General features: G+C 36.2%; 1 protein-coding gene and 1 non-coding gene across 2 annotated transcripts; one reads left to right on the forward strand and one right to left on the reverse strand.

Annotated features, from left to right (window-relative positions):
* Positions 1-19,728: 19,728 nt before the first annotated feature.
* Trnap-ugg lies at positions 19,729-19,800 on the reverse strand. Its single transcript has one exon. It is a non-coding gene; the product is annotated as a tRNA-Pro (tRNA).
* An 18,049-nt stretch (positions 19,801-37,849) lies between these two features.
* On the forward strand, positions 37,850-121,570 carry LOC121730387. The gene is made up of 6 exons (XM_042119411.1): positions 37,850-38,006; positions 80,029-80,206; positions 109,993-110,178; positions 110,675-110,901; positions 118,535-119,350; positions 119,623-121,570. Exons 1-6 carry the CDS (start codon positions 37,920-37,922, stop codon positions 120,280-120,282), a joined length of 2,154 nt encoding a protein of 717 aa, XP_041975345.1. The 5' UTR covers positions 37,850-37,919; the 3' UTR covers positions 120,283-121,570.
* The last annotated feature ends 12,752 nt before the right edge of the window (positions 121,571-134,322 follow it).

Here is a 134,322-nt window from a genome sequence, read left to right on the forward strand (position 1 = left end):
CTTCTACCAGCAGCTAAGGTCTAAACGGTTGCTTTTGGGAATGTGAAAAAATTCACGGGAGTAGGAAGTATGCTAAATTTTAAAAGGAAAACTACTACGACAGAAGACTTCATAAGTTATTGAGTAATAGTCGATCAACTAAAAAAAATGTATTCGTAGAAGTACAAAGGAACTTTCCGTTCAAAATCCTTTGAACGTAACTGAGATGATGTTGTTAGAAGTGTAAAACACGTTATAATTAATGTGCATTGCTTAACCATACAAAAATAATATCTATAAAAAACTAACGGTACTACGGAACCCTATATTGCGCGTGGCCCGACACGCACTTACACGCACTTGGCCGGTTTTTCCGTAAAGGTCCCACGCCGATTTTGATGTTGATAACTTTGATTGAAGTACCACTGAAAAAATGAATAGGAAGACGGCAGACCTACGTGTCGGGGGGGGGGGGGGGGGGGGGGGGGGGGGCTGGATCATCTTGACTTCCCTACTAAGTATATTATCTAGTACTTTCATTTATAAAAATAACGAATTTTTGCCATTTGTTTGCAATACAACTAAAAATTGTTAATTTTTTATAAACACCTAGCTTATAAAAATCTGATTTGCCCCCCCTGGCCCAGAATGTGCGTAATTTGCCCGCCCCTGGCCCAGAACCTGGGTAATTTGCCTCTGAATAAAATATCTCTGAATTCTGATAGTGAAGCGACTGATCAACCAAGAACTCTAACAAATATCGTCAATGTGACAGCCTATGTTTACTCCAGGTATGTCACAAACATCTCGAATCTCAATAATAAACATGATGATTTCCAGCTGACGGCAGATGTAAGCTGGTTGTATCATAAACGCATTGAAAATATTTACTGTCGTCGTGGGCCGTGGCCACTTGGCTTATCGAAGGTTACATCAGTTTCGTAATCGGGGGCGTGTTGCTACGTCACTGAGTGAGTAAATATAGCTCGCAGTTGGATAGTAGTACTTAAGGCCCCGTAGTCCCTAAAATAAGCAGGTCGATGTCTGTCAGTACGAATATCGACGTAAACTACATTAAAATAACATTCATATCAGCGCGCCTTGCACAGTGGCGGTGACGCACTCGCCGCGTGCCTTGATAATAGAAAATAGGAGTAAAAACCTTTTGTTTTTAGTATAACACAAATCAAATATATCAAATCGTTTAGGTTAGGTTACGAAAAATGTACTAAACACATTTTTTGTTTTTACTAGAAAGTGTGTAATTTAGCCCTAAAATGATTTACTTAATTATGAAAAACAGCGTTATAACAGTCATCTTTGAGGTTTTTTTTAATTGAGCAGAATTTTTCAAATTGTGTACCTTTGTCGTATAGGAAATTTTCTCAATTTTAAAACGGTACTTTTTTATACTTACTTAAATAATGACATTTTCTTTACAAAAAACATTATTAAAAAAAATCATTTTACGTAGTTGCAACAACCACAGCGCCTTAAATGCTTTTTTCAGTAGGGTTCGAGGGTGTTACAGAGGACATGACCTTTCCGTAATATAACTATCGAGTATCGATCTTACTAATACTACTAAAGATATTAGCTAAAAGCCGAGATTTGTGAGGGCTCGTGTCGTCACACTTGAGGACATCTACATATACCTACTTTAATAAATATTACTATGTTAAAGCACAAATCAATCAATAAAAATTACTATGTTAGAGCACAAATCAGCTGCCCCCCTGGAAGATAAAATAAACCGCAATTTTTCTGGAAAATGGGAATTAGAAACATGTTACCTACTCTGCGCAAAACGATGTGCTGGAAACAAAATATTCAGATTAATAAAAGTCAATTTTCGTGATTTTTTGTTTCAATATACCAGACCAACCATCTTCTAGAACAGTGTTTCCCAATTAGTGGTACGCGTACCCCCAGGGGTACGTGAAATTGCATCAAGGGGTACGTGCGGCTATCAGTAAAAACAAGAACAATTTCCGGATGTTAATCCAGGGTGTCAACTTACTACCTGTATTGGTAATTTCATCAAAATTGGTCCAGGCGTTTGAGAATGAAAAAGTAACGAACATACACACACTCACAAACTTTCGCATTTATAATATTATTAGTGTGATTGCTACAATAAGGGGTACGCAGGTTTGAGGTCTTTTTTGAAGTGGTACGCAGCAAAAACTAATTGGGAACCACTGTTCTAGAAGGTATGACCCCTCCCAAACAAATAGGGTTGTCAAAGATTATCTTTCAATCGCATACTTTTTTTTATAAAGTAAGGAATTCTCTACAATTATAATGAGTGTCTGCTGTCTACACTCTACGAGACTACGATGCGGCGTAGCGGGCTACGGGCTACGGGCTACGCTGACTTCCGTTAGCGGTTCTACTATCGATCATGGGAATCGCAGACACAATAGATTTTCAATTGTTAAGAGGATTCCACACCGCCGTTTTTTTATACAAACGCTGTCCCCTGTTTCCTCCCTGGATAATGCCGGTAGAGTTATGATTTTTTTCCTGAATATCTATGGTCACTTAATAGTGACCATGGTCACTTAATTATGAAAAAAAAGAAAACATAGGGACATGCTAATGCATGTCCCTATGTTTTCTTTTTTTTCATAATTTAATTATTAAAAAAGATAAGAACGTCCAAAAACCCAAAAAAATGGCCAGATTTTCCTCTGTGTTCAAACACCCAAAAAACAAAACTGGCTAGAATATACAAAAAAAATAAAACATAGGAACACAGCTCAAGCCTTGCTTTAATTGTTAATGAAAAAATTACTTAAATCGGTTAAGTTTTGGAGAAGGAATCAGCGGACAACGAATCGAAGATTTTCTGTTCTTTTATTAGCACTTTTGTCGTGTTGTCTCTATCGCGCTCTGCGGTGGGAGACTTGAGATTGGTGTGACAGTAATACATTTTCAAATACCTATTTCCAATTTCTCTCGCCCCTGGTGTATCCTCTTAATTGTTATGCGGCAGCCGGGTGCCGCTCGGGGTTTGATGGGTTAAAAATTAAAAGTAATAATAATAGCTAAATGATAAAGTAATAAATGATAAACTCTGTATGTACTAACTACTAACTGTTACTAATGGTCAGATTCTTTTATTATATAATATAGAGGTGTAATGAACTTAATAATAAAAAATAAAAAACTATTATACTAGACCAATACTAAATGGATTTGTCCTTTCCGCCGAAAGCGCGTCTAATTCCTGGGTGAAATTAATTACTGTAAAATTAGGACTACCAAGATACTCTTCGCCTAGTTTGGGGTCCACAGGACAATCATTTAAATTGTAAAAAGAACTTAATTATATTATATCTTAACAAAGTGCTAAGGCTATTAAGTTGAGACTTGATGTGTTTAAATTAAGTTTATTTTCACATTAATTTTGCATGAATTTCTAATTGTAACCCTGTTTTAATGTACTGTATTATAATTGTGGTGGGTACTAAATTATTATTATTATTATTATTATTAAACTTCCTAATATTATTGTATGATTTATGACATTTTTCCATTATGGTTCATTCCAGTGTAGACCGGTGGAAAAGTTGTATTATTTATAATATTTATTTTTATAAAACACCATACTAGCGACATCTATATTTTGAAATATCTTTACGTTATTCACTTCAGCATGCTTCTTTACACGCTCCGTGCACTTAAAATATTCCTTTGCTTTAAAACGTTGGCTGAGGAGATGTTATTTTAGTACGAGCAGGTTTACTTAGATGGCGCTTGACAATTTAATACAAAAGTAATGTTAAAGTTAAAGATGGTTATAGTTAAGGATGGTTAAGGCTAAATTAGCTTTAACTCTGACCACAGAATTTGTCAGATGTCTGTTGCGTTTATTTTTTTATTAAAGCTACAGGTAACGGGATTGAGAGTATAAAAAATTGATATGATATTGAATGTACTGTCACTTCATGGTGGAAATTTATCTTCAATTAAATAATTATACACTTTCCTTGCACTTATTCCTCTTTATTGTGTGTAAATAAAGTGGAATAAGTGCAACGAAAGTGTATAATTATTTAATTATAAAAAATTGAATTACTTATCCGTAAAAATCGTCAGGAAAAATATTATTATCTTATAAGTTATAACAATACAGTAAATTTTCACGAAAAACTTTATGAGCGGTTAAGTTTATCGTTAAATAAGATATATTTTGACATTTTGCACTGTAGTTATAGTTAAAGTTACAGTTATAGTTAAAGAAAGTTGGTGCGACTCACCGTTTTTGTATCATACAAATAATATTGTGTATTATAATATTTTAATTGAAATTAAAACTGAAAAAATTAATACTTAATGGTAAAATTATTATGAATTCTTATGGCTAGCTATTATGAATATGAACTGAATAACGAGATTCGGTCAGTATTCATACTGGCTTTTGCGGTCTGCGGTAAGCTGCCCTCATGTCTTTATAAATGGTTTATCACTCAGTAGTATTTTTTTATTTTTATTTTATCAGGAAACCATACAGTGATTTGATTTACAATCTTAGATACAATATAGAAGTTATATCATAAGATATTTATTGATGAATACTAATCATTAACAAGAGTTTTAATCATAATCTTGCCCAAAACACCTACCATACTGTATTAAATATCATTTTCAATGTTTGTCAAATTTTAAGTATCTCTCAAAACTGTCCTCAGTTTAAGCAATCAAAATAATTGAGATTAAACAAGTATTAATTCTGGCGTGGAAGTTTACCGTCCGGCGGCGTGCGGTGGCCGGTGGCCGGTGGTCCATCGAAAGAGCACTCTATGGCTTGCCCTCGCTAATCAAATTAAGCTTTGGGATACAGGGGTAGGATGATATGGAGAGGAACACTGCATATTATTCTTTTTTTCAATGAAATAAGGGGGCAAACGAGCAAACGGGCCACCTGATGGAAAGCAACTTCCGTCGCCCATGACACTCGCAGTATCAGAAGAGCTGCAGGTGCGTTGCCGGCCTTTTAAGAGGGAATAGGGTAATAGGGGAGGGTAGGGATGGGAAGGGAAGGGAATAGGGGAGGGTAGGGAAGGAAATAGGGTTGGGGATTGGGCCTCCGGTAAACTCACTCACTCGGCGAAACACAGCGCAAGCGCTGTTTCACGCCGGTTTTCTGTGAGAACGTGGTATTTCTCCGGTCGAGCCGGCCCATTCGTGCCGAATATTCTACTAGAGATGTGCCGACTAGTCGGTAAAGCCGACTATTCGGCCACTTTCGTAGTCAGCGAATAGTCGGCAAAGAGCACCGACTATCGGGCTTTTTTCTATTTTACTATTATTGGAATTACATCTATGAAAAGCCTTGACTATTTATAATATTTTTACTTCACAATCAATCAGTCTTACATATTTTGTAATGAAGTGTTTCTGAAATAACTTTCTTGTAAAGAAAACATTTTTTTTACTTATGTATACTTATACAAAGTGAAACAAAACTAAGTGATAATATTTTAGAGTGTGTCTCTAATATTGAGTTCAATGTGAAAGTAGCAGCACTGAAATAGACATTTTTTGCGACTTGTATGGGCATGCATTTTCCCATACAAAAGTTAAAAAAAAAGTTACTCTTTCAACACTAATACTTTCGAAGCGAACTCTTTATTGGGGACAAATACACCCTAAAGTAGTTATAGGTATCACATAGTTTTGTTACACCTTGTACTTATTATAAAAACAAAAATAAGTAACGTAAACAAAAAATAACACAAAGAATCAGCAATAAACAAAGTGTTACGGAAACACCCGGAAACATGATCGGCTTGTTATTTTGTGATATTGTATTAGTCCGCTTCTTTGCAACCGACTACTCGTAATCGGCTAGTCGGCTAGTCGGCTAGTCGGCCAAAGTCATGGTCGGCACATCTCTTTATTCTACCCATAGGGGTAGGATAATATTTGTGTAGAGAAATATTAGCTGCACTGTGCACAGCGTTCTCGAACTTCATTGTAACAAAATATATGTTTTTAGAGCTAACAATCCTAGATCTTTTAAACTTAAATCTTAGAAAACTAATTCATAATTTTAAAAACTTAAATTTTCTAAGAAAAGTCCGAAATTTCAAACCTAGAATATTTTGTATTCGGATCTTTTGATACCGATTCTTTTGACTCCAGGTTTTTTATCCCCATACCTTTTACCCTGGATCCTCTGACCTAGGATCGCTTGACCCTATTTCTGTATACCTACCAGGAATAACTCCTGCTTCACGCATGTGAAGCCGTAGAAAAAAGTAGTCTTCATTTACTTACATCATACATGATACAACCTCTACTACACCGCGCGTGGTCTCCCCCCGCCCCTCTCCCTTCCGTCTTAGTTATCAGGTCACGTGTTTTGTCGCGAGCCTAAGGACTATTTTATCCATCGCAAAAACACCGCTAAAGAAGCTTTTTCTCTTCAAAAAATTTTCACTTCCAAAAAAGTCTCTTTCCACGTTGCTCCATTCGTGGGATATTCGTGCGATTCTGTGGCGGCGGGATATGAACGAGTGAGCAAACAGCCTCTCTCCGCGCGAGTGTCAATCGCAAAAATGTTTCACTTTAATTAGCTTAGCCAAATACACGCGTATTTGTTTAGCGGCGAGTGGGACAGATATAGTATAGGAATACCAGTATATATTAATATATTAAGTCTATGAGGAATACTTAGATTTCTCATGAAATACTCTACTTTGAGGAAAGTTCTTTTAGATATCATGCATCTAATAAATAGAGTTGTAATTGCAAATGACTTATAAAACTACTGGGTAAAGAACCAACCGTCTGCGGAAGAATTAAAATAAAGAAGAGTCATACTTCGGCACAAACGTGCTGGCTCTACCGGAACACTACGGCATCGCAGACAAGCGTAATGGAAAAACGCTTGTATTAGGGTCTATACAGACGAACTGCAATCCAACCGCAAATTGCAGTTCAAGTGCAGTTGATAATGGTTTGCAGTTCTATTGCGGCTGCAATACTGCATTAAAACTGCACTTGAACTGAATTTGCGGTTGGATTGCAGTTGAAATGCGGTCCATCAGTATAGACCCTTAAACTATGCCTTAGAAGTTAGATCGCATACGGTACTTATATTATTTTATACCTAGTACTTACAAAGTATTTCTTTAGTTACTAATAATAGTTAGGGCCTGTTTCACCACTTCCTGATAAGGTGCCGGATAGGCTATCCACAACTTTTTTGACAGATGCTCCATACTCTATCTGTCAAGTTAAGTTGTGGAAAGCCTATCCGGCACTTATCGGGAAGTGGTGAATATAAAAAAGTAATAATATGTAGTTAAGTGGTGGCCCGTAGCACCATAAAGCTGAAATCATTGAGTTTAATTGTCAAAACACTAATACAGCGATCGTAAAGCCTTTATCTGCACAAACGGAACAATAACAAAGTGAATTAATTATTCGGACCGCCATCCGAAGACAATATCGCCAGTAATACGGGTCTTAAATTTTCTAAACCCAGCTAAAATGAAATCGCCTCCAAGAAAAAGGGGTTTGGTTTTAATGCCCATCAGAAAATAAATGGCGGGAGACAATAATGTGGGATTCGTTGGCAGATATAAATTCCGAATAAAAATGCTGCCGTCGACTTGGACGATAGTGACGAGGAAGATGTCGATTGTCGATAATTTTCTTACGTGAAAGTATAAAGTAATAGGCTGTACGATATTTATTGTTTTATGTGAAACTCTACAAAATTTATTTACATGATTCCTTGAAACTATTTTTTTTGCGAGTAGCCTGAAATAAACTGTGTATTCTTATATTTTATGAACCACCAGTTAATAGTTTAAACTCTACAGTTGTTATCAGCGTTGCCATTTGGCAACTTCGGTTGCCATTTTGGCAACTTGACCCTTCGTAGCAACCACATGGCAACCGGGCTCAAATGGCAACTTTTTGGCAACTTTTCGACTTGTCGAATTGTCACGCGAATTGCGATCATCGGTAAAAAATATCGAATATATTTCGCAGATGAACAGCTGAACTCATCGAATTGAACAAAATCAAAATCTTGAACGCATTTTTATTCCCAAATGAAAACAATACTTATATAATAGACAAACAAATTGTACCCATATTTCTACCAGCAAAAGGTCTATTTTGGTGAAGCTAGAGATACAAGTAATTTTATGTGAACAAAAATGGAAGAAACTGTGACCACAGAGCAGATAATTAATACGTAGCGTTTTAAATAAATTCTTTGTGAATTGTGTGTGAAAAAATTTGTGGAATCAATTATTTATCAACCAAAAGGAAGGCCACCGATTTTGACTAATGTGTAGAGTTTTTAGATTCTTCTCGTGCGGCTGACACATTATAATATTATTATCAAATATTTTGCCGCGCTTTAGTGTAAAATTAAGGTTTTTAGATTTAGGGCTGAGTATGTAAGGTTAGAAACTTGGCTCTACATGAGATCTCACAACTTTTTGATACGACGAACTATAAAATTATGTTCTCATCTTGGCAACATTTTTACATGAAAATGTTTTTGGTGGGATAATTATGTTACTTACACTCAATAATAATATTACTTACTTAATAATTTATAAGTAATAATTTTATCGATAACACAAACCCAGCACAACACTAAACGTAAACGAATGAAACCGTAGCAAGTAGTATTAAACATTTAAGATCAAAAAGTTTTTGAGCCAAAAGTAATATTTTTTGCTTTGTTTTATATTTTACAGTTTAACCTATTTAAGAACAAAAAGGCTTTTATTACTGTTGGTGAAGTGTCTGATTTTCCTTGAATTTTCCTAAAAAATCTTTCTGTCGCTTACTACCCAATTAGACAAATATATATATATATATATATATATATATATATATATATATATATATATATATATATATATATATATATATATATAAATATATATATATATATATATATATATATATATATATATATATCTTCCATTTTTGTTAACATATAATTGGAATCTCGGAATTGGCTCCAACGATTTTCATTAAATTTAGTATATAGGGGGTTTCGAGGGCGATAAATCTATCTAGCTAGGAATCATTTTCAGAAAATGTCATTGTATTCATGTTTTATCGAATACCGAGCAAAGCTCGGTCAAATAGCTAGTTTTGATTTATGAGCTGAAGTTTAGTTCTGTGCTGTGTGAAGATAATATTATGAGCCTTTGGCAGATAAATAAAGTAATTCTACAACTCTACATTTTCTATGCTCATGTGATAAAGAGGTAATGATTGTTTGCGTCGAATAGGTTCCAAGGAAATTCGTCGATTTTAATAAATTTTGGTATTGGCCTAGGGTTGGACCACAAGGAAAGGCATAGTCAACTTTTTATCGTAGAAAAAGGACCTCTCTTCGGGCTTTGAACGCTTACGACGAAGCGGGAACCATCTAGATTCTATAATAATAAAATTAATTTTAATGTCATTGCCTCAATACGCTCAATTTTTTATAGGAGGTACCATCGAGGAAATTGATTCCTAGGCAGTTGACGGACTTACGTCATGTAGTCGACTTATATCGAGTCAATGTTATCTGTGATCGGTCGGATGGGTTTGACTTGAGGCGACGCCTTGATAATTTGGCTGTAGCGGTATCGATTTTTCTCAGAAATGACTAAAGCTAAGAAATTAAAGTTCATTGTCATAGCATAACACGATTGGTCAACTTTTATAACACAGAGTAATTATTCAAAAAGACCGCTGTAAAAAATTAGAATCCCTAATTTGGCCAACAGAGGAGAGTGATTTAAGCTTCTAAAATTTTTACATAGTTCAAGCATAGACTTTAATTTGCCCACAGCTTAAATAATAATATTATGAAACATATTTATGGTTTTTTGACAAACACCATTTTGTCGCTTACGCCCTTTCCATTTCTTGCTGTTCCATTTCTTGTTTTAGAAAACAAGCAATGTAAAACATATCCAACACATTTTTTTACTTCAACGCGGCGTCACCTTAACGCGACCAAATTACATAGGTCCGCCATCTGCCTAGGAATCAACTTCTGTGATAGAATTTACTACGACAAGAGTACAAGAGTATTGTCGCCGAGAATTATAGCGACACAGAGCGATGAGTGGTTATCGATTTCTGGCACTCTGTTGACACAGCTAAGTAACGCTCATTTAAATTTCTTAATCTACGCTATGAATAAAGAAAAATGTCTACCGTAATGAAAACGGCACAGGGATTATGCTCCCTTTTCTACACTTTTAATTTTGAAGGAATCTTATTATTTTCTTTTGTTGATATAAGCCCGGCTAGATCGCTCAAGACGTGACCTGCAGTGGAAAAATACGATTGCCATCTAAAGCCAACCGTTTAAATGAACGAGATTGGAGCTTAAAAAGTATAATGGACGGGGGGGTAGGGGGGAATCCCGCGGGTGGGGCACAAGATGGCCGATCTGCGATTGAGATGAAGCTGCCCCCCCGAGGAGATCAGGCAATATAATTAAGTGCTTGGACTATTTTTATTTCCGCCATTTTTATAATTTTAACTCGAATGTGACGGTTGTAACTTGTAGTGTTTCCGAACATTTTTGGGCTGGACTAGGTTTTCATATTCAAATTCTTAATAAAGGTGGTATTCGTAACCCAGTAATTAGAAGCCAATATTAGCATCACTACATGACTCTATCTTTTTCCGGTGGGACTAAGATTAGTAAATGAAACTAAGGTATGTAAAGCTACGGTAAAGCTACCGTAAACAATATTCAGTTAGAATAAAATAGTTTGTTATACTAATGTTTCCCCTTTCTCTTGCCATCCCCAACCACGGCTAGTAGGTACTAAACCTAAGAAGAGAGCGTATTCCCTCTTAAAAGACCGGCAACGCACCTGCTACTTTTCTGATGTTGCGAGTGTCCATGAGCGAAGGGAGTCGCTTTCCATCAGGTGTACGTTTGCTCCTTTTCCCCTAATTTTATAAAAAAAGCTAGCAGTCTTACCGTGCACTCTAGAAAAAGAGGCAGCTTTACAATTATTAAGATCCATTAGTTACACGACTATCGGGCCTCAGAGCTAATTTTTAGAGACTTTTAGATAATTGGTAGACGTATAGTATAATTTCTCTGGTACGCCTCATGTAGACGCGACGTTCTAAAAGTGTTAACTTTGTTAACCTACTAATTAGAAATAAATATATTCATTTCATTTCTCATGTTATAATATCACGTGAGTTATGCCGTTGTATTTTTTCCTATCAGATTTTTTTAAGCGGTAAAGTACAAAATATACAATTCCCGAAATGTAATTTGCAAAAATCTAATTTTAAACCTCCATTCCTTAAGACGGTTAATAAGTAACATAATATCGATAGCGGGGGAATTAAACTCCCTTTGAACAGTCGAGAGGAAAAGTTGGGAACCGCAACCCCCGCCCAAAAAATATCTCAAATGAACCAAAGAGACCCGAGAAAATTCAGGCATACTTTCAAACCTATAATCCCTCATAATCATCTTTACAAAGCAAAGATTAAAAACGATTCGCGCCCCCACCGCCCTGCTCGGTATGCGCGCCGCGCGAGGCAGGATTAAATCATTATTTTTCTTAAGCCCCGTTTTTTTCTCCACTCTAGTGGAAGGTTTTTTGCTCTTTGATGCTCCGATCAAAGACTCTCGTACTAATTTGCATAACATTCTTAAATAAATTGCGGGGGACCGACCAATTTAACACCGTATAAACTTATTAATGCAAGATGCCTAATGCACTAATTGCTATTCATTATTCGTTTATTAATCCCCGATGACGGAGACCGATTTTGTAATCGAAAGCTGTGATTTTGTGTCTAAATATTGATTTTACTGTCGCTTAATTAGAAGTATTTATAGCGTTTACTAGGTTTCCTTACAATCCTATAGCAGCATGCATCCCACTTCTGATGTTAACAATAATGGTGGTCCTTCGGGCAGGATAGCTTTTTAAATGTCAAGGAGAGTAAAAACGTATTTGTGATTTAGTGACCTGAAAATATGAATAAAGGCAAATTAATTGAAGTTACTTTTAAGATTCAGAACGTTTGTGTTAATTATTTGCTCACAGTAAAGCGATTTCTTTGTAAAGCTAATTTGGGTAGACGTTAACTGAATATTTTAATTAATGAAATTTTTACACATCTCAACGAGCTTAAATACTTAATTACAAATAGCAAACTTCTAATTAAGTCTCCGTTATAAGTATATTTTAAACTTGCTAAATGAGACTAATTTGCTGATAAGTCTTAAGTACCTACAGTACCTACAATGATACATTTTGTCAATCACAAGCAAAAACACTTACGTGCTATTTGCATCTTAATCCTATTAAACTCTTACCTCCTTATTAATAATAATATTTACATCACGTTCACGCTTAACCCTATAGCTATCTTTGTCCTTTAGGTTGAAAAAGCTAAGAGACAGAGGCAGTAACATCCAGGATTAAAATAGCTAATACACTTTAGCAGTTAAATTTTTTACTTCAAGGCTACATTTCATTCTTCACAGTTCAAAAAAAATCGGCCAAGTGTGAGTCGGACTCGCGCACGAAGGGTTTCGTACCATTATAGAGCAAAATTAGGCCAAAATTTGTGTTTTTTTGTATGGGAGCCCCTCTTAATTTTTCTATAATTAATATTAGTATTATTATGAATTACTATTAAAGTACATATAAAACTAAGGATTGTGTGAAAAATTTAAGTACCTACCTGTTGCTATTATTGATATAGAGCAAAAAGGGCCAAAAAAATCACGTTTGTTGTATGAGAGCCCCCCTTAAATATTAATTTTATTTTGTTTTTAGTATTTATTGTTATAGTGGCAATAGATATACACAATCTGCGAAAATTTCAACTCTATAGCTACCGTTCTTGAGTTACAGCCTGGAGACATACAGACGGACAGACGGAAAGACAACGAAGTCTTAGTAATAGGGTGCCGTTTTTACCCTTTGGGTACGGAACCCTAAAACGAGGATGATCATAGTAACAAACTCTTAATGTAAGTAACAAGGCCTTAAGCAGCTAACATGCAAAACACGCGAAAACTACCGCTAACTCCTAAGCCGTTGTATGTTCAGTAAACCTAATAAGTAGTTAGTTTAGTGAGCGAGTTGTGTCGGTTATGTGTGTTTGATCACAGGTAGAGCCCATGATATATGACGGTAGTAAGCCATCTTCGAAGTTCACACATACGAAGTTTGGATTTAAGCAGCATACTAATATTGTAAAGACGAAAATGTGTTACTACTTAAACCGATGATAAGACAATATTCGGAGTGATGAAAAGAGAAGCTGTCAGTCCAGCCTGCCTAGCATACGCCAACGAGATATCTCACTCTACATGTTTTCTCGATGTTTGATGGTTTGTCTCTTCATTTCTATTGACCCTAGCATGACAAACATTTTGTCTAGCGTAGATCTATCATCGAAATAACACTTTTTTATCCAGTTTTGTCGAGATAATGTCGAGATTTTGACATTATGAGACGAGTAGTTTTTAATTATCTCGAGAGTGATATATCTCGTTGGCGTATGCTAGGCAGGCTGGAAAGGTTAGGTAGTTTTTATCTCTTTCTTATGAAGACTTTCTTCTTTCACCTCGTATCTCCTGTCCTTCTCTTCCCTATCTCTACGCGACGAAGATTTTGCGCAAAGGAAGTTGCAGGCAACATGACATAGTAAAACGTTTGTTTCGACCGGTTAACAGGAAGTTTCATCCTAACTTCAATAATATGAGGATTTCATCGTCACCTGGGCTTCATTTTAACTGGCATAAGGAGATCTATAATCTAAAGTCCTTTACTTCAAGTGTCAAGAATCTATTAAAAAAAATGTCTACTTTAACATCATATTTGTTTACGGAAAACACACAACCACGCAACATCAAAACCGCTTTCAACTCCCTAAAAGAGGAGACAAAATCAATATTTTGCCGCAAAATAAAACAAGTTGGTCTAGCCCCTATGGGCTTATGAAGTTAGGAGCCCGGTAAGTAAATACAGGTGAAGTCGACATTTAACTTAATTTTTACTCCAGTCGTGCTTAATTGGGAGAGGCGTAGCTGCAGGGGCGGATTATGGCGATGCAGTTTGGGCACACATAGCACTGAAAGAAAAAACGAAAAGAAAGTCGTAATCAAAAAAAAATCGATAAGAGATTTTTTGTTTTTCTCATCAAATCAAGTTTTCGATCTGTGTGCATCAGTGCATCATGCATCGTGTGTTTGTCTATGACCTCTTCACGTACCCCAGAAGCAGCGTCTTCGTTTCTTAACCAGCTGGAACCATCGTCTGTATGAATTTATAACCTACATATCCTATTCAAAAGAAGGCAGGGTAGATATTGTTGCATATCTATCTATATTCTATTTCAAAAACCATCTATAAAAACATAATTTTTGTATCTGCAAACGTAACATAATTTTAGCGTAAATCCTAAAAAAATCATTACATCCGTTACCAACTTATGATCCCAAAATTGAGCAAAATCCGCCCCTGCGCCCAAATGACGTCACAAAAGAAGCACTTAATAAAAGGAACAATACCACTCGGGCTAAACAAACTTAGCCGGGCAAGGGTTAGGCAGCAGGTGGGGGCTGATTCAATCGCCATCATAATTGCGTTACTTATTGAGTTTTATCGGATGCATCTCATCAGCTATTTTTAGATGTGAAATTATGTGACACCGTATCAAATAATAAACTTGTTGCTTGCAACTTCGTTCGTGATATTCGTTCACGGGAAGTGTACATTTTAAGAATGCACCTGACCCTAAATTGACTACATACTTAAACCTAGATCTCAAAATCTGTAAGGTCTAGAAAACTGTTTTTTTTTTACACAAGTAACTTCAGTTCATGAAGATTACTCAAAACGAAAACACGATTACTGAAAAAATGCTCGATACATTTATTTTTACAAAAAACCTTGTTTTAGACACATTTTTGCTTGGATCTTCGAAAGTTGCTTTCTTTTCTTTAATATTTTTTAATATCTAAAAAGGCATTGATAAAACCTAAATTTGCTCAAAATACTTTTTTAATAATCATTACAGTTCGTCTTTTATTCATAGAAAACTAACTTGGCGATGATTCCGCGTCGTCCTTTTTCACCTGGCATATATGAAAGACGGGCGTGAGTGTGAAGAGAGGACGATGTTTGATTTTTTGGGTTAGTAGGCCTCTTAACCTAAAAAAACTATTCCACAATTCCACATCCTTTCCAGGGTCGTACATCGTATATTTTATCTTAAAAATTTTATTGATAGCGTGAAAAGAAAAGAGACGTACATTATTTTCTTTTGTGGTAGCAAGACACGTCCGCGTAGCTTGCTCATCTTAGGTTACGTTTCATTAAGTACTCCCGGAATCCCATTTTTTGAGATGCAGATCTCGACGTTTTCTTTCCGACTCAAGAGCCGTACTTAAAAAATCATTGAAGAAAATCTATTGTGCGAAATTCATTAGGGCTGTCAAAAATGGCTCGGAATTAACATAATAAACCCCCAAGTCCATCAATCAGAGAGTTCCAAAGGCTTCCTAAGCCCTCACTTTCATCTGACTGTATCCGAGATTGTAATGAAAATCTGAAAAAATTTTGGCTATTAATGATATAATTAATGGAAAGTTCCTGTGAGCTTAGCATTAAAAAGAGAATGGTATAAATTATAATATTTTATGTGGTGTTGACTGTTGGGTTCCCAACTTCGGAAAATGCGGGATGCATGGCACTCATTGTGGCAGTCGCAACTTCTAACTTTGATGATATTTGGTAGACCTATGCACTATGCATAATTGCATATTATACTTGGAATACTGGGAAAAGATTAAAGGACAGATGAAAATTGCTTTTTTCACATTTTTTCAACGAAAGTTGAAAAAATGTGTTTATACGTGGGAGAGCCATGCTTCGGCACGAATGGGCCGGCTCGACCGGAGAAATACCACGTTCTCACAGAAAACCAGCGTGAAACAGCGCTTACGCTGTGTTTCGCCGAGTGAGTGAGTTTACCGGAGGCCCAATTCCCTACCCTATTCCCTTCCCTACCTTCCCCTATTCCCTTCCCTACCCTCCCCTATTCCCTTCCCTTCCCTTCCCATCTCTACCCTCCCCTATTACCCTATTCCCTCTTAAAAGGCCGGCAACGCACCTGCAGCTCTTCTGATGCTGCGAGTGTCCATGGGCGACGGAAGTTGCTTTCCATCAGGTGACCCGTTTGCTCGCTTGCCCCCTTATTTCATAAAAAAAAAATTTGGAGATTTTCGAGCGCTAGGAATAATTACCATATAATAACATATCATGCCGTGTACGATGTATCTACATATTTAGTTTCGTATGGTTCCTTATTTCGCGCGCAATACTTAATCTAATAAGAGACCACATACATACATACAGTGTATATTATCTCTATGGTATGGTAATACCCAACCCATTATGGTTTTACGGTCGAAATGAAAATAATCACAGAAGCTTTACCATTAGCGAGTCCGAATTGCAAATCAAAGCTTACATTAAGTTTAAATCAGTGGAAGAATTTATTTCCTTCCGCGGACATTTGAATGTTTTATACTTTAAATTGTCTGCCGGAGGCGGGAATCATCTTAATGTTAATTATACAGATTTACAGAATTACTCGTCCATAACAAAACAACGTCTTTACAATCGTAAATTTCGGGACTCTAAACCCGCTTTTAGGGCTGGTAATATAATATACGAGCCGGAATCTAGATTCTAGAGGACCAGAGAAAATTAAGAACAATTAAGATTTAATTTTAGGTTAAAGATTCTTCTGTTTCAACTTATTTGTTTAAAAGACTTGAGTTAAACAAATAAGTTTATTTTTAACTAGATGACGCCCGCCAGTCCGTTGCGCCAAAATTAGTTTATCACGCGGGAACCGTACGGGACAAAAAGTATCCTATGTCCTTTCCCGAGTCTCAAAGTATCTCCATGCCAAATTTCAGCAAAATCGGTTCAGCGGTTTGGGCGTGAAGAGTAACAGACAGACAGACAGACAGACAGCACAGACAGACACACTTTCGCATTTATAATATTAATGTGGCTTTCATTATTTTTGCAACAACACCATTACCTTATAAATATAAATTTATATTTATAACTTATAAATATAAATTAAATAACGGATACTGTTATTAAATATCATAATTGGTAATCCTATTTATTGGAATTAATTAAGCTGAAGAAAAAATATTAATTAAATAAGAGAAAGAATCGAATTCGTCTCTTTGAAGAATTATTGTAAGAGAAATAATTTGCAGATGTAGAGAATTTTCTTCATTAACGCTATCAAGTTAGGGATCCGCAGCTTATAAAATAAACCGTTTAACCTCGTACGTAATACAATATGATAATTATGTATTATGAACTAGGTGCTAAATGCTAGGTGCTAGGTGCATAAGTTTTTAGATGTCAAGTTGAGATATGCTTTAGAACTATTTAATTTTGCCTTCATGTAACATATAGATTTAACCGTAGTTGTGGTTTGTTAACCGACTTCCAAAAAGGAGGAGGTTTTGTCGTAGGTATTTCTCGCAGGACTCCACCGAAACGACAAGATTTGTTTTGATTAAATTTTGTTTTTCAATCATGTCTCCGCAGCTGAATGCTATCGTGTTCTGTGTTCACACTGCGATGTCCGCTGATTTTTTAGGGGTACCCTTTGGGTACGGAAGTACTCAAAGGGTAAAACGGGACCCTAAAAAATCAGCGGACATCGCAGTCTGAAATTAAATCAAATAAATATTTAAGGTGGGCTCCCATACAAAAACACAATCTTTTGTCTACTTTCCCTCTACACCGGTACGGAACACTACGTGCGCGAGTGCGATTCGCACTTGGCCGATTATTCTTCACTTACAACAACTTTTTTTCTGAAGCTACTTAGAAGTAATTCCACGAACTAACTAACTAACAAAAAAAAATAGCGAGCGAACCAAATCAATACCTACACAAAGAGTAAAGACGCAATCCCTCAATATTTTTCATCAACTTTCCTCAAAAGATCTTTGAAATATCACAAAGTCTGTTCGTTAGCCTAGCTAATAGTAAGTACGCCTAATGAAATAAGATCCCAGTCGGAGCTAAGGAATGGTAGAATTAAAACTACATAAATGGTCTCTCGCAAACGGAAGACGGGCTTAGGGGGTATTTCCGTCCCCACCGTTCATAACTTCGACTTCTAGATGAATTGCTTTATTTTGTATTTTGTGAGCATTAAAATGTAGTCATTAATGTGTAAATTATGGATTTAAGTTAGTTTAAAAAAAACCAACGTGAATATGTAAAAAGTACAAAATTAATAAAATTTAGACTGTCACCCACGGCATCATTAATTATCTTGAGTTTGGACGCTACGAAAGCACAAATAGTTACATAACGTTAAAATACTTACCCCCTTACTAATAAACGTTGTTTAAGCTTTGAATAGTTATACAGTGTTTTGTTCCTGTCACACAAGTGACATTTTTAATTGGATTGAAGAAGACAAAACACTGTATAACTATTCAAAGCTTATAGAGCGTTTATTAGTAAGGGGGTAAATATGATAGCAAAAGTAGAACGGTCTTACTACAACAGATTTAAACACCTATTGAACATTTGATTAGAAAAAAAAAAACAGTACATCAAAAATCAAAACTCAAAAGTCAAAACAACTGTTCAATAGATATTTAAATCTTTTGTGGTAAGACCGTATGTGTCTAATTTTCTAACATTGACAATAAAACCTGAAAGTGGTGCCCCGGATCTTTCTCCACAATAGACATTCCGTCTACCATGTTTTCACCGACAATATTTTGTACTTGACTGGCGTAAATGAATTTTTAACACAATAATACCTAATAATACTACTGTAACTATTCAGTAATCTGAAATCTGTTATTGCTTAAAAATTAAAATAGATAAAGTTTACAGAAGCTTCTAAAATAACGTCCTGCAAGACGGACGCGTGTAGCAGCCGTTTAATCGTTTTCGCTCGATTGATAGCAAACGGAGCGATTTTCCGAGAAAAAAACAGCTAATGATTTGCTAACGACGATATTTATATTTTAATGCATCGCGAGAGAAGATTATTTTCTTTGAGGGCATTTTATTATCGATATTATTCGTTTACGTCGTTCAAATATTGAAACATCGTTAGGTTTACTCCTCAAACACGAAGATTTCAGTCCTCAACGAACTCAAACGGGTTTAGATGTTTTCATTGCTTTGTTTTTTTTAATTCTTTGATTCGAAGAAACTCTTTTTAAAGGCCATAATATTATAATTATAGTCTGATAGTACTAAACATAAGTACAATACTTTGTGATGCAGGAAATGTCGAATAATCATGTAGAGCAGATTGTAGAGCCTTATAGCTTTCTAGATGACGCCCGCAACTCCGTTGCGCCAAAACTCGTTTATCGCGCGGGAACCGTACATTTTTCCGGGACAAAAAAGTATCCTATGTCCTTTCCCGTTGATTTTTTAACACTTAGAAACAGATATCTGTGTAATAAAATTTATAAAATGAGTGTGTTTTACCTCCGTGGTTATGTACAATTGCACATTGCTCGATGTTAAGTTTACAAGTTCGTATTTTACACTAGTGGCGATATTATTATTTTGCCAAAATAATGTTTGCGACCCTACATTTAACTATTATTTTATTGTCGGATGCGATGTCAAGGCCGGATAATCGGGGTCCACTGCATAAGATAAGAATGTACGTAAAAAGATTGGGCTCGTCCGGGATTTGAACCCGGGACCTCTCGCACCCAAAGCGAGAATCATACCCCTAGACCAACGAGCCGATGAGGTGGAAACCGAAATTAATAAACATACATTTTAACGTACATCAAATATTATTTTGTAGGTCTAGTAGGGTCTCTGTTAGGCCTGGAGGGTGTCTGAACACCCTCGATCAGACGTGTCTGCCGACGACCAGGCAGACGCCCGCTGATAGAACTGCGGTGGCCCCACATTTCCCGTGGTTCTGCGAGTAGCGGCGCAGAAAGGAACACGGTCGGGTTTTAGTGGGTAGAGCTGCGGTCACTTACCATCTCATCGGCCGCAGCGAGTCCCACATACCCCGGTTGTCTTCCCCAGCACTGCCGGGGATGCATAATGGCATTTCCCGACTAAAAAAAAAAAAAAAAAAAAAAAAAAAAAAAAAAAAAAAAAAAAAAAAAAATAAGGTAGTCTTCTGAACTGCTAGTCAATAAAATTATTATAACTTACAATATTTTTTAACTTTTGTTTAATTACTATACTTTAATTATATTTACTTGTGTCATTATATCCTATCAGATAAAATCCAAACAAGAAATAAAATTGATTTCACCTCCGTCCACAAAAGAAAAACCAATAACAAATTTTCTTTAATAAATTTCCTTTGAAAATCTTAAAATTTCTGAGCGATCGGGTATAAGGAAAAATCTTATTGCCTCATCGGTTGCGAAATTATTCAAGTTAAACATCTGGGACCGAAATAAAGTTCCGTTTAAACGCAATTCGTATGTACGAACCGAGCGTAATAAAATACGAACACGTATAATAGAAAAATAAGAATCTCAATATTCATTATTGAGTTATGTTACGCGAGCGTATTTCACACAGCTGTGATTACACGTAATATGTATATTTAAACCCCTGCAATAAAATATTAGCAATATTTTTCCAAATATTTATTGCTATTGCTTTCGTGCAGGAGTTTTATTATTAACTCCGTGCGGCGCGTGAGCTCCGAGGAACTACCATAATTCCAATATCGCGCAGGAACCGTACTTTTTCCAGAATTACAATTATAAGAAACAAACAGTTTGTTATTACATAAACAATAACAAACAAAAGTTGAAGGGTGACCACTACTCTATGTGGCCTTCTGGATGTTGGGATTCTAAACTTCAAATAAAACTATTAATTCTCTTGTAACAATATATATTCTCATCTCATAAACTTTCCCAACATTAATTTTACTAATTTTATATCTTGCCAATATGAGCCATACCTTTTTACTTACTTCTTACAAATTGTCACTTGTATGTTTTTTAATAACAAAGGAGGTTTACAGAGGAGGTCTTATTCGATTCAACATGCCGCCCACCAAGGACATCTAGTAATGTCCTTAACTACTAGACAGGTATAAAAAATTAAAACTAACAAACAATAGGAACTAAACATAACCGCCCACCGTAAGCTTAGTGCATTAACTAAATAAATTTCAGAAAACAAACTCTAACATACCTTTAACAATAACAATAAAATAGTACTGTAAAACAATTAACAAATTATTCACTTTACAGGTAGTAAGCACAACTTAGAAGTGGGTCGTTTAATTAAGGAGCCGTTGCATTTGAGAGTTACAACCCGCATGATCTGATCACTACCACGATGTTTAGTAACTACCCGTCCCATAAGCCACCTAGCCGAAGGCAAACCGTCCTCCTTAACTAACACTACATCACCCACGTTGGGCTCAGACATTTGTTTTGCCCATTTGTATCTCTGCAACATGTACATGAGATATTCGTCGGACCAGCGTTTCCAGAAATTTTGCACCATTTGCTGGGTAACCTGCCATCGTCTCAAACTACTAATACCATTATTACCTATCCATTCTCTAATATCTTCAGCAACAGAAGATTGCTCAATTGCCACGAAATGACGAAGCTCTTTAGCAGCCGTAAAGTAAGAGCCGTTGTCGCTCCACATATTATCACTCACCAATCCTCTACGTGACACAAACCTCTTGAACCCTACAATGAACCCGTCAGCAGATAAATCTCTAATGGCTTCTAAATGTATGGCATTAGTAGCCATACATTCCAATTCCAAATTGGCATATTCTATATGACCACTAAAACGTAAAATTCCTTCTTCATCTATTATAGGACATAATGACTTTAATTTACTTCTTGATTTACGATGTCCTACCTTCTTAATATCTTTAATTTCCTCTTGAAATTCCTCTTTCTGTACATGTCGTATGCAAACCTTAAATGCTTCTTCTATCTCTTCACTCTGTAGACACTCTTTAAATCTTTTCTTATTCTTATATTGTCTCATAAATTTCAAAACTCTTCTATAGTAAGCTTTAACCCGCACTAGCTTCTGTAAGGTCGAATACTTTGTCCACAAAGGAAGTTTTTCTACATTATCTGTAATAACGTGTATTTTGATAGCTCTTTGCTCCATGTTTGTTGCTATAGACTTAGGTCTTGTGTACTCTATTGACTGGTTTCTTAGCCAAGATGGACCCTGAGTTGTTTTAAATTCATCACATTCGCGATCCCGTGTTATTCCTAGTATCTTCATAACCTCATCACATTTAATATCCTTATCCCTTCTATTCCTGTCCTGTACACAACTTCCGAAATCCTCTCCTCTTTCAGAAATTTCCTTATCAAGTTCTTTACAGCTACTCACCCACTTCTGCAACTGGTATCCACACCTGGTAAGTATTTCCTTTATTTCTTTATAATATATCTGTATTCCTTCTTGTACTGATTGACAACCTGTCATTAAATTATCTACATAAAAGTCCCTTTTTATTATTTCAGATATTTTAGGATTATGTGCTGCTTCGTCGGTTGCTGTCTGCTGCAAAGTCTTCATCGCGAGATAAGGTCGAGATGAAGCTGTGCCGAACGTTATCGTTAATAATCGATATTCTTCTATTTCAGATCCTAGATCATCACGCCATATCACTCTCTGGAAATCAGTATCTTCAGAAGAAACTTTCACCTGCCTGTACATCTTTACAATATCAGAACAGATACTGATGGGGTGCATTCGCCATTTCATAATGATATGCCGCAATGGCGACTGCAACAAAGGACCTACCGAGATATCATCGTTTAGAGATACTCCATTTAGTCCTTTCATCGAGGTGTCGTAAACGATACGCACTTTGGTTGTCAACCTGTCTTCTCGCACGACTGCGTAATGTGGTATATAAACAGCTGATGTATCCCTTTTAGAATTATCACGTGGAACTCGTTTGATATGACCAATATCTTTGTACTCCTTGAACACCTTTGAGTAACGCCGTGCTAATTCGGGATTTTTCTTGAATTTAGCTTCTAAGTGCATAATCTGATCCAAATCGTTAACTACTAAATGATGACAATTGACTGCATCACTCGGCGTCGATATCTTGCCTGACAAAATCCAGCCTAATGCTGTGTTCTGTGCCACTGGAAAGCCCGGTGGGCCTTGTATTAAACCATCTCTCAAAATCTGGCCGTAAACTTCTGCGCCAAGTAGAATATTTATTCTACTAGGCGTATGATAAGCTGGGTCTGCCAAGCTTATTGTTTCTAACTGAGGCCAGTGACTTAGTACAAACTTAGTGGATGGCAATAGAGATGTAATGTTCCTTAGAACATACGCCTTGACTTTACAACTAAAACTTGGATTTAGGTGTGAGTGAATTGTCACTGAAACAATGTTCTCAGACGCTAACTCGCCGTTCTCACCACCTATTCCTGAAATCATTGACTTCACTGGCGTCTTTTCGAGTCCAAGAAGTTGAACTGCATCTTCAGTTATGAAAGACGCCTGCGATCCCTGATCTAGCAAAACTCTAAGGAGTTGTGTTGACCCATTTCTCGACTGTGCTTCGACAAGAGCTGTAGCCAACAAAACCTGTGATGAAACTGACTCCTTAGAAAAATGCGATATTACATTTGTGGCGTGTTCACCATCCGATTGCGATTCCTGAATATTCGAAACCGCTGAATTGACACTTACCTTTGCAACGTTGTTGCAGGCGGTCGAATTTGAGACAACTTTAGGATGTAGCAACGAATGATGCTTCCGCTTGCAAATGCAACACGAAGCATTATATCTACAGAACTTGGCTGCGTGGTTGGGACCTAAACAATTAAAACATAAGCCACTATTTTGGATGAACTGTTGACGTGACTCGTAACTCTCTTTTGCAAACTGTTTACAATTACTTATTTTATGTTGTTGCTTACAAAATTCACAAGAATAATGAATCACATTGACATTATTATTAGGGTTTACAACATGATGTACTTTAGACTTGCTATAACTTGCAATCATATTCGGTTTTGGCTTGACTGACTTTTCATCAAGAAATTCTAGCGCCCGAAATCTAGCCTCCAAAAAATCTTTGAACTGCAATAACTTGGGAAGTTCGTCAAGTGTGCTAATTTGAGTTTCCCATAGCTTGCGGGACTCACTGTCTAACTTCGCGCTCATTATATAAATTATTAGAATGTCCCAAGACGTTACGTCAATTCCAAGATTTTTCAGACCATTTAAACACTCCATCGTAGTGTCTAACAGACACTTAACAGACCTAGAATTATTCTCCGTCACATTACCTTGAGTCATTAAGCGCTTCAACAAACTGTTCGACAGAAATCTTTTATTATTGTATCGGCCTTTTAACAGAGTCCAGCATTCTTCATAATTAGATGAAGTGACCGGTATGTGTCGAACAAGTTGTTCAGCTTCACCTATCAACAAACCCTTTAAATAATGCAATCGTTGAACATCATCTAAACTCTCATTCTTGTGAATGAGTGATTCGAACAAATCTTTAAACGTTGGCCATTCTGAATAATGACCAGAAAATTTAGGTATTGAAATTTTTGGCAGTTTAACACTACCATTAGAAACAGACTTGGCTTGGACTGCCTTAACTGAACTACTACCTAATCTTTCCAGATATTCCTTTAATTCACTTTTATAATCTATGTACATTTCTTCAACATACTCATATATTTCATCAGTAAAATATTCATCTTTAGTTTGACTATCTAAAGAACCTGTTTGAATTATTTTATTATGCGTATTTAAAAATCCGTCCCAAGTTTGCTCAAGTAAATCTAATCGAGTACTGATATACCCATGTGTGATCCTATCCTTAGGCGATTTTTTTAAATTTATTCTAGCCTTTTCAATAACAGACTTCTTATTTAATTGCAATTTATATAGCGCCTCCATTATCTTATGAAAATTTTACGAGTGTCAAGAAATATCTGAATTCCAAGTCCTAACCTTGTAAGTAACTTCAATAAGTAAAAATTCTAAAAAATTTACAAGTATGAAAACTTCCGAAAATTTTTACAAGTATTTGAAACTTAATACAAAATCAAAAATCGGGCATAGGTTCCCCGTATGAACACAATTTCTTAACTGTAACTATTCTAAGTACTAAATCTATTTAAAATTTCTAAGTTTCAACTCACTAATACTTAAGGTTCAAAATTGTCTATACTTATTCCGCTTCGATTACTCTCTTTATAAATGGACTGTAAAATGTACTCACAACTTTTCACCACACTTATCCGTTTCACTGTTGAAGACCTCTTTCTTCAATTCTCTGGAATAGTGCAGTCTTGCAACACCTTCCGACGATCCGTCCAACTCGCAGCGCCCCTTGACGCCGTCCACCGGAACTGCCTCTTGTCACCAACTTGTCTGCTTGGCTTGGTGACAACTGCCACACTTACAGTGACAGTGGTACCAACTGCAGCTTCTCCTTGCTGCACGTTGATACTTCAGTACCGACGTGATGCGCTTCAATGCCGATCTAGCATTGGTTTCCACGCATTGGCCAAAAAAACCACCGGAATCCGGATCTTCAAACACCAAAATGATCCGCCTTGTCACGGACCAAAATGATCCGGCTCGTCACGGACCAAAATGACCACTACTCTATGTGGCCTTCTGGATGTTGGGATTCTAAACTTCAAATAAAACTATTAATTCTCTTGTAACAATATATATTCTCATCTCATAAACTTTCCCAACATTAATTTTACTAATTTTATATCTTGCCAATATGAGCCATACCTTTTTACTTACTTCTTACAAATTGTCACTTGTATGTTTTTTAATAACAAAGGAGGTTTACAGAGGAGGTCTTATTCGATTCAACAAAGGGTGAAATGGCTAACTCTGTGTTAAAACGCCAATTTAAGGCCTGTATGTGAATCATTAGGTCCTGATTAAACCTATTTAGTAGAGTGGGCAGACAGTGCAAACATACAATTTGATTGGCCGAGAGTACTGTCTCGGTAGGTGTAATCAAGCCCTTAGTAGGATTTTACTTATATAAGTATTGTTATCATTTTATCCAAAGTATAAAATTGCTGTCTTAAGGAACCGAACCCGCAGCCTCAGTTCTAGGAAGTGATAATCCAAGAATATGAGATTCGCGCGGTCACTCGCGTAAGGGCTAAGGGCTGTCGGGGAGGCACAGGGCAAACAGCAAGTCATGACGCTGTAGATGTAGGAACGGTTAGAGGGGGCAGTTACTTCTAAATCGACTTAAAAAAGGAGGAGATTCGGCTGTCGTTATTTTTGTAATGCCATGAATAATGATTTTGTTGATGTGAAGAAAACTGCCTTAGATGTAACATAATATAGATTTACTTACATAATAATCTACTTATATTCGAAAAGTGGAGTTTACTTGTTTCCCTGTCGGCTAACTTCTAAAATGGTTGAATCAAGTAGGTATAGCTCATCTCGCTTGATGTCCTTGTCATTTCGCCAAGTAGGGACAGTGATAACTGATAAGTGATAGCCTGTTAATAGGAGAACTTTACTTTTGAGAGAGTTTTGAGCACTTTGTTTCTAAAAGTGTCTCATATTTATAAGCGACTTACTTAAGGACGGGAATTATTTTTGTGTTTGAGCGGGACGCCTACAAACTGCTTGTTCAATTTGGCGTATTAGTGTATTCTGTAAAACAATTGTAATAAAGTGAATAAAGTATTTGAAAAAAAAAAATAATACCGTGAACGCTGTACAATGTACATGTCATTGAAAATCTTAGACAAACAAACTTCTATAGACAGCTATATTTAAAGTCGGTAAACTATATATTATATATTATTACAGTATATATTATCTTTTTTTTAAAGTCGATTAAAATGTATAACAACACGTTACGGTATTTTTTAAATCACTATTATGTAATAAACTTTGTATGTGACACAACATTCTATGGATATATAAAGCCTTGTCTATAAATATTAAGAAAAGCCTAAGTAATGGAGGCCATATCGCAGACGCCATGTCTTCACATCACATACTCTGCACCAGCTTACCTGTAAGGCAGGTATTCACGCGGGGCGAATTTCCAGGAATCCAGCGATGATCCTTCGAGCTTACTCCACCTTCCCCCACTTAAAACTCAACTATACCCCAACTTCCTAAAGTTTAAAGTCCTTTGTATCTGTCACAATCGGCTCCGTCTATTAATTTTGTCTTATCCAATAGTTTTGATAAGATTGATCGAGTGGGGCGCACAGATTATCTGAAGTAAAAAAGGCAGTGACTCGACAGATTCATCGAATTCTATTGACCGTGCTGTAATTGGTTTTGGTTTGGCTAAGATTACAAGTTTGAGGCGATACACGATTTTAATAAGTTAAAGCAAGCCGGGGGCTAAGGATCTTGTCACACCTACCGAGTATAAGTGTGGTGAGACAGTGCTCTCGGCCAATCAAATTGTCTGTTTGCACTGTGTCGTCAGTCGTCAGTCTACTCAGTAGGTGTAATCCAGGCCTAAGGGAAGGGCGGCTACAATCTAGTAGATTACGAATAACATATTGTTAACCTTTGGCGCTGCTGTACAAGCGATAAAAACTAGGCCTTTACATCCGTTGTGGATGATTTATACAGTATTTTTCAGAGCGAAGTAACCACTCCTCAAATACTGTAGTGCCTGGGACAATATTTTTAAATGTCCGTATGGTTGCCCAAGCGCATACGCCATTCTCGCATCATAGTCGGCCTAGTCCAGAGGAAAGAACTAGTCAATACGTCTGGGACCAACTATGTGCGGGTTTCCTCACGATGTTTTCCTTCACCGTACGAGCGTCCGCATTATATACTTGAGATCAGAAAATGTCTCATAGGTACACGCCTCCACCCGGGTTCGAACTTGCACCCTCTAGGAGTGCGAACCGAAGGTCTACCCATTAGGCCACGGACGCTCCGTACAAGCGAAAGTGACTAAAGTAATGGCACTAAAGGTCATCTATTTGTCACTGCAAAACACTTTAAGCTGTCTACTATAACCTTTTTTTATTTGCTAGGAAACTTTACCCCATCTCCGAAATATTAATCAAAGGCCCTACAGGCTACAGCGATCTTAAGTATTATCAATCACAAACAAACAGACAGAAAAGACTGAAAGACAAATAAATTTGCTCGTTTTGAGCTGATATTAGCACAATGAATCAACTTCTCTAATACTATACAAGCTATTACTAGGTGTTTCTTGATTTAATCTAGGGTTGCCAATCGTCCTGTTTTCCCAGGAATGTCCTAGTTTTCTTAGTGTCCTGGGACGTCCTGGATAGTTTTTAGATTGCGCCCTGGGTTCACTACTAATTATACAAGTTTAAAATTTTGTTGTAAACAAAATTGTTTGTTTTATATTATGATTACTAACAGCTTTATCTATATTGTTTTATTGATTAAAATACATTATTATTTTAATTTTCTAAACCTTAGTGTCTTTTTTCAATAGATAATTATAGTATTCTACCATTGCGACTGTGGGTCTTGTGTCCTGCTTTTGGGTGAAATTGCCCTGGTTTTTGTAACTTCGAACCTGGTTTTTAAGGTTCCGCAGTTTAAATATTTGGTTGGCAACCCTAATTTAATCCCAAATCAATCAAATCAAAAATCCTACTAAATAGTACCTATATTAAATCAATCCTATTTCATCTCACCACGAGTCATTCTCGAAGTATTGTCACCTACATGTATCAGGTAAACTCTACAATGGCATCTATTAATTATATCCCATGTCTTTGACGCAGCGGGTTATGGGAATTTAATTGACAGAAGACTTTGTATCATAAGAATATATCCGTAAAATTGATTTTGCAATGGAAATGTCGTGTTTGTGACTAAATAGATTTTTTGCTAGTCGGATTATGGATGATCATGCGAGTTTAGAGTCAAAGAACACAAAGTTAAGCAAAATTTACCCATACCCAGAGTAAAAGTCGAATAATCTAGTTTACTCTTACAGCTATTTATTTATTCATAATTTCGTAAGCACCGAACGAGGACAACCCGAAAAAATGTAAGGCTGCATAGCTACCTAACGTAGAATGGGATAAAACGACGCGACGAGGTATATTTAAGAATTGAAATCGCTAATAATGATGAATGATGAATAAATTAATAATATAATAATAAATTGCGAGGTTAATTTCACCTCGTATAGTTAATTTCGAGATCTATTCGGAGCGTCTAGCATGTCGCGGGAATTAATCTCGCCTCGTATTACTTTGCCGAGATAACAAATTCGTGGGGGCAGGGGGGTAGAGTAGAACCCTTCCCCCATCCCCCATCCCGCCACCATTGTCTCACGGGCACACGAGCTAGATCGAGAATATATTGTTAATTCTAAAGCAATTTATCGGGAGGATTCGAATGTTAAAGTGTTTTATAATGTATTGGGGAAAGATGAAATATTATGATTTGTGATTATTGTAGCTTATGATATAATTGATATATTATTATGTAAGTATATCTATATATATAAAACTCAAAGGTGACTGACTGATTGACATAGTGATCTATCAACGCACAGCCCAAACCATTGGACGGATCGGGCTGAAATTTGGCATGCAGGTAGATGTTATGACGTAGGCATCCGCTAAGAAAGGATTTTGATAAATTCCAACCCCAAGGGGTTCAAATAGGGGATGAAAGTTTGTATATAATAATACTTCTTAACGCGAGCGAAGCCGCGGGCAAAAGCTCGTATAATATAATATGAGTAATAATTAAACAAAGTTCGTATAAAATTCGTAATGTAAACTGACGTCTATAAATAGCCACAGCTGGGATAACATGGCAAACTAAAATATTATCTTTCAATTACTTTTTTATCTCAAGGTAAATTCGAATTATGAAATGGTTCTATTACATATTTCATGCATTTAAACTAAGATAAAGGGTAGATTTCAAAAGCTGCAATAAAATAGTATCGGAGTTTTTCACTTGTTTATAAGACTTTACTGTCGCACTCAGAGTGGAACATTAATTACTTAATAAATGTAATTAATTAAAAATTTTGACATAAGCCCCATAAATTATCTGTCAAACTCTCCATTAAATTGAAGGGTAATCGTAATTAAATGTCTCTATATTAACTTAATGCACTTTTTATATATTTTGTCTACGCTTCAAGGCTGCAGATAGCAAAGAAGAATAAGAATTATTATAAGTAGGTATAGGTACATATTGAGAATATATTAGATCATGCAAGAACAAGAGGAGCGGATTACATAACGGATTCAAGTGGGCGTGGTAAGCCAAATCCCATCCTACATACCGTTCGCGGTTATTCTGCCCCGGAGTTACATGAGAATGACCCTTATGAATTTGGTATTGAGGTGTATCAGAGTGAAGGAGATTTTTAACAAGAAGTTATTTTGCTTTAATAAAAAAATGTTTTTGGTAAGTAAGCTACTTAAAGCAAGATTATACTTTTATTTGGTTATGTTTCCACGACGCAATGCGATTGCTAACATAAGTCATTACAACTTAAAATCAAATTAAATTCAGTTATGATTTATGAAACTCTATTCATATTCTTTTATCATCTATCTGTCGCAGCCGACTGGTTTAAATAGCCGTTCAATCAAACAGCTAGCCCTTTGACTGAACAACGCCATTCAATCACACGGCTAGCTTTTATATTGAATATTTTAGTCGCTCAAAACGTTCAACACTACAGCTGATTCAAAAGCCGCCGTCTAATTGAAGTAGTTCAGCGCGCACCGCTGCGGCGCTAGGTGCGTTTTATTTACAATATGGCGTCAACTAGCAGGTGTTTGTTGGTGTTTGTGGTTGTTTCTCGGAAAGAGAGTAGTTAATAAAAGTTACAAGTTTTATTAAAGAGACAAAAATTGTGGAGGCACATACGAGTGAATCAAAATTTCAACAAATATTAGAGGAGAAATTACGGGATTATGAAATGGATGGACGCAGCCCTCCCGAAAGGGGGGTTCGGGGGCATAGCCCCCCGTCAAAACAAAAACAAACACAATCCAGAAAGTCCAAAAGTTGGTTAGGTTAGGTTAGAACTTAGACCACAACACAGAGGGAGCCGATCGAGCGCAGCGAGCGTGCTGCGGCAGCAGCCGGCGACCGTCGCCAAATAAAAGAGGGGCTCGGGGGGGCGCAGCCCCCCGCCAAAACAAAAACAAACACAATCCAGAAAGTCCAAAAGTAGGTTAGGTTAGAACTGTGACTGTGCTGCGGCAGCAGCCGGCGGCCGTCACAAAACACGCCTCAGAATTTTTTATTTTTACTTATTGCATTAAACTTTTGGTCACCCCTTAAACTTAATCCGAGAATAATCTTTCAATAAAATACAAAAAGTTTTCCTATTCTCCCAAAATACATATTATTAAGCTAATGGTCACCCTAGTTAATTTTCCATTAAACCAGTTGGCTAAGCGTCGTCTAGCTGTAGCGTTGAACGTTGTAGTCAACAAGTCGGCTAAACGACGTATAGCCGTGTGATTGAATGGCGTTGTTCAGTCAAAGGGCTAACTGTTTGATTGAACGGCTATTTAAACCAATCGGCTGCGACATATCCATACCATAGTAAAAGAAGGGGAAGATACAAAGGCATTTTTCGCAGATAAAAATGTTGTTCATCTTATCAAAATGAAGGTACTCACAAAAAATTGTTCTAAAGCGCCCCTTCTATACATTTTTCCGGGTACAAAAAGTAGCCTATGTCCTTTCTCGGGACTTAAAGTAAGTATCTCCATACCAAATTTCAGCCAAACGGGTACAACGATTTGGGCGTGAAGAGGTAAGCATAATACAATATTATAATATTAGTACTTATCTATGGATTTAAACGTAACTATTGTTATCTTACTTATTTAATTGTCAATATAATTTGCTAACAAGTCAATTCATATTATGAATAAAAATCATAAAGGGAAAAGTTCCTTTTATCGGCACAAAGTCCTATGTTAGGTTTTGTAATAATAATTAATATATAGCATATTTACTTTATTTTTAAACGTGAGGATCATTTAATCTTACGTATTTAGGTACTAAACTAAGACTTTTACTAAGGTATTAAACTAAGACTTAATCATCCTTTCTATATTTTAGTAATCAATTTGCTAATTAGGTATAGGTTTGAATCAAACCGTTCGATCGTCTCGGGGCTCCTTAACAATCAAAATTCAAGTCAAAATATACGCATTGGAATAAAAATGATAAAGGGAAAAGTTCCTTTTATCAGCACAAAGTCCTGTCAGGCTCAGGTATCACGTCGATGACGTCACGACTTATCTGCGTCGCGCCGGATGAGCCGATAGCAGTGCGCGCCGATCGACCGGGGGGCGTGGCCTAACCCCGCCCCGCTAGACAGAGACCGTCTAATCTGCGATCATCCCGGCTCACGGCTCACGGCGACGCCTAGCCGGCTATTGGATTAGGATATCGGGGTGGTACCGAGTTATGTATGACTTGGGATTTTCCTTTTTCAGAGGAAATTTTCTTACATACATTTATTTATATTTAGCTACATAATAACACATATTGAGTCTTGAGCCTAGACTAGTCTAATTTGCGATCATCCTGGCTCATCGGCGACGCCTAGCCGGCTATTGGATTGGGATATCGATGTGGTACCTCCTTATATAAGTTGGGATTATTTGAGGAAAAATTCTTTTATGTATGTATTTAGTAGTTAGTTAGAGTTTAGTTAGTCTTATGATGATCTCGAGAAAAGAGGACATTTTAGTCGGCTATTGGATTAGGAAATATCGGGGTGGTTACTGGTTACTTCCATTAGTAAGTTGGGAATCACCTTTTGAGGGGAAGTTGTATTACATACATTTGGTACTATTTAGGTAGGTAATAATAATATCTTCTTAATCTCTCCAATCATAAATCTAACTGGAGCTAGATCTGGAGAGATGGATAGATAGAAGAAGCGCTCGTATGTAAGTTGTATTTAGGTACGAGTACCTATAAGAGGAAAATTCTACATACTTAGTAAGATTGACCATGTTTACCTAATCTGCGATGGTTCCTGGCTTCAGATTAGGACTTAGGATCTAGGATTCAAATATAAGGAGTATGGTGGGAGTTAACAAATATAAGGAGTATTTTCATCCTAACATTATTATATAATACAATTTATTTAAGTAGGTAGAGGTGAGTAGAGGTAAGCCTTTAATGAATATTATAAATATTGCAGAGTTAATCGCAGAGTTGATGACAAAAAAACGCCTCGCCAAGTTGACCTGTGATGGATATAAGTTTACCTCGTTTGTAATAGGTCGTATTGCCATTAACGTGTAGAGGCGGTATACGGTATACCGTATAAAAGACCCTTAACTATGACGATAGTATGTCAGAGCAGTGTCACTAACTCTTGTCTTAGCTAAATCAAATTAACAACTACCTGTGGAAAACCCAAAAAGCGTGACTTTACTGATTAAGTATTTCCAAATACGTTACCACCACGCCACGGGATCTTGTACACTAATGTTCAGAGTATAAAGTCGAGTATTGTTTGAAAGTTTAACCTCAAAACGTTGGTTTTAAGTGGTTCAGTCAGTAAATATTAGACGAAAATAGAAACTAGAGGCCGCTAAAAAGATAAAAGAGTTTGGTGATAATTGAAACGGTTACTGTCCTGTTGGCGCATAATACTCTATAGTTGCACGTCTTTTCTTGTAAAACAATAATCTGTTTTTAGTGATGAACGTAGGTACTTTACAAACTTTTCCATGCTTATTTTAAGTTCGAAGTAAGTCACTTGCATCGACACCTACGAGGATCTATCGGTACTTTGATGACATTTCAAGGGGGCGTAAGGGCGATGAGTAGCTCTGTATTTTAAAATATGCAAAATTAAAAAAAAATATTATATTTCAAGTCATTATATTATGTAAAATTATAGAAAATTTAGCGCTCAGATGCGTTTTAAGAGTGCTTGTCTACTTGAGTGTGAAACAGCAATTTATCCAATAACATTTTACAGAAGGGCGCAATCCGCAGACGATTTCTGATTTGAGACTCTAACATCCTTGTAACATATTGTTTGTAACACTGCGTATCTATAACTCTTTAGACTCTATGATTTCTCTTTTATCTAGTCAGAGGCTTATAGACTCATGCTACAACGACTCTCTTTCTGGAGTTTAGACCTGCCAATGAATATGAAAATACTTTTATTATAATATTTTCTCCTCATTTTCTCTTAAGTAGTTCTTTATTAACAAAAAAATATTTTATTTTGTTGATCAGTTCAAACGGCGGATCGAGGACCGAGGTATGTAATATACAGTATATATCGTAACTCATATTTTACTCACAAAACATAAAAAAATATATTTTTATACAATTCTAAAGTAATTTTGCAACAAAACTTTTGAGTTTTTATCGGATTTAGAATGTTTATATAACTTAAATACAGCGTATCCAATTTCACAACTTTTGTTTTGTTTTTTTGTTTGTTGTGACTTTATTTTATTGTTTTGTTTTGAAAGGGACATCTAACTGTTTACCTGGTTGCAACATAAACAGCTTAACAGCTCTGTTATAAACGCTTTGTCGGATAACTCGACAATAGATCTTTAGTTTTAGCTTTTTCTTGACTCTAGAAAAGGTGACAGTTTCTCAGGATTAAGTCAATGACAGAAATACATATTTTACTTACATTTATTAGTTGATGACTCGAGAGGATGTGAAAATGTGATGACAGGCAAAATTATATTTCCATTAATTTTACGAAAATTGTGCCTTTTTAGGGCAATCTCTTGAAAGATACCAACATAATTTCAATATTTTTATACAAACTTTGTAAGTTATAACTTTGTAAACGTATGTGTTTGATAATCCTTCAGGCAAAAACTATACAACGGATATTCGGCGTGGTAGTTAGGTTTTTAGGTTTCTAGCTGTAGATATTTTTATGTAATTGAGGATACTTTTTGTTCCGGCAAATTACATTACGTACCATATAGGAGAAACATACGCAACATATTTATACGTGGGAGAGCCATGCTTCGGCACAAATGGGCCGGCTCGACCGGAGAAATACCACGTTCTCACAGAAAACCGGCGTGAAACAGCGCTTGCGCTGTGTTTCGCCGAGTGAGTGAGTTTACCGGAGGCCCAATCCCCTACCCTATTCCTTTCCCTACCCTCCCCTATTCCCTTCCCTTCACATCCCTACCCTCCCCTATTAGCCTATTCCCTCTTAAAAGGCCGGCAACGCACCTGCAGCTCTTCTGATGCTGCGAGTGTCCATGGGCGACGGAAGTTGCTTTCCATCAGGTGACCCGTTTGCTAGTTTGCCCCCTTTTTCATAAAAAAAAATACGCACACAAACTGTTACATATTATGTGATTTTTGTGAAAAAATGTCATGACACAGTTATAGCGTCGGTCACTGTTTGAGCAGCTTACATTCAATACTTCTTATTGCAAATTACTAATGCTCACAAAAAACTGCAGTAGCAATAATTTAATTATAATTTCCGAGGAAAAATAAAACAATAAACAGAGTTAGCGTAAAGCTCTTTGACTGACTGCCGCAGGTGGACGAGACTCGCCAGCATTGTCTCTCAGAACAAAGACACGGCCAGCACTCCCAATGCCCTAGTTTCATTGTGATCGGCGATTTGCTAGCCATCGGCTCCGTACTGTCACGAACAAGCTATTCTACTAGAATCTAGATGTTGAGGGTTGTAACTTTGTTAGTCCGAGACAGACGAATATACAGTCTTTCGCGTTTTTTATAGTTTTGTAAAGGGTAAAAACGGGACCTTATTAGTTATTACTAATACTGGCTGTCTGTCCGACTGTCTCCAGAATGTTTCTCAAGAAATATTTACAAATTGTAGTTGAAATATTCACAAATTTCTAAATTAATATGGATATACATATATTATGTATCTATCTAAATCTTTAATTGTCGCACAAAATTTAAACATAAGAATATCTATGGAATTCGGAAATCGGAACTAGGAACAACCATTCCGTAAAGTTCTACCTAAAATTATATAGAGTCTAGAATCTAAGTCTATTGATTACAATAAAACAATTTTCTACACTACTTTAATTATTGATACCAACATTAAGGTAATAAGTATTAATTTTCCTGGCAAATATCCTAATATTTAAAACGCCTGTAAACACGATTTTCCTTCACAAACGGCGCGTCGTTACAATTTGTCACACCGTTAATATTAGCTAAAGAAATTAAGATAAAATGCTCGGAGGTTTAGGCCACGTACAATATTATAGAAAGCCGTGACAATTTTTTCTGAGCCCCGACAGACTGGGGGCCTCTCCTGCCTCTGATTTATTTAATGAATAAAAATGCCCTCCCTGGATATTGCAATTAACTTTGTAATAGCTAATTTGAGTCGTTTAAGGTGTTTTTTTGTCATGTAATAACATCACTTCTAATTATGGTAGTACGACTGTTAATTATGGTTCCGTTACCATAGATTGTCTAAACGAGAAAGATGTGCAATTCTAACTTTATTAAATCTAATTTAACTTCCTTGACCGATATTATTTACTAGATGATGCCTGATAGATACTGAAAATTAGTTTATTGCGCGGGAACCGTACATTTTCCGGGATAAAAAGTATCCTATGTCCTTCCTCGGGCTCAAAGTATGTCCATACAAAATTTCACCAAAATCGGTTCAGCGGTTTGGACGTTAATAAGTAACAGATAGAGAGACTGACAGACATACTTTCGCATCTATATTATTAGTATGGACAAACAAAATACATAATATTATGTATTATTTAAACACTCCCGTATGCATACTCTTATTAGAGTATTGCAAAAGTTTACAAAATTTCTTACGATCATTTGCTACGCAATGGAAAACGTATATAATTAAATCTGAACCTGCTTAAAATTTTTGGGGATTGTTAAAAAACATTTTTTTACAATTTTTACTTTTATTTCCTAAAGGTTTATCGGTCATTTGTTTTGGCCATAAAATATAATCATTTTACAATAGGGTTCAGGTTGTTGCCGTATAAAAATATTAATAAAGCAATTGGTAAAAAAAACATCTCACTTTTCATGCGTTTTTTATCTTCTCAAACCTTCGTTTGTTACACCTTTTGTGTTAGTATTGTCCAGCCTCCAGGTAGGTTGAAAAGATTCAATGGCTAAAAAACCGATGTTCCATCGAGGAAATTGATTCCTAGGCAGTTGACAGACCAACGTCATTTGGTCGGATCATGTCAATTTATGTTATTTTGTGATCTGTCGGCTGGGTTTGACGTAACGCGACCAAACTATAAACAAATAGGTCTCCCATCTACCTAGGAATCAACTTCCTCGATAGTACCTACCTACTTAAGACCTAAGTATCTACTAAGGTCCATTATATATCTATTATGTACTTACTCATTGATAAAATCATAGTTATAGCAGAAGGTGGACTTTATAACTAGGTTTTTCTCAGAAGACAATATCACCGTATGAGGTAAACGATGAGATCTTAACACCTACTTCAATGGCATCTTACGCCTAATGAGATTTTTAAGCTCTGCATCCAATCAACGCCTCTCGCGCTGATTAAATTGATTACGCGTTGTTTCGCGCGCGCTCAGCGAGTTACCTCGTGTACCCCCGACTTAAATATCTCGATCTCTGCATTACAAGTGTAAATAATCTGGAGGCCGCCCAACCGCTGGGCCGGGCTTTGAAAAAAAAAACTCGTTAAAATATCGGCTTAAAAAGAAAAGCGCTGAAACGGGAGGTCGGGTGGCGTCGGTTTTTCTCGGCGCGGGCGGGCCGCTGGGCGGGGCCGCTCAGTCGCGCGCTGCCGGCCGAGCGGGGCAGACGTGTAGTGCTCGCCGCCCCGTGTGCTATGTTGATGTCGTGAATCGGAACAAAATGGACTTTCAGAGTGCTATGGAGACGTTCGCTGAAGCCTGGGCCGCCGCCAACACGGTCAAGTCCGAGTCCGCTGACATGTCGCAGGTGAGTTTCGTGACTACCCGCATTTGTGATTGTAAACATTTTAACTTTATTTATTTTGATTTTATAGATATTTTTATCAAATTAATAACTTGTTTATTATTAACAATTATTACTCAAACCTAATGCTAACCTAGTTATAAATGAAACTTCGATTCGCGTTTTTAATTGCTGAATTTAATTATCAGACAATGATGTCTTCAAGTTCATCTTGATAAGGAATATTTGCATCGGAATAATGTTACAAATGCACACCCCATTTAAATATTAATTGAAACAATTGTCGTTGATTTTGGGCAAGGTCAACCAAAGGATAGGCTAGGGCTGGTTGCGTAGATTAGGAAAATATTATGGAGCAAAGTTTGACAGCTTTAATACCTATGATAACATCCAAACAATTGACAAATATGACGTAAATAAATAACTTATCTAAATAGTAGCAACATTCATAGAAATTAGTCTCAAAAAACGCAGCTTTATTCGTTAACCCTTAAAAACTAATAGGTGTTTTTGAGGCGTGAAGCACGTTGCTGGTATAATTAATGTCCACATTTTAGTACAGAATACAGTTATAAGTAATTTTGCTGCGCGTTGGTTATATAAAAACAAGATTTCTGAGCATAACACAAATATAAATCCATTATATAGCCATTGATTTCTTCAGATTAGTCATTATTTATGACGGCGAAGGCGCAATAAACCTAATCCTATTGATTAAAATAATCGTAAATTGCCAGTAGATAACCAGATATGGTGACAAGATTTTATCGATAATTTTAATAAAATGATGCCCAGTAATCCTAAAATTATAATTTAATAGTAGACTTAAATACAATGTTAACAATTTTCTTAGCAAATTATGACTGTTTAATTATCATAAATTGTCATAAGTTGACATCTTTTGACGTGTATCATTAACGGGTTAGATTTAAGCGAATTAAGTCTAGGAAATATTAGAATTTTGATGAATATACTTCTACATTTCAAGATTTTTTTAAACCACATAATTACTCGAACATCTAGTGATTTGCCTATATTTAGCATTTGACATTATAGCTAATAGGAGCTAGATAATGGTCAAATACAATTTTTTTCAGTTACCCTTGGCTATTATTCTAGCTACTTAAGATTTAGGATCTTGATCTGAGATCAACAATTTTAATTTAAGATCAATCTTTTAAGAACATAAATACAACAATTTTAAAAAATATTGTATTTTTGTTAGGTATTCTTATGAACCATAAAATATAAGTGGATTCTATTTAGGTCTTTGTCAATTTTGAAAAGTCATTTAATTGAATGTTAATTAGGTATTTAAATATGAGTTTAAATGTGGATAAAAGCTAGTTTAACTTGTATGGACACATTCCTCGGTGTAATTGTGTTCTAGGAAAGTTTTGTTAATAACTAAAGGTTGCTCAATTTAAAGATAATTAGTTAATCGAAATTTAAATTCTTTGGTTAATATTAAACCTATTTCGTGCACTTCATTGTTAAGTTCATATACCATGACGGGGCATTTACTATCACAGGAGAATCTTATGCTATAAAAAGCAGTCCCTTAATTTTAAAGTTCCTATTAAAAAATCTATTTTGCATTGGAAACCCTAGTGCTATTTTTTTTAAATAATCTCTTTAATGGTAACACGTTGCAATAACGTTAAGAAGATTATACAACTTTTATTTATTTATTCAAACTGTAGACGACTTCTTTAAAGTTTTTACAACTACTCACTAGACTACTGACTACATTTATGTCATTTCACCTGTCACTTAATGAGACGTCCATTACGCGATATGCGGGAGAGGGTTAAGGATATTTATTATTATAAGCTAGATAATAAGTGTAATTACTATAACTAGCTTTTTTATTAGCTATTGAATAAATTAATCTAATTAAGCTTATTTATTTGCTACTCAATATAATTTCGGCAATCATGAACGTTGGAAATAAATTTAATGAATCCGAGGCTTGGATTCATTAAATTTACAATAACACTTGTATTATATATCTATACTTCCGGTTTATATTATAGGTAATAATAAAAATTCCTGTTTCTAAGCAGAATAATATATAATTCATAGAAATGATTGCATATTGGAAGTGGTTATCAGTATGGCGATTTGATTTGATTTTCGCCGATAGCGGTGTTTATAATAAGTCCTTGCTAATCCATTATCGCGGATTATTGTACGCCGATAAATATTAAATACATTGCAGCGTTATCGCCGGTCGCAACGTTACGGAATTATTTCTATTTTATTCCAGTTTGTGGAAAGGTTTTATATTGTTCTTGATATTTGAACTAACAGAGAACAAGTAGTGTAGACAGCGGGATGTAGGTTGGCTATAGAGGGTTGAAATTGTCATTTTAAAAAGATAATATGGGATTTCAGGAAGATAAGATCCAGCGGCATTGCCTTATCTCTCAGGTTTGTATAAACTTATTCAAAAGGCTTGGACTAAAACGCCGAAACCGATTATGAGGAAAATGTACCAAAGAATGTAATAAATAGATCAGCCTTATTGTTATGCACATGACGCAAAAAATGGAATTTATCTATTACCGTTACAACAAAATACTCGATGATGACCGAGGCATTCTCGGTGTAAAAAACGAAATCACATCTAAGCCACGGGCGCGTGCCGAACACAAAAACTCACATCGATGTGCGTCTCTAGATGCACATATTGGCACCACGCACGTAATTTCATTTACAAGGTAATGGAAGTCGCGATATCGTTACAAAAGACCTTAATTGATTTTTTTAATGGTAAATGTACATGACGATTTTAAATTTCTAAATGTTTCAACCATTTAAAAGTTAAAAAAAGTGAACATTGATATCGGGACATTCTGTCAGGACACTATCTGATATTATAATATTTTTTTGGTTCTATTTAGTAGTTAAAAAAACTTTTTGTCAATACTTATATTTACAACAAAATGTTTAAAAAGTTTACAAAACATTTTTATTTTTTCTCTAAAACAGCACGTGTAGCGCAAACTGAAATTTTACTCCGATTTTCTTCCACAATTAATAAATTCCATCAATGACTATAAGTGCTTTGGCATTTTAAAATATTTGAGCAGAATCTATCCTTTGATTAAAATCGGGGGGATGATAATATTTTGGTTGTATTGAACATTTGTTTTGTATTAGCTGGCACTGAAAACTAGTATTATTATATTTCACGCAAATCTCAGGTTGATTTCGATGTATGAAATCAGTTTATATTAAGTTTATTCACAATTTTCACATTATAAATTGGATAAAATATGTTTAACCATACATACATCCATTTTATTTATGACTGAAAGGTATGTGTGTATGAAATTTGCTATGGAGATATTTATGTGCAGAAAGGACATACGATGATTTTCATCTCAAAAAATTTATAGTCCGCGCGGGTTTATAAATCCGAATCCGAACTCCGTTGCGCCTAAATATCGTTTATCGCGCTCCAACCGTACATTTTTCCGGGATAGAAAATATCCTATGTCCTTTCCCGGGATTCAAAGTATCTCCAATTTACATAACAAATTTTAGCTAATTCTGTTCAGCATTGCAGGCGGGAAAAGGTAACAGACAGACAGACACACTAGATATAGCATATTTTGTAATATTAAGTATGGATTATTGAAAATATTATCAAAGTAGATGTCTACATTTCCAATATCGCGTATCTGCAATCTCAAAGAACGTGTTAATATTGAATTATGTCCAAACTAGATAAGTTGCGGCCACATCAGATGCCGGTAATGGCGTGGATAAGACCGTTACACCTCGGCGCACGTACACTATTGTACGCCGAAATGAGATTGCGGCTAACAAGTTATTTACATTGACGTTTTAATATAAAAAACTATTAAAAAGGTAATTATTACTACTGTACGCGCTGGCACGCCCGAGATTAATTAAAGTTGCAACGTATCTATCTATTTAGATCTATGTTGGTATGTTGCATTCCATTTCGACAGCGGAATTAGATATCTTGTATGGGGTTTGACATAACGTAGCGCTAAAGTGACAAGGCGCTTGCGATGCGATAGGTCATATCCTATGCATTTACGTTATTTTCGTTGTCACAACTATCGTCTCCAATTTGACCAAGTACCCTAGGCTGGAGTAGGTATTACATTATTAGGATAGATACTTGCACAAAAAATGGATATGGGGTATTTCCGGCAATGCAATGGTTTTGCAGGGTTACCTTATTTTTCTTATGGCCCGGCCGCACTTGCGTATATCGTCCGAAGCTTCGTGCTATGAGACGATACTATTGGACGATACACGCAGATCGTCCAACAGTATCGTTTTTAGCGCGAAGCACTACGCATATGCGGCCGCGGCATTAGGTACCTACCTAAAATTCTTGTACAAAATTAATAATAAATAATCATTTATTTTGGCGTTTAATTTGAATTCCACTTTATTATTATTGTGCATTATCACAAAGTAAATTATCTATTCAACCCGCGGCGTTCACACCTTTGCAGCTTCGCATAAATCACATATAAATCGACTCGTGTCGCTATCTGATTTTGTGTTGGCCTTTTTTGGAAATATTCTCGGATAAGTCGAGATTGACGGGTTTTGGTGAAGAGAGAAGGGGGGACAGGAGGGAAAGGGGGGCGACAAACCAGGCGGGCGGCATTGCCTTGCCCAAAAACTAACCATAATTTACAGAATACTTGCCCGGCCACTGTTGACACGCGCGAAGCTTTTTGCACAAGTATGAACTGACAAAATTATTTTAAGAAATTTTCAATGCCATATTATTTATCAATATGCATGCCATTAGTGTGGGAACTAAAGATACGAATGGTAAATATTGTGGACGGCAGCCTCTTTGCTGATTTTTTAACTCTTGTGCGACATAAATAGAATTGATAGGTCCTTCCTACATAGAGAGGGAAAATCCAATAGACAACTTTTTAACTTAATCCCTCGATCGTGGATTCTTGGAAATCTATTTATATTTATTCTATTGTTATCGCGGTCGAATTCGACCGCTTGGGAGTTCATTGGACGTATGTGTCGATGTACTTAAGAGGATTCCACACCGCCATTTTTTCCATACAAACGTTGTCCCCTGTTTCCTCCCTGGATAATGCTAGTAGAGTTATAATTTTTTTCCTGAATATCTACGGCCACTAATACAATGTCCGTATGTTTTCCTTTTTTTCATAATTTAATTATTAAATAAGATATGAACGTTCAAAAACCCAAAAAAATGGCCAGATTTTCCACTGTGTTCAAACGTCCAGAAAACAGATTTGGATAGATTATACAAAAAAAGCAAAACATAGGAACACAGCTCAAGCCTTTTTTTAATCTTTAATGAAAAAAGTACTTAAATCGGTTAAGTTTTGGAGAAGGAATCAGGGGACAACGAATCGTTGATTTTCTGGATTTTCTGCAGTTGTCTCTATCGCGTTCTGCGGTATAGGCTTGAGGTAAGGGAGACAGCTATAGAAATTACACGTACTTTTTTTTCATTTCTCTAGCCGCTGTGGTATCCTCTTAATACAATTATTATTATTAATAGTACAATTTAAATCTGTACCTTCATATTAGTCTAGTTCTATAGATGTTATATTAAAAGCAAAGTTTTTGCTTTAACGTATATTCGTACCACCAAAGATAAAATATGTCCTTAAAAATATGTCCGCTTTACTGTTACATTTTTGCGTAATAAAAACGACCCACTTACCATACTTTTCGTGGATTATACGAGATAATGAGTTAAAAAACAGCCTCGAGGAAAATGGGGTAAAAAGTTAAGTGCGATACACTTTCGTACGTAGCGCCGGCAGCAAAGTTTTTGTCCGGTTATGAGTATTGCATAAAATTGGATATGTGCAATTTTATCGCACATAATGACGGAAGATAAGGAGCTGCGGCCAGTTCGGATACGGAATTTCGGTAGCCCACGGCAGCGAGGCCCGGACTCCAAATTACATTTTGACCATCCCGATGTTGTCGCTCGGCAATATTTCTTTTATACTTTGCAAGCATAGCATGACCATAGTAGAAATATAAAATATATAAAAATGGATTTTCAAATGTGTTAGTAACGCTAAAACTCGAAAATGGCTGAACGGATTGGGCTAATTCTAAAATTAGCTAATCTTAAAATATTCGTAGAAGTCCAGGGAAGGTTTTAAAGTGACGCGAAGTTCACCGGGACAGCTAGTATAGAATACTTGCAGATTTTTGAGAAAATAAAGAAACCCATTCTTAAGGTTTCTAATGTTAAGAGTTAAGCCTCTGCAATCTGCATATAATTAATTGGATGTCAAGAACAGAATGGCCTAAGCGCGACAGCGACAAGTAAGTACATAATATTTATGTAAATCTAAAACGTCCAAAAATTGTTAAAAAGTGAAACAACTGCATGTAGATAAAACTACATCCACACTAATTAACTCTTCTTTGACGACGTCATCCTAAAAACCCTCGTGTTTGCATCATGGTTGAAAAATGCCTAATATTCTTGTGTGATTTCAAAATAAGTACACCAAAACAAACTTTTCTTACACAAATACCTACGGAAATGTAAAACAAGCGACCTGTAAAACCTGGTTTATGGTTAGCAAACTCGTAGCCTCTTCCCCGTACCCACAACAATGCATGTCGCGGCTTCCGAGAAGTGTTACCATACGAAATATTCATTTAATTAGATAATATTGGGTTTTGCACACGACTTTGACTGTTTTATTGCAATGACTTGGCTACTTGACAACTACTTACTGTTTGATATCAGCAAATAATAATTAGCTAAGCATAATATTATCGTTACAATTGAGTTAAAAACACACAATTCACATTTTCACAAAAAAAGTTTTATAAATCAAACTCAATAGCAAATCAGTTTCAACAAAATCAATATTTACTTTAATAATATTAAAACGGGTTTGGAACAAACAGCAATATATTTTGGACAAAATTAATGTTTTGGGAAAAATGCGCTTGAAATCCGTGCCTGTAGGAACGAAAGTTAGGGTGCGTGCACACGGTATGCGATTGTTAATTTTCGTTGACGTGCGAGGATCTCCGCTGTAGGCGGTCATGATTCTGTAATTACCCTTACCTTGCTGCTAATGATTTTACTGCACGATAAAAACCCGTGTTAAAAACACGAATTACCCAATAAAGTAATTATTGCGCTATTAAGTAAGCACCTATTTATTAATCGAGTCATTATTCGAATATTTTTGTAATTGAAAGGATTTTAATTTAGTTAACAAAGTAAGTATTTTTAATTTTTTTAAGAAAAATAGCTTTTAACATAAATTGCCTCGAATGTGTGGCGGCAAAGAAAACCTTTGCATATTTTGGCGTAAAAAAGTTTATTCTTACTGGGTGTATTATAATTGATGTTCTTATAATAATTTTAAAAGTGTGCTCCAAAAAAGCCCTTTAAATTGTAATATTATTACTTACTAAGCATACTTAAAATTTAATCATCCTATAATGAATCTGTCATGTTGTAAATAAACTGGAATTCCGCTGGAAAGTTCTTTAATTTGTGTGAAAGTTGTTCGTGGAACAATCTATTATTTCACCCCCCTCATTATGCAGATTTGGGCGAAAAAGGTTTAATAACACATACGCGTTATCGGACGCACTTGCGATGATCTGCGCGCAATTACTTACAGAAAAAAAAAACTTGTACGGTCCACAAAAAATCAAATTAAAAAAAAATCCAACAAGGCAAAAGTGCATGGTGATTCATGAATAGATTTTTTTAGAATTACTAGCTGTCTTGGTGAACTTCGTGTCACAGGTCACTTTAAAACCTTCCCTGGACTTCTACGAATATTTTAAGACTAAAATTAGCCCAATCCGTTCAGGAGAAGGAGTTTTAGCGTTATTAACACAATTGAAAATCAATTTTTATATAATTATATAGATTGTAATTATTACATCGAAAATCTTAGGGTCTATTTCACCACTTCCTGATAGGCTATCCACTACTTAAATTGACAGATAGAGTATGGAGAATCTGTCAAATAAGTTGTCAAAATCAGGAAGTTGTGAAACAACCCCTTAATGTTTTAAACATGACGTATTTAATATTTATATGATACGTAAACAAGCAGGATTTTTTGTATCGGTGTCTTATCAAGGCAGTATATAGCTATTTTAGCTTTGTAAGAATAACCAACCGGAACTTTTGCCGACTGTACAATTGTCAATTGGATTTTTAAATTAGCTTTTGCAACTTCAGTTTGGAAACCGTACCACTTATTACTTAATCCGAACTTAACTATTAAGTTACTCTGTTATAGTCTAGTTGTTGTATTGGAAATTTAAATGACTAGTAATTTGATAGTTCACAATAAGGTTTGATTAAGTTTCTTAAGTATTGCAAATAGTCATTGTTAGTTGTTAATAGATATGGCTTTTTATTTGTACTTTTATTTTTAGAGTGGTTAAAATGCGCTAAGCATGTATCGTAAAGGTTTTATTTTAAGTGACGTTGATGATCGAGTTTTAGATGTTTTTTGCCATACAATTATAAGTGAAATCTTAGGGTGGGTTGCACCAGAGGCTTAGTTAAGGTTATCGTCAAATATGGCGTCCATTATGGACTTTTACTAGGGATTTGACAGTTCATTTGACATTTTGTTTTAGTTAAAGTTAATGTTATAGTTAAAGTAAGTTGGTGCAACCCACCCTTAACTTAATATCTTACAACGTGTAAGTCTTTGGCAATTTTTACCGCCTTTTTCCGATATAACTGAAAGAAAGTGGTTTAAAAATAGTACTGTTTACAAAAAGTAGAGGCGTTATTGGTAATACGTTTGTTCATAACTATTTAACTAAGCATTTATTTTAATTTTATATGTTGATTTGAACTTTAAAACGTCATAAACTTTTAACATATTTATTCTTATTGGGCCTTAAATTTTCCTATATCGAGGGAAGAATCTTGCTTACTTACGTTATAATATGTTATAAGTACACAATATATTGTGTACATAGTAATGTAATCCACGACAGTTGCGGCATCCTAATAGGATAATCTCACACCTGCGGAGTGCAATTAATAATAGAACAACTAAAGATGTACAAACACCAGATTATCAGGGGGAACTTGGGCACTTACGCATGATGTATGCTTAAGATTTGAGCATTACGCTAAGTATGCCTCTGTGGTCTAGAGATTAAGACTCTAGACGCGGTCGTAGGTTCCCTCGTTTAAGCAATTCAAATGTTTTTGGTAAGGCTGAAGGATCACCCGGTTGTCTGACAGGGATCTATGCGTACTATAGGCGTGTAAAGTTGATCCCTATTCCTTAGTAAAAAGTCCCACTCAGTCATAAAAGTAAGGGAACGAAGAGTTTCTTTATGGTGCGCACACACTCGGGCAATATAAAAGTTATTCATACATTTTAGTGCATTATACAGTCTGTTAAAACATTGCAAGAATTTATTTGCCAAAAAAGTGCGAGTTCTAGAATAATCTTGCAAGAATGACGTCACACCACTCACCCAGTCTGTGGTATACCGGTGCCAGTTTTTCCCTTGGGCCTGTCATTTTAATTGAATGGAAAGCTATGCCAGTTGATCCGTGCATCGGATCAGGTTGGCCAAAAACTGGCCTTAGCCTTGAATGGCTTAGCCCTCTGGCCACGAGCGAATAGCTGACGTGGCCGGCAAGCGCGCCCTGCATACGTAATGCGCAAGTGTGGACAGGGGTGGTGTGGAGTAGGTACTGAAATTTTTTAACCTATTGCATAGCTTTCAACCTATTGCAAGCATATTTTATCGCGGCTTTGAGCGCATCGACCAAATTAAGAAATTCCGTAACGAAAAACACCTACGACACCCCACTCCGACGGTGGATGCGGCGTTGCCTTCGGTACGGTGTTTGCTTACCTCGGCAGACCCCGAGTGCCTCACGTATTTTTTTTACAAGTGGTTCTGTCCCCTTGGTAAGTAAAGGCCTCTCCAGGGTATTCATATCAATCCTACGGCACCGTTGGCTGGTATACCTCCAGCTCGTCGCGCCATCTTTTCCTTGGCTACGTCCGAATTACTTATAGAGAAAATATTTACTCGCCGATAAACTTTGGTTTGGCGAGGTTTAAAATGTACTTATTAGTTTTTAAGTTTTTGAAATGAATAAATATATTTAAAAAAAAATGTGTGAAACTGCAAAGTTTACTTAAAGATTACAGTAACACTAGTTCGTATAGGGTATTATGAGTAATGAGTAAGCCTAGTTTTATTAACAACTTAAGGTGGAGGGTGTTTTTAAATGTGTTTGTATTACATAATATTATGTATACTTTTTCGAATACGAATACAGCATATATATTTTAATAACGTAATTATATAAATTTCTCATGTAAGATGGTAAAGGAAAACTTGTTGAAGACACGCGAGCTTTTATAATATTGGATAAAAAGCTTAGTGTGCAAATGGCGAAGATTTTTCGAAAAACGATTAGTTTTAAAATTTTGCTCATCCTAACGGGATATCCCTTAGGATAATCTATGAAAATGGAAACGAATTTTAAATTTTGTTAGTCTAGAAGGTTTGTACTCGTATTAGGAGGAAGTGATACGAAATTCACCGGGTTTCATTCATTCATCTAGTTTTAAATAAATTAAACAAGTAAAAAGTGTCACAACTCCATAGTCGTCCCTGTTCGGATAATGGAGTATTTCGTATTTGTTTCATTTTTCGTTTTTTGCGGGTTCGATTACTCGGAGGCGATCCGCGGGCGAATTCGGGAGCGTCTCGGCCGGTATTACAGATACAGGTCCTGTCACAGGATCTTTATTGCCAACACATAAGGATCAATCTCGGAGGAGGAGAGGTAATATAATTGCGATCGGTGGGTACCGGCGTATCAGTACTGACCGCTTTTTCCGTCGTTTTGTCGAGCAATTTGAGGTTAATTACACCATCACCCTGTATAGTTACGAGAAAAAAATCCAAAAGCAGGTAACTTCAGTGGATCATAAAATAAATGAACACAAGTTAAGCTTCTATTTGTTTTCATAAATTATAGATAAATATAAATATTTAGGAGTTTCATTTAAATTGACAGTTTAATGGCCGGAATTTTAATTTTTTCTGATAGATTTTCTTTTGTTCTACATGAGCAATTCTATTTATTTGCTTGAACTTATATTTAAATCTATATATATATTAAACTGACATGGTGATCTATCAACGCACAGCCCAAACCACTGGACAGTGGACCGATCGGGCTGAAATTTGGCATGCAGGTAGATGTTATGACGTAGCATCCGCTAAGAAAGGATTTTGATCAACTCTACCCCCAAGGGGTTAAAATAGGGGATGTAAGTTTACATATAATAATACTTCTTAACGCGAGTGAAGCCGCGGGCAAAAGCTCGTACATAATATGATTTAAATTCAACGAACTTTTTTATTGTCTGCAACAGCCTTACAAACTAACAGTTGCAATATTAAGTACTAAATAGTAATTAGTCAGAAGGTAGTGGTGATGGGGTCACAGTCAGCTGTCGCCTGGAGAGCCCCATGGCCCCACACCCCACCATAATCCGCACTCAGTCTGGGTACAACCACATAAGCTTTGAACTTGTGCTACATTTTTATACGCGCTCCATTGCGTTGTAGTCGTATATCGCGCGGAATTTACGTCACGGATTTGAAAATTAAAAAAAAATCCAATATTATTACTTTACTCGAAGTATTTCCGTTCTCCATAACAAATTTTGTGTTAATCGCTTCAAAAGTTTAAGCGCGAACGCAGGCTTTCTATCGATTTTATAAGGTGACAAAACGTAAAATATTGTAAAATTTGTGCCTTTAGCCTTTAACATTCGTTTGTATGCACTGTAGTGTGTAATGTGTATTACAATTAAAATACCTAGTTTTTGTGCCTTATAATTATAACCCTTGTATTAGTTATAATGTTTGCCTCGAATCATTACAGTTAACATTAAAATAACTGAACGGAAATACGAGTAGTTAACGTTTGACACAGTGATAATCTGGAAATACAACGCTTTATCTCTAAATTCCCACGAAATCGGAAGCTGTGGTGAACTCGCGAAATATGTTCATGTACAGCATAATTTATGCGTAACATAAAATGCGTGGGCATTAGTGAAATACTTACCTATATTATATTATAATTATGTTGTATAGGATATAGCTCAATAGATATTATGTTATATGTTGTATAGGCTATAGAAGTAGAAATAGTGAAAAATATGTCGTTAAACTATTAATGGAAGCAGAAATAGTGTTCAGACATCTCGTGACAGCACATTGCAATATTAGGGGTTATTAAAAATTCGCACGTTTGAACAATACCATAGTTTCAGTGGTCGCACCGTAAGTGCGTATTGTGTAAAACAATGCTTACCGAGCACCACTCGAGCTTAATTTTTGAGTGTGAGTTAGCTCTGAATTGGTTTTAATCGACGGATAAACAATAGTTAAACAACTGTTAAACAATGGTTAACCACCGGTGCGTGTAGACACGCCTATGTAATTTCTCAATACATTTCTATATTCATTACCGAACAATAAAATATGGGTGTTTTAGCTTGGCAGCTCGATTCGATGATTGTTAATTCATTAAGCTGTAAGCTGTAAAATGTCAATGAATTTTTAATTTTAAGGGTCGAACTTGCAAAGTCGCAAGGCAATGTGGTGAATTTTTAATGGTCCACCATTCAAAATCAGAATAGGCAGCTTAACCGCATAGGCTGCGAGTTTGGTATGAACCATAAAGTTAATATACCTAGCGGAATAGAGCAACAATCTCGAGCTGTCAAACGAAACCGAAATTGGTTTTCATCTGTGTGAAAAATATGTGTACGTATACACTGACACAAGCATGATTGAACATGAATTCTATGAGATTAAATTGTCAACGTGCGGCACGTGCCGACTGGACGTCAAAAAAAGAGAGCTGCTGTCATGTATCACGCGTCTCTTTTTACCACGCAGTGTTACTGATAGTGACATCTCTATTGCTCAGGGCTTTGTTTCTCTATTCCGCTAGGTATATTAACATTATGGTATGAACAGACTTTGAAGTTTGAGTCCCTAAAAAGTCACAATATGTTGCTGTATCTCTTCATCATCAATCTCATATCAGGCTGATATAGCCTATAGTCGTCCACAGCTGGACGGCCTCTCTCAATGAACGCCAAGATGACCGATCTCCTGCTACTCGCATCCAACATGGGCCCGCAACTAAACGGAGATCGTCATCCCACCTAGTTAGAGGTCGAACTACACCCCGATTTCCTAGCCTTGGTCTCCATTCCAGAGTAAGTTTACTCCAGCGATCGTCTGTTCTTCGAGCTACGTGACCAGCCCAGTTCCACTTCAGCGTACTGATTCTCTGCACTATGTCGATGACCTTAGATCTTTGACGAATTGTTTCGTTTCGAAGCTTATCCGCCAAAGAAATTTATCTAGTAAAACATAAAAAGCTGCCTATAATTTAATGTCTATAAGCAGAATTGTTTATCAGAATAGGTGCATAAATATTCAGGAAATTAGAGTGGTGATGCGTCACTTGCCACGCTTATCCTGACAGTAAAACAGCATTAGACGATTAATATAAAAAAAACCGCTTATTGTACGTAGTCTGTTCCTTTATCTCGTGCATGAGACTGATCCTTATGTCTTTAACATAAGGGTCTGTCAGGGGTAAAACATTTCCGAACGCTCTGTAGTTCATTGTCCACTGTCAGGCCTATCTAACAATATTAATAAACGTTTATCAACATTAGAACTCACAACGGCCGTATGCTAATTATTGATATAGTGCTTCCTGTAAATAAATAAAAAACTAGAGTTCTAAACCTAGATTAAAAAATCGGCTAAGTGCGAGTTGGACTCGCGCTCACAGGGTTCCGTATCATTGTAGAGCAAAAAATATTTTTTGCTCTACAATGATACGGAACCCTGTGCAAAAAATATATATTGGCTATATAGCCAAAATGTGTTTTTCGTAATGAATATTTCCTTTAGTATTATATAGGTGTACCAGAATCTGATGGCAAAAAGTGAGAAAATAAATTGACTAGCAATACCGGGTTAATTGGAATAAAACATTTGGATCCTTTTTTTACTTATAGCGGCTCATTCTGTGTGTGGAACTTACATATGTTATGAAAATCTGCTGTCATTGCCATCAGATTCTGGTAGACCTATAATAGTAATTTTATTTTGTTCTAAGTATTTATTGCTATAGCGGCAACAGAAATACACAATCTGTGCAAATTTCAGAAGTCTTCGTATCGCGGTTTTTGAGATACATCATACACCCTTTGAGTCTGACAGACGGATGGACGGACAGCAGTCTTAGTAATAGGGTCCCGTTTTTACCCTATGTCCTACGAACTACGGAACCCTAAAAAGTATAGATTAGCGTTGACGTGGTAAAAAGTGACGAGGTGCATAAATCCGCCGGCGCGGCGCAGGCAGGGGTGAGGGGCGCAACGCGTGAGCAGTCACCGCGATCGACGACTCCTGCGCAGGGAAATGACGGAAACACACACACATAGCGTGGCAGGGCTGTCACACTAATAGTTATGTTGACCATATTATAAATATTAAAAGTACCTACCTAAATAAGCTTAGAAGCTTTTATTAGACCACTATAATCTACTTTTCTGATACTAGATTACAAGACATTCGCTCAGCGTGCTATGGAACGCGCTATGCTCGGAGTTTCTTTGGCGGATAAGCTTCGAAATGAAACAATTCGTCAAAGAACTAAAGTCACCGATATAGTGCAGAGAATCAGTACGCTGAAGTGGAACTGGGCTGGTCACTGGAATGGAGACCAAGGCTGGGAAATCGGGGTGTAGGTCGACCTCCAACTAGGTGGGACGACGATCTCCGCTTAGTTGCAGGCCCATGTTGGATGCGAGTAGCAGGAGATCGGTCATCTTGGCGTTCATTGAGAGAGGCCTATGTCCAGCAGTGGACGACTATAGGCTGATATGATGATGATGAGATTACAAGATAGAAAGGATAGCAGCATGCAAAGAGTCTGGATACCTATGTTTCTTCTGTTTGATAATATAATGTAATAACTATTAAGAATAATCTGCTTCAATAACTTCTGAGTGTAGTTACGATAGTTTAATTATATGCATTTAGAGCCAAGACTAAAAGGTTTCTATGATAAAATGTATGAAAAATATGTACGAACCCTCGTATGAAAACGCCACATTAAGAACATTATGGTAAGTAAACAATTTTTAAGAATCACCATAACATTACCGCAATGTATGTAAGAGGAGCGAGATCATAAAATGCTAACTAAGGTATTCGGGGAGAATTTTCAGAATGATAATATGGTTTTATTATGAAAACCTTTTCTTTTAACGTACTAACTTTAAATTTTTCAATAAAAAAATGTGATTTGACAGCCCTGTACTAATGTTGAAGACATTTTGGATCAATATGCAAATAAAAGCTCATCATTGGTTCGGACTATGATGGTTATGCATGATGGGCACCATGATTTGACGTCTGCCTGACGTCTGACATGCATGCCATGCACAGTCTCGCGAGCTTTCCATAAAGTGCACAATCGACGTCGATAATGGACTATCAAAGACGAACATGCGCAATTTCTTGTATTCGTTCATCGTGAGACAACATAAAGAGGCTGTCAAACAAGAAAGTCCCAACTCCCAGTGAAAACTGATAATTTCTGTAGTATTGGTACAATTAATATTGTTGTGAGTTTCGTTTCTATTCGTTTCGTTAAATTGTATGTTTTGTCAACCCTACTCGTTGAAGTAGCAGTAAGCGCTAATGTGGATAAAGTAATCCATTGTTATACATATGCAAATACATGTACATCACTAACTACACTTTATATGCCTAAGGGGGTTTTTGCGCGTAAAACATAGAACGTTAGTATTTGCATATGTTGTCAATGAACTAATGGGAACGCTTAACGTATGATGGACTGACAACTACGGTATTTTTCTAAGCACATAAAACAGTATACTAATTTGCTGTCAAAATCTCTAATTGACTCACTATTGATAAATAATTGATAATGCGAATAAACCATAAAATAAATATAATAATAACACTGTACACAGTACACACCACTACGAATAATAAAAACACACCATGAGAATATTTTTAAATGCTATTTTCGAACCTCAAAAGCGTAAATGTAAATTAGTGATGTGCGTGTCGTGTCGATGTTTCGTATTTATTGCGTTAAATTAAAAAAAAATTACACTTGTTTTCCATATATTAAGTCGGCAATCTATTTACGCATTATCTTCACAATATATTCTGATATAGATCTATAAGAAAGCGGCATGTGCAAAAAACTGCTCGGTACCTCTGTCACGCACTCTTTGTCCAGAATATAACTTTCGTATTAAATAATTTTTGCGAAGGAAGTTCGAATTTGGCCTCGCTTTATATGCACGCATTAATACATTATTAATAAGTGCATTCGCCATCATCATCGGGCCCCAGCTGTTTGTCACCCTAAAATATCAATTTAATAATTATGTAAGGCTTTTGTAAAAATAAGGATTAAAGAAAGGATTGCCTTTCAAAATCTTTAAGTTATTGTTAATTAAAGCACATTATTAGAATATATTGTAATACTGTGCTTTAAGTAACAATATGATTAAATAATAAGCTCGTCAATAAAATGTATTTCGACAAATGAGCTAATTTAATGAGCTTTTCTTCCTGTTAATGTTGGAACACATATCATCATTGTTTACATCTCATATACGATCATTATACCGTGTTCTTGCTCATGTTTACTGATACCACAAATACTATGATTATTGCAAATTACAGGCATTATGACGTGGGATTTTTATCGATAGAGAACAACACTAGCCTGAGCGTGTACGATATAATTTAGCGAGTGCGATAAACAAAAATATCTTGCATTAAAAACGCTAATTGCGTTAAAAAAACAATATTGCGTTCAAAACATTGCGTTAGAAATCTTTTTCGCACGCATCCAAGGCTTCGGCAACGAATACATTAGTCCAACTTGCAGGAAAATTTTCACTCGAATGAATTGGCCTTTAAAAAGCTTGTTATAACTAAACTAGAGCGTCCGTGGCCTAATGGGTAGACCTTTGGTTTGCACTCTTAGAGGGTGCAGGTTCGAACCCAGGTGGAGGCGTGTACCTATGAGACATTTTCTGATCTTAAGTACATAATACGGACGCTCGTACGGTGAAAGAAAACATCGTGAGGAAACCCGCACATAGTTGGTCCCAGACGTATTGACTAGTTCTTTCCTCTGGACTAGGCCGACTATGATGAGAGAATGCCGTATGCGCTTGGGCAACCATACGGACATTTAAACATCTTTTCCCAGGCACTACAGTATTTGAGGAGTAGTCACTTCGCTCTGAAAAATACTGTATAAATCATCCATAACAGATGTAAAGGCCTAGTTTTTTATAACTAAACTAATATCACAGCTTAGTTATGGAAAGCTTTTTGAAGCTTTGCATACATACATTTTAGCCCGTCTAGATCTTGATAGAAGCCACAAGAATAGTACCTACTGTAGCCACATAATATCACACTTTTATGAAAATAGTCGGCCGGCATAAAAATAAATATCCGGCTATGTTAGCCGGATTTGTATTAGCCAATTTTTCCTGCAGGACGTATAGTGTGAACAGCGCTGGTAATTAATACAGGTATCAGCCGACGATCTATGCACTTCGAAAAACCTGTGAAAACAGTAGCGATTTAGTGTTGTAACTCATACGTTATCGATCTATAGCGGACGTGGATCACTATCGACCACCGCCCGTTACACCGCGTAAGTTTCCCGTAAAAAACGCACAATTATTATAATGATCCTCCCATTATGGGATACTAGCTTGTTTATGCAAATTCCTCTACTAATTAAGAGGGAAATATATTTGCATGGCGGAAAAATTGAGTTCATTGTCATTGGACGTTTTTTTAATTACAAACTAGATGTCCGTAACTCCGTTACGCCAAAATTCGTTATCGCACGGGAAGATACATTTTTCTGGGATGAAAATATGTATCCCCTTTTCTGGGACTCAATGTATCTTCATACCAAATTCCAGCAAAATCGTTTAGGGGTTTGGACGTGAACAGGTAACGACGTGAAAAGGCAGACAAACATATTACATATTTTGGCAATTTAATATTAGTATGGATAATTAGTGCATAGTTAAAGCTTCCCACGTATGATTATGTTGCGTAGTTGAATGGGGATTAGCGGACGTCCATTATATAGAATTATCGAAATTCGGTTCACATCACTAAAATCAATTTTACTGAATAGGGCTGTCGCACTATTAATTTAGCGATTATAATCGATTCTTAAGAATTGTCGATCGATATCGTCGTTAGAATTCGATTGTTCTTAGTCCGTTAAAGTCCCTTGTTTGTGGAGCTTTTTAAAGCGGCTTAGGGCCCCAAAGTAAAGGGTTCTTGAACCATATCGCGAGTTTAATCTTACCCGGCAAATTAGGATTACTCCAACTTTTTCCTTTTAATTCTTCCAGTCTTTGTGCTTAATTCGTTAAACATGTCACTTCGGGACATCTGTAGGGCTGCTACGACATAAAAACCGCTTAGTCTCGAATTAATTAGCTTTTTATACTTAGGGCTTTATTGTAATCGCTTTGTTTGTCTATTTACTTGTTTTTTTTTCAAGTTTGTAGATTATTATATAGTAGTTAATATACTAGCAAATCTAAGTTTATTTTGTACAATGATTAAATAATCAAATTAAACATTATTGATGAATATAAATAGCTGGAATTACCGATTTTATAAGAATGATTTGGGTTTTTATATTGTTTAAACTTTAACCAATTACGATTAATAGGTATTAACTCAACATTCAGATTAATTTACAATTTTATCGTTTTATCGCAGTCTCATAAAATATCATCATTACTGCTTTTAAAATTTGATATTAATTTCTAAAATAATAAATGAAACTATTTATAATATTTTAAAATGTTTTGTCGGAAAGCTCATTTATAGATCTTTTACAAAAAAAAAGTAAAGGTTACCAGATCCATGATATTTTTAATCTTGTATCAGGAGTCAGGACTTTCACGAACCATCAACCATAAGAGGAATGAATATATTATTTAACTTAAACCCAGACGTAAATAGGCTAAGAAGTGTCGTATCAGCTCTATGTACATCCATGAGGGTGAGGGGTAGCTGGCGGTTACGCGCGCTCAGGTGTGTCGAACGGAAACCCACTATCATTACATACGCACCCTAACATACCGAGACCACAGGACCTTTATGTCACCCACATAAGGTTTAATTTCCTAGAAATTCAAAGGTAAAATAAGTGTGAACGGTCGCGAATTACCAGTGTGTGCGCGGGACGGATTACGCGCTATAAATTAGAATAAGTAGCTGCTATAGCGCGTCTTAGAATTATTATTAGAAGTCTCAAATAAACTTTCCGTGTACTTAAAAGTTCGGAAGGGTTAATAAAGTTTTAAGGAGATTGGAAAATGCTTTATGGCTTTTATACAGGGTGTAACAAAACTAAGTGATAATACTTTAGGGTATGTACGTATTCCTTGTAGAGAGTTCAATGTGAAAGTAGCAGCGCTGAAAAACCATTTTTTCACTTTTGTATGGGAAAACATGACGCTGGGGGAGCTTGCCCATACAAAAGTGAAAAAAATAGTCTTTCAGTACTGCTACTTTCACAGTGAACTCTTTACAAGGAACACATACACACCTTAAAGTATTATATCTCTTAGTTTTGTTACACCCTGTATAGTGTACTGTGTATACTGTTGTTACTTGTTGATGACATTAATAAAATTTGCCAATTTGATTTTTGTTTATGTTGGAGTATCCTCATCAACAATTCATAATTATTTTGTTTCAGTCACTCCCAGTTTTTTTTGTAACACAGGTACCTATTCATTTTTGTCTTCATAGAAGTTAAAAATTCAACGCTAAAGCAGCTATTCAACCTCTTTTCCCGGGACATAAATTATCTCCATGTCTTTCACCAAAATCAGTTCTGCGATTTAAGTGTAAGGAAGTTATAGACAGACAGACAAACTAGATGATCTCTCTGACAAGATAGTCAGAGGGATATTTTCATTTGAACTTAATATTAGTATATTAAGTTTAAATGAAATGAGGTATTCAGATTAACGTAAGCTACAATTCATTTATTCAATATGAACGTGAAGTCCCTCCCTGTGCGGTGTTGGGACGGCGACACGGACAGATAGACAAACTAAAAGACTTTTTAATTTATATTAGTATGGATATTCAGATTAACGTTAGCGACAATTAATTTATTCCATTCTAGTTGCTTCATAGATGACGCCCGCAGTCGCGGGCGTCATCTATGAAGTTCATCAACGGAGTTCCGTCGCTCCAAAATTCGTTTATAGTGCGGGAACTGTATATTTTTCCGGGATAAAAAGTATACCATGTCCTTTCCCACGACTCAAGGTATCTCCATACCAAATTTCAGCAAAATCGGTTCAGTGGTTTGGGCGTGAAGAGGTAACAGACAGACAGACTTTCGCATGTATAATATTAGTATGGATTAGTATAATATACTATAATCATAATATACTATAAGTACGAATATTCAGATTAACGTAAGCGACAATTTATTCAATGTGAACGTGAAGTCCCTGTGTGGTGTTGAGGCGGCGACACAGACGGATACACACGTCGCGCTGCGGCCGATACCGCTGCCTAAATAAAACACATCCTAGACTAGCCAGACCAGCTATACTCAACCTGCGGCCCATCGGGACTACAAGGTGTAACAAAAGTAAGTGATAATACTTTAGAGTTTAGGGTGTGTATGACTGTGTTTATAAAGAGTTCACTGTAAAAGTAGCAGTGCTGAAAGAGCAGATTTTTTTTGGGATTTGTATGGGGCAAGCAGGCGCTTGCCCCATACAAATCCCAAAAAAAATCTGCTTGGAAAAATTCATAACGCGGAGGCCCGCGTTATGAATTTTTCCAAACAAAGGTGAAAAAAACAGTTAATCTTTCAGTGCTGCCACTTTTACAGCGAACGAACTCTATAAAGGAAACCCATACACATCCAAAAGTATAGGGAACCGATACACACTGTAAAGTATTATGACAAAGTTTTGTTACACCCTGTAGTCGCCCTCGTAAAGGTCAACCATTTGGCAATTCACGCCTCCCGGCAAAATAATGCATTCGTGATTCCATTTTTAAATCGCTAATTTTGAAGAATGTTTTTTTAACCCTAAAAATTTGGCACGCGTGCGGCCAGGAGCATGTTGTTACCCGCATGCGGGTAACACCTGTCACCTGACCTGTGAATTCAAACGTGGCATCAAATTTGTGATAGCCTGTGGCTATCACTCGGTTTGAAGCCATGTTGAAAATTGCATCATAACGCGAAAATTTGCTAGTACTTTCTCCCAGACACTACAAATCTTGTTTACTGTTTACATATTATTATGTCATTTCGACGTTAGATGATTCACGATCTATCGGCCCTGGATGCGGCGATTAGAGTTCGTTCACACAGGATTTTATTCAGTATCGATGCATGCACTTACTCATTCGTTGTTGTGATTGTAAGAGGGATGGCGGATGAGATAAATGGGTCGCTGACATGTGCCCTCAGTGATTACCACGATTATGTACTCCGTTGAACTTGCAGCTTCTGTAGCTTACTTATCTATTTGTTTGTCTGTTTGGGGTTATTTAAAGCTTCGGATAAGGCCCAATGTTCTTATGAAATCAGGTCCAGCTATAACCTATTCGAAGCTTATAAATAGTGCATGTCGAAGCAAAAGCTTAGTTAAGTTAATGACCCCACTTTGTTTGGTAGTGCTTTCGTACTTTACCTTTTTGGTATAGTTAGGGGCTTAGGCCCTCTCCATGTTAGCACAATATAATGATCCAGGGCAATATTGCCGATTGCCAATTATGAACGAGCAGAGAGCATACTTGGGCAATCCTGGACAAATATGTCCAAGATCGCCTTTGATCGCTGTCGATTGAGCATGGCATAGACAGCTTGGAATGATGTGGCAGTCATATTTGTCTATTATCATCATTTCTGGAGCCCGGTCCAACTTGAAGAGGCCGTAAAGACTTTTTGCTAAATATACATCATGCCCGAGTCTTCAGCTAGGCTAGGCAATTTAAATATTTAATTCAATGTCAGTTTATCGTAACCGCGTCCAGCGGTTCCCAGCGATAACCGAATCTGTGACCACTGTTACCGCCGCCGCTATCGCTTCCGCTGCACTGCGATACGCCCTTTGGTACTTTTACTTGTGTAGGGTTCAATATATTATTGTTCGATGATTACTGCGATTCTATACTATAGAATATTGATGCAACGTTACGGGAGATGGCCGCGCCATGCAGACTGTATGTGCGCCGCAGACTCGATCACACAAAAAGTGTGCCGTCTGCGATCTCCCTAATGCTGCTTTGTTCCTTAAAAGAACCAGTTTGTTTTGTAACATCTAAATATTCTTAAATAGGTACGCTAAACAAAAGTTAGGTAAAGGTCCGAACTCCGAGGTATAACTTTTGTTTGACATTTCATTAGAATACCAATTTGTAGTTGGATAAGAAATGGGCTACATCGAAAGGGGAATGAAGCAGCATTAAAATTGCAAAGTTAGAGAACAGGTAGAAAAAAAAGAAACAAAAAAATGTAATGGTCGAGTTTTTGTTTGGCGAATAGTCAGTTATACTCGAGACGAAATTTTTTACCAAGCGACATGTTACTTTTTCTGATATCATAAAAGCTAAGGCCTTGAGACTAAGAACTACCGTATCAATTAAATCTAATCCTACTCCTAGTTGATTAATCAGCCGAGATTCTAAATATAGCGGCCACTACTGCTGATGTCACACAATTAATGTCAAGGGGTCCAGCGTAACTCTAGAATAACATAGACCTATACATAGGTCACTGTCTCAAAGTCAGCCGTCAGGATTATACCTGTAATACAGACTGTGCTAATTTTTTTAGTTAGCTTATACAGGCTGTCACAAAATTAAGTGATAATACTTTAGGGTGTCCCGTTTTTTCACTTTTGTATGGGAAAACTCGTGATGCTGGAGCGCTTGCCCATACAAATCACAAAAAATATTATGGTCTTTCAGCGCTGCTACTTTCACAGTGAACTCGACTCTACAGTGAACACATATACACTCTGAAGTGTTATCACTTAGTTTTGTTACAACTTACAACCTGTATGTATAGAATTGAATAAAGTCGTATTTGCAACTTTGTAAAATTGGGCTTCAAACTGTCGTTAAATTCGTTACCTATCTTTCTCCTTTCCGAACGAAATCTTTGGGGACCTTGCATGGTCATTTTGGCCATCCGTTATAATTATAACCGAAGTTAAAAACAAAATTGCGTGGGATTTGCCCGATTTGGCTTAAGCTTTGCGACACAGTGATGTTGATTTCAAATCTATTGTTTTCTTACTTCATTTTGGATCAGCTTGGCTTGAGGCTAGTCTGTATGACTCAACAGTCATACACTTTTAATGGCATTAGATTATCAACGAGTTATGTCAGCCAAACCCAGGTGACAACCGCCATGGCAACGCACGAGTGACTCCCCGAGGGTTGCAGGTGACACTAATTACCAACCAGTAACCCGCATGGCCCTCGCTTCCCATCCATAAATGACACAAATGCGACTACATTACAAAAGTGACACAAAATACTGTCACCAATCCGGATAGACAAAAGTTGTGACTAAAGTCGGAATACATGAAATAAAGCGACAACAGTATTAACGTTCGAAAATTCCATAATACAATTACGGAGAACAAAATCGTTTCATTTCTTTCCGGGAATTTCGGACTTCTGTATTGACATATCCCTGACCCATAAATCTAGCAGGTACGTTAATCCTGTTTGTATGGACTTTGACGTAAGGGATAAACAATACTTTTTGTCCGTCATAAAACGCAGGTAAACGCTTCACATAAACTGTTAATTGCAGTAATTTGAGGATACATTTAGAGTATGTTCCAAACGAGATTCTTAATTTTTGTGTTAGTTATTATTTTTTGTCAACGTAAAAGTTGTTTGTTTTTGTACTTCTGCCGATATTCCTCAAATGTTAACTGCCGCACCCAGACACGAACATTAATTACTAATTAGTTAACTGTAATTAAATGAAGATTTTGACAATAAACCCCGTTACCTGTCAAACTCTACATGAAATTGAAGGTTAATCATAATTAAATGTCTCTGAGTATGGCGGTTAGACTGTCAAGCCACACTATTTTATCTATATTCGTAGATGAACTTAGCAAAATATTAAGTCGAAAAAATAGTTCCACGCTACTTCTGTGAAAATTCTGTCATTCGAAGGGCAGACGAACACGTCATAACACTTTACTTAGAACCAGAACTGTCGAATAATAAGTGCATTGTGCGACCGAATACGTACGGACTACGGATTAGTGACGCGAATATTAATGTCGATTATTTGCAATCGACAATCACTTTATAGCGTGCACATCCCTAATGATCGCCATAAAATATACTTTGTACTGAAAGCAGACCGTTCTAAATGTATTCTTTATTTAAATTGCGATTTGACGCACTACTTAGCTAGGCCAAATTCATGTCTGTATCCAAGACTAGACGGTTCTAACGCTAGAAGAAAAAAAAATGACAGCTCATTCGAAAATGGAACAAACTAGCGTTCTGTTTACTAATTGAATGAACTAGGTGACGGGGTTGAGCGGTGCCTTAATCTGCCCAATAACGTTTATCGGGGTCCGATCGGGTCGTCGAACCCCGGCTGATACCGGCGGGGGCACTTCCGACGCGACGGATTTGCCGGAATCGGCGCCGGCGCATCAAAGCATCGCAAAATTCGGACACGGGCGCGCGTGAATCCATTTGAATATCACTCTGTGCCGCCATGGGAAACGTCCCCGCCATTACAATGCCCATCCAGAGGAAAAGAATTTTTATCTTCGTGCCTCGTTGCAAATTAACTTGACATTTTCTATAGCAGTTATTTTTAATTGTGACCGTTTCGGCTACATAATGATTACGTAAGAATGTCGCCTTATTAAATATAATTTGTATAATCGGATTCGGGATTTTCGGTAAGCCCACACCGAGCACTTTGATTCCGCCGGGTACTTATATTAAAATTGCGCGCATTCCCCGCTCGCATGGGAATCGTAAAAGTCATTTTTGATATCGATATACGCGTCTCTCTCTGGCACGATGCGGCGGAGGGGGACAGGGAGAGGCGTCGGTGGAAAGTATGTCTACTTTTACTGGCCGACATGGTCGCATCCCGCCTAAAATTTTGCATGGACGCGTCGCGCATGCTAAAAGACGCGGCGCAGGCGCACGTAGACGACATTACGACTCGATGCATATTAATCGAGAAGGAAGTTTTGTTAACAATATCTAATGTCCTTTGCGGCCTTTCGCGGTCCCATTGATAGTTTTTTTGTTTGCTCGGTTCCTCTAATAGACACGCTATTAAAGTCTAATTTATTATAATAAGCGAGTTCGATTGAACGCCATATTTGGACGATAAAAGTGGGTGGCAACACTGGCAACTGGCAGCGATTTTGACCGCGTCAAGAAAATGTATTTAGTTCGTATGCATAATGCAGGGGCTTCCAATATTTTCGGCTATAATAATATTATTATTCATTATTCCATGAATATTTAAAATAATATTGCTCATAATTATTATCTATTCCTACGTTTGAAATGGGTTATTCCACTAATCGTCCACTCGAGTGCTAGTTAGAGATAATCAGGCGAAATCTTCCCGATTACGAACGAGTCTATTCGAGTGGACCTATCTGAAGTAGCGAATATAAATGATAGTAAGTGTTATCTTTTACAAGTAGGCAGCAGTCAAGGATACCTGATTAGCCTATAATTTAATCTAGATTATTATTTATTTTTAGTATTAATTGTTATTGTAGTAGGAACACGATAGCGAACAACGTGCAGTTTATTTGCGCTTCAACAGCATTATATTTCCCCTTTGAACATTTTCTTAAAAAACGAATTCAGAATATTCGTAACTGGCATCACAATGATTAATTTTATTTTATTCTTATTTATTTAAGAGAATTTACAGAATTTTATCTACGTATTTGATAATTAATAGAATCAGGCGTTACTTTGCGGAAATCCATAGATTAAAATTTAGTATGTTATTATTTTTACCAATATTCCGCGAAATAATGCTAAAATAATTTACAATAAAAATAATGAAAATAATATAAACAAATAAGTACGTAATTTTTTTTTAGGTATTTGTTAGTAAAATTAAATATTTTAATTATAATAAGTACTTAATTGTAAGTTGTAACAGTAGCACACTTTGAAACAATTAAACATCCCAAAAACATAAAAAAAACAACTAAAGAAATAAGTATTCACTTTATAAAAAAATCTAACAGCCTCTCAAAAGTCTCCTCTTTTGTTTTTTTTTATTTTACCATTTATTTCAGGCATCTAGGCCCAAATTAGAAATACCTTACAGACTAACATACATACCTATTCATGTAATAAATACCTTAAGGGCTAACATACAAATATTATTACTGTATAGTGTATACTTATAATTGTTACGGTATACTTACTTATAAAACTCTTTTTTTTTTCTTTCGCTGCATCTGTCATACACCGTTGCTGTCGTATCTAGTGAGTCGCAATCGCAGTATCGACGTCGATAAGTCACGTCAGATTATCCGGCCGTCGATAATGTCATAATTAGCCACGTTTTTATCGACTCGGCTGGATTACGATTGCACAGATTTTGTGTTATCGCGTCGGTGTCCGTCTGTTGTTCGATATACGGATTAACGATTATCGCAGATTAATTTGGAATTGGACAATCTTTTTACGTAAATAAAGTAACAATTAAACATTGACTTGTAGTACATATTGAGCGTTTTCTGGAAAATGTGGAAAAACGGTCTTTCCCATAAATGTTTTGAGTTTTGGAACGAAGTTCCTTATCGCGCGTTCGGCGTAAAGGGGGCTAGACGGAACGATATATTTTGACCTCGACACTCTTTTATTAGTACCTGCATGGTGGGGGCAGAGGGCGTTGATAGTATTCCTGTGCGTCAACTAAATGGCGCTTTTGAGAAGAAACAGTGACGTGGTGTTAGTATTCCTGGGCGTCAAAAGATGGCGTTTTTTTTTTAATCATTTTTGAGTGTATATGTATACAGGCAATTTAGCCGAAACTTTTTCGTTTAAGCTTCGTTATAGAATCGCGGATCAAAATGTATGGAATTGACATAAGATGAGTTTAACGTCAACGTCATATTAACGAACGCTTATGTCAATTCCATACATTTTCATCGGCGATTCTATAAAGAAGCGAAAACGAAAAAATTTTGGCTCACCCCCCAGGTTTTTTGAACATAAGAAATAACTTCGTTCCATTCAAGTGTCCCTTGACACCTCTCAGAGGAAAAACGTAATTTGGTTATAAATATAAACGATATTAAGTTTAATCGATAGTAATTATTATCACATAATATTATAATGTAAGCTGTAACGTAGAACCTTAAACTCTCTGAACCATAATATTATTACGACATTTGCACCGCGATTAGTTTTTTTGCACACAAACTGTATTATGTATATTTTCCGTAATTTAACGTATGTTCATTACCGGGTGCAAAAATATCACTAATCAAAATTTCATCAAAATTGATACAACAGTTTTATCGTTAATACGCAATGAACACACAGACATATTTTCGCATTTTCAATGCTATGGATTTTACGTCAACGGCTTTCAGTTAATAACCAAAAATCCCGCATCATTAGGATGTAGCATCCAAATGCGTAAGCCCACGTTAGCGAAAGCCGAACAAATGAAGTTAGCACGTTTAGCCCAATTTGGCTGTTTATCCAGCTAGCAGCGATAGTGATCCCATAGTGATCCTAATGGCCGCTCGCGGGCGCGTGCTAATTGACACAAAACCAATTGTTTCTTCTGTATGCTAATAGTTGTGCTCCAGCCTTGGGAATATTATTTTTGCTTAATTGGGAATCTATACCAATTATTCCAATTAGCTTATATTGTGTCATGTCATGTCATGTCATGTCAATACGTAAGTGGGTGAAGTGGATTACTATTAGTACATAAGAGTAATTACTTATTGTTTTATTTATATATATTACACTTATCTAGTAATATGATATTTTATTATTTCTGTGTGGCCGGTGGCGTCTGCATAATGCATATTTATAGTACCTCTGGGCTCTGACAGTACACATATACCCTAATTTAACAAAGATGGTTCATTGACATGTTCATATGAATGAAACAGATAATAAATTAAGTAAATATTTATTAGTTGTCTGTGAGAATTAGATTAATAGGCGAATTTACTTTAATATTGGGTAAGTATTCATTTTGATAGCTTATCGAACAACTAAAACTACAATCAATATTGTGTTAAGAGTTCATTAAACTCAAATAATTCATGTCCATACTAATATTATAAATGTTGTCTATTGTCTGTCTGCTAAGATAACAGTGTGACATACCCCTTATTAGAGCGCCGGTATTCCGAAGAAGGAAAGGTTCCTCCCACCAAGGGTCGCACCAAAAACATACCTGTTAAAATGGGGCCAAGTTCCTATCGGCTAATTTTTGGCCTAAAAAGAGTTGAAATCTAATTCAATGCCAAGTTCCGAATTCAGATGCACTTCATCGATCGTAATCATCTTCATCAAAGCCTGATCCATAATACTTCTAATTTGAACTTGGCAGGCAGGTTAATTTAATTAGATAAATATTACTTACTTATTAGTAAAATAAACACCCCTTTAATATTTTAATTCTAGTAAGTAATACTGTCAGCTATAAGCAAAAAAATAGAAGTCTTTGGCTATAAGAACTTGCTATAATTGAATATAATATGCGCTTTTTTAGCTAAAATTGAATGAATGAGTGATTTTTAATTTATTCAATCAGCTTGTTATAGGGATCTCAAAGGGTTCGTATGCAAATCGTCCCAATAAGGCCGGCCAATTTGCCTAATATGGCGTACCGCAATGCACGTATACCTGGAAACATAAAAACACATGCTGGATCCTCTGTGAGAAAACCAGTGGTTGAAATAGTTTCTTGCGGTTGTGTTTATTATCCGTAACATCATGGCTATTTACTATACAATGTAGTTTCCAAGTTAAGACAAAGCAGGCTGATCTGATCCATGCGTCGGATAGGCATGTAAAAAGTCGGCCCCGAACGTTGCGCCTGATCTCTCGCCAGGTTGTTGGTCATCCATCGTACGAGACAGTGTCTACGAGAGCAAAGAAACAGTTACTATGGGTATTGCGCACACACTTCGGCACTATAAAAATAACTTGAAAGAAAGAAATAACTTTATTTGGTAAAAATAATAATTGTACATCGTGTGCGTTATCTTATGAAACTGGATTAATCATGTGATTCAGGTTGTTTGAAGTCCTTAATCCTTACAAACAATAATAAGTTATTTTATATACCTACTTAATCATATTAAAACTTAATTACTACCTTCGTCATCAAAGCCCTATAATCAAAGCGAAAAAAATCCATTACAGACAATCAGTGTTAATTTATTACAGGTGTACATAAAGTTATTATGAACTTTATTGCGATGGAATAAAGTCTGCAATCGTATACCAGTGGGTAGGTGGGCGGTTTTGTCCCAGTGCCACCTATAGTATTCAGCTCAGTACTTCGGCGGACGCTCGAGTATGCCCTTGGAATAAATAAGGAAAGCCTAGGCGCCTAGTACAGACGCGAACAGAAGTGCTCCACGTGAGAAAAACTTTAAGGCCTACTTACAAAATATTTAACGTTAGTGGTCTAAATTTTTGTACCTAAACATAGTAAATCGAGGATTGGATAATTCACATAATTTTAACACTTTGGTGCAAGCTTTATAATCAGATTTCAAAATATTCTCCCGTGCAAAATATTATATAGGTCATTTTTACATTCGCTAAAGTGGCTGCACTAAACTTTTTGGTTACAGAATACCGAAGTCTGAAAAGTAGCTTTAACTTCACATCTTAATTATTCTTAATGCCTATTTAAATTTAATCTATGTTAACCGTAAAGTTTTTGCGTAAAAATTAACATGGTCTCTAAAATATTTGTAAACATCTTTTGTTGCGTAGTTTAAAGATCAAAAGCATTTCATCATCTACCTATAACAAAATCTTTTTTTTTAATTCAGATAATTTCCCTGTCCTAAAGCCTAATAATTAATTGCCTGCCTACTAGACAGTAGTGGGCAGACGCCCACCATACACACATACATATTTTTAGTCATATCTAAGTATATATTTTGTTAAGAATAAGGATTTTTTTTGTTTTATTTGTTTTCTTTATGAAAATTGTTTATTTTGTTTCTGTCGTTGTTAGCCGCAATTCTTACACCTTGTACCCTTTTAAATTCCCCCATAGGACAGGCCTCGCCTAGTTTGGGGAACCGTTACTTGTAAAAATGCTTGTAAACTTATTTATTGTCAATAAACTATTTGTATTTGTAAGTTGTAACAGTGTTGTACGCGACGTTACTCCACGTTGAAAGGGTCCCGTGTGTTTTCTCGTGAAGTAACAGTAGTTTTGAGATGTTTGCATGTATGTGACTGACTACCGACGCTGTTCTCGAAACTTACTCTTGCATCCTATCAATATTCAATGGCTTATTACTATTTTGAGGTTGATATCTCAATATCATTTCATTTTTGGAACGAAGTTCCTTGTCGCGCGTTCGGCGTAAAGGGGGCTGGTCAGAATGATATTTGACCTCGACACTTTTTTATTAGTACCTGCATGGTAGGGGCAGAGGGCGTTGATAGTATTTCTGTGTGTCAACTAGATGGCGTTTTTTTAATTTTTCTTAAGTGTTTATGTATACAGGTTTTTTTGAACATAAGAAATAACTTCGTTCCATTCGGGTGTCCCTTGACTGCCTTGACATCACTCAAGTTTTATTAAATCTACTGAAATATATTATATTCAAAACATATTACGAGATTTTATCTTTTTGTCAGCATTCAGCAAAACGGCAAAAAGATAAAATCCACACAAAAAACTTTTTTTTTAAATCCGTTGAAGTTTATGTTCATATACCCTCTTCTAATTCCAGTGTACGTTACCTATTTGCTTTACGATTTTTATTTAACTGGATTCATATGTGATGAATCCCTCAAATCCCTAAACCGACAGTCTCCGCATTCCTGGATTAACCCTTACACGTTTATAATAAGTCCAAGAGAGTAAATATGATTTTGTTTGTTTATATTTATATGTTTTGGTCTAATTGAACATAAATGTAATATATTACATAACAATTATATGTATATTTATATTTTTTTGAATGGGACACGGGTGTCCCTGTATGCGCGAAGGTAGTACATTTTTCAATATATCGCAAAAAATACTACAGCACTTTTATTCCGAAATGAAACTCAGATTGCGAAAAAAACTAAGATTTATTTAATTTTTTTTCTTACTATAATGTGAAATATAAAATTTAATGAAAGGTAAGAAAACAGTTCCCGGCCATTTTGCTGTGCGTAAAGCGTGGATTCAGGAATAATAATATTATCATCAATCATTTTATCAAAATCTGAAACTGTATTGAAAAGTTTCACCTGTGTAATTTCTATGTTACTATTCAGATCAAATATTATATATTTTGGACTTCTCCGAAGCTATAATCAGCTGTCATCTCCGAAAAACAGCGTGGCGAATATGAGTTTTTGCGCCATTTGAAAGAAGGAGCTACTTTCGGCGTACTGGATTATTGACTAGAAATAATATTATCTTCTAGAGGCGTTGTGCTCGGCTCTATTTCAGCAGTCGATATTCCTGCCTCCATATCTTGGGCTAAAAAACTTTGGTCTTCTTCGTCGAGAAGCAAACCAGAGTAGACAGAACTAATGAGTAGGCCGACTCAGAACTCAGAAGAGATCTCGAAATTTATACCGTATACGTCGCCCTCAGTACTAATGCGTTACTAAGCATTATGAAACATGTTGAAAGTGACAGTCACGCCCAACTCGCGTTTATTCGCCAGTTTGTTTGAAGTCAAGGTACCTTAGTTCTGTCTACTCTGAGCAAACTATCCTCGTCGTCGCTGTTGTCAGCCGTTAGGATTTGAAAAACAACATCTTCTTGAAGCTCAAATACTTTGAATCCTTTATAATACATCATCTGTAATAATAAACAATAAAATGAGAATGATAAAATACTAAATATAGCCATGCAAACACTTTTATAAATTGAATCAAAAAGTTACCTATGACGCATATAGGGACACCCGCGTCCCTTTGTGTATTTGTACATAATATGCATTATTTTACCCAAAAAAAACACATATATTCAATAAGACGATAACTTTACTTACCAATAAATACGATATTATGAATAGAATTATCGTAAAAAGTCACTTATCATAAATAAAATTGTAATCAATAATTATTTCTTGGGGAAAAATGTTTCACTTTTCGCGCCTGTGATATTTTTGACAGATAGTCTTTTTTTTCATTATTGCCAGCGCGTAAACTAAAATATATATAATTAATTATAAAAAAATATGTCTACATAAGGTTTTAATTGGCCAGTACTGCAGAAAATCGTAAAAATTTTGTGGGGACAAATGTGTCCCATATGCGTGAAAGGGTTAACTCTGATCCCGGCTACCGCGGGACCCAGTGTAAACACCTTCGAGACCTTGACAAACATCCATATCTTGGGCTTATTTTTTGGTCTTAGCGGTCCTAGTATTATTATTTAATTTTTGGCTTGAGTGGACTTTAAAATATTTTATTTTTAGTGGTTCCAGTCTTATTATTTACTTTTTGGTTTGAGTGGACTTAAATTATATTTTTTTAAGGCATTTGTTTCTATGAAGCTTAATATAAGGCTCAAACTTTAAACTTTTATAGATGGAGTTTTCTGTAGAAATGCTTACAATGGCGCTAAGGAAAAATATTTGACTCTATAAAAAACTTAAACGTTTCTGTAAAGTCAGAAAGAAACTGAAAAGTATCTGTATTGGCAACATAGGGTGCAAATTATCATCTCGGCAGATACAATACATTATCATAAAACTATTCTGTTAATTTAAATTACAAAACTTGAAAATGTACTTAAATTAAAAATAAACTCATCTTTGTTGGTCTATCATAGAAACATAGCTTCTTCTAGGCCAATTCTTCAAGATTACGAGTTTTTCCTCATAATATTATTTAGTTTGATCTTATCACGAACGAAAACAGTGTATAATTTAATAACCATTATCTCAGTAACCCGAGCGATTTGTTGCTACGGGTTAGTGATTAACTTTAATTTTTAGGGTACCGTACCCAAAGGATTACTTAGACATCGTTGACTGTCCGTCACAGATTGTGAAAATTTCAGAAATCCTAGCTATAGCGGCGATATAGCCTGAAGATAGCCGGACAGACAGACAGACGGTATATCTGTTGCCGCTATAACAGCAAAATATACTAAAAACAAAATAAAATTAATATTTAAGCTTGCATACAACAAACATGATTTTTTAGCCTTTTTTGATCGCCATTAATAATGGCAACAGGTAGGCACGTGAATTTTTCTCATAATCCTCAATTATATATTGTGTACTTTAATAATTAATAATACAAACCAAATAAAATAAAATTTTAAGTTGGTCTCCCATACAAAAACATAATTTTCGCCTATTTTTGCTCCTTAATTACTAATTACGTACGCTTGTTCAACTCGCACCTTGCCGTTTTTTTTTTTGTATACTTATTAATTTTAAGAGAGGACAAGTTAATCTTACTTATGACGATATAAGAACACTTCTAGCATGTTATATTGCATATTATTATGTGATCAATTATGATTTATAAAATATAATTATTCACGATATATTTAATTTATTAGTGCTAAGATTGGAAAACTTATAGTATGTAATAAACTTATAGTATGTTATTAGTAATTAATAATTTTAAGGGAATATATCATATCCAACGGCCCAAGAGCCAGTGACAGCCAGACTTTCCTCATTTAAGAAAAGCTCAAAGTTTAGCTGTGTATGACCTTTATAGAGCGACGACCAGATGGGATTTAACGTGGGATAGCCATGCTTCGGCACGAATGGACCGGCTCGACCGGAGAAATACCACGTTCTCACAGAAAACAGAGTGAGTGAGTTTACCGGAGACCCAATCCCCTACCCTAAACCCTTTCCTACCCTCCCCTATTCCCTTCCCATCCCTACCCTATTACCCTATTCCCTCTTAAAAGGCCGGCAACGCACCTGCAGCTCTTTTGATGCTGCGAGTGTCCATGGGCGACGGAAGTTGCATTCCATCAGGTGACAAGTTTGTTCGTTTGCCCCTTATTTCATAAAAAAAAAAGATAAAGTTTTGATCGCGGTTACTTTTGTTATCTTGCAATTTTTTTAAAAGAAAAACCTAATGCATAATATTGTGAAAATTCAAACCCTTCTTAAATAACAATATTTAACACGTGTATTTTATCTAGCCGGTTATAATCTACTTTTTAATTTGATGGTAAAAAACATCGGGTCATGCCCATGGCATCAATGACTGGCTAAAGATAACTAACTGATGTAAACCGAACCAGAGTTCTGTAATAACAACACAAATCCATATTCTATTTGTCGATAACACATGGACAGACGGATCAGAGAACTTTGATAAACTTTTGTCAATTTAAGTATGTAGATATGATTAAGTATTAACAACAGTAATTTTAATTTATGTAAGTAAGTACTAAATAAATGCTTAACTTACTGTTTTTACAATCTTCGTTTTTTAAGGAATTCGATGATAAATGATTAAAATTGTTAAATGGATCATTACTCATTACTTTATTTTATATTTTCTATGTTCTTCTAAAGAAACAATGAAATATTGAAGTTCATTTTACATATGAACTTCAATATTTCATTGACAAGATGATAGATCGCCTACCTGATAATACTCGACCTTTACCTAATTTTTAAAATATTTTTTTGTTCTTTAGAAAACACTTCTCTAGTACAGTAAAGTAGTAATGCTATGTAGGTACTTGGAATGAAATTCTTATTTTCGCTCACGATTTTATCACTTCTGTAATCCTACAAAACACGATATGTTTCATACGTTAATTGCTTTCCAAACTGAAATATTTTGCTCTCCAAAGTATGGATCTGTGTGTATCACCAATAAACTGATTTGTTCTTATCTCGCCTATAATTTCACGTAAAACATCGAAAAATTCCACTCGACACTTCTTAAACCCAATTATCTCAAGACGATAAGCAAATGATTTGATTTCGTAAACAAATAAGTGTTTTTACTAGTAACCTCCCGGAGTTTAAATACGTAATTCCTTATGTAACTTACGGATAATATTATATATTAGGCGCTGCTGCTGCTGTCTTACAAAATTCACTCGCTGCTAATTTTTTTTTTTATGAAATAAGGGGGCAAACGAGCAAACGGGTCACCTGATGGAAAGCAACTTCCGTCGCCCATGGACACTCGCAGCATCAGAAGAGCTGCAGGTGCGTTGCCGGCCTTTTAAGAGGGAATAGGGTAATAGGGGAGGGTAAGGATGGGCTGGGAAAGGAATAGGGTAGGGGATTGGGCCTCCGGTAAACTCACTCACTCGGCGAAACACAGCGCAAGCGCTGTTTCACGCCGGTTTTCTGTGAGAACGTGGTATTCCGGAGAAATTATATTTGTCATAATCACCTCATTACATACAACATATAAAAAAATCAGAACTACCCCATTTGATGCAAGTGAAGACCTCTTTTATTGAAGACCAATGTCTTCTTCTTGACATTGGTTAAGAGCCTTTATTTGTACATTTAATTTTTAAAGTTAGTTTATTTTATTTATACATGCCAAATGTTACATTTATTTTTAATTAAATACAAATTATAAGCAGTCTAGAAGTATTTTAATACAAAACCTTAAAAACATTTAATGAAATTTAAAATAGATGAGACAAAACTCAAGTGGCTTCCCATCCGTCTCCGCCGCAACTCCCACATCCTCTGCCTACTTTACAATATCCTGTATAATCCTCTATCTCCTCCATACCTCCTTGATAGATTCAATTTTTCCCGATCTCCTGATCTCCCCTGTAGGTCCAATGTCCGGTCTAATCTCTCCCTTCCCTCCCATCGCTCCAACTTTTACTCCTACTCGTTTACTGTTCATGCTGTCAGATTGTGGAACTCACTCCCTCACACCATTCGTGATAGTCCCACCATTGCTATTTTTAAAAGACGCTTGAAAGAGCACTACCTCGAATCTCTATCCATTTAAATACCATATATAATATATAATAATATATACATATAGTATTTATTTATTATAGCTACATTACTTATTTTATAATTATATATTTTAATTTTATTGTTTGTTGTAGTATGTTGTTGTTGTAGATCTCGATATATATGTACTTGTAATTTATTAATTTTGTCATTATCCTATTATTTTATTTTGATGCAATATTAAATTCATGTTTGTGCACGTCATATCTGCTATCCTAATCCAATCTCTCTCCGTAGGGCTGCTGGAAGAGATTTCTATTAGAAATAAGCAGATCCTATTGTGTCGTCTTACTGTGTGTAAATTGTTATTTTGTGAATATTTCTTGTGCACAATAAATGATTAAATAAAAATAAATAAAATAGATATTTACTATTTTGTAATGTTATGATAAGAAGATATCGTTGTGCTTTCGCTTCAAATGAGGAAAACAATAATAAATAATAATTGTTGTATCAAAACTTATTGTCTATTGATTCATCTTGTTTACGCATATCTCCACTTTATATGTATCATTGTCTTAAAGAGAAACAAAAACAAGATTTTTGTGTCCCATTAGGTTCTACTGTTTGTGAGTACTATTTTAGTTATTTATTAGTAATTAAATAAATATATTGTTCTAGAATTGTTCGAAAATTAATCTAAAAAATTGTGTAGCACCCATAGAGTTAAACTTTAATATTAAACTTTATAACACCCGGGTAAGTCATCCGCGAATTCGTACTACAAAAATACACTTCAAATTGATAGGACTCTCATAAAATATTTGTTATGTGGCCAATAGGAGATCGCCACTCGTACATTGGCCGATGAAGTCATGCTTGATACCGATGCACTATCATCATCATCATCATCAACAACAATCATCCACCAAAGCACGTGGTGACTTTTAGGATTTACATCACTGCTTACGTTAAGGCTTTCAAGCTCTAAGATTTTAAAAACATTCATGCTTCAGCTCGAATGAATAGGTCTGACTAGACAGGCACGGTTTTACAGAAAATTGTAGAGATTTAATCGATTCTCTGTCACATTTTGCTGGATTAGAATTTAGAAATAAACCAGGAGGCACGGTTGAGTACGCGCCAAGTCGCTATGTTAACCGCTATCCCAAAAAAGTTATATTATGTTCCTACAAATGGATATTTTTCAACACATATTGGTACTAAACGGAGGCTGTAAGTGTGACAGACAAACACGCGGTATTTGTCGTGGTATTACAGTTTCGTCTCAGTACTATCTCACTATTAATTTACTGGTTATTTGACTTAGATAAGGCTGGATGTGTCTTATCTGTTAATACTCCAGCTGTCACGGGTTTCATCTAACTTAGGCACACATCAAATGCCTCACAAGAAATAATAAAATCTGATAGATAAACTAACGAGTTACGTAGCGCCATCTATACTTGTTATATGCAAACTGGGTTGAAAAACTCGTTTGTTTTGGTTAAATTATTTTTTTCCAAATGATTATGCAGTTTCTAATTTTGTTTCATAGTAAAAACCATTGTTATTTTGTGCTAAAATCCTTAAAACTGCAAATTAAAATTTTGTGTAGTTTTATTATTAATCTGAATATCGACAGTCAGCCAATCAGAAAAAAATATTTATATGCGTACCTACATAATGTTGATGAAGTATGTTGTTTTAGTGCAGCCGATAGATCACTGTTTTTACACACATTAATATAAAGTATAAACCCATCAAATAAAGTAGATCTCATCTCATATGAATCAATTTGTCTGATGATACATTCTATCATGATGTTGAAATTGCAATTTGCAATGCAGAAGGATTGTGCAGTAGGCAAATGCTAGTTTATGTCTTTTCAATCACGATGACAAGCTTAAACTTTTCCACATGATCTACCTCATTTATTTTGAAGCAATTGTGACATTATCTTATATCTATACGTGCAAATAGAGATAACAATATGTATTAATACTGACATTCGCGGATTACTGTAACTGACAGTAGTTGTGCGCTATTTACCTAGGAAGATGCCGTGATTGCATAAGATATGTAATTGTTTATCTGTAGCTATCGCGTGATAAAATAATTTGGATAAACTAAAATTATCTATGACGTCAGTTGCTGTTTTGTTGATCCCCGTTTAAGAAAATAAATTGTGTTCAAGGTGAATTATCTGCAGTGCGGGATTTCTTTAAAATTAGTATTCAATAAAATTAGTCGCAGATTTGATGAAGCTTTGGCCGTGCTCTCAAAGACATATGTAGGGTGGGTTGCAACTTGCATAAACTTACTTTAACTATAGCAAAATGTCAAATGATCAGCTGTCAATCCCTAGTTAAAGTCAATAATGGACGCCATATTTGACGATAACCTTAACCTTAACTATAACAACGCCTCTGGTGCAACTGTAAATATTTTGACAAACTCCACAAATTTTTTATAAAACTCTTCATTCAATAAAATTTTATGATTAATCATTAAATTGCCTCTAAGTGCGGTCGCTTGTATATATGCCGATGTGTTGAATAATACATTATTATCAATTAGGATATAATATAGGTTATTCAATTTCTCACGATGTTCCCAAATATTTGCTCTCTATCTGGGTTATCGACAGACGAACAAATAATTATAATATTATTAGTGGCTTATTGGATTTTAGTTTTGAAGAAGTTTTTGAATTGTTGTTAAAATAAATTTATGTTTACTAATTAAAGTTTAACGGACGGAGTTATGATTATAAATAATAATTAACTTATACACTATGTTCCTAATCTAAGTGGTAATAAGTTATGGTAGACACTAGACATGTTTAAAGTAATGAACACGCTGAATAAACTACATTATTCAACATGCAGAAAGCTTAGTTGTTGTAAAGGATATAATAGGAAATAGATAAGCATGAATCATTCCACGTTTAGTCCATAGGAGATGAAACTTTTGATTATATTTTATTTCAATTCTAAATTTCATTTTTCAAATCTAAATTCTTAACCTATGATACTTATTAAGCTCTTGTACAGAATTGTTTCAAATATTATTTATTATTTGTGTCTTATTCCGGAAGTACTGTCATCAAAGCTATGCGCACATTATGTTCCTTGCCGCACTCTGCAAAATTTTTTTGATCTAAATGACACAATCATAAAAATAACGTAAAGAAAATGCGGACCCCACCGGCCTGACAATTCCACAATTGCACCCGTCAAAACACCTCAAAAAAGTTACAAATGGAAACGAATCGTCTGCATCCATTATTGTAGCCGTGATTGCGAGAGTTAACACGTAATACATTAGAGTTTGTGTCACAACAATCAAGACGAGGACGAGACGTAATCTGGGTTAACAGGGGTCAACCGGCACGAATTCCGATACGATATTAGACAGATCTGTGGCGCGAATCGACCAGCTTATTGGCTTCATGTAGTGTGATTTCAGCTGAAGATGGACGTTTGAATAAGTGTATATACTCGCTTTTTTTCAATAAGTAGATGGTTTATGATTTAAAGCTAATGTATTTTTATAATCGTCTAATAGCTGGGTTCACTTAACCCATCAATCCCCAAGTGGCAGCCGGCTGCCGCATAACAATTGAAAATCTATTGTGTCTGCCATAGGTACTCACGATGGAGGTGTTAACTTATTAGGAAACTTACTGTCAATTTATTAATGTTTTTGGGTAGTATATAACTACTAAAGTGCGAACAACGATCGAGAGGATAAAAGAAAACTTTTCATTACACTTTTTCAACCCAGCCCGTCTTGGGATCATTTTACATGTGCCTTATTTTGGAAATTTTACTTTGCAAGGCGTGAAACCGCTGTGAACTTCATAAATCATAACAAAATATGTATTATGTAATAATAATTATTTTTATAATCATTAAGTCTGAAGTACAAGGCTTATAAACAGCGGTAGCTATATACCTATGCAATGTCTTTGGTTGACGAGGTTGACACCTTTATGCCAATTCTCGACGCGTCGCCTAAAAACTATAGATAGACCTTTGCATTCAAATGAGTACGACTAAACCATAGATTAACCTACTTATAGCATAGAAACAGATGGTGCATTTAAATATTTAATACCTAATTTGATTAGAGGCGCACGCGCAGACAGTACGTGAAAATGCGATTCATTTTGAATGCTAAGTTGTGTCTATAGGTGGTCGCAGACAAAAACTAGCCCAATAGTTTAGTAGAAATTGAACGTGTGAATAGGTGAAAATAACTGCTTAACATAACAATAATGATGATCATAATATTCTCATTTCTCAATAGTTGTGTAAAATCGTAAAGTTTTAAGCACGGGGCCGAACTGACGTGGTGTGAATCGTCCATAGATATTAAGTATTATTAATGTCATAAAACGGTTTTTCAGGTACAAATTGAGTTAATCGAGCTTTTTAATGATAGCTAACGCCGCACTCATCTGTGATTATTTAAAATTAATTTAATTAAGATTTTGACATAGATACTTTGTATAACTCTTCATTAAATTAAGGTTAAGTAATCATGAAATTTCTGTAGTGCAGTCGTTTAAGTTATAACTAAAATAATTTTTACACTTATTGCCTACAAGTTCAACGATCGACACTTCTACCGGGCTATCAAATCCGCGTTCCTAAAAAATAAATAAAAAACTTGAGAGGTGTCAAGGGACACCCAAATGGAACGAAGTTATTTCTTATGTTCAAAAACCTGTATACAGAATATTATTATACACTCAAAAAATATTAACAAAAAATGCCATCTATTGACGCCCAGGAATACTAACAACGCGTCGCTGTTTATTCTCAAAAAACACCATGTATTTGACGCACAGAAATACTATCAACGCTCTCTGCCCCTACCATGCACTAATAAAAAAGAGACGAGGTCAAATATCGTTCTGTCTAGCCTCCTATAGGTACGCCGAACGTGCGATAAGGAACTTCGTTCCAAAACTAAAAGGATCTATAGACGCCGCGTTACTCTACCACGTCCGACCCACCATATTGGTCTAATAAATCCTCGTATCTGTCCCCGCCTCGCTATTCGTGTCATTGTTTGCATGTTTAACCTTATTAAAACATTCGCCCGACTCAACGAGCGTAATCACAGCTGATCAACGGTCCGCGTGACGCAACCAGTTAAGTGGTCCTAGCTGTCACTACCCTGGTTATGGGGACAACAACCACTGGTTACAAGGAACCTTCTACTGTGTACTGCTGTAGTGCAAAAATAAGATATTTTCAAAAGCTGGTGCTGGCCAGTTTCTGAGGGCTTTTTGACAGTTTGTTCATTCAAATCGTTGTATATTGGTAGCGGGATGGAAATCATATTTTGAAATTAGCCAATAAAATTCCAACACTACAGCCTATACCTCAGAGACCAGTCTTATGATGTTTTGACTAAGAACGCAGGCTTTCAAGTTGTTGAATTTTATTTAAACGGAACTTGGCCTACCACACCACCACACTTACCCAAAACTGCATTTCCTGTCTGTATCAAAAATTGTAAAAAAAAATTGTACAAAAGCAGAAAAAAATGAATCAGAAAAAATAAGCAGAGTAGATTTAGTACCAAGTTTACGAGATACTACCAAAACGGTATACTTACATGTACAAATTACTCATAGCGATACGAATTGCGCATAACAGCATCAACTAATCCTCTTCTCATTCCAGCTGCCCCCGGAACTCCGTCGCAAGTCGCCTCGCGGTTCCCCCGAAGAGCGCATGGCCAGGCCGCCGTCCGCGCCCGCGCACCACCCCCACACCCCGCACACTCCGCACACCCCGCACACGCCCCACCTGTCGCCCAAGAAGGAGGCCTTCAACAATCTACTCAATAAAGGAATCTCGGGTGAGTAAAAAATGTGTCAAAAGTCAAAACCCAAGTGAGAAAATGAGAGGGACCGCCGACGCGGCGTATGAAGGAAATAAATATTCCCCGTCTTTCCAACAACTCGCATCGAAAATGTATGCCTGCTGTCTGTTTTTTTCTTGTTAAGTGGTACCACTGGTACCAGTGGTTTTTTGTAATCAAACACCTTGTATTATTCTCCATTTAACCCTATTTCAAACTTAGCAAAAGTAAAGGGCAATAAACTAATACTTGAACTTGGCATGACAGAAGTTTTATCTAGACACGCGGAAGTTCTATCATAGAACAGACATTAATTTAGTAGAATTTAGTAAATTTTTTACGCCTAGATTATTATTTAGAAACTGAGCAGTTCCTTTAGGTAGAATTTTCGAAGTGAAGTTGATAACTTTGCATTTTATTTGTAGTCGGTTAAAGAGGTACTTTATTACCACCCAAATGCAACTCGTTCTGCAATCATTGTTTAGATTATTTAATATTCCTCGCACCTTCATAAGAAGTTATTAAAAAGTCATAACATCGTGACTTAAAAAATAATTTTTGCAGTCCTATGTGGATCACGTATCTTCCACAAAAAGGTTCAATACCGGTTCGCGCTTCCGTCTGAATACTTTGTATTGCGTTGTGACTAAATATCCTGTTACATTTTTGATGATGCACAATTTTTCTTTAAATTAGACGACTTGGCATGGTCACCATAGATGCGGTTACTTTACCTTTACCTCTGTCACTTTGTTTATACTACGGAAGTATAAACAAAGTGACAGAGGTAAAGGTATTTTTATCGCTAAAACCTGTCAATATGTCGATTCATTTCAGTTTCTAATGTTGTTATGCTAAGCCTGCTGATAACAATTAACCCTACAATCGAATCTTATATATAAAAATGGATTTTTCAAATGTGTTAGTCGCGCTAAAACTCGAAAACAGCTGAACGGATTAGGCTCAGTTTAGTCTTAAAATATTCGTAGAAGTCCAGGGAAGGTTTTAAAGTGACACGAAGTTCACCGGGACAGCTAGTGTATGATAAATGTTTGTGAAGACACAGTAAAGACACAATAAAGGATGGAGTTATAAACGCATGTTAATAAGGCGATCAAGTCTCGATAAATGTGTTATGCGGCTGGTCTAAACTCGGGATTTATAAATATGCCACTGGTAAAATCTTTTTACAGTGCCAATTACATGCGAGGCAACACTTATAGCTATGTATTAAAATTTCAAGCAATTCACATTTTTAGTGCAGTGTTATTGCATATTTAACCGACTTCCCAAAGGTTTTATGTTCGTTTGTGGACTTTTTTAGATACGTAGCAAAATTATTTACAAAAAATCCTTTTAAGCCCAAACCTAAGGGCTAACATAAACACGATACGAAGTCGCGTCGTGGAAATCTACGACACGACGTCGTATTACGTGTCTTCTGCTGTTAATAAGAAAACGAAGAAAGAAAAGACAGATACGGAATAACTGGAGTTACTTTATAAAGAAATACAATGCCTTAAAAATATTCCACAACTATGCGACGTCGTATGACGTATTGTGCTTATGTGAAGGAGCCCTAAAATACCTATGCATCTCATACGACAAGGAACCAACTATGACTCAAACGCGTCGTAGGTAGTTCTGCTTATTAGCAGTCACGCGCGTGCCCCGTTCCGCCAGATAATCTCTGGTAATTGAATAGACGACTGATACATAATAAGGCATACTTACTAGATTCACTTATAATAACTAAAACTTAGATTTTATAACGGATTTTTAGGCTATATTATCCGGAATTTGTCTGGTGCAATCCGGAAAACAATATTGAAAAAGACAGACACACAAAGTTAGTTTTTACCGCTAGAATTGGACCTTAGAAAATTAATCTAAAGAATGGTGGTAAAAAGTTATAAAAAAAGGAATTGTTAGAAGTCGGATGTATGGCTTGTTGGTTTGTATATTTCCTGTGAAGTTTTGATATCTCTTCAGCCAGATGCCGGAAGTTCAGTTCTGTGCAAAAAACTAATGCTTTTTCAGTAAAACCGTCATAACTCATAACCAACCAACCAGTTCAGCTGTTTTTTACCGAGGCTAAGCGTCATGTTTGCCCAATACAGGAGCATGAACCCGTGAACCTCTATAGTCCCCTCATTTTCCATTCTTATAAATCATAATCGCTAAATCTCCTTCTGTCTCTCTCCCGCACGTCGGTGCCGGTCATGCTGTCCCCCTCTAGTTCTTTTACCCCTTAAAACTAATCCGGGACATCCGCTAAGCGCTTCAAAGCATAATCCGACGTACGCAGTACATTGCATTTAATCCTAATGTCTTATGTTTTATTCAAAGCGCTGCATGTAGATTTAAACGGGAGTATGTTTCACCTGGTTGGAAGTGCTCAGAGAAGCCGTAGTTTGTAAATTGCTGTATATTTATTCAGTATTTAATAGAGCGTCTGTAATTTTTATAGATAGAAACGAAGATTTTCAAAACTGATGAGATATGGATATGTTATATTTATTATGATAGTGATCGGATTCAATAACGAACACCAACATCGTTTCCAGGTGTACCGTTTCTATTATTGTTTTATTTCTGTTTAATTTTGGCACAAATAAGCTGGCTTGATCGGAGATGCCATCTCTTCATCATTACTTTACTAGCGTTGCTGATTTAAGAATCAAGCATCTGAAAAATTTACTACCTACCAGCAGGAATCAGCTTCCATGATACTGCCTTTCATTTACTTTTGAACCAAATGTAAACAAAGCTCAGGCTAAATCGCTATCAATACCTATAGGTGCTATAGGTTACGCATTAATTTGGCCATTTCAAATGTGATAAGTGATAACTGATCAGCAAAGAAGTAAGAACCAATTTTGAATCGAAACGAAGTGTAACTTCACTTTCACATAACTTACGAGTGAGCTGATGAGCAATTACCATTTGACACGTAACATTTCCACGCGAACGGAAGCGATGCGTATTCAAATTGATCAACAGTGTTGTAGGTTTTATCAGATCATCTCTTATTCGCAGAATGTTTATGCAAAAACCCCTTTCTCACACATCGCGGCAATTGCATTGTCACACGCAAACTTCTTCTTCATATGAATATAATACGCATTCAGTCCCGTAGGCCGTAGATGCCGTAGCATAGAGGAGAGCGACGAAAACGGGAATAATACGATATCCCCGCTACACGATGTTATGACTTACGAGTTACGATGTAATATTATTATGATTGTAAGTTGTAACTACACAGTTTACGAAATACGAACGAATGTGTGCGATATACACACTACAATAAATGGGCGTGAATATTCGTATTTATTACATTTGTTTTGCATTTATGTTTTTTTTTAATCAAAGGAGAATGGAAAGATCGTCAGACATACGACGAATTAACAATTTGCAATTCATACTTTTCACATAATTACTATGGTCAGCCATAGACCCAAATAAAATGTAAAATGTTGTTTGCTGCCGAAACTGATAATATGGTTGTGTATTCACTTACACGGTATGTGTTTGAACCGTACTAGGTGGTGGATTAAAAGATTAACAGAAGATTTTCTAGGGCCCATTTTAACCCTCTTTTATTAAGACTGCTAAACTGCAGTTTTCATAAAAGAAAAAGGTAGAAATCTTATAACGTTGAATTAAAAAAAAGGCTTAAGTAATCAAAAGTTACGCTTAGTTTTCGCTGTACGAATTCCTTAACTTTAGCGATATCTTAGTGTTTTTTACTGCAATTCGAAAATGACCGCGACTCTAACTTGACGCATAATATTATTTTCCTCGAGACAAAACAGCACATTAGCGTTTAAAAGTCGAATCACACGAAGGCAAAGGACACCCTATTGTATCGTTTTAAACCGACTTATTTGTCGTTGATTTGACTTATTATCCCTATACATATCCACTACATCCAGTCTATCACCTGTTCATTGATGCATTTGAAATTGAATCCTATAATCGTGTGGATAGATTTTAAAATCCTTTGTCCCGTTGTATCGCAGTCCGCTAAAGAAACAGTGGCTAAAACTATTAATCGTCATTGGATATTGACTCCTATGCATCAGGTTCTAAGTTTGAAACTCCTTTGTCCGTCTCGGTCCGCCGAAGCCACAGTGGCGAGTTCCACCTAATACTCCTAATCGTCGGTATAAATCATTATTAATTTCAAGTCTCCTGCGTCGATCCGCGATTAGCGATTGCACAATGCCTACAGATTACGGCCGACAGATATATCTTTTTAGATTTCATTGTACCGTCCGCAGAACAGTTTATTTCTTGCGTAGTTTTTGACACAGTAAATTATTGTACGCTATACAGCATGACTGGTGAGACTTGATCAATACTAATTAAGGAGAGTACTCGGTACTCGATTCTCACTATAATTATGTAACAAAATTAGGTACTTAATTTTTGACCCCCTAAATAATTATTTAACTTTAAGCTACATTTACTCAGTGATCGATAGACAATTTTTTTTTTATATTATTTTTTTAACTAATATAATAGTCAAATATCACGTCCTCGAGTATTGAACATTACAGTCGTGCTGTATAGAAATGTATGGAAACATTACTATACAGCGTACAATTTACTGGCTACTATAAGTTTTATATAAAACAACATACAAGTTTTTTTTTGGGATAATAAAGTCAAGTTTATTTTAATTTGAATACTCATCAATCGCAAATCGTCATGTTTCAAAGACAATATGTTCATGTTATTAAATTATCCTTTAGCATTCTGGTTATCATTATCATAGTATTTAATTAAATAGATAATATGTAATTGAAAAAAATTCTAATCCCCGTTATAATTCCATCTAGCTTTATTAATTTTTGCGCCGACGGTACAAGCGATTAAGTCGCTTTTATAAAGATAAGCCGATTTATTTTTTAGTGTGCCGTATTTTTTAATAATATGTGTGCATGCGTGAACCGTAGAATATTATTTTGTGTTAATATGTGAAATTATTATTATCTTATAACGTGAAGTGATTATGTTTAAAGTAAGTATGTTTTTTTTAATGATATAAGGGGGCAAACGAGCAAACAGGTCACCTGATGGAAAGCAACTTCCGTCGCCCATGGACACTTGCAGCATCAGAAGAGCTGAGTTGAGAGAGATTGATCGCCGCAGACTCGATCGCACAAAAAGTCTGTCGTCTGCGATCTTCCTAAGAGGGAATAGGGTACTAGGGTAGGGATGGGAAGGAATTAGGGGAGGGTAGGGAAGGGAATAGGGTAGGGGATTGGGCCTCCGGTAAACTTACTCACTCGGCGAAACACAGCGCTAGCGCTGTTTCACGCCGGTTTTCTGTGAGAACGTGGTATTTCTCCGGTCAAGCCGGCCCATTCGTGCCAAAGCATGGCTCTCCTACGTATAATTATTATTATAGCGTGATTTAATACAAATTTATTGTATTAAATCACATGAAACAGCTAATGCAGTCTCTTCGTGTATAAACTGAATTTTTTGCGCTAATGGGGATTAAAGTTAATATAGATTAACTGTTTATTATCTCTATTGTTCTTTGTGAAGAAGAGAGCTTTTCTCATTGGCTTCATGAAGTGTGCTTACTATGTATCAGCCACATTTATCACACAAATAATCCCCCTTACAAAAATATTTATGCAGTGTATAGCTTTATTCAAGACTTAGGGCCTGTTTCACCACTTCCTGATAAGTACCTGATAGGCTATCCATAACTTATCTGACAGATACTCTCTAATCTATCTGTCAGATAAGTTGTGAATAGCCTATCCGGCACTTATCAGGAAGTGGTGAAACAGGCCCCTACTGTCTTAGACTATCTTGTGACTTTTGCAATATGCTAGACAAAGACAACTTGTATAATGTATAGTTATTTGTCGTGTAAATATTTTTATTAGGGTATATATTCTAATTATTCTATTAGCCACGAAATTAATTAAGTACATACAGTTTTCATACAAAAAATATTAATTAATATGGTTTTTTTTAGATTAGCGTAGTAAAATAGAATCTCCCTATAGTAGTACACAAGGTGTGCTAAGTGTGAACGCGGAGGGTAGTTTTATCTCGGGGCGACACGGGGTTGATCCGGCCGGTTAAGCCGGATAATCGGCCGCGCGTATGTGTGCGTGCATCGATACATACCTTTTGAAGGTCGGTTTGATTATTTTCATTTTGGAGACTATACGAGCTAGTTCATACAAAAAGTCTAATAAGAAAAACGTAATTTGCATGTAGAAATTTAAAGTAGCATTTCATGAACCATTGGAAGAAAATCTCACAAGTACAAACACGCGAAGAATCCGAAGTAAGTATAACAAAAACGTCTTTACAAGTTTAATATTAAAAATTCAGAAAATCGAGAAATGCGCCAATCAGAGTCAAAGTTAGAGGCGTGTTAAATATCAGCACTTTCGATCTCATTTTTAGTAGTAGGTTCATTATTCCGGGATAAAAGGTATCCTATGTCCTTTCCCGGGACTCAAAGTATTTCCATACGAAATTTCAGCAAAATCGATTCAGCTTTTGGGCGTGAAGAGGTAGCAGACGGACAGACAGACACACTTTCGCATTTATAATATTAAGTATGGATTTCAATGCGTTCATAATACGTTGTGAGATTATAACAATCTGTTGTGTATGAAAATCCCTAATATTCCCGACCTCAGAGAATCACAGATCCGTCCGACATAATCCGACTTAGGACTGATCCTACATACATACACACACATGTGTCCAAGCTAGCCAAGAATAATGTATTTTATTGTGGATCCAGGGCATGCTTTATAGAAAAATATAAGAGACGTCATAATAAGATTCTAAAACCGAAGGACTTGGGTAACCCTAGTGCTAAAGGGATTTAAATTTTTCAGTAAAAGTGACTGTAAATTATGTAATAGTAAAAGTTATATTTCATGTAGAGCGTCAGTGGCCTAGTGGGTAGACCTTTGGTTCACACTCGTAGAGGGTGCAAGTTCGATCTCGGGTGGATGCGTGTACCAATGAGACATTTTCTGATCTCAAGTACATAATATAAAATACGGACGGATCGTACAGTGAAGGAAAACATCTTGAGGAAACCCGCACATAGTCCCAGGCGTATTGACTAGTTCTTTCCTATGCCGAATGTGCTTGGGCAACCTTCGCTCTGCAAACACTGTATAAATCATCCACAACGGATGCAAAGGCCTAGTTTTTATTTCATGTAGGTTCAAGTAGGAACACTTTTGGTCATTGGAATAAGGAAATAAAAACAAAAATTTGAGAAATACTTCAACTTTTTTGTACAGAAAGTTTTTTTTAATGAAACCATTTCTCTTGCAGAAGTTCCTTTATCTTACGGAAACCGTACATTCTGCAGCTATTTATCTCCATCTAAAGATGTTCAGCAGTTTGTCATGAACAATCAGACATACACACTTTATAACCTCAGTCCAAGGCTAAAATAATATTAGCAGTATTCTATTATCATAGAAGCGATTACGGTCCGGGCAGATCCGTAATCCGGGAGATGTGCCCGTGGGCGGCGACCCTAATCCCTGATCATCCGGATACAATCCGGATAGCACAGATCCGGATACTACAGGGTGTGTGAAATAGCGGTAGGTTCTCTTTTGTTTTTAACCGGATTTCAAAACTAAGGCGTGTATATTTTTAGTGTTCTTTTTAAATTAATACGTATACAAAATATTGTATTATAAATAATTATTAAATGTGTATTTAACAAGTCCTGACTTCTGAGGCGTGATGACTTAAAGTACCTAGATTAAGAGGAACTATAAATTTGGTACGTGAACAAATTATAATATAAACAGGCAGACAGACAGACATGACTGAATCTATAAGGGTTCTGTTTTTGCCATTTGGCTACGGAAGCCTAAAAAGCGACATACAAGGGATATGGGCGAAAAGCCCATAGACAATTCATATTACTTTATTAAATAAATATATAAAACTTATCACTTATGGTATTTTTTATTTATTTTTAGCTAACTGCTATTAGGCAAAGAAGATAAATTTACAGAGACGCTCTAATCAAGAATTTTTTGAAAAAACATATTTTAATGAATTGTTCTTTAACTCTTCTAGAATTGATAAACATTCCCGTTAAAAATTGGTCAAATATTTCACAAAATAAAAACATAACGTATATTAAAATAAATTAATATTTATACTTTGTATCGAATTGAAGGCCTACAATTACATCTCAATAATTCAATAAAGCACTAATATTACTTTATACAAAGTCTCTATGTGTCGCTTACACTGTATTACAGTATAAGCTTACTTAGCTCACCGTTCTTTGTCGGACTCAACATACAACAATATATTATATCAGTACCACGTGATAATACTAGGTGAATCCCCGCCCGCTTCAAGCTTAAAATATACGCTAGGTGATATCCTTTAGCACTAAATGTTGAGTTTTGTATACAAACAAGCATACGTATCATCTATACAGGGTGTAACAAAAATAAGTAATAATACTTTAGGGTGTGTACGTGTTCCTTGTAGAGAGTTCACTATGAAAGTAGCAGCGCTGAAAGACCTTTTTTGTCACTTTTGTATGGGGAAACTCGTGATGCTCGGGCCCTTGCCCATACAAAAGTGAAAAAAAAATTTCGTCTTTCAGCGCTGCTACTTTCACAGTGAACTCTCTACAAGGAACACGTACACACCCTTAAGTTTCACAGTGAACTCTCTACAAGGAACACGTACACACCCTTAAGTATTATCGCTTATTTTTGTTACACACTGTATATTATTATATTGGTGAAATTTACCTTACCCGGATTATATCCTTGCGTCTCTCTCTGCTAATCATAAACTAAATTATCTTATTTACTACTGCCATTAAAACATCAACACTACTGTTATTAAAACATGCTAATAGTTTTGAGTATTAATTTTATGAACAGATTTTTGGGGTTTGGATGAAACGTTTGAGAAAACCATTTTGTAGATGAATTATATTATATCGAGATTGCGTTCATTTAGCAAAACGTTGTAAACGCATTTATAATTTTACTCTGGTTTTTGAAATGCCGCCCGTTATTTATTGTTCTCTATACAATATACTTAATACTTACGCAAAAGTATCTCCCGGAGCGGATTCGAGCCAATTCCTGCTGCATTCGTGTTAAAGCATCAACGCATACAATATAATATTGATGATATAGAATCGACCTACATGTCGTTGATAGGTCTTGTAAGTCGAATTGCAAAACATAACAGTTTTTTTGCGAAGATCTGATATCCTTCGCTCTTTTGCCTCCTTAAAACATTACAAAAGTATATTTTGGAGCGGCTCGTTCGAGTCAAATCCGCTCCATTCACGCTGAAGCATCGCTGATGATGGACACACACACACATATAATATGTAAAGAGCCAGCAAATCCCGCTGATCCCCCGCTGTCTGGACCCGTCGGCTTATCCCCGGCTTAGCCGCCGCATGCAAGGAAAAGTATTTGTTCTAGTGAATGTATTCGTATTTCCTAAGTATATTATTGATATAAATGAGATGGCTTATGACCGACTACGGCGAAAGAAAGGATTTTGGTAGACTATGTATTACCCCGTAGGGGTTAAACTACTGGATGGATTTTATCAAACGAGGAGCAGAACCATGTAATGATCTATCTTCAGTCTTCACGTTTAACCTTCTGAATCGATTAAAAGATAAAATTATGACTATAAATAAGCTATATAACATCGATATCTCTATAGATATCTATGTTACATAGCTCTGAGAAAGGGTATATAGGATCGTTTTTATCACCATAAAGATTCCCACACGATAAACGAATTTTTACCGAACTCGCGAGCTAGTGTTTAATATTTTCGGACTTTCTTGCACAAATCCCCGTTATCCGCTAAGCTAATTAGCCGCAAATGTAATGAGCAATAAATTACGGACAAAATAAGGCAATAAGTCAGACTTGCCGAGGGTCGCTCCTTCATCAATCATTTCCAGATTATCTCGTGCACTTCAACCCAATTTGAGCGTGCACTCGGCTTAACCCACACACATAAGATGTTGCACACACATAAGACGCACACAAGGATGCACGATACGATTATACGAAAGTCGATTTAGTGTTTAATCGAATCTTTAATGGTAATACAGTTTTATAATTTTGATTATTTTTGAGCTCACTCGTATCGAAAAGTTCAGTGACATTTTTTCACATTAACCAAAAAACGAGTGTAAGACATGTCCATGTCACATGGACCCAAGCAAATGCTGAATAAGTTGTAACGTGTAACTCTTCAAGTGAACCCTAAAATACCCATCCCTTAAGGCCTCTGGTTTATTCACTTGAGAAATAATAATAATAATACTCCCGACACCGGTTTCGGTGACGGTGGCCGGTTTCATTGAAACCAGGCCAGGTACGCAGGAGTAATTTTATAGTGCCCAAGTGTGTGCGCAGTACACAAGAGCACTCTCTATTCCTTTTACTCTCATAACCCAGTGGGACGGAAGACCGACACGACTGGCGAGAGATCAGGCGCAGGACCGACTTTTTACATGCCCATCCGACGCATGGATCATCTTACTTGTCAGACAATCAGGTGATCAGCCTGCATTGTCCTAACCAAACTTGGAAATTACATGTTTCCAACGCGGGATTCGAACCCACGACCTCCGGAGTCGAGAGCGACGCTCTAACCACTGGACCACGGAGGCGTCTCTCACTTGAGAAAACACAACATACGAACGTAAAATACGCCGGTTTTCTTGCGACCGATCAAGCCGGCCCATTGGTGCTGAAGCATGGTTCGCCCTAGCTTACACATGTGTTGTAACTAATTTCCAATAAAGCACGGCACACACAAACTAATGCCGCGTTTACACCGCCGCTCAAGTCTAATTCCGATCGTCCGATATCTTTAAATTCCGAACGAGTTAATCCGGCGGCAACAACAGAGCGCCGCAATCAGCTGAGCCGAGTGATCAATCGATAAAAATCGAGTCGAGTCATGTGGATTTAGTGACTGGCGTACACGTGCGAGCGGGATTGTAGCGGGTTTATGTGATTTTGATAGCGGCTAACGAGATGGTAAAGTGGCGAGTGACGCGACGATATGCCGTAGATTTGTATAAATTTTTACTATTGATATTAGGTATATTCTTCAATGCATATTAGTTGCTTATTGACAGTTTTGTGTAATAACTTTTACTGGGTGTGCCATATGCTTATCACTAAATAATTACACTAATCATGACTTTCACGCATGTGGTAATATTTTTTATTTTATTTATTTATTTATAGCAGGCTACATAGGCCCATACAATATATACACTTTATTACGAGTTATCGGGGACGTGACGCGCGCTTCATTCCGGAGTCTTCCCTGGAACCTTCGGTAGACCACATCAGTCGGCCAGAATTCCTCCGATTCAAAGGTCGACAGAAGATGCGTCGGTACTCGCACCACAAAGGAACTGAAGTTGACCTTGTGGCGAGACTGCAGACGTTCGACCCTCAAGTGGAGGGATGTCTTCTTACTGATGTAGTTGACGACGTCCTCGACTCCATGGACCAGTGCAGGCGAGATATGTACAGGGGCGTCGCGGGGACCACGCTCCGCAGACGCAGCTCAGGTACATAGGGCGCGGTGCCGCGATGGTTGCGGGCGGCGGGCTTCTTCTTCCTCCTCTCCACCAGTATTAAAACGAGCCTACATTTTTGTAACTATTTAACCACAATTACAATTATTTTACAATTTTGTATATATGTGAGTCATATAAACTTGACAGATGTTCTTGTAAGTTTTCATCTGTCAACGAATTGACTCATTTCGCGCCAGTAAAAACTTCACGCCTGTGTATCAGCGGCTTAAGCTGCAGCTCGTTACGGATCATCCCGGCCATTTGTCAAAATCAAGCTTTTATTGCGATGCCTTTTTAATCGATTTTCATCCGATTTCATAAACATGATATTGCACTTGTTTTTTAATCGACTGATCAATTCCTCTCTAGTAAATCTCTGAATTTAAATAAACGCTATAAAATCTTGAAAAAGTTTATATTCGCGTCAGGTTTTGTATCGTTTTTTTATAATAATTTTTAAGATGAATTCATAACTAACTGAATACTACCAAACTCCTATACAAGGTGTAACAAAAATAAGTGATAATACTTTAGGGTGTGTATGTGTTCCTTATAGAGAGTTCACTGTGAAAGTAGCAGCGCTAAAAGACCAAATTTTTTTTTCACTTTTGTATGAGGAAACTCGTGACGTTCGGGCGCTTGCCCATACAAAAGTGAAAAAAATTTTTGGTCGTTCAGCGCTGCTACTTTCACAGTGAATTCTCTATAAGGAACACATACACACCCTAAAGTATTATCACTTGTTTTTGTTACACCCTGTATATATTATTGTGTCGCCAGTTTAAAACAACTACGTACTCAAACTGATAAAAATTATGTACACGGCGAATTATAAGGTCTCATTTTCATTAAAAGTCAGAATACCTACCTTAAATAGCTGAATGGGTAAATATTTTTTTATTACTAAGGGGCTAAGTAGTTACAGTAAAATTATAAGCAAAATAGCGTTACATTTCACAAAACATTTGAAGGCTCTAGGGCTCGCAAAACAAAAAAAAAATTCTCCCTCGTGGATCGTCTTATCCTCAGCCTGTAGGGCTCAGGGCTCAGCGCTCCCTTAACATGATCTTAATCCCTACAAAGGGTTAGGGCATATTATCTTATTATACCCGCAAGAAGTGCACACCGCTCTCTGTTGTGGATTAGTCTGTATTTTCGTGTAGCTTAATGCTTTACTTAGGTAAGACGTAAGTTTTTACATAGCTAAGAAATACAGCTTGCAAGATTATTTTGAAGTTTTTACAGTGTTTGCACAAAACTGTCTTCTTATGATTTTTTTGTAAAAGGTAAAGGAGGTAAATAACCTTTCCTGGGTTTCTTGTATTCAATCAATTCGACAGCGCAGATAGAAATCAAAAACACAAAATTTTCTTTAACCACTTAGAGTTTGCGGTTTGTAAAGTAATCAGCTCAAATCTCTGAAGTCACCAACAGCGTACAATGGTCATAACTATACCAAAGTTCTTCAAAAATCTAGTCTAACTAAACTCACCAAATATTTTAAGGGCTGACACTTCTCAAGGATCTTCTAGAATCCAGAGGTAGAATCTGGACAAAAATACCTCTCAAAAGCTACATCGCGATTACTGTATTAATATAAATCTGACAGTCGTATAATCCAGTCGGCATAACAGGTGCGGCAGTAACGTCGCGGATTACTGCAGCTGCCTTCGTCAGTAATCTGGTGACACGCAGACATAAATTTAGCTCCAATCGCCAAAGACCATTAATCGCGGATCAGTGTGGACGCACCTTAATGCCCGGTTTAGGGTTGGCCAAATGAAAAATATGAAAAAATGTTTTATGCCTAAATAAATTTAAAACAAATATTTTCAGAATTATCAAACTTTTTGACCTATTGCAAAGTAATCGTTGTTTTCTGTGCCTAAACTAACTGAACTTTGCAGTCACACGGTATTTCACTCAGGTATGATGGTCACCCAATCGAAGTGCTCTATTAGAACAATGGAATGAATGATTAATGACACATCTCGGTAGATGTATTATTTGAAATAATAAATTTACTTTCTCATAAGTCATAACTAATAAGACAATGAGATTTAGAAACCTTCTAAAATATGTTCTTATAAGAATTGATCTAGCGCAATCTTGTCTGGGTTATTCTTTATGAGGTATCAGGTAGATAAGTTATGGATAATCATAACTTATATACCTACCTGAAGTAACGTAATTTTGTCACCTGTTGTTCTCTTGATCTTAATCTTTGCCCAAAATCGAACAAATGAGTCTAAAATCTCTCATGTGGCAACCCTACGCATATTATCCACAGCTAACATGCACACATCGGAGCCGACCACTACCGGTGTATCCGAGATCTGATAAGATTCAAATAAAGGATTAGAGAGGGACACGAATAGGATTTGCGGACAACGCCAATGAGTGCGAGCGGGATGGACGATGGGATTATCTGTCGGAGCACGCCAAGAGGCCGCGTAGGACATTTCACTGTGTTAGTACTTTTATATTGTCCTATAAGATTATTGTACGACTATAGAGAATATCTTAGGAAAACACTTGAATTTCACCTTTGGTATCGTGGTTGAAATAAAACCCATTTTTTCTGACTTGGGGCTAAAGTGAAGGACGTAAAAACTATAGTTAAATCCTTGTTAAAACATAATACCTAATTAATTTTGTGCAGTGATTACTAAATTTTCTTAGTTCGATAATTTGAGCTTAAATCTTCTTTTTAACATAAATTATGTTTTTGGTGGGATATATTATACATATTTTGTCGTGCCTAAATTATAATGATATAAATAGTTTTTATTATTCGTAGGATACAAACCATCACATCTTCAATTTCATTAGTTTTTTACTTATCTACTACTTTTTTATGCAAAATCTTTTTATTAAATAAATGGCACAATAAATAATAATATATATACCGTGCTTAAAAATCTTTATTAGTGACATTAAACTTTTTTAAACCCGTACAATTTGATCGGACGAAATCTTTTTTCGTTTCGCCGAGCTAATCCGAGGCTTATCTGCAATATCCAGGAGAGGATTAAAATGTTACATTGCAATTTGATTTTTAAGTTAAAAGGCGTATGATATAAATTCGAGTGTGTCGCTCGCTGGGGGTCCCGAATATTGTATGAACTTGGGGTCAGATACAGGCTGATCGCGGTGCGCTTTATAAAAACTAATACCCTTTATAAAGAATGGAATCATTCATTTACGTTTTTCGTTTTAGTAGAGTATTATTTTAGTTTCTATCAAGTATGCATAAATGTTGTTTTAAAATTGAATTAGGTAAATTAATAAATGTGCTAAATTAATTATATCAATATAAGTCTACATAACTTATTGACATTGTGTGATTATGTGATATTAATATTATGTATCCAGTAGACTTTGTTTGTTTCCACCCCCTCTTAGCCGCGTATATTAGTAAGATTAAAGAAAATGTATGACATTGGCACATCAAGTAAATTACCTGTTCGGGTTTTTGTTCGCTCCAATATCTTTGATGTATGTTCGTGTCTTATCCAATAAGGTTAATGCTTTGATTTCCACAGTATTTTCGGTAACAGACAAACACCGAGATATATTGGCTTTAGGGCTCAGAAAGGCGAGAGATTATGAATGAGATGTGTCGTTCACTATACAGGGTGTAACAAAAATAAGTGATAATACTTTAGGGTGTGTATGTGATCCTTGTAGAGAGCTCACTCTGAAAGTAGCAGCGCTGAAAGACCAATTTTTTTTCACTTTTTCATCTTTCAGCGCTACTACTTTCACAGTGAACTCTCTACAAGGAACACGTACACACCCTAAAGTATTATCACTTATTTTTGTTCACACTGTACCAAACGTAAAGCTATATGTAAACAAATCCATACTAGTATTATAAATGTGAAAGTGTGTCTGTCTGTCTATCTGTTACCTCTTTACGCCAAAACCGCTTAACCGATTTTGCTGGACATAAAGATACTTTTAGGAGAAAGGACATAGGATACTTTTTATCCCGGAAAAATGTACGGTTCCCGTGCGATAAACAAATTTTGGCTCATCTTATAGTGTATAAAGAATAGGTTGATACGTCTTGATACTTAGGTATAATCTATGTTTTTTTAATTCCATGGACTGGACATGGAAGATTTGGATTTTTGAGGCTTTTACTCTCGCTGAAAAAATTCACCCTGTTTGTTATTGAAATTACATTTTAAATACATTTTAAAACCACTATTTCATTACGTATGTCAGTAAAATCACGGCTTAACTAAAACCCTATGAACCATAGAAATAATAGTCCATCCTCATTAAAACTAACATAATATTTATTGCACAAAGCCCGTATTATCGGTCGTTATGAGTGACCACGCTTGTAGCTTAAGCCAGATTTCAATAGAGAATAATCTGGCCTAATGAATCTGCGGATCAGCCCCATAATGGCTTGGCTTAGAAAAACTTCAATTATCCCGTGCATCCTGCATAAACTCCTGAAGGGGTTCCTTTTGATCGCGATCTGGAATTAATTAAGAATAATGAAATATTGTTTTCGAATGCGCGTCTTGAAAACGAAAACGATTTATATAGAGACAAGTTAAATACTCAATTTATTGGTTCAGACTTAAGAGTTTAAACAACCGAAAAAACTTCGATAGTTCATACAGTATGTAATGTTGGCAACATGAGTAGTTTAAGTCCTTAAGAAACACACTATTAAAATATAAGATGCTAATAATGGTACCACCTGACCAACGATAGAGTAGTTTGTACTTTGCCCTTTATTTTGTTTCATTAAAAAAAAATTGATAAGTAAATAAAATCAAAAAGGAGCCATTTTAACCGACTTCGAAAAAAGGAGTATTATCAATTCGACGCGTATGTATGTAATATTTCCAGAACTGTCCAGTTTTTGTATACATATATATTAAATTTTTGTTAATCTATAGCACCTTCTGAACAAATGTGCCAAATTTCAAAAGTGTATGCAGTATGTATGTAATATGTATGTACCTATGTATGTATGTATGTTTTTATGTTTGTGCACGCATATCTCTGGAACTACAAGTCAGATTTAAGTGATTCTTTTTTTGTTGTTCAAATAAGGAACACTGCAAGTTTCCTCTAAATCGGTTCAGTAGTTTTTGAGATAGGGAATTTTAATTCTTAATTATGTATAGTTTTAAGAAGAGGTAGTACCAAGTAAAATATAAGATTTTTATAGTTGAGTAAACTAAACTTGAAATTTGAATACTAAATAATAGTCTAGTCTCTACCCTTAATCATAATTTGTTCCCCTTTCCAGACGATACACGATCATCGGGTATTTAGGAAATTGGTTGTTCTATCTTAATTTGGCGATCTGATTCCATCCAATAAATTGTGAGGCCTGGACGGACTGGCTAATCCTGGCCCGGCATTAGGCCGGCTTTGGAGATAGATCGAAATTACCTACCAATTGGGCCTGGGGCCGCGCTAAATCGGCTGCAGACACTTTTATTGGTGCGACGAAAACCCGGGTCTATTCGACCTCTATCCGGGCTTTATCCGGGTCCGTTTAATCCGGGATTTGGACTTAATCCGGACCCATGTCGGATATCGCGTCGACACACGCGCTCTAGTTTTATATCGGCAGATGTTGGTACCGTCGTGTTTTTGTAAAGAATTTGCGGGTTTTGAAAAAAATGTTTTAGGTTTTCAATAATTAACTGATTTCACTAGTCGAATATAGATTATAGCTGATACCATTTTTCTTTAAGTGTAAAAGATTTTTAGCAAACAAAAAATAATATAGGAATTTTACTTTAAAACTAGCCTGTATCACTGATTCGAAAAAGTGTAGAGTTTTCATTATTATGACTACATTTTTTATATTTTGGTTTCCTTTTGTTAAATTTCATTAGTATAAAATAATCGGCGTATAATCCGGAATATGATTGTGACGCCTCACGCGGGATTCCACGAGGCCGGGATATGGACTGAATGATATAAAATTGTATGCAAAAAGGCAGATTAATTTGTATTTTCATTTGCGATGCGAAAAATTGAACCCGGCCCAAATTAAAATGATCTTTATTACGCTGTCATTTATAAATTACTTCATACTTTTAATGAACTTTAAAATTGAAAAATAACCTTGAGGGGAGTTTTTTTGCGTCGTGTTGTGCGTTGCAAAGTATTTATTTATTTAAAATTTTAATAACATAATATTAATATAAGAAACAAATATTGCTGTATAGCATCTATGTTTTTCTTTACAAATGACATGTGGAAAACGAATGGCGAAAACTTAGATGGTATTTACATTAAATTATTTACAGAATTAGATACAGAACCCATTAGCGCATAAAACACACGAGCGCCGAAATAGTATATTAAAAGCGCTTTTGAAGGGCCCTCGTTTCAAATAATTCTGTGTTTAGGAGGCAAAATTATATTTGATGGTGAAGTGAATAGTCGCCTATTCCGATTTTAATGAGGATTATAGTTTCTGGTGCATTTGGGGCACTTCGCGCGGTAGAATTAATTACTAAATCGATTCTGTCTGCGCTAACTATTAGCGCACGCGATCGATAATTTTGTTTAGGAATATACTTGACTTTTATTTATTTTTTGTACTTATCTGGAATAAAGTAATAATAATTAGTTATAATAATGTGGAATTTACCCTAATATAATAGGGTTGCGTAGATTTAAATAGAAAAAAAACGCTAAATTTAAGAAGTATTTTTACCAACGACCGATTGACGCCGTAAGTAAAGAAAACCAATGGTTTTAAAAGTTATACCATTTTTATAAGTAACATGAAGACTCTCCCTAATTTTATTTTTTGCCCAGTTATCTGCATAAAAAAAAAACAAAGCAGCATAATCATAATGAGACAGCGTTCACAACTAGACATAACGACAATATGATAATACGCTAAGTCCGCGTCTACACTGCGGCTTTAGCGCTAATGAGTAGTGTGCTCGCGGCCTAACTGCGCCGTTTAACTTTTCAAATGTACATTTGTTATTGCCTATTGAGTATTTCGGTAATTTTGCGCTATTTGAATCGATAGACTATAGAGTATTATTAGAAGCATTATTAGGTAAGTGTTGTGGTCCGGTTTGTTACCTTTTACTCTTGATAAAGCGCATTTCGGCGCCGGAAAATGTTTTACGTGATCTTTTACGGCTTTTATAAAATATCTGAAAGGTTAGCGGAACAGTAGTTTATAAAATAATAATATTATGTTAGTATAATATTATCTTAGACGTGGGAGAGCCATGCTTCGGCACGAATGGGCCGGCTCGACCGGAGAAATACCACGTTCTCACAAAAATACCGGCGTGAAACAGCGCTAGCGCTGTGTTTCGCCGAGTGAGTGAGTTTACCGGAGGCCCAATCTCCTACCCTATTCCCTTCTCTTCCCTCCCCTATTTCCGTATTCCCTCTTAAAAGGCCGGCAAAGCACCTACAGCTCTTATGAACATGAGCGATGGAAGTTGCTTTCCATCAGGTGACCCGTTTGCTCGTTTGCCCCCTTATTTTATAAAAAAAATGTTATTAGAAAACTATTGGCTACTTTCTTCATTTAAATCTCAGTCTTTAGACGCTACGGTGGAACAAACAAACTAATATTTTAAATTCGAAAGTGTGTCTGTCTGTCTTTTATCTCTTCACACCCAAACTGCTGAACCGATTTTGTATGTAAGGACATAGGTTAAGAGCTCACCTGACTCTAAAAATTAAACATCGTCCTTCTCTCTTCACACTCACGCCCTTCTTTCATATGCCAGGTGAAAAAAAACGGCGCGGAATCATCGCCGAGTTAGTTTTACTTGAATAAAAGACGAACTATAATGATTATGAAAAAAGTGTTTTGAGCAAATTTAGGTTTTATCAATACCTTTTTAGATATTAAAAAATATTAAAGAAAAGAAAGCAAACTTCGAAGATCCAAGCAAAAATGTGTCTAAAACAAGGTTTTTTGTAAAAAAGAAACTATCGAGCATTTTTTGAGTAATCGTGTTTTCGTCTTGAGCATCTTTATGAACTGAAATTACTTGTGCCAAAAAATCAGTTTTCCAGACCTTACAGATTTTGAGGTCTAGGTTAATGTATGTAGTCAAGTTAGGGTCATATGCGCTCTTAAATATGTACGGTTCCCGCGCGATAAATGAATCTTGCCGCGTCATCTAGTAAATAACATTTTATACATTACATGTGTTGCAATGTCAAAATCATTATTGCCCTTTTGGCTTTTACGTATTAACCTGTATCAACTTCACATTCAAACAATAAACGGTGGGTCACCGTTGATTTAGGTAAAGCGAAAGTTGCGCGAATAGTTCCTAATCCAATATCCAGTAAGCTCGCAAGTGAATCAGGAAAGCTCAACTTTTGGCTTCCGACTGAGCTTTAACTAAACACTCCTAATGTAATTATTGGTATTTAAAAGCCTTTTGAATGTGGTGAATAAAAAAGTTTTCTATAGTTATCCATCCTTATTATTTAATATTTAGTGTATCTGATTGTTACTTTTTTACTGATTGAACTGAACTGATTTAGTTGAAATACGCAAATCCTTTATGCTTACCTAAACCGCTGAACTGGTTTAGAATAAATTTATAATTAAAATACTTGAAGACAATGAAAAGAACATAATATAATAGTAGGACAGAAGTTTCCCGCGATAATTCTGTCAAAATCTCATTTACTTAAAAGATATTTTGTTTGTATCAATTTCAGTCAGCGTATCATCGAGATTTGTATGTTAAGCTTCACACGTTAATGAGATATGCCGGGGAACGTCACCATTATCTCAAGTTTCCCTTGTCAATCGCTAACACATTTACTCACTTACTGGGTGAGTGGGTGAGTGGGTGAAAACTCTCCCGGAGTGAGTGAAAACTCGCGAATTCATTGTGCGCGCCACATTGTATTGGACACGTCAAAGAATTTCAAAAGGCCGCTATCTCATACAAATCAGCTTTTAGGGGCGGTTAATTGACAGCTGGGGTAACAACCACAAAGATTGTGACGTCTTAATTGGTTATCTACAAGGTAACATGCGACAATAACAGTTGATCTGCCGACTTAGTTTCCACATCTTTGTAAAGTTTATCTAGAATCTTACTTATTAAAATGTTGTAGTATAGTAGTAATTTAGTAGTAGTATAGTAAAAGATGGCGTGATGAGCTGGAAGCGTACCAGCCAGGCTGGCCAGCGGTGGCACAGGAGCGAGCACAATGGAAGACCTTGGGGGAGGCCTTTGCCCAGCAGTGGGACAGCATAGGCTAGAGAAAAAAATAATAAGTATAGTAGTAGGCCTTGCGCCAGCCTCGGTTTGAGTTTAGCCTTTGGTTAAATAATATGTTACTTCTCACTTTTCTGGTGTTTATATGAAAAATAATGTTTGAACAACGTTATCTTTGATTGGCGCAGTTGATTCTTAGTAAATCGGTTCGTGTACTATATCTTTGAAAGTAATACAAAGGTAGCAAAATATACTAGCGTCTTAGTATCCGAGGCAGCCGTGTGTATTTGTGTAATCACCTCTAAGGCGGTGTATTAGAAGCCTACTTATGTAACGTGTATTAATCTTATTTGTGTAATAAAATCTGTGCCTTAGCCGGGGAGTGATCCGGCCCTGAAATGCGTACCTCTGCACGATAATCCTGTTAGGCTAAGAAGGTTTTATTACCCGCCTCTACGCCTTAAGGATTAAGTTACGTATTGATTTTTCAACGGATTGCCTCATCAACGGAGCGTTTCATTTTGGGCGATTAGTGGAACACGACGAGGTGGTCAGCCGAAATCCTCGGACAAAGGACGCTTGAATAATTCAGACGAGCGAAATTCGACTTTAATAGCTGCTCATAGATTCGTAAATATTTGAATGCGGCGAGTCGGAGTTTAAGACGCTGCGTCTGGGGCCGAGTCTTCCCCGTGGGGGCTATAAATAATTAATCTCGGACGATGCGTCGGCTAAGTAAATCCGCAGTTGGGCTGTTACTTTACATAATTCGCCAACCGATTGTTTACGCTGTGGCCACACTAAGACGCAGCCTGAGTAGCCACTAGCCGGTTGTTATCACATGAATGCATGAGTCAGAATCAAAATGTACTTATTTTTTGTAACATTATACTTTAATCAGTATTTTAGTGTGGTTATTAGCCTGGCTTATCCTACGAGATATTAAACGCATATAACCACTTTTTCCTAACTTGACATGGAACTAAATCAAAATAATAATACTTTTGATACCTTTACTTACCCTTTCTATGAAACTTTATTACCCCATCTTTTTAGCCTTTTTCTTTTATTTACACAGTGATTCGGCTTACTAATCCCCCCAGTGTGTCCTGTATAAGGTAAACAATGTAGCGAAGCCCCACTACCGAGCAACAAGCGGCGTCTTGTGGCTCTGCGGATCGAGACCTGGATTAGGTCAGCTTTACCCTACCCCTTCTTTCCCCGCACCTCTTACCCCGCACCTCTTACCCCGCACTTCTTACCTCTGTCTTGTCTTTACCCCTTGTCTGTACGTCGGACGGAAAAGGCGTATTCACAACGGTCAAAATATAAAGGGCTGTGTAATTCTTACTAATATTATAAATGCGAAAGTGTGTCTGTCTGTTACCCCTTCACGTCTATACCGCTGAACTGATTTTGCTGATAGGTATGGAGATACTTTAAGTCCCGGGAAAGGACATATGTTACTTTTAAACCCGGAAAAATGTACGGTTCTCGCGCGATTAACGACTGGTGCCACATGGTTACGGGCGTCATCTAGGATATATATATATATATATATATATATATATATATATATATATATATATATATATATATATATATATATATATATATAATGATAGATATAATAAATATATTTAAACACAAACAGAAAGTGTGTATGGAGATTTTAAACAAACAAACCTTTTGGAATTTGGCACCTTAACAGTAAGGGTGGGTATTTGTGATTTGCGTACACTCTTGAGCACTTTAAAAATGGCTTGCTTTTTCTCAAGCTGCTCTTTCGTAGAGGGTCTACGGCGTAGGCCGAAATTCATTCTAATATAATCCTCGTAATAATTGTAAGTATTCCTTCGCATCTTGCAATACTCTATGATTAGAATAGAATATTTATTCATTACATCCTTTACTTCCAAAAAAATAAATAAAAGGGAACCAGTTTGGAATTTAAAAAACATACCAATATTCTTATAGTAATTTTCATAGAAGTTAGCGTTGAATTTTATAGCTATGTCTTTACCTCAAAAGCAATAACTATTCTACATGACTCAATTTTCCTTAAGATGTAGATTATCCTAATTGTCTAAACACACTATGCCGAAGTTCCGCGGCGGAAATTCCGCATGATTAAGTCAGCAATGTCAAACGCATACAACGCGACGGAATTTCGGCATGACGTGTCATCGGTAAAAATACATCGCAGGCGGAATCAAGCCGACCTTCCGCCGCGGAAATTCGGCATAGTGTGTTTAGACACTTATTATGAAACATATTTTTTATGAAACATGAAATGTCTCATTAGTTATTAGTTTACGATTTTCTTACGTAAATATTATTGGCTTCATATACGTAATGCCCGGCGAGACAGACATAAGTACCGTAGTTATGAAGTTGAGATCTTTGTTAAACCAGGTTAGTGCTAGTGTTTAGTCTGGACTGTATGGTCAGGTAAAGTTTGGGAGGATTACTGGACAGAGGGTCCCGTAATTGTTATTAAGACTCGCTGTTTTGATTTAAGGAAGTAGATCCATACTATATAATAAATCTGTCTATGTTACCTATTTACAGTTAAAGCAATTTACCAATTTTGTTGAAATGCGGTGTGGAGATCGAATTTCTCTTAATTCCGTGAAACGAAATAGAGCACAATATAGATAATATTTCGAGTAAATACATAACAACTAGTATGTTAATGATAAAATAGTTTTTTATGTAATAAGGGGGCAAACGAGCAAACGGGTCACCTGATGGAAAGCAACTTCCGTCGCCCATGGACACTCGCAGCATCAGAAAAGCTGCAGGTGCGTTGCCGGCCTTTTAAGAGGGAATAGGGTAATAGGGGCGGGTAGGGATGGGAAGAGAAGGGAAGGGAATAGGGGAGGGTAGGGAAGAGAATAGGGTAGGGGATTGGGCCTCCGGTAAACTCACTCCCTCGGCGAAACACAGCGCAAGCGCTGCTTCACGCCGATTTTCTAAGAAAACGTGGTATTTCTCCGGTCGAGCCGGCCCATTCGTGCCGAAGCATGCCTCTCCCACGTATAAATTATAATAAGTATATTTTAGTGTTGTATGAATAATTGAGTAATGTTGTGTGTACACTGTGAGGTTGCTAACTACGTCATATTTCTCTAATCGTGAAAACCTGTCATTGGTTTTCTTTTTCTATAATATCGATTCTATTGTATTGTAAGATAAAGCTGTTGGTTTTCCAAAAATAAATAAATAAATTATATTATCTTCTTTTATTTTCTACATACACTTCCATACTACGGCTGATAAAATTAAAGCCATAAGTGTGAAGTTAAAAGAACTAATTCCACTTAAAAATTTCTGCTTACAAGTGACAATATTGAAGAAGTAAGAGGTGTGTTTAAGTCAAAAAACTTATGATTTAAAAAGACACATTTTAATGTTTACGATAACAATAAACTAGAATTAAATAACAAAAGATATAGGTGATCAATATGCGCATATAACTACCGTTTTCACTAACGAAATCTAAGGTCTTTAATTCTGATTTATTTGTCTTTAGCAACATCTTATAATACTTAAAATACTTGTTTATAATAAGAACGAATGGAATCATCAATTTGATATTAGACGCCTAATACGTTGGAGTGGATGGAACAAAACAAGATATTCTGTTATTTTATGAACATAAATTGGCATTTGTTCGACTCAAAATATATAGAAAGATGATCTTTATACAGTTAAAGCAGAAAATAGGTAAATCTTTCTTTATTAAAGACCAGTGTTAAGAAAGCACATTGTAAACAGTTAGTAGAGAATTATTGCCTCTTCTGCTGTATTTTTTATACTTATTATTAAAATATGATAAAACTGTTTAGCGATGGTATTTCGAAAAGTAACTAATATTATAAATCCGTGCGTTTATCTGTCTGTTACCACAAGATCCTTCGATCGCGGATCCTTGGAAATTCTATTGTATTCTATTGTTATCGCGGACGAAACCGACCGCTTGGGGGTTGAGAGGTTGGGTTTGCATTTGGTATGGCAATATTTTGTGGCCCACTCCCGAGTCCCGGTAAAGGAAGGATAGTTTTTATATCGAGCCCGCGATAAAGAATTTCCGCGCAATGGAGCCGCGGGCAATATCCATACTAATATTGTAAATGCAAAAGTGTGTCTGACTGTTTGTTACCCCTTCACTTCCAAACCGCTCAGCCAAATTTTGAGTCCCGGGAAAGGACATAAGCTATTTTTTATCTTGAAAAAATACGGTTCCCGCGCGATAAACGATTTTTGGTGCACCGGAGTTGCGGCCGTCATCTAGTCTAGTTACATAATTCCAAAATCCAATGTCAAAAGCCCACACAATACGGATCCGTAGACAATGAAAGTGAAACGCACATGAATACCCATAATGACACGCTACGTTTCCGATTAGCTTGTATTTGCGAGGTTTCAGCATCCGTGCGATCTAAGCAGATCATCGCCGCACGCTAGTCAGACATATATTACTATAATAATTGGTTTTGCGGTCACGCTAGCCGTTTTTACTAGGGTTTTGTGTGATTTGCGTACATCATCCACGTTTATATCCAATGGGATAGCTGTTTATCACGTGTTTTTTATTTAAGAACGCTCAAATAGGACTCAATTAAGATATTTTAAGACTCTTTTGTGTAATTAATAATGAAGACGTGAGTGGAAGAATCGAACAAGTAACATTTCGTAACATATGAAAAATAACTCATTTTTTCCCTTATTATTTTAATAAAACTTGTAACTTGTCTACTTCATAACCTAGTTAATAAATCTGGCTACACTTATAATCCATAGTTTTTCTATTTCAAATAATTTTTCCGGCCCTGAAGCCTCCATTTAAGCAAAAAAACGGGAAATTTTTTCATGTTACTTAATACCTTATTCTTTCACTCACGTCTTGAATTATAATACAAAAAAACCTTAAATTTTTCCTTAGAGTATGTAATGATTCTATATTTTTTTTTCATACCTGACACTGATTCTTTTATTACTGAAATTTCCAACGTTTAACTAATTTCTCATTAATTATATGCCGAAAAATCTTGAAAATCAGAAACTTTACAACTAAACCCCAAAACGGTCTTAATCACAGTCAAAGCCCAGGTACGAAAACAATGTAACGAGCTTAAACCTTGTATTAAGTTTATTTCGGACTTGCATTAGCCTGACAGTTGAGACAGGCTAGCTTACCTCTTTGTTACATATTTAATGCTAACTTAGCTTAATACTTTCGGAAATACATACAGGAACTAAATTTACTGTATCTAACTTTCAAAATGTTTCGATGTAAGTGTACTACTGGCAACACCGTAGTGTCATCCCTTTCAAATCATTTTAAGAAAAAAGGGATGATACTACGATGTTGCCACTTTTTAATTTCTTCACTTTTATGCCACACTATAGTTTTATGATTTTGTAATAGATTTTTAAGAAGCACCGATACAAAAAAATTGGTTTATAGAGCCTTCATCATTGAAAGTTTTATTTATTTATCCAATAAAAAGGTGTATTTAAAAATGAAGTTATAAAGATACTAAATGTAGAGTTAAAATTTGGTTTAACACGTTAATGGATTAAAAAGGGGTTTTAAAGTATCTGACGATCCAAAATGTTGTAAAAAGTATTCTTAACTTTAGTACAAGTTAAACATAAACTCTATCTCTATTTCTTATAAGCTTCAAACACAACAAAAGCCTTAAATACGTATGTATGTAACATACAGCACATATCCGCCAAGACGCTTCGGGTCTTACAGCTAAGTCCAAAGTTTTAATTCTCTGTCTACCCTTTGTTAAGAACTCTTTCCCTCTTAGTTCGGCTTAGCTGCCTAATTGCTGTTCTATGTTGTGCTCAGGAGTTCCAATTCACAGCTACTTCGGATTTTGTGTTAATCTATGGAATTGATACTTACATACGCGCTGTGATGTAAGGGTTGATTCAGACCGCAACGTGACACATGCATTTCTAAATTTATATGGATTTGGCAGATTCGCAAGACGATCTGTCAAATCCATACAAATTTATGCCGCACCGCGCCTCGCCTCGCCTCGTCACGTTGCGATCTGAATTGCCCTTACAAAGAAAAGAACGGAAATGATTTTTAGATGACAATGGTGCAAATAAAGTAAAAATAATCACTTATTTAGTTTGAATGTACTTTTCCACCGTGGTTCCCAAATAAAATCACATTTTATGTATGACGTGCCAATATATTCGTTATTATGACCCGGATTATTAAAGAAATGTAGACCTTGGATAGCATAACAAAACCAAAAAAACCGTCAGTAGTATATAAGCCAAGGAAATATGATAAGACTAGCGGTGCCGCGCCGTGCTACCCGCTGTTTAAAAGTAAAATTTAATAACCATGTTTTATGATAGTATGTGTTTACTCAGTAAAATTAAGCTTATGTGTTAATACAATACGTCAATTAACTCATCTCTTCAGCCGTTTAGACGTGAAGAAGTAATAAACATACAAACTCACGTACTTTCACATTTATAATATTAGTATAATGATATCCTCTTGATCTAGGAATAACTATAAATCGGACTTGTCCCATCTACCATTCAAATGTCGAACATTAATAGTCCACTATATAAATAGAACTGCGTCCACTACCTCCAAAACACAACGGAAATTAATATAAATAAATTACAACGGATACAATATTCAGTTCGGTATTAATAAGCCGCCGGGAGCCCAGGATTAGACTGGCCAAAGGACTGTCCGAGGCCATAGAAATCCCTTAATCCCAGCGGCGAAGGTGCTAACCTGGACTACTATGGACTACCCTGGACTACCCCGGACTACTGGGACTAACGGGGCTACTAAAGACTAAAACTATTGAAAGTTACTTACGCGATTATAGTTTGAAATTTTAAGCAACTTTCCGCATGTATTATTTAGATTTGGTGTTTTCGTTATGCAAATGTATGGTGATATTAAAATGATTATGTGAAGGGTCGATAGAAAGGGATGAAAGTGTGTACTTTGTTGGGTTAACTATTGTTTCTCATTCATCTTTTACTTTTTACTTGATCATATTTTGAGCTTAAAAATGTCAAGGGACTCGTTTAGGTGTTACCTCTATTTACAACAATATAATAATGTATAATAATAATATTATGTTAACTGTAAGGACAGTAACCCCTTTACTAATAGCAAAAAATCACACTTATTGTATTATACATATAACAGAGGATTCGACTCACACACACACACACACACACAACACAATACAACGCCTCCGTGGTCTAGTAGTATAGAGTGCGGCTCTTGACTCGGAGGTCGTGGGTTCGATTCCCGCGTTGGAAAAATGTTATTTCCAAGTTTGGTTAGGACAATGCAGGCTGATCACCTGATTGTCTGACAAGTAAGATGATCCATGCGTCGGATGGGCATGTAAAAAGTCGGTCCTGCGCCTGATCTCTCGCCGGTCGTGTCGGTCTTCCATACCACTGGGTTATGAGAGTAAACGAATAGAGAGTGCTCCAGAGTACTGCGTACACACTTGGGCACTATAAAATTACTCCTGCGTAGCCACACCTTCACCGAAACCGGTGTGGGAGCTATTATAACAGAGGATATAGCCATACAATGTTTAGTCTTTGTCTGTCAAAATACTTTCCAGATTAGATGATGCGCAGTACGAATTTTCAATAGTAAGGTTTAATTGGGGTAATGTAAGTGTATAAGCAGTATACTAATTTTTGTTTTTAATAAAATGAAAAGTTATATACAAAACAACGATTTATTCCTTTGTAGATGCGCTGATGCAGCAAAAACTATTTAATAACCCGTTTAAGAAGGCACAAAGAACGTAAAAGCACAAAGAGGCGGACGCAGGATTAATTATTATTTTAACGTCTCTCGCTTTTTTGCCTCCTCTAAAAGTTGCTAAATAATTAAGAACACCTCAAAAGACGTCTATCACTTGGGAGATTTTAAAACGCCAAGGAAGTGCCTTTTAAGCTTTACTTGGAAGTGTGCAACATTTTTGAGTTAGTAGCTTTACGACTTTCCTTACTAGGCGCCGGGTAATAAATATTTACAAATTTTAGTTCCTGTATGTATTTTCGACTGAAAGCTGATAACAACGAGCTAGTAGTAGCTAGTAGCTACCTTTTACGTGCTGTCACACTGTTGTATATAAAAAACTATAATGACACCCGCGTTTAGCTATCTTTTGTTTTTATTAAAAACAAAGGGCCCAAGGGATAGCCCACTGTCTTTATAATAAATGAGCAACGCAACGCGTTATAGGCAAATATTTTTTGTATAAGACGACTGCGGAGAGTTATCGCCAGGCGCCATTTATTCTCTGGACCAGATCAAGTAGCCAAGACTCTTTCATTATTACTTTTTTATACAATTGCCGATAAAAATGTATAGAATTGGCATGAGACGAGTCGAACCTCAACGTCATAATATTAACGAACGCTTAAGTCAATTCCATACATTTTGGTCGACGGTTCTATAAAAAAAGCGATGAAGAAAAGGTCTTGGCTAAATGGCCACATCATGTCATACAAAACTTGCCCTTAGAGCAGTGGTCCCTGGAGGCATTCCAAGTGGTCCGCAAAGCCATCCTAATAACATGTGAAAATTCAGAAGTTAGTAAAGAGTATGCACTATGCAGTCACAAAAATCACATTAAATTAAAATCTGTAACTTTTAGATTTTTGCCAAATAAAAAATAAATGAGTGCTAATTATAAAGTTGTGATTATTTTCATTATCAAACAACCCTTAATTTAGGTTAACTTATTAGGGGTGGTCCCCATCAAGACAATCATTAGGTAAAGTGGGGGACCTCTTTACCAAATGATTGTCTTGATGAGGGATCATCAGTCATCACTAAAAGGTTAACTAAAACCACTGCCTTAGAGGTTCTCAGATGTAAATTGTTCCTTTGTCTTCAGGTAAAACCCTCCCCGTGCACTGCGTGGTGGAGGCAGTGACGACGCTGGACGAGGGCTGGCGGAGGCGCGCGGCGGTGGAGACGGACAGCTACGTCATCATCCCCGCAGCCACCGCCTTCCACGAGCTGGTGCCGGCCGCCATGATGAGGCTGGGTTACCCGCTGGAGCTGGCCGCGGCCGCTAGAGGTGAGATGATGATGAGGGCAAATTGAGGCACGTCGTGCGAGTATTAAATTCAGAATTTTTTTTTCAAGCGTCTGTAACCGTTTATGAGATTTTACGTTTTAACATTTTTCTGTAACGTTTTTTTCTATATTTAGTTTGATTTTGATTTTAATTATTTATAATAAGTACTGCCAGTAGGTAGAGGTAGACAAAATATGTGGTAGGGTCTACGGCGTAGACCCTCTACGAATAACTTTCTTTCGATGGTCTGTGTTAAAGTTTGTAAACTAAATTATCATAAATCAACTTAATTCTTATCTCTATCGTACTTATTCCTATAAAGGAAAACGCATGATAAATCGATGCTCGATTAGCTATAGCCTTTGCAATTTAAATAAAAAAAAAGTTAGAGTTAAACATAATTGTCAGGTTACTAACTAGGTTTTATTATAGTAAAATTAGTAAAAATTAATTTTTATTTTATCAAACTAAAGATTAAAGATGTCATTTTCCCCAGGCTCAGTGGTCATCAACAACTGGAAGCCTCTGCCGCTGGACCGCATATCGGACGGGCCGTCCACGGTTGGCGAAGTCCTTGGGGAGCTGACCACGGTGGCCACACTGAGGATCCAGCTGCTCCGGCCCAGGAGCACCCCGCTGCAGGACATCAAGGACAAACTACTCCGCCTACTGCTCATACAGAGCCGGGCTCTGCTCATGTCCACAGGATGTCCGTTGGATGATGTAAGTGTTGCTGTATATAATAATAGTTTTAAGGCCTGTTTAGTGTTTTACCACTTCCTGATAAGTGCCGTATAGGCTATCCATATCTTATCATAGTTATCTGATAGAGTATGAAGTTTCTGTCAGATAAGTTGTGGATATCTTATCCGGAACTTATCCGGAAGTGGTGAAACAGCCCCTAAAGCATGTAATTTTTTTATCTCAATTAAAAAAGGAGTTAAAGAATTTTGCTAGTCTCTGTACGAAAACATATTTTTGCTCTGTGTTAATTTTAAGTAAAAAAATACTAGACGCCAATTTTATTAAAATTGGCGTCTAGTATCTAAACAAATTTTTACGCCGCTCACATATTTACTACACATACAAGAAACTTGATTCTAAAACGCTGCGTCGTGTCAATCCTATAATATGATTTTTGTGTGCTAAATATAATTATATCAAAGCAGATGGATATAACTTCAAACAATTTCAACATATCTCGCAAACATAATATTAATATCAAACAAAACACACGAAACAATCCACCCGTTAGATGTCTCTGTAATTAAAGCTTCAATTCGGACACAAATACATTGAATAGATGACAATGGATCCCGCCACACTGAGCTGAGCCAGATCCCGGTGTTCTGCCAGTGTTTCTTTAATACCTGATTGTGCCAGACTCCCCCTTTCCAAAAGGGGGACTTTTGCCGAGCCAAAACTCCCCTTTACGCTAAACCGCCTGCCCCCTTATTATTGGGAAACTCATTGTTTTCCATATTTAAGCCCCCGAATGGACTCCCAATTGAAAACATTTGTTAAGGTTATGGGATTTAATAATCAATATCGTATATTAAATAGGTTAATATAATATCGCTTCGAATCCCTTTATGTAAAAGGTGTCGTAAACAAGTAAATAGGAAGCCAATATAAGGTTCTACAGTTGCAGAAATTTGGTTTATTTTCTTGATAATACCATTTTGTAGTTTGATAGGAAACGGAATGGATTCAACAAGGTACGTTATTTTGTTGAAAAAAACTACCTGTATCCTTCCCGGGACTATATCCTATGCCCTTTCCCGGGACTCAAAGTTTATCCATACCAAGTTTCAGCAAAATCGGTTCAGTGGTTTAGGCGTGAAGAGATAACAGACAGACAGACACACTTTCACATTTATAATATTAGTATGGATCTAAAGTAGGTGGTATTTTTCATTCCAATCGATTTCATAAATTCCAAAAACCGGAAAATGAATGCCAGACGAAATCGTATTTAACACAAAATTGTAATCCTCAATCAAAGCGTGTACAAACATTCGTATTTTGTACATTTAGATTTTTGTATATAATGACTCAAAAAGCCGGATTTTGAAGACAGATTATGGAAGTATTACGAAGTGTACTGATCATTATAATTTGCAAGGTTACTCTTAAGTCCCGGCAAATAAGGATCATCAGGGGGAATTTGTTTTGATGTTCGCTCATCAACGAACTGAGTAAGACGTTTGTATTTTGAGTTATGACTTCCTTTCATAATCTTTTAAGATACGTAAAATGTAAAACGTACATTATTATGGGTATATGGAATTGTTGCTTTTGTAGTGGCATCTATGTAGGGTAATTATCATTATCAATTCTATTATTATAAACGCAAGTGTATCTTTCAGGATATCTGTTACCTTTTCAAGCCCTATCCGTTAAAAGAATTTTGATAAAATGTGGAGATAATCTAATTCCACATAAGTCAATATATCGATAGATGATGGAGATAGCTTAAGTCTTTATAGGTAAAAAGTAGTTCTTATGCAATAAACGACTACAGTAACTTTTAGCGCAATGAATTGTAAATCCTGTTTTTTATTACCTAATTTTATAAGCAACATAATAAGGATGTAAAGAAATTACTTTCATAACAAATACCTTAATCGTCGACTAAATACTTATTTATTTTAAACTGTAATATAATATAATATATTATGTACGTTATGTATGTGCGTTATACGTATTATGTATAACGCCTCCGTGGTCCAGTGGTTCGATTCCCGCGTTGGAAACATGTTATTTCCAAGTTTGGTTAGGACAATGCAGGCTGATCACCTGATTGTCTGACAAGTAGGATGATCCATGCGTCGGATGGGTATGTAAAGGTCGGTCCTGCGCCTGATCTCTCGCCAGTCGTGTCTTCCGTCCCACTGGGTTATGTGAGAAAAAGGAATAGAGAGTGATCTTGTGTACTGCGCACACACTTGAGCATTATAAAATTACTCCTGCGTAACTGACTTTCAATGAAACTGGAATGAACTTTCACCGAAACCGGTGTGGGAGTTATTATTATTATTATTTTAAACTGACTTAAAAAGCAGACATAAAAATTAAATCTAACCACACTTCAGGTAACTTCACACAGTCTCATCAAGAACTAATTCGTTTTAAGCTCGGTTTATTCAAATAACTTTCGATCTTGTGTTATAAGAAAGTAATTTGTGTGTATGTGAGCGCGCCGGGATCTTCACACAAGCTTCATACATAATGAATTTCATTAAATCACACTCGTGTCAAACCCCCTTAAACTGAATGCCTGAGATGTAAACTTACGCCTTATCGACATACAAAAAGGAGTAGGTTGTATGTTCTGCTGCAATATTTTGTTGATTTAAAAAGGTACATTGACTAACTTTTTACTCTATCTACATTTACTAAGAAAAATATTTTTACATTTTAAATAATATTTTTCTTCTTTCGCTACCGATATTTTTCTGTATTTGAGATGTATGTAACTAAATCTTTTGCTAAACGTATGGAAAATCAATAATAATATAATTAATCTTAACTTGTTCTAATTAACCCATCGATCGTGGAATAACGAGACTACTCAACCCTAAATCTAAAACCCCCAGATTATCATTTGAAAGTTTAGTAGCTTTTATTAGCAGTTTAGTAGTTTTCAAAGAATACCAAACTGATTCGCAGATACTAAGATATAACTTTTACGTTCTTATATACTTTGATCGTAGATTTATGTGCCAATATCGTCGGAAAATTCGTGAAGCTTGCCAAAGAGTTTGTTGGAGAGTGATAAATTACCATAATATAACATCGTTCATCTCTCGTTTAGCTAAACTTTTCTTTGATTATCTCCCTGTGGTACTCCTTTACGTCATTTGTAACTTCAATAAGTTGATTCGACTTATTGGAGTTTGAATTCCAACTTTACCTTGCAATAAAACTACCTACTGTTATCTTTTTGAAGTAAAACGCCAACGAGATTTCTGACTCTACATATTTTCTCGACGTTTGATGGTTTGTCTCTTCATCTCTATTGACCCTAGCATGACAAACATTTTTTCTCGCGTAGATTTATCATCGAAATAACACATTTTTATAGAGTTTTGTGGAGATAATGTCGAGATTTTGACATTATGAGGCGAGTAGTTTTTAATTATCTCAAGAGTGAAATATCTCGTAAGCGTATGCTAGGCAGGCAGGACTACGGTAAGCTATTCTTATTTTGATTAAATATGTGATATTTTAGCTCCTTTTTGAAGTTATCGAAATCGTCGAAGAACAAAGACATTTACCTACATCATTTCAAATGTAATTTTTAAAAGAAACTGATACTAACATCAATTGGTATCTATATATTAATACGTGAGCCAAAAACTTTGCATCCCTTTTGACGAAAAATGGGGAAACGTAGGTGAATGAAATTTTGCACAGTTATAGTTTATATGGTGAAGGAGTGCATCGAGCTAATATTATTTTGAAATTATGCTTTTATCATACATTTTTTTAACAAATAAAACATGACACACACTACAACACACACACTAGGAAAAATGACAGATTTTTGAGTGACAAGCCTATACATACGAATTATACTCTTTTATTTATGGTTGAAGTCTGTTGAAAACAAGGTGACAAATTGAAAATGGATTTTAGTTTTTTTATTAAATTTTGGATACTGTCTATTAGACAATGCTTACACAGCCAGTCTGAGAGCAGCTAACCCAACAAGAGTTGAAAAAAATATGATAAAGTCAATACTTTTTTACAAAATATAGATAGTAGTCCTAATGTCGTTGAAACTAAGATCGAATTTCGACCATTGGGCGATCTCTAGTTTTGATAAATATAAGACGTAATCTAAAACACAATGATATTCTATGTTACTAAGTATTTTAGAAACTCATTGCTAAAACATATCAAGACCAAATGCGAAAATATGAAGATTCAAGACGTAACGAAATAATCAGCGCCATTTCTAAAATTGAAAGCCGAGTGAAGCATGACGCTAACCTCGCTTAATAAGATTACGGGGCATTATTTTATGGTATTAATAAAATCAAAAGCGTACCTACATCTCCTTTTAACCCTCTTTCGTCTTCAAGACACCCCTTTACAGGCGATAACCAAATTCCATTGTATTATATTAGGAAGTTCAAGTGGTATTTTTAAGCGTTATCGATTGTTGGATATAAAATCGAAGAAACTTTAACGATGGAGTGTCTTAAAGTTATTGTTTTAAAGGGAGAATGGTTTTTGTGAAGAATTTAGTTGCTATATTTATTTCTGGTTTATCTGGGGATTTTCAAATTATACGCATATTTAATTAGTTACTAGCAAATGAAATAAAAATTTCTTAATTTATTGAAAACAAAGTAAGTAGAGCCTGTTATTCTTTGGACGCAGTGAAAGCGACTGAGAAATAATAGTACTTTAAAAAGATAAAACCGACTTCAAATTGTACGTAATTAAGAAATAAAATTCCCTATCCCAAAAAGTACTGAACCGATTTTGATGAAACTTGCAATATTCCCTGAGTTGAACAATACCTGGTGCATTAAAAAAAGAATCACTTAAATTGGGCTTGTAGTTCCGGAGATATGCGTGCACAAACATACTACTACAAAATATTTAAACAATAAAAAATATTTTTTTGTTTAAATATTTTGTAGTAAATTTTTGTGCAGGAACCTAGGTTTTACGCTGAAAAATAACTCAAACATGTTAAATATTTTCGTATGAGAAAATGATTTTGGTATAACGTATGTATGAGAATTTCGATGGCACCCGGCCTCTTAAGGTACAAGTTGGTACTGAGCGCCACGCGACAACTGCAGACGACGAGTCGTCGCGACACTACTGGTTTCTATGTATTTCTTTGAATAAGTGTGCTGCGGAGAGTATTTCATAGAAATACATATTACATACCAGTAGTGTCGCTGCGACACGTCGTCTACGGTTGCTTCATGTCGCCGGCTGCCAACCGGCACCTTTAGATACAAATATCAAAATCGTATATATAAAAATGAATTTTCAAATGTGTTAGTCGCGCTAAAACTCGAAAACGGCTGAACAGATTGGGCTGTCCGTCCAGGGAAGGTTTTAAAGTGACACAAAGTTCACCGGGACAGCTAGTATTTTATAATTCGAAGTAATATTTAAAACTTAATGACGCAATATGAAAGGTTTATAGTCGCAAACACATCATACGGTTTAACGAAACGATGTTCACAATTTATTTAATAAACAAGTAAAGTAGCGTATGTACATAATACGAGATAACGCTAAGCCTCGTATATGTCCTTAATGTCATACTGAATGTTCGCAATCACCGAATTACGTATGAGTACATCTTGGAGTATACCTAAGATTAGTTAGACGAGTAGAGGGATAGTTTCAGGGCCCGTACCACGAAACTGTTTTGAGACTCAAACGATTGTTTGAGTCTATACGTGGGAGAGCCATGCTTCGGCACGAATGGGCTGGCTCGATCGGAGAAATACCACGTTCTCACAGAAAACCGGCGTGAAACAGCGCTTGCGCTGTGTTTCGCCGAGTGAGTGAGTTTACCGGAGGCTCAATTCCCTATCCTATTCCCTTCCCTACCCTCCCCTAACCCTTCCCTATTCCCTTCCCTTCCCATCCCTACCCTTCCCTATTACCCTATTCCCTCTTAAAAGGCCGCAACGCACCTATAGCTCTTCTGATGCTGCGAGTGTCCATGGGCGACGGATGTTGCTTTCCATCAGGTGACCTGTTTGCTCGTTTGCCCTTTGCTTCGTTTTATTTCATAAAAAAAATTCTCGTCCGATTGAGTCTCAAAACGGTTTCGTTGTAGGTCTACAGGTTATAAAAACTAACGTGACTTCTCTATTTTGGCCCATAGATAAATACAGGCCATGATTGTCGATGATTGTGCTTACAGCTGCATGCATCATGGCGATAATCATATTTTTGTATCTGATTTAAATTCAAAAACAGTTCTGCTGTAAAAATATTAGTGTAATGTGACATAAACTCAGGTAAAATTAGTACAAAGTACATTTTCCAATTTTAATGCAATGTAAAAAATTAATCTCCCTTTATATTTATAGTCTCTACACTACATAAATAAACCTAAGCTATGCAAATACTATGCAAATAGCACGTCCGTCTTTCATCGATGTAATTCGCAACATAATAGGCATTTCATATCTCTGTTTTCCTTCTGTACGTTGTTATTTCTTTGTGTAAAACAGACATATTATCTGAAATCAAATATGGCGCCACATTAACAAAACGCGGAGATTAACGCATCACTCCGTTAATACCACTGACATAGCTGTACTCGCTCTCGCAAGAATGTTTTCTCATGGAAAATTTTACTAATTATAATTATAATAATTAAAAGTAGGTTATATTTCAGTACCTTATAATGACTTTGGTTTAATCTTGTCACTAAAGTATTAATCGTTTACAGACGAAATAAAGCGAGCCTAGCGCAGCCTAGCGAAAACAACTTACTATATTTTCTCGAATCGTGCTGTAATTTTGAATGTATTTTCGGACAGTTGATTATTAAAGATAACATAGTAATTACATTAACAGGATTATAGATTAACAACAACCCCGATACCGCAACAATATTACTTTAGAAGTAAATCGATGGTACAAAATAAGTATTATAGTTGCAAATAATCGCAACTTAATACATAAAGCCTATTGCAAAAATAATTCTGTAGTAACTCCAAGCCCTCTCACGTTTAGAGGTCTGACGTGACATGTTGTTTGATATCGTAATCAGCTGCCTTATCTCGTGAGTAACACTTGCATAACTGCACTTAACCAACACTCATAATCCATTTGTATGATTTGATCAAATTAAAAAATAGTACACCTTAGAAAAATTCTACCAACAATATCACTGTTAAAAAATAAATCTTTGAAATCATTACACCGTTTGTGTTCTGATTAGGATGAAAAACTGAATTCCTTTTTAGTGAGTTCGAACTCGTTTCCCAAGCTCCCAGCGACGAGCACTTAAGTACCGCGGCGCTTTGTGCAGCTTGTGGGTGTACGCTAATTGCGAAGACGCCCTACCCTCATTGTTTTAGAGCAAGCCATGATTGAAGTCGGCGGCGAGCCCACTAACCACCGAGCAAACACCACATCAGAACCGCTGCCCGCGGCGCATGACACATACATTAACGGCCGGCCTAATATTTTCATAATCTAATGGCGATGTTCTGTGAAACAATGTTGTGTTTGTTCGAGCAATTATATCCATCTGCTGCCGGTTAGACTGACCTCGTTAAAACCTAAAATTGTTTGCGGTTCTTTTTTGTTCCGCCGTTCGCTAGCTAAGTGAAAGAGTGACATTTGCTTGTTGCAGGTAACGCTGGCGCAGATATGTCGGGGGCAGGACCGGAGCACGGGGCCCCACAACTACCACGAGCCGTCGGAGGACACTCGCCGAAAGTTCGAGTCGTGGTGGAGCGCCCAGGTTACGCCCCGTCCCCCGCCGTTCAGCCCGCGCTACCCGTCGCCGAGCCCCAAGAACAGATCCCCGACGCTCAACGCGCTGCCGGAGCATCTGCACCCGGCCCTACAGACGGTTCAGAGCCAGTATCCGACCCAAAAAACTAGAATGAGAACGAGCTTCGATCCGGAATTAGAGTTGCCGAAGCTCCAACGTTGGTTTTCGGATAACCAACACCCTAGCCGACAGCAGATACAGCAGTACGTACGAGAACTGAACAATTTAGAGTCTAGACGTGGTAGAAAACCTTTGGATGTGAACAACGTCGTTTACTGGTTCAAAAACGCTAGGGCGGCTCAGAAGCGCGCAGAGCTGCGCAGTATAACCGGGTTGGGGGGCCATCTCGGTGTGAACGGTTTTAACAGCAGAAGTCACAGCCCTACAAATGGATCGATGCTATCTGGCAACGATTACGGATCGCATGATCATCATTCAATGAAGAGTCCGATGCTTTCCGAGAGCCCCGGAAGATACCCGATGTCTGTGATGTCAGAAGATAACTTATCAAATGGTGGCTCTGATTTAGATGATGATGTTGGGGATATGAATAATGATGAGCGGCCAGACAGTCCGGATGCACCACTATCACTCATCACAACCAAAAAGCATAATAATGAAAATCAAGAGGAACAATCTAAGGAGTCCTTAAAGCCTCCGGATATACTCAAGGTAATATTTGATTTTATTCTGTTTTTTTGTGTTAAAAAGGCAGGGAGGATAGGAAGAAGAGAAACTGCCACTTTTCAATAACAATTAACAATAAGAATTCATTCCAAATTATGGGCCATTTTATGAGGATATATTTTACATTGTAGTACATGATTTTCATTAAAATAATATTATATTAATTATCTTATTGACTTAAGACAAATGCATTATGAACTTAAGCTCATGATTTTCTTGCAAATATAAAGACTAATACAAAGTCTAATTTGTTACAGGCAAACGACATCAAACAAGAGCCCAAAGACTTGAGTAAATCTGAAGCTACGAACTCTCCCCAAAGATCTCCGGCTAAAAATAGCGATAGTTCGCCTCACAACAACAATAACAACAACAATGAAGAGGAAAACGGGGGCCAAGACGATCAGGACGTCGTATCTGACGATGAAATGACCCAGGAGAGGCATTACAGTCCGTCGTCCCCGCACCTCGATCGTCTGCCGTTTCCGATGGTCCCCAATCATCCGATGTTCGGTCACGGTATTATGTATATGAGCCAGTACATGACCGGTTTCTCCGGCGTACCTGTCCCTGGGGAGGGCGCTAGCGGGCTAAACCTGGCCCTGGGAGCACCCGACGAGAGACGCAAACGGAACCGCACTTTCATTGATCCGGTCTCGGAAGTTCCTGTTTTGGAGCAATGGTTCTCGTTGAACACCCATCCTTCCCACAACCTGATCGTCAAATACACGGACGAGCTAAACAGGATGCCGTACAGACAGAAGTTTCCGCGGCTCGAGTCAAAGAATGTACAATTCTGGTTCAAGAATCGTCGGGCGAAATGCAAGAGGCTGAAGATGTCGATGTATGAACCGACCTCCCCCGGCCACTACTCTCACCCGGCTCACCACGCTATCGCCGAACGCAAAATGGTTTAAGTCGAGTATTAGTATACTTTGGTATACGAGATTTTGAAATTCCATCGAGGAAGACTGAAGTTTTTATGGTTTTGTGCCATGTTAGTTTACGGCGGTTTGAGAACGCGTCAAATTGTATTATAGATATTTCAAATATATTAGAAAGTACGTAAACCTTCGAAATAGTTAATGTAACGATAGGTACAACAATAGTATTGAGACAAACGAGAGATTGACGGTTTCCCATTTTCATTTCGAACATAGTTTCATGTTCATGTACATAGCTCGCGAATATTACTGTTTCATGTATGAATCTCAGGCGTACTACTCAGTACTTTGTATATAGGTAGTCTTTATTTATTAGATAATTTGACGATATCGCTATCCTTTCTGACCGTATCGTGTATTCGCTTAGTCTATCTCCTTGTATAGCTCATGTAAAGTTTAGAAGAGTAATCATGTTATACATTCTTATGGTTATGTAACATAGAGTACAGATTAATCGCACATATAACTTTATTTGTAAGACTAAAATTTTACTGACTATTCTTAGGGACTACTTTAGCCTGTGGGCTATGAATGTTGAAATTGTTATCGATAGCTACGCACATTCCATCGTTGTTACATGATATTTTATCCAAAGATTCATTAGCAGTTATTTGAATTATTTTGTCATGCAATGCGATTATTATTAATTTTATGGTCATCATTTATGGTCAATTTCATGAATTTGCTTTGGTATAATCTTTCCAGCTTTATCTGTCGTTTTCAAAAGTCATCAACTATATTGTAGAATTTTCATATTTTCGAATATAATTTATTATTATCCTCGTAATAGTCATAATTAAATTACTATTACAATAATATTGATAGTTTTCTGATGGTCGCTATTATTTAATAGTGTATCACTAGTCAGAACTATTGCACTATCTCATTTTTGTATTTCAATTGTTTCATTATTAATAATTTCATTATTAATAATCGCATTGTTATCCTTATTCAGTATTTACGCATTTACTTGAGGCTGTTTTGTCAATCTTATTATATTGTTTTTTAGTTTTAATAATCCCTAGAGTTATCAGGAATGGAGTTGTTTTGTTATATACATTTGCTTGTTTTGTGAAGCTGTGATGATATTTCCAAATAATGTAAATATTTTATTAATGTTAAATAAGGTTTTTATCTATTACGTCATTAGGCTCACGCAAAATTAGGCATTTATTCATAGGCATAAGGATCGGCTAAATGTTTATCCTATTCGATTATATCAAATAAAATTCTATGAATATAATAAAATACGATATTTAAACTGAGTTTTCATTCATTTCTTTCCCTTTTACAAGCTGTGGGTTCGATTGCCACGGTATTATAAGAAGCTATATTGTAGTAATAATCAACCAAGCAATATAATAATTTATATTGCTTGGTTAATTATTACAGCCCGTCGTTATATCAATTAATTTTGCAAACAATAATAATTATTGTATCCAAAAATTTTAACAGAAAGTAAACAGACTATAGTAAAAATCATAGCAGTAATAATTAGTTTATTTAGTATGACAACCGTCGTATAAAACGTAAGTCAGTAAAACAGTTCAAAATCAAAATAAAAATATTTATTTCTAAATAGGTTAACAAAGTTAACACTTTTAGAACGTCTACATGAGGCCTGCCACCGCTTCGGGAATTAACCCGGGCCCCGGCGCGGGCGTTGTAGGCAGCCCTATAATATAAGAATCGACACGCTACGGTTTTTCAGGCAACTCAAAAACAACCAAGTTCAGATTGGTTTTAAGTACAAGGTATTTTTTATCTGTACTAATAATATTATGAAGCGGAAGAGTTTGTTACTTTGTTTGTTTGAACATGCTAATCTCAGGAACTACTAGTGCAAAAAAAAGAAGTTGGATAACTTACATCTCAATTATAATTTTGCTTTATTCCTCTAAGGACATTTTTGGAAGTTTACATTTTGATTCATCTACTTCTGTCGTGACGGTATGTGCGTATGTACCATCGAATAAATTGATTTATAAGCAAACGGACCTACATCTTTGGTCGGATTATGTCAATTCAATATTAGCTGTGTAGGCTGTGAGCTATCGGATGGATTTGACATAAAGCGACCAAAATACGTAGGTCCGCCATCTGCCTATGAATCAAATTCCTAACCATAAAGTTAATATACCTAGCGGAATAGAGAAACAAAGGCCTGAGCAAGAGAGATGTCACTATCAGTAAAAAGAGACGTGTGATACATGACAGCAGCACTCTTTTTTTGACGTCCAGTCGGCACGTGCCGCACGTTGACAATTTAATCTCATAGAATTCATGCTCAATCATGCTTGTGTAAGTGTATACGTACACATATTTTTCACATTATAGATGAACACCAATTTTGGTTTCATTTGACAGCTTGAGATTGTTGCTCTATTCCTCTAGGTAGGTATATTAACTTTATGTTCCTAACACACCTACATATTTTAAAGTTTCAAAGGTTATACTGTTATCTGTCTGTTATCTGTATCGATGGTCGAGAGACAGCGGAAGCGGGCGGGGGACCCAAATCAGCCGTCAAACTCACAAGACACCGCAATCGGAGATCTGCAGACGTCTTTGTGATGGTGTTCGCCATTAGTTTTGGGACACCTCATATCTTTATTGATTGGCTGTAAGTCGTCCCAAATATCTCCATCTATACAGAGTCCAGTGTTGCCAGATCAGGGGATTTCCCTCTAGATTTAGGGGGTTTCAACCAAGATGGGGGGGGGGCAAAATAGGGGGAAAAATATTTAGGGGATTTTTTAGGGGAAATTCAAAAACGTCAAATACAGTTTTTTGCCATGCATATACCTATATCACGTTCCACGAGCCTGTGAGAATTTATGTCGAAACTAATCTATAACCAAAGTCTTCTGTAACCAAAATGAAAGCAAAATGTTAAACTTACACCTGTCAATCAATGTTCTATTATAAATACTTTTTAGACTTTTTGTAATATCCCCATAATTTCTCAACATGACCGCCTCTTCAAAAAATCGTGGCATGCCACCATCCGCTTGATAAGGGTATTCTAGAATCTAGGGGATTTTTGGGGGGAAATCAAATTAGTTCAGGGGTTCGCCGAGACTATCTGGCAACACTGATACAAACTTCAACATACGCCTTGGGCCTATATGATTTTTAAATGAAAGGAAAAACTAAATAAAGTAATTCGTATGTAAGTCAGGATATTAATAATAATAATATCTATGGACGCTTCACACCACGACAGTCTGGCCCCGTGGTAGGTAAGAACCTGAAGGACTTGTGTTACGGGTACCAGACAACGTAAATATAATATTTAATACTTTTATACTATACATATTATATTTAAGATTTTTATTATATGATACACATATTTAATACACATCCATGAACCAGGAACTTTGAAAACTTTTTGTCTCGTCGGCGGGATTCTAACCCGCGACCCCCGGCTTGAGCTACCAACAACCCACCAACTGAGCCACAGAGGTCGTCAAAGTCACAATATTATTATGTAACCATCCTGAGATCAATATTTTTCAGACAATAATAGATAATAACTAGAGATCGCCCAATGGTCGAAATTCGACCTTAGTTTCAACGACATAAGGACTATTATCTATATTTTGTAAAAAAGTATTGACTTTATCATATTTTTTTCAACTCTTGTCTCTGGGATTCAGCTGATCTCAGACCGGCCGTGTAAGCATTGTCTAATAGTAGCTAAGATTCAATAAAAAAAAAACTATAATCCATTTTCAATTTGTCACCTTATTGTCAACAGACTTCAACCATAATTAAAAGAGTATAATTCGTATGTATAGGCTTGTCACTCAAAAATCTGTCATTTTTCCTAGTGTGTGTGTTGTAGTGTGTGTAATGTTTTATTTGTTAAAAATATATGAGTAAAGGCTTAATTTAAAAATAATATTAGCTCGATGCACTCCTTCACCATGTAAACTATAACTGTGCAAAATTTCATTCACCTACGTTTCCCCGTTTTTCGTCAAAAGGGGTACAAAGTTTTTGGCTCACGTAATATATAGATAATATACTTGTCAGCGCCTGATTTGAGAACTTAGCAACCGCTCGATGTGAGATTTGCTATGATCTAAAGAAAAATAAGTAAGCATTACTGCTACTACAACTACTAGTACTACTACTTTCAGGTACAACTTTAAGAGCTTAAAAGATTGAACTGCAGAATTGAAAACTTAATATAGCGAAAGTTTAAACTATGAGTAGTTCCTGTAAAGGGGTCCCTAGATGATCAATTTTATTGTGCAATATCATTTACAATATTATTGCAAAATTTATTTGACAACAAGATTGAGAAGCGGGCGCGTTCAATGTTAACCCTAGATGGTCATTAATATTCCACAATACGTGATATTGCACAATAAAATCGATCGTTTAAAAAGTAAGTAAAGTAGCGCGTTCTAAAAATTAATATTATTCTTTTAGTAAGTATTTTATTGCAACTGAATAGTCGAGATTGCTTATTTTGTTTATAAGGCGTTCCAAAAATTTAAGGCCCCTCTTAGAAGTTTTCTAACTTGTTTTTTATTGACTACCTACCCAGTTTGATGTGATTGATCATTCTAAATTATTATTGTTACAATAATTAAAAAAAATTCAATAATAATATAAAATATTATACTCTTATGAACTTAGCAATAAATCTATTGAAGACAATCTCACGCCTTAAATACACTTACAAGCTTACAAGAAAATATAATTTGGCGGTAAAATGCGGCAGCATTAGGTTTTAATCTTAACAAAGTGCCGCGGGCGAAGCCGGGCATTTGTGTTAGTTAACCGCGGATTATGACAGCGCTGCCAAGTTATTTATTACTTGGAAATATTGTTATTATCGTTACAAGTAATTATTATATATTATAGACGGAGATTTCCGTACCTTAGTAAACAGCCCCACTCAGTTCCATCTAATATTAACTTCACTTTCATGAAAACTGACACAATATTAAGTTTCCTACATTTTCTGTCTGAGTGTGGCGGTTAGAATTTTAAAAGTTTGTAAGAAACTAAAACTAGATACCCAAAAAAACTAAAAAAAATCTACCAAATTTGATCGCAGGAACTCAGGGAAGAATTACACAAGACCTGCGTCTCGGGAGCCTACTAAATATTATTATGAACGCGATCCAGTAAGTTTTTTTTTTTATGAAATAAGGGGGCAAACGAGTAAACGGTCACCTGATGGTAAGCAACTACGCCCATGGACACTCGCAACATTAGAAGAGCTGCAGGTGCGTTGCCGGCCTTTTAAGAGAGCTCTATTCTTGAAGGTTTGCAGGTAGTACAGGCGTATATGCGTATATACGACATGCGTATAGGGTCGTATATGCGTAGGAATAGGGTCGTATATGCGTATAGGGTCGTATAGGCGTACCTATAGGGTGGTATTTGGATTGGTGGCAGAGAAGGAAAGTGAGATTTGACTGAGTTATCGCGAAAAAATTAGCGATTCTATACAATTGACAAACTTCAGAGCAACAAAGATAAGATTATACAGAAATAAATGAATCAATAAATAAAAATGAATCCCGCAGATATAGACCACGGAAGGACATAGGCTACTTTTCTCGCGAAAAGGCCCGGTTTCCCGAGATTTCATTTAACGCCTTCCAGTAGATATCTAAAGAGTAAACCCCTTGTCTTGTAAGTGAAGTTTACCGCTTCTGTGAAGTTATCTTTCCTATTAGCCAAGTGTCATCTCGGGGCCGAGCAGCCGCTACAATAAAACTCCTGAGCCCTGCCCGACCAAGATTTACTCCAGCAACTTAATACACCGTAATATCGTCTAGGCTGTATTTCTAGGCGATGCTATACTACATCGTACCATGCAATGCTATAAGTTCTTTTAACAACGTAGGTACATATCCTCGAACGAATAACTTATAACGAATAACGGCTTCTTATTTAGGTACCTAAATAAGTAGTTAAGTGTAAGCTCAGAATAAGATAAAATATGCAAGTTTAATACTCGTAAATTATTTCTTTGATTGCGCATCTTATTATGACCATGTTGTCACTGCCGTAAATAGGGCGGTACCGCCGGTGCCCAGGCACAGGGCGTAGACTCTGGGGGGCGCACCGCGCAAGAATGACCAGACCAGAGAGGCCTATACGTAGCATTGCTCTGGGTACCTATAATATCTAAAAAAAAAAACACGGGTGCAGTTATAGAAGATCTTACAGGGCGCAAAAAAGGCTATTTACGGCTCTGCATGTTGTAGAAGTACCTTTTTTATCATAAGTAAAATAAAAAATATAATTTATTTATTCATAAAGTATTCAGAACATCTAAACACTAAAACGAAGCTATTATATACTTTCAATTTATTTGATCAAAGTTTATCTACCTACCTAACTGAAAAATATTAAACAATCTTAAGTATGTTATGACTTATGTGCGTAGCTGATGTGTGTATAGTATAAAATATACAGACAGACTTTATGGAATTCAATAATTGTTTCTAGTTTTTAACAAAAATGTTACATTGTACACCTAATAATATTTAGTTATATCTATATCTATTATCTATCGCTTGTCTTTCCCTGTGATACAGGCTCTCGTATCAGGCGGGCGGGCCGACCTTAGTTATGATATAACAAGGAATCGGCTAAGCCGAGTCTTACAGGAGATTTCACTAATTGACATGACATTTTTGCGCCGGGATGTTTACAAACTCGGGAAATTACTTGCCAACAAATAACATTTTAATTCAACCAGGATTTAAGTGAGAAGTTTAAAGAATGTACAGCCTAACTGTTTAAAGGTTAAGTAGGTTAGAAATGATTAAGGGTGGGTTGCACCAATTTACTTTTATTATTAATATAACTACAGCGAAAAATGTCAAATCTTTGGTTAAGGACGCCATATTTAACGATAACCGCTCATACTTATATTATCGAAAATTTTTCGTGAAAATTCACTATGGCTCAAAGTATTGTTATAACAAATATTTTTCCTGTTGCTATATTTATTTTTTTATTAAAGCTACAGTTAATGTAGCTTTAATAAAAAAATAAACGCAACAGATATCTGTCTAATTCTATGGTTAATGTTAACGTTAAAGTTAATCTCAACTATAACCATAACTTTGACTGTAACTGTAACTACAACCACGCCCTCTCTAAAAGTTACAATTAAATCTGAATAGGATTTAAATTTTCTCTTATATATACTTTATACTCAAAAACTCAAAAACTTTAGTTATTCTATAATAGGCAACTAATAACGTTAATACATATTGTTATAATATATTTATGGATTAACTGTATTGGTCCTTTTAGAAGAAATGTTCCATAATTTATAGAGAAAAAGATAGCGATTTTTTAAGATAAGCCATTTTACTAAGCTCCTGTATTGACATACAAACACACAAATACACATTTAAAGAGTAAGTATGGACTACCCTGTAGGCAGTTGTAGGTATAGGTCTACCAGAATCTGATGGCAAAAAGTGAGAAAATAAATTGACTCTAGCAATACCGGGGTAATCGGAACAAAACGTTTTGATCCATTTTTTCCTTATAGCGGCTTATTCTGTGTGTGAAACATGCCAATATAAAAATGTATCCAATGATCAAAGATATTTCTTGAAATCTGTCATCAAAATTTGCCATCAGGGTCACCTGATGGAAAGCAACTTCCGTCGCCCATGGACACTCGCAGCATCAGGAGAGCTGCAGGTACGTTGCCGACCTTTTAGGAGGACATAGGGTAATAGGGGAGGGTAGGGATGGGAAGGGAAGAGAATAGGGGAGGGGAGGCAAGGGATAGGGGATTGGGCCTCCGGTAAACTCACTCAGTCGGCGAAACACAGCGCAAGCGCTATTTCACGCCGGTTTTCTGTGAGAACGTGGTATTTCACCGGTCGAGCCGGCCCATTCGTGCCGAAGCATGGCTCTCCCACGTATAATTCTGGTAGACCTATACATACTCTCGATGAACTTATTAAAGTGAACTCAGTAATCGCATAGTCCTTCATAAAACGTCAATATCACTGCCCGCGCTCAGCGCGACTCCCGCTGCCAATTTATTTTCATTAGCGATCATCCTCAGTTAATTTTATTCCCTACTTACCCGGGGATTGGAAGATGTCGGTTAGCGAGAGCATGGAGGCGGCTTTTTGTTTTATTTTAGCGGTTAATATGCGCAAATGACCAGTTTATTCTTCAGTTCAACGGTTTTATTCGAAAGCAAAAAATACCAGTCTAAAGAGATCATTCAAAATCCGCAGTGAAAATTGGTAATTTTAGTTTTTGTCACAATTGATATAATGATTGTTACAAGTGGTACTTCACAAATCACAAACGATTACTATAATTATACTGCAGAAGATAGCTAAAACATAATTAAATACATAAACAGTTAACTGTTAAGAATAAGGGTCTTAATTATAATACAGTGTCTTTGTGTAAGCGCCGTTATCCTTGAAACCATCAAATGAGACCGTCAAAATGAACAACTTTTCCTATGAGAGCAATGTTGGGAACTCAAAACAAACCGTCTTCATACCCATACAAATTGCCGATCCGCGCATTCGTATGGGTATGAAGACGGCATTTTTTTTTTTAATTTTTCTGTTTTTTTTTATTTTTTTATCTATCTCGCCTCGCCTCGATCTTGGATCGATTAGCCGCACTCAGACTCATCATCTTTTATTTAATTAACATTTTGACATAAGCTCATCACACATTTTTGACTAACTCTTTATAAAATCTATATTTTATTAATACGCAAACGAAAAACTTTGTTTCCCTTTTGACAAAAATGCGCAAACGTAGGTGGATGAAATTTTGCACAGTTATAGATTATATGGTGAAGGAGTGCATCGAGCTAATATTATTTTGAAATTATGCTTTTATCACACATTTTTTTAACAAATAAAACATTACACACACTACAATACGCACACTCAAGAAGATGACAGATTTTTGAGTGACAAGCCGATACATACGAATTATACTCTTTTATTAATTATTTATGGTTGAAGTCTGTTGACAACAAGTTGACAAATTGAAAATGGATTATAGTTTTTTTTATTGAATCTTATATTACTATTAGACAATGCTTACACGGCCAGTTTGAGATCGGCTAAATCCCAGAGACGAGAGTTGAAAAAAAATGTGATAAAGTCAATATTTTTTTACAAATTAAACATAGTAGTCCTAATGTCGTTGAAACTAAGGTCGAATTTCGACCATTGGCGATCTCTAGTTAATCACTAAAATGCGTTATTTTTCTAAGCGAAAAAAACCCCCCTCCATCCATTCGTCGACTCCTCACCTCGGTATCTTGTGTTAATTCATTTCCACCGGATAATATTATTTTTTCCTCCCCGGTTTTTTAGCCGCGGCTTATTTTTTATTCATTGCGGGCAAGCCGGGGGGATATTATCCTTCATTATTGAAAGTAATCGAACCATAATCGTAATAAATCCCCCTTTTATTGTGCTTATTAATACAAGTGTCCATCTATATTAATGTTGATTTGATTCTCTTCGATTTAATTTCTGCTTTTTGTGGAATCCACATTAAGTCATCAGTGTTTGTACGCAAGAACTACCTACTGAATGGATTCTACAAGTACGTACTACTATGTTGAAATACTTCTTTAGTGTCTATGTTCAGTAATTTTTCCGTACAAACACTTGATGACGTTTTCGTCTCTGGATTAATACATTAGCTACTATTTTCCGAATTGTTATTTATATAGGCTCTATCTTCAATTTATCTCTAAAAAGTGCATTGCTATCGTTACAGAATTATATTTTTTTTTTCGATGATGTTAGGATTATTTTTAAGTAAAGGAATTTATTTATAAAGGTTTCACCTATTGTCAGCTGAAACAAAAAATCTAGTTATTTAACTAAATCTGTCCGAATTAATATGTCGCGATGCGGCGACGTAACGCACGAGCTATTCTGCCGTCGTGTGCATAAGGGGAACTGTATAGAGTTGTTAGTGTTATGGTAAAGTGAATTGATACACATTTTAAATTAGTACAAAATATGCATTTGAAAGAACAAAAGACTAGGTTTTTTTCTGGTCCTGCGTTTGTAAGTGACTATAATATTTAGATTATAAATTATAATTGCGCTGTGTTTCGCCGAGTGAGTGAGTTTACCGGAAGCCCAATCCCCTACCCTATTCCCTTCCCTACCTTCCCCTATTCCCTTCCCTTCTCATCCCTACCCTCCCCTATTACCCTATTCCCTCTTGAAAGGCCGGCAACGCTACTGCAGCTCTTCTGATGCTGCGAGTGTCCATGGGCGACCGAAGTTGCTTTCCATCAGGTGACCCATTTGCTCGTTTGCCACCTTATTTCATTAAAAAAATAATATTTAAAGCTTAACAATTGAAAACGTAAGTAATCAGGCTTTCATTTTTTCGCAGCCTATTTTGCGTGTACCACTAGATGACTCTACTTATTATTTTAATCCGTGTAGAAGTGTTTGCGCAAAAGAACGCAAAAGAACATCTTCAGTAGTCTTCACAAGTTTTTACATGTACAAAGTAAAATAGCTTTAGCATCTTTGACCGCACACAAGAGTTTGTCTGGATACATTTGTTTTCCTTTCAAAAAAGCGCAAACTTGATTACCCCTTATAATGGACAAACTTGAGTCCTACCATATACAATCGACGACGTAGAATGTAATTTTTTTACTTCATAATTACCACGAATATGTAGCAACACCTCCAGCAACATGCGATTAATTTTCCCGGCTCACCGCGGGCTCAGGTGAAAATATCCCAGGCATTCCACGTCCCCACGCCGTCTTACCCAACGACTACACGGATCACGTTTTATCTCCGAGACAATATGTTCACTGAATTGTTGTAGTCATTGTTTAATAGGACCTTAAATATAACAGGGGAAAACACGTGTTGGAGAAGACTTCGTTCATGGTAAATTTCGCCTATAAGCTAAAAAGGAGCAGTGCTCGAGAGCTAAACCCCGTTAAAATTCCTAAGCTGAATACGTTATCGAGATTAGAGCTAGATGGGTCTCATAGAAACTTATGCATTATATCTATCAATACAATATATTTATCAAAAACACCCTTTTTTACTGTTTTTGCTTAACTCAATTTATATTATTCCTCTTTCTCTCGCCATAAAAGCTAATCTTTCAATTACTCCCAGGAAACATAACAAACCGTTTTTGGCAGCCATCAATGCTTATCAGAAATAAACGTTATCCGTTGTCGTTAAACATTGAATTAAAAATTACAACGCCATTGTTTACCGCTCCCTTCGGACAACAACTTAATTCATAATTCTCATCAAAATTGTTTAATTACATCCCACAGGACAGCTGAGCGTGAATCTTATCGAGAACAAAAAAAAAAAACGAGATTATGCTTAGGCTCGAGAGCTTTTTAAAGTAGCGAGTTCCGTACCTTATTTAATTCTAATTAACTATCCACTGACGGTGTGTGAAATGTCATAATTGCTATGAAATAGTATTTATTATTTTAATATCTAGCTAACTAAGACAAAAACAGTGACACCAGAATATAATATAGTCATTAAATAAAATAGTAATTGAGTGCTACGCCGAGTAATTTAAGGTTTTACGATTAGATTGTCTAAAAAATTATATAAATTAGCAGTAGAGATTCCATTGCTTAAACGTAACTAACATTATATTTAGCACAAAAAAAACATATTTATTATTCTTCATAAGGGCAAGTATGAGATTAGGTAGTTGCTTGGCCAGACGCGAGATGAATTTTTAGTACTTAGACTTACTCTCATTTTATCATAATATTAAAAATGTATTAGTTATTTATATTTAAAAGTAAGTATGATTATTTTTAAGGAATTCCCAAATATCTATACGTCAAGTACATCACCGTTTTATTTTTGGTGCCAAGTCCTGCGGATCCCTAATTCCTCCCCTGTAATTTTTGTGCGGTGTCAAGTGTCGATCACTTAGTTCGAGTGAGTGCGGCCGCACGGAGCACATTAGCGTGCTATCACAATGAATACGCTTCGTTTGTTGGGTTTACCCGACCGCGACAAGGAGGGTTATTTTATTTAAAATTTATTTACATATTTACTTAGGCCTCATTTAAGAAAATATTGTTACAGACTGCAGTGTTCGTTCGGTGTAATCGTTTATCGTCACAGTATTTTTATAATATTTTTTTTTTTTTTTATTTTGGAAACAACATATATTGAATTATATTGGTAAAATTTACATACCAACTACTATAGGTACCAGGAAATTGATTTTCTGATTTGAATTACGAGGAAATTGATTCCTAGGCAGTTGACAGACCAACGTCATTTGGTCGGATCATGTCAATTCAATGTTAAGGCTGCGTTTCCACTGAAGCGGAGCGGAGCTTAGCGGTGTCCGAATTGACCAATCGTGCTATTCCTTGAATGACAGCGAAGATTTCGAGCATGATGATTGGTCAATTCGGCACCGCTAAGCTCCGCTCCGCTTCAGTGGAAACGCAGCCTACTTGTGATCAGTCGGCTGGGTTTATGTAACGCTACCAAAATACCGACGTAGTATGTCCCCTATCTGCCTAGGAATTAACTACTCTGATAGTACATTAATTATTACAAAATTACATCGTCCAAAATTATCCAAGAACACTAAAGAAATATAGTTGCTTGCTCAGATATTTTTGCTGCTTTTGATTCTATTTACTTATTTCCTAAGTTTTGCTCAGTCATATTTTACACCCAAGTATTTATCTATATAAAAAGTTTTTGTCCACGTAATGATAATTTTCTAAGTTTAACCACCAAAATAGATTTTTTTTATAACAAGCCCGAATAAAACGAAACTTGCTAAATATTTTTTGCTGTTTCTAATTCAAGTATTTTTACCACTCAAATAGGTTTTTTTCGCATCTAGATAACAAAAATCCATGCCGATGGTGATCATTACGTATGCAGGAGGAGGAAATGTGCAGCCGTAGCTAACGGTTTATGTGCCAGATAAGAGCGCTGCAGATGAATATATTTCGTTGTTATTGCAGATGATATTGTAATGCGGCATCTGACTGCGATTATTGAATCAATAGAAAGCTCCAAGCTTTATAGAATCTGTCAAGAAAGTACACGCAGAACAAAATTTTCTAAACGTATATTTACGATCGAATTGGGTTTTTTCGCCACTTATTCTCATAGACAATGTTTACAAATTACACTTTAAAACATGTTTTCACCCTTTTGATAAGGTTTTTATAATGTTCGTTATCTAAGTGTGAGGAGATTCTAAAGTTACAAACAACTTTAAAACACAAATAATGACACAGATTGTAGGGCCCACAAATGTGGCTCTATAATTTTTTGTAGTTATAATAATAAAGGGGAAAAAATACATATGTAAACATTGTACATGGCTGAATTGAGAGACCTCCCTTTTTTCAAAATTAGGTTAAAAAAACACGGTAAATACTTTTGATATTACCTTTTATAAAGGAAGATAATAAGGCTGACGACAAAACCGCCGGGCTTCGTCAATGTTTATCGATATTCCATTTTAACTTCGTTCCGTTGAAATAAACGCTCAGAAATCAGATGTTAAAGTGCTGCGTCTAATATAGAAAATTCAATAAAAAGCTAAAAGCCAATCTTATCTCAGCGAGAGGAAATTAAGAAACAGCGGCGAGCAACTGACACGACGCTTTTACTAGATCACTCTAGGGATGCGCTTAAATTGTCGATATTTTTAATTTCACAGTCATCATCATGTATATGTACACAAATTGTGTCCCTACATAATATTAGGTAGGGACATAAATTAATAAGAACGAACATGAATTATGATTTCCAACAAGCAAGTACAATGTAATTGACTGGTAGGCATTACAAATCGATTTGTAAATAGAGCTAAAATGTTATTAGATCTTTCTTTGGCATATCACAGTAATAGATTTTATTGCAACTATTTAAAAAATTATAGTGACTTTGTAGTTCATATCTATTTGCTGGTAAAATTATAAGCTTAGAATTTATTTGCAACATAAAAGAAGTT

Source organism: Aricia agestis, chromosome 9 (assembly GCF_905147365.1).
Source record: "Aricia agestis chromosome 9, ilAriAges1.1, whole genome shotgun sequence".
Classification (NCBI taxonomy): Eukaryota; Metazoa; Arthropoda; class Insecta; order Lepidoptera; family Lycaenidae; genus Aricia; species Aricia agestis.

Bases quoted from the DNA above. Each gene is read 5' to 3' on its own strand.
- LOC121730387 (XM_042119411.1), top strand. From the start codon at position 37,920: ATGGACTTTCAGAGTGCTATGGAGACGTTCGCTGAAGCCTGGGCCGCC. The intron at 80,207-109,992 runs GTGAGTAAAAAA...CTTTGTCTTCAG, and splicing joins ACTCAATAAAGGAATCTCGG to GTAAAACCCTCCCCGTGCAC. The intron at 110,902-118,534 runs GTAAGTGTTGCT...TGCTTGTTGCAG, and splicing joins CAGGATGTCCGTTGGATGAT to GTAACGCTGGCGCAGATATG.